This window comes from Euleptes europaea, chromosome 2, assembly GCF_029931775.1.
Source record: "Euleptes europaea isolate rEulEur1 chromosome 2, rEulEur1.hap1, whole genome shotgun sequence".
NCBI classification, from domain to species: domain Eukaryota; kingdom Metazoa; phylum Chordata; class Lepidosauria; order Squamata; family Sphaerodactylidae; genus Euleptes; species Euleptes europaea.
The window spans coordinates 138,044,963-138,171,442 of record NC_079313.1 but is presented as its reverse complement, the minus strand read 5'-3'; the positions used below and the strand labels follow the sequence as shown (position 1 = coordinate 138,171,442).

Below are 126,480 nucleotides of genomic sequence, written 5' to 3'. Positions count from 1 at the left end.
AGTCACAGTTCTCTCTCAACTCTCTCAGCCCCACCTACCTCACAAGGTGTCTGTTGTGGGGAGAGGAAGGTTATTGTAAGCTGGTTTGATTCTTCCTTAAGTGGTAGAGAAAGTCGGCATATAAAAACCAGCTCTTCTTCTTTTTCTATGAATGGGGTCCTAATGGCAGATAGCACCAGACACCTAAAAAAACACGACCCTGGATAAATGAAGCTGTTCTTTTTTGTTGTTCTTGTTTGGGTGCCAAGATCATGTAGGGGTGCCAACCTCCAGGTGGTGGCTGGAAAAGACAACGAAGAAGAAGAGTTGGTTTTTATATGCCGACTTTCTCTACCACTGAAGGAAGAATCAAACTGGCTTACAATCACCTTCCCTTCCCCTCCCCACAAGAGACACCTTGTGAGGTAGGTGGGGCTGTCAGAGTTCGGAGAGAACTGTGACTGGCCCAAGGTCACACAGCAGGCTTCATGTGTAGGAGTGGGGAATTGAACCCGGTTCTCCAGATTAGAGTCCGCCACTCCTAACCACTACATCATGCTGGCTCTTCACCCAGAATTACAGAGATCAGTTCCCCTGGAGGAAATGGCAGCTTTGGAGAGTGCAGTCTGTGGCACTATACCCTGGGGAGGCCCCACCCCTCACCAACCCCCCACCCTTCGAGGCCCCACCCCCCAAATCTCCCGGAATTTCCCAACCCAGAACTTGCAACCCTAAAGATCAGGGATCTTGGGATCTCGGCTGTACCAACTGGTGAAGAACCAAACGGTCTACCAGGAAGGTCTCTCTTGAGAAGGGTCACACAAAAGGATGGCTGGCCACTGTGTGACCAGACTGCTGGACTTGATGGACCTTGGTCTGATCCAGCAGGGCCTTTCTTAAGTTCTTTAGGATCTTTTGTCCTGGTTGGTGGTGGAGGAGGAAGCGTTCCTAGTGGATCGTGCCCCAAGTCTTCAGACCTTTCCTCTCATTATCAGCTTGGACATCAGCCGGGAACTTCCTGGTGTCTGTGTAGGTCTCTCTTGTGGGCGACCCACTTCGGGGGCGGGAGGGAGAGTTTCGAAGGGCCGTGCACCTGCGATGGGGGCAAGTGGCCTGGCTTCATGGCGATGTCCAGCCGGGGACTCGGCGCAAGGGTCACCCCTCTGCACGTCTTTTGGCCTCCCAAGGGGGACGACAACAATGGCAGGATACCAAGAGCCATGCTCCATTCGACCCGGAGCAGGCAGGTCACTTGTGAGTGACCAGTCACTCTCCAAGCCATTCAGGGTAGCTTTCCATCCCTCATCCAGGGCTGAAGTCTTCATTTTATTATCCTTCCCCCCTACCGCAGCAGCTTCTCTTTTGCACGGAAGAGAAGGAGGCACCTGCGAACCTTTGCTCTGGATGGGAAGACAATAGCACCACCACCCTTTCCCGAGATCCACCTCTCCTCCTCTTCCTCTGCCTTCACCTGTGCACATGCGCACACACACACACACACACACACACACACACACACACACACAGAGCACCTGTGGACGTGAAAGGAGCATGGTATTGACTCTGGTCATTTATGCATGGGTACTTGGACTCACTCCCCCCCCCCCGTCTGACTTGGTTGTTCCTTGGGAGTTCTGCATGAGTTTTCCCTCCATTTGAAATGACCTCCATTTGAAAGTTCCTCTGTTAACCCAACTCTTCCCTCTCCCCTGAGCTCAGCCTGGCTGAAATCTCCATGCAGAAGGCAAAGCTCGGGACTCAGAAACTTATTTTCTCTCACAGGCAATCACAAAGCAGTGTGTCAAGAGGCGGGGATTCAAATGCTTCCTCAGAGCTCTTTCTGAGCAGAATAAAGGCTTTTAAAAACTGAGGCTTGGATTCCCCCCTCCTTTCAGATTGCTCCATTTTTTTGTGTCCTTAAATGCTTTTTTATGCGGCAATTTGTTTTTTGGGGGAGGAATCTTCTCTCACAGTGAGCACTGCAAAGTAAGCCAATTACAAAGCAGCATTTAAAGGGGAGTTGATTTGAGCGTGGAGACTGCTGGTGCAGAGATTCCCAACAGGAAAGTGTGGGTCCGGCGAGCAACAAACCTCAGATAAAACTCCCATCCATGCATAAACAACCAGAGCCCCCCTGCATCAAAGCCACTATTGGCCTCTACCAGGAAAGCATCAAGGGAACTGGATATTTTCCCACTGCAAGGCAAGTCGCCGCTGCGGCTGGTGGTTTGCTTGTAGAGCTGCCAGGCTCCAGGTGGGGACTGGAGATCTCCCAGAGTTGCAACTGATCTCCAGACTACAGAGATCCATTCCCTCGGAGAAAATGATGGGTGGACGTCACTGCATTACAGCCCTGCTGAGGCTCTTTCCCTCCCCAAACTCTGCCCTCCCACCCCCAAATCCCCAAGAATTTCCTACCACAGAGTTGGCAAACCCCATTCGCTTCTGAAAACCAGCGCTGTCATTTTTGTGCAAGCCACCATTTTGTGACTGGCTCCAAGCACTGAGCAGCCATTTTGTGACTGCTCCCTTTTATCCTCACAACAACCCTGTGAGGTAGGTTAGGCTGAAAGAGTGTGACTGGCCCAAAGTAACCCTTCCATGGCAGACTGGGGATCTGAACCTGGGGTCTCCCTGAACCTAGTCCGGCACTCTACCCACAACACAACAAAGCTCCATAATGAAGGCTGTCTCCCGATCCACCTAGTAGAAGGATGGGGTGGGGGGTAGAGATCAAGGTGGGTGACCAGTATGGTTGCCAACCCCCAGGTACGAGCTGGAGATCTCCAGCTATTACAATTGATCTCCAGCTGGGGTCAAGTTCAGCTGCAGAAAATGGCCACTTTGGCAATTGGACCCTATGGCATTGAAGTCCCTCCCCTCCCCAAACCATGCCCTCCTCAGGCTCCGCCCCCAAAAACCTCCCGCCAGTGGCGAAGAGGAACCTGGCAACCCAAGTGACCAGACAGAAACCAGGTCGACACCTTTCCTGGCACCTGCCAGGTGCTTTTAGAAAGTGGGTGGCGTTAGGTGGAGCTTTTGCTCAGCAGGGCTTCTGATTGGGTGCGCAGATTAGAAATCCTGTTAAACAGATCTTCTTCCTGAAATGTTGAAGAATGACTATTACACTTATATATCACCTGGCTCCCTGACATTTTGTGGCTGGCTCTGCCACTTGCCGCAACCATTCTTTCTACTGCGTCCCCTGCCCTGTGTCAGAATCCCAAAGGCGCCTGCAGGCTCAAAAAGGTCGGGGACCCGTGATCTAAGCCTTTCCTTAGCCCTGGAGCATTATTTTTCCTGTGAGGACTAAGAATGAGCAAAGTAATTCCAAATACACACATTCCTTAAGCATGCACAGAGTTCCTTCTCCTCATCACTAAATAACTACAATTAGCTCTCCCGTGCAGGTTGCCGGGGCAGAGGACATCTTCTGCATCCTGTTTCATATCTATATACCTCTTCCAGTGCCCTACACACAGTCTCTTCTGGCATTTCTTATTTTACTGGCGGCCTGCTCTCGGTAAACCTGGATTTTGGTCATCCTTGATTGGGAAAGTTGGCGCCAGAAGAAACCTTCTTCTCCCCGTCAAATAGTGCAGAAGAGATTTGTGACCAGTACACTGGAAAAACCCAGGATATCCTCTCCTGCTCTCCCAGAGTGTGGCCTGAAATGGAATACAAAGCAGACAAATCCACTGGCATCAAGGCATGCCAACTTCCCCTTGGGATATCCCTGGAGATTTGGTATCAGAAACTGGGGAGGGTGGAGTTTGGGGAGAGGAGGGAGCTCATTGAGGTATATAATGCCACAGAGTTCACGCTGCAAAACAGCTATTTCCTCCAGGGAAACTGTTGTGTGGTGGTATGTTATAATTCCAGGAGAGCTCCAGGCCCTACCTGGGGGTTGGCAACCCTACTGAGGCATCTATGTAGGCAACTCAGGAGCCTGATCTTGTGCCGTAATATCTGCTCTGCTCAGAGCTGCCAACCTCCAGGTGTGGCATGGAAATCTCCCGGAATTACAACTCATCTCCGGATGACAAAGACCAGTTCCCCGGAGAAAATGGCTGCTTTAGAGGATGGACTCTATGGCATTGTGTCCCACTTCAGTCCCTCCCCTCCCCAAATCTCCAGGAATTTCCCTATCCAGAGTTGGCAACCCTAGTTCTGACTCTGCAGAGTCCTAAGCAGGGGTCTGACCTGGTTCTGCCACCTATGGACCTTTTAACCGGAAATATCAACAGTGGAATGCGGACTTTCTGCATGCCAAGTGTGCGCTCTACCATGGACTTGTGGGCCCTCTACTAATGCACCGGTGGGGTTCAAAAATAGCTGAGCAAAAGAACTGGTCTTTTCCTTTCCAAATGATAAATACGCTTGCCCTAAAAGCTAAAAGTCTTTCTGCAGGACGGATGGGGATGGGGGAGGCCCTCCAGGTACGCGACACCTAGCGGAGACCTTGAGAACGGCAGCCGTCGCAGCCACCAAAATGATTACATCATCCCACCCTGCCGGTCCCGCCACAGAAGCATCACACGGGTGCCACCCTGCAGGCAAATTGTGTCAGAGCAACCTGTCCACGCTACATTTCCAGAAAAGATCCTACAGGTAGGACAGGTTGCTTCCTCTTCAAAGGGACTCGTCTTTGGAACAAGGTCTGGAGCCAAAAGTCCTGTCCCTTTAACAGAGTTCTACTATGCAGCAGTTTGCTCCTGCAGGGGATCGCAATGCTTGGCCCCCATCTGCCCAGCACCCTGGCAACGGCCGGCTGGCCTGACAGAGAGGTGTCGGTCGCAATCGGCAGAGCGGGCCCTGCTGATCGGAAACCGTCATCTGTTCTGGAAAGGCAGTAAGAAAAGCCAGAAGAACGGGGCTGAGAAGGGGCTGCCCTCGTTGCTGGCAGAAGAAAATGAGCTGCACTCGGCCTCCGCTTTCCTGCCAGCAGCGGAACAAAGAAGCCCGGGGACGAGACAGATTTGCAGCCCAGCTGCCTGCCTGCGCTTCGTTTTGTCTCAAAAGGGAGACGGCGAGGCAGACTCCCCAACAGAGCATCAAATCCTGGAGCCACGCAGATGACACCGTTCTCTTCCAAAATCTCCCTTTCCTTCCCAAGCCCTGGCAGCCGCCGGGGACACAGCTGCAGCCTGCCTTTGCCGTCAGGTGGGGATCAAACGGCACGGGTTCCAGTCTGGTGCAGAAAATGGGAACGCTTCGCTAATTGCCTGTTTGAGCTACACGCTGCTGTACGGCAGGCAAGACACTGGGCCAACACGGACCCTGCTTGTCATGTTGTATAAGCCACAAAGCCACGCTTCCATGCGCTGAAGGCAACTAACGTCCACACTTCACCCGTGGTCCTCTCCAAGCCTCCTCCCGGCCTCATAAGCCCCCTGCCCCGCACATCTGGCTCCATCCAGACATGCCAGTCCTGCCCCACTCACAAAAAGCTTCCCTCGACCCCTCCTGCCCCCTCCCGTCTGATCTTTTTGACTTCTTGCCTTCAGACGCCTGGAGTTTTCTGTTGACATCTATAGACTTCTTTTCCTCCAGTTCCACCCTTGGCCCTCTGCAATCCAAGTTCCTCCTTCCACGTGCCATTGAAATGGCCCTTGTCAAAATCACCGCCGATCTCTTCACCGCCAAGTCCGAGGGCCCAACTTATCCCACAGGATATCGGGGGCATTCCTGCCCCCAAGGCATCTGTCCCTAACCGATTCTCTTCCTAATTGCTTATTCCATATGGCAGAGATCCCTGCTCTTTTTGAGCCTGCAGTCATCTTTGGAGGTGGGTGGTGAGCACCATCCCATAATGGCTGCCATGGGAATATACCCTGAAAATCTCACTGGACTCGAAGGTGCTACTGCACTGAACTCAACCCAGAGGGTGAGTCTGACCCTCTAGAGAACATTTTGCAAATAATTATTGGAACTCAGGTTCGGCCTAAGGAGACAACCAATGTGTCTAGTGACCCATTCCAGAACATCCATACCTTGAAATGGGTCCCTTTGATGCAAAGATGGTTCCCATTGGGATGGTTGAATGAATGCCTCTTTCTCTATTATTCCTGTTCCCCTCACACACTTCAAGGCATCATCATGAGCCTCCGCCTCTGTGCCACCTCAATACAGAATTCAGGACTGGCCCTACAACACCAGCTTTCCAAGGCAAGATTCCAGTCCTTAGGGTGGTGAAGAAGAAGAAGAGTTGGTTTTTATATGCCAACTTTCTCTACTACTTAAGGGAGAATCAAGCTGGCTTACAATCATCTTCCCTTCCTCTCCCCACAACAGACACCTTGTGAGGTAGGTGGGACTGAGAGAGTTCTGAGAGAACTGTGACTAGCCCAAGGTCACCCAGCTGGCTTCATGTGGAGGAGTGAGGAAACCAACCCGGTTCACCCAATTAGCATCCACCACTCATGTAAAAGAGTGGGGGAATCAAACCTGGTTCTCCAGATTAGAGTCCACCGCTCCAAACCACTGCTCTTAACCACTACACCAAGCTTGAAATCTCAGAGGGGCCGAGCCAGTGAAGAGGTGGGTTTCAGTACTCAGAATTGCACAAAATACAAAGAATCCAATATGTGTGATTTCTCCAGGTCATGGAATCCATGCATCTGCATGGGTGTGGTTCCAGGTGGATCCTTCCATCCCTAGATAGCAAAATGGATAATTGCTCAGGACCATAATTTTGCCCCCAGCCTGCATGTTAGCAGCAAGTGTCTGAAAAAACTCCGGGCTGGCCAACTCCTTGTCCGCCCCTCGCCTGTCAAAATCCTCTCCCAATCCCTTTCGTGCTCTTTCCTGCACCAAGACAGTTCGCCCTTTTCTGGCAGAAAACGCACCCCTGACATCTGCTGCTCCTTTCCCATTAATGAAGCAGCACCACCCAGGTCTAGTTCAAGCTATTTTGTTATCCTAAACAAGAGATAACACCCACCCACCCCCGGTCCAGTGGTGTGGGCAGCTAGGGCAATGCCTCTGAGGCTTGGCTGTCAGCAGTACTGGCCCAGGAGGGGATGGGCATGACCACCACCCCCAGCATCACCGAAAGCTGGGAGCAAGGTGAGCCCCTGTGATGTATCACTGCCCTCGTCGGGTCACCCAACACACCTGGCACTACCCAGCCATGGCACACCCTTTCTCCTTGGCTGCAAATGCTGGCACAAGGCAGAACATGACCTCTTGGCATCTTCTGCCAATAGCACCGTTGACTGCCATAAAGAGAGGCATGTGCCCAGGGGTCCCCAACCTTTTTGAGCCTACGGGCACCACAGGGTGGTGGGCACAGCAACAAAATGGCTGCCACAGCTTACCTTCAATCACACAGTGAAGATCCTTGGGCTGTGTTGGCAGCTGCTGCCAAAGCAAAGTTTTTAAAAATCTGCAGAGTTGATCAAATCTCCGGTGGCCAATCCAAAGACTTGCTGGGCAAAAGCCCCACCTGCCCCCACCCACTTTCTAAGAACACTTGGCTGGTGCCAGAAAAGGTGCCAATGAGCATCATGGCACCCCATGGGCACCACGCTGAGGACATCCGCTCTAGCCTGTCCCGGCAGCCATTGCTTAGCCAGGACTTTGCCCTGCCAGGGCATCATTTTCTAGCCCCAGTTCCTCATTGGAGCACGATGTCACCAGGGTTCCCCCTTCCCTGTTTCGGTTGTCATTCATCCATGGTTGGCAGCCGGGCTCTCATACTTAACTAGCCCTGTGCATAGGGTTGCCAGGTCTCCCCTCTCCTCCAGCTGGAGGCTTTTGGGGCAGAGCTGAGGGGATCACGTGCCCGCAACAATGGCGATGTGCGCACGTCACTTCCAGTTTACACCCGGAAGTACCGCATCGCGAGGGGCCTTTTACCACTCAAACTGGGAGTTTAAGTGGTAAAAGGCCCCTTTGCAATGTGTTTACACCCCGAAGTGTCACAAGGCAAAGGGGCCCTTGATCACTCAAACTCACTTTGAGTGGTAAAAGGCCCCTCATGATGCGGCGCTTCCAGGTGTAAACTGGAAGTGACGTGCCGCAGTATGTAGGCGTGCGTGCATGTTTGCCCGCTGACCCTCAGCTGGTCGACGGGCAGGGGGTGGATTGGCAGGGGCTTGCCCGTCACCACTGGGCACTTGGCAACCCTACCCGTGTACCTTGTTGGTGGCTCTCCTTTCCTGGGGAAGGTTTGAATTTTGCTGATGTAGACAAGAGCTAGTTTTGGGTTTGTAACAGTGGGCTGAAACATCAGGGTCTCCAAAAAGATATTTCCCTTTCCCTCCACTGGGAAGAAGCCTTGGTCATTTATGCATGGGTACATTCACTCACGTTTGCCCCCCGTCTGTCTCAATTGTTCCTTGGAGTTATGCATGAGTTTTCCCTTCATTAAAGATGACCTCGCTGCCAGCCCTCACAAATCTTGGGGCTTCTAGTTCCTCTATAAACCTGATTCTTCCATCTCCCCTGAACAAAGCCCGGCTGAAATCCCCATGCATAATGCAAAGCGTGGGACACAGAAGCTTGGGGGAGTGACCTTTCTCTCACAGAAAGAACTACAGCCAATTACAAAGCAGTGTGTCAAGAGGCAGGGATTCAAATGCTTCCTGCCTCCTAGTTCTTTCTGAGCAGAAGGCATTTAGAAACGAGGCTTGGGTTTCTCCCCGCCCCTGCCATTCCTTTCATATATGTCCATTTTTTATTTTTGTTCTTAAAATGCTTCTTTATGCGGCAGTTGGGTTTCGGGGGGGGGGACTTTTCTCTCACTACACCCACTTACAAAGCAGTGTTTGAAGGGGTGGGACTCAAATGCTTCCTGATTTGAACTTGCTGGTGCATAGATTCCCCACAGGAAAGGGTGGGTCCAGCGAGCAACGAACCTCAGGTAAAACTCCCATATGCACAAACGACCCTTATCTCAGTGGTAAGAGGTTGCATCTTCAGTATTCCCCACTGGAAAGGCACAGGAAAGGTCTCTTCCTGAACGCACGCGTTTTGTCGAACGTGCGTTTGATCCTGGCTGAATCCTGGCTGAAACAGGGAATAAAGGAGGCTAAAGCGACCGTGCGTTTTCGCCCTTGGTATCTGAACAACACCCCTTCTGCCTTTGGGCCTTATGATACGCTCAGCTCTTTCCGGAAGCCCTCAGGGTCAATTTTATATCTACAGACACTTAAATGAAAGGACCTATGCCAACGACTGACAGCCAGGTGTTCGCTTCTCCCTGCCCCTCTGAGAGACATGGGTGCAATCTGTTAGCCCAGACTGGTTATCGATATGCCCTTCTTGTCCCATGTGGTCCCTCATAGCCTTGATGCTAGGGTTGCCAACACCGGGTTGGGAAATTCCTGGAGATTTGGAGCGGGAGTCTGGGAAGGGCAGAGTTTGAAGAAGTGTTGGTTTTCATATGCCGACTTTCTCTACGACTTAAGGAAGAATCAAACCGGCTCACAATCACCTTCCCTTCCCCTCCCCACAACAGACACCTTGTGAGGGAGGTGAGGCTGAGAGAATGTGACCAGCCCAAGGTCACCCAGCAGGCTTCATGTGTAGGGGTGGGGAAATCAACCCGGTTCACCAGATTAGCCTCCGCCGCTCATGTGGAGGAGTGGGGAATCGAACCCGGTTCTCCAGATCAGAGTCCACTGACCCAAACCACTGCTCTTAACCACTACACCATGCTGGGGAGGAGTGGGGAGTTCAGCAGGAATGTGATGCCATAGAGCCCCACCCTCCGAATGCTACCACTTGTTCCAGGTGAACTGATCTCTGTAGTCTCTGGAGATCAGTTGTAATTCCAGGAGGACTCCAGGTCCCACCCGGTGGTTGGCAACCCTACTCAAAGCCCCTCTCCAAAGCCATTTGAATCCAGAAAATGATGGCCAGTGTTGGGTGGAAGGATGGCATGGCCAGGACCGTCTGAGAATGCTAAAGGTGGACTTGCGTTCTATTATTCAGCCAAGTCTGAAGCCTTCCTCTGATTTAAGAAGGTTTCCTCCAACGAAGGAGGCCCCAAAGTGGTTGTTTAGGCTAGAGGAAGTCTTCAGACTTGGATGAGCAGAGCCCTAAGACGCAAGCCCCTTTCTTCAGTTTGGAAAACATGCCCCACTCTCCCGGCCGGTCTCGTAGCCCCTAGCCTGTGCCCAAGACCTCTGACCCCAGACCCCACAGAGACCGGCACGTGTTACACAGCCAAGGAAAATCAATTTCTGGTCCTATAGCCACTCCTCCGGGGATAGGGTTGCCACCCTCCAGGTACTAGCTGGCGATCTCGTGCTATTACAACTGATCTCCAGCCGATAGAGATCAGTTCCCCTGGAGAAAGTGGCTGCTTTGGCAATTGGACTCTATGGCATCGAACTCCCTCCCCAAACCCTGCCCTCCTCAGGCTCCGCCCCCAAAACCTCCAGCCAGGGGCGAAGAAGGACCTGGCAACCCTACCCGGGGACCACACAGCACTGCTATGAACCCCGCAGCCTGCCCCACAGAGTTTCTGTAACCTCCCCACTCGGAGTCCTACCAGCCCTTTTCCCGGTGACCAGAGGTAACAGAATCCGCGGTCTTCAGTGGCCTTGGCTATCTCGGCTCAGGTAACAGGTGAGGTATTTCGGGGAGGACTCGGCCTCCTTTTTGCCCGCAGGTGGATGAGGTGGGGGTGTCCCCTCTTTTAGGGCCTGTAATCAATGTGGATTCTGGGGGAAGCAGATACGGAGTGGCCAGCCCGGGGGGAGGCGGTGGTGAAATTTTGCTCAGCATAGCCTGTGCGGAGAGCTCGTCGAAGGCAAATAGCACCGGCCGGCCTGGCTCGTTGTCCTCCCCCTTCGCACACACAAACACATACACACAAGAGGGGCCAGCGCAACTGGGGGCGGGAGTTGTCAGTGCCGTGGGGAGGAGGACGGGGGGACCAAACTTGTTGACGCGAGACGGGAGGGCCCCGCTGCTTTCCAGACCTTTAGCACCTCACCCCGGAGACAAGGGGCAGGGAATGCAAGGCCGGCTTGCCCTGGCGGCTCAGGGGGCCAGGCACAGCCCCCGGCTCGGGGAGGGCCCCTGCAGCCCCACGCTCGGAGGCTCCACAGCTCCCAGCCACGTCACACCGTGGTCTCGTACTCCAGCAGCTCCTGAGAGGCCCCTATGCTGCGGTACTGCAGGCGTGGCGTCGCGGGAGAGGTGTACTCCAGCGCCAGGATGGTCTTACGGAGGCGCCTGTCAATGAAATGGGCGTCCCAGGCAGGATACTTCTTCCGAGGCAAGTCGATGCGGATGACGGGGCCCTCTGTCCGCGGGGCGCGGGTAACAGGGGTCGGGGGCATGCTGGGCCTGACCTGAAAGACGGGCACGCAGCTGTCTCGGTCGCCAGGCACCCCCTCCCTCTCGGCCCCTGTAGTCCTCGGTAAGGAGCGTGGGGGGCTGGTGACCACGTCCACGGGGCCTCCTGCAGGGCAGGGGACAGCCGTGCGCTCCTCGCTGCAAACGCAGCTTGGGTTCTGGGGGCTGAAAACGTTCCCGTTGGGGTGCAAGAGGCAGTAGTAGATGAACATGAAGAAGACCCCTAAGGCGAAGCTGGAGGTGACCACACAGACAATGATTAAGGCGTTGGATTCGGGGAACCCGCGCGTGTCCCGCTGCCAGTACCAGAGCCCTGTGAGGGCGGCGTTCTCCGACAGGGTGATCACGTAATAGATGGACATGCGGCACCGGCTGCGGCCTTCCTTGACGTTGAACCAGCAGAAGATGTAGATGATGCCTACCACCATGTTGTAGATGATCTCCTCCCACTTGGACATGCAGAAGTCCGTCTCGCCTTGGATGATCCAGAAGGTCATGATGCACCAGTGGGTGACGATGAAGATGCCGAAGTAGAGCTGAAAGACGGAGGCAAAGAGGGCAAAGGCGATGGCTCGGGCGGCGATCGTGAAGAGGTGCCAGAGGATCTGCACCACTGCCCCCTTGTAGGACATGGGCAGCTTGTCTTCCCGGGAATCCCGGAGCACCTTCTGGTAAGAGGCAAGAGTCCACGCCAGGGAGACCAGCGAGGCTGAAGCGGAGAGGCCTGTTCGGGCAGACAGAGAAGAAAAACAAAAGGGAGGCAGGGAATTAAGGGGAGAGAAGCAGCATTACTGAAGGAGGGATCCAGCATGAGTGTAGTGTAGAGAGCCAGCATGGTGTAGTGGTTAAGAGCGGTGGTTTGCAGCAGTGGACTCTGATCTGGAGAACCGGGTTTGATTCCCCTCTCCTCCACATGACTGGTGGAGGTTAATCTGGTGAACCCGGTTGGTTTCCCCACTCCTACACATAAAGCCTGCTGGGTGACCTTGGGCTAGTCACTCTCTCTCAGCCCCACCTACCTCACAGGGTGTCTGTTGTGGGGAGGGGAAGGGAAGGTGATTGTAAGCCGGTTTGATTCTCCCTTAAGTGGTAGAGAAAGTCGGCCTATAAAAACCAACTCTTCTTCATCATCATCATCATCATCAAGAGGAGGAGAAACAGACCTGGAGCTGGCGGGAGAAGTATGGCAAAACGATGGCGGCAGCAGGGTCAAGGCAAAGGCAGTTGAGGAGGAGAAGAAGAAGAGTTGCCGTGCATTTCTGAGCCGTGCCGGCGGCCAGGACGAAAGGCCTTTGGAGGCCGGCAAAGGCCTGCACCGGCGCAAGGGCCCACAGCACCGGCGTCCGGGCAGTGGCAGGCAGGGATGCCGACGGAGCCTTCTGCCAGCGTCCAGACGCCAGCAAAGGCTGCGTCATCATCTCGGGAGGCATTCTCGGGGAGTCACAGCACCGGCATGGGGGTGGGGCCACAGTTAGGTGGCCTCCTAAGCCATTACGGCTCGGGAACGCCCCCTTTTTTTGTTGAGATACGCCACCTTTTAGTGGCGGGTTGCATGGATTTTTGGCACCGGGCAGAGGTTTCGGCAGGGCCAAAACCTCCTTAGGAGGCAGCACCTCTGCATTGCCTCTTACGCCCAATGCAGGCATTTCCCTTAGGAATGATTTTTATATGCCAACTTTCTCTACCTTTTAAGGAGAATCAAACCGGCTTACAATCTCCTTCCCTTCCTATCCCCACAACAGACACCCTGTGAGGTAGGTGGGGCTGAGAGAGCTCTAACAGAGCAGTAACTTGCCCAAGGGCCCCCAGCTGGCTTCATGTGTAGGAGTGGGGAAAGCAACCTGGTTCACCAGATTAGAGTCCACCACTCCTAATCACTACACCAGGCTGACTCTCAAAGGAAGACCATGGAGGCAGAGATGGAGGAAGAAACGATGGGGTGGAGACAAAGTGGGGCAACGGATCTGGAGATGGGAAAGAAGATGGAAGCATGAGGACTAGTCAGGTGGCAGGTTGCACGTGGACGTCTGTGGAGGACACAGGATGGATAAGGACAGGAAGGAAAGTTTAGCAGCAGACACGAAGATAACCAGAATCCTAGTGAGAAGGGGAAGGGAAGGAAGAGGATCACATATGCCATTACAGAAGACTTTTGGTGCATCTTTTTTTCTAGACATTCCTAGTCAAGGAAAAGGTAGTGAGGCTGGAGTAGGATGGTGGAAGTGCAGAAAGGGGGGAAAACAACAGTATCAAGAGAAGGATCTTTCCCTTGTAAAACATTTTATCATTGGGGTGTGTGCGAGAGGGGAAAGACATAACAGAGGCTCATAAAGTGAGGATGGGAAACGGAGACAGCGGAGGGAAATCGTGTTGGTCGCTAAGGTTCTGCTGGACTCGAGCTTTGCTCTTCGACGGCAGGCCAACATGGCTAACCCCTGAAACAGAGGACAGGAGCTCACAACCGGTCCGCTAATGAAAAGTTGTACGCAAACAAGTCCACAAATCGGTTCTTGTAGATTATCCGAGCTGTGTGACCGTGGTCTTGGTATTTTTCTTTCCTGACGTTTCGCCAGCAGCTGTGGCGGGCATCTTCAGAGGAGTAACACTGACACTGTCCTTCAGTGTGACTCCTCTGAAGATGCCCGCCACAGCTGCTGGCGAAACGTCAGCAAAGAAAATACCAAGACCACGGTCACACAGCCCGGATAACCTACAAGAACCGATGAACTCTGACCGTGAAAGCCTTCGACAATAAGTTCACGCATATTCGCACAATGCATAATGAACCTTTGGAACTTATTACACAGGAGCCTGTGATTACCACAAGCATAAATAGCTTTCAAAAAATGACCAGAGTGACATGAGGATGGGAATCTGCTTTCTACTAGGGACGAAGCCTTGATGTGTCCAACCTTAAAGACTGGGCGGTTTTTGCTGTCTTGTGGACCAAGGTCCGCTTTGTCCGACACATGAGGCGGGCCCTCGGTTGGCAGACATACCTACAGAATGAATGGAGATAATATATATATATATATGGAATGGGCATGGAAAGCATATAGGAACACACAAAGCTGCCTTCTACTGAGTCTAAGGTTGCCAACCTCCAGGTGGTGGCTGGAGATCTGTTAATACAACTGATCTCCAGCCAATAGAGATCAGTTCACCTGGAGAAAATGGCTGCTTTGGCAATTGGACTCTATGGCATTGAAGTCCCTCCCCTCCCCAAACCCTGCCCTCCTCAGGCTCTGCCCCCAAAATATCCAGGTATTTCCCAACCCAGAGCTGGCAACTCTAGCTGAATCAGACCCTTGGTCCATTGAAGTCAGTATTGTCTATTCAGACTGGCAGCGGCCCTCCAGGGTCTCAGGCAGAGGTCTTCCACATCACCTACTTGCCTGGTCCCTTTAACTGGAGATGCTGAGGATTGAACCTGGGACCTTCTGCATGCAAAGAAGAGGCTCCGCTGCTGAGCCACGGCACCTTCCTATGGCTCTCCAGGGTCTCAGGTGGAGGCCTTTCACATCACCTACTGCCTGATCCCTTTTTAACAGGAGATGCCAAGGACTGAACCTGGGACCTATGTTCAAAGCAGATGCTCTGCCCCATGAGCCATGGCCCCAGCTCAAAAAAATGGCTGGTTGCATCATACCCGTCTACGAATGTCAGCCTTCTTCATCTGTGCAGCTCCTGGCCCCCTGTTGTCAGGCCCGGCCCGGTACTCAGCAGTTAGGCCAGGTGATGCTCCAAGGTAGGTATGTTGTTCAGCTCCATTATGTTATGTCTTGCTCTTCTCTGGGAACAAGTTTTATCAATGGGTTGCCGTAGCAACCAGGAGTCGCCCAGAAAGTTCATTCTAACTTTATATCTTCTGTCTTCTGATTCCTACCCCATTAGTATCCTTGCTGCTTCCACGTCAATTTCTGCAACTTGCTGTATATTTTCCATTAAACTAACTTTCTACGGAGAACCTGCCTAGAAGTCGTTTGTGGGATTTGTCTGGCGAGCCCAGAGCTGATATTGGGATACCCTCCAAATTTCCCTCCAGATTTTCCTCCAAATTTCCCTCCAAATTTCCCTCTCCCCTTCAAACTCCGCTCCTGGCACATTTCCCTGGAGCCCTTTCCAACCCACCCATCCGAGTCCACCTCTCCAGTCCTTCCCAAGTCTTGCTGTCCTTCTCCTTGCCCTTAGTGATGTGAGCAGCTAAGCTGGAGAAATGTTTTGCTTGCCGTGATCCTCTGTGACCTCAGAGCAGCTCAGCCAATCACGGTTCATCTTAAGAACCTAAGAACAAGTCCAGCAGCCTGTTCACACCGGGGCCAACCAGGGGCCTCTAGGAAGCCACTAACAAGATGAGTGCAGCAGCACCATCCTGCCTGTCTTCCACCGCACCCAAACCTGGGTCATGTCCCTCATTAGTTGTCACTTTTCTAAATTGAGAAGACCCAGGCTCTTCACCCTTTCCTCATAGGGAAGGTGCTCCAACCCCTTCATCACTATATTCAAAATTGTTTCAGGAGGGTAGCTGGGTTGATCTGCAGTAGAACAGCGAGATTCAAGTCCAGCAGCAGCTTAGAGACCAACAAGATTTTCGGGGTATGAGCTTCTGAGAGTCAAAACTCCCTTCGTCAGATGTGTTCAAGACTGTATCTAAACTATTCTGATCAGACCACAAGATGCCATTTTTTAAACTTTAGCGATGGCTAGGAAACTAATTGCAGCGTCCGCCGGGGTCAAACAGGGAGGATGCAAATTATGGGAAGGCAAGCACAACATCGTGGTTATTGGTTGTTCTTTAAACCTTAACCTTTCCCCAGAGTTCTAGATAAGGAGCAGAAGAAGGAGAAGAGCTGGTTTTTATATGCTGATTTTCACTACCTTTTAAGGAAAATCAAACTGGGCTTACAATCTCCTTCCTTTCCTCTCCCCACAACAGACACCTTGTGAGGTAGGTGGGGATGAGAGAGTTCGGAGAGAACTGTGACTAGCCCAAGGTTACCCAGCAGGCTTCCTGTGTAGCAGTGGGGAAACCAACCCGATTCACCAGGTTAGAGACTACCGCTCTCAACTCCTACACCACGCTGGGCAGGAATGCCGCAGGGTGGGCTAGGAGAGTAGAATTTGCCACCCAATTGCTGGAGATGAACCTGGGGGCCAGGTTCATCTCCAGGGACTGGGGTCTTCCTGGCGGCATCTGGCTGGCTGCCGGACCTGGATCTGAACCAGCCAATCAGCTCTCGCGTTCCCGCGGGTGGGGGGGGATCCACTCACCTTGCAATGGCTGGATGGTCTTCTGCTGCACCATGATGCTCAGCTGCAGCACCAGCTGGGGGGCACTCTTGAGGAAGGTCTCCAGGAGCCGCAGCATGCTGATGTCAGCACTTTCGAACATCATCCTCCAGTAGAAATGGCGCCGGCGGTGCTCCAACTGCCAGCGGCTCTGGAGCCCCAGGTACAGGGCTCTCAGGTACCTGCAGGAGAGAGGGAGAGAAGAAGACAGCAGTGAAGAGCTCGGAGGGGCCAGTCCTGCCCTGGTGTTGGCTTCCAGGCAGAGACTCTTGCAGCATGGCCCAATGTTGCTTGTAGCGTCTGGGTGGCTTGCCATTAGGGTTGCCAACCTCCAGGTACTGGCTGGAGATCTCCAGCCGATAGCAATCAGTTCACCCAGAGAAAAGGGCCACTTTGGCAATGGGACTCTAAGGCACTGAAGACCATCTCCTCCCCAAACCCCGCTCTCCTCAGTCTCCACTCCCAAAATCTCCAGGTATTTCTCAAACTGGAGCTGGCAACCTTATGCATGGTGCCCTTTGCATCCTGACTCTTTCGTGGGAACTGGTGAGACTACTGATTTATGATTATGTACTCCAAAGCATTGGCACCTAGGTAAAGCCAAGCTGTATCCTGTGGCAATTTCTTTGCATTGCATTTTTCACCTGGAGAAAAATGGCCGCTTTGGCCATTGGACTCTATAGGCATTGATGTCCCTCCCCTCCCCAAACCTCGCCCTCCTCAGGCCCCGCCCCCAAAAACTCCTGCCAGTAGCGAAGAGGGACCTGGCAACCCTACTTGCCATGAGGAAGACTGCTGGGCTGGCCCAGCTTTAAAAGGGGGTTAGACAGATTCATGGAGGACGTTCCTATGACGCGGCATTCCCCCCCGCCCCCGCTTACGTATTAATGCTACTTTGGGTGGTGCGATCAGACAGTGCAACATTTCAGAACCGAGGGATTACAGCAATTTTAGAATAGTCATGTTCAAGATGCATAAACGTCAGAATAATGACTTAAAAGGAGAAAAAAAGGGCACCAAATATGTAGTTCACACTAATGACCTATTCTCTCTGTTATCAATTTTATTGTAGACTCCACCCAAGGCTCAAGGTTGACTCAGCCTTCCATCCTTCCGAGGTACCCAGTTTGCTGGGGGTAAAGGGAAGATAACTGGGGAAGGCACTGGCAAACCACCCCGTAAACCAGGGGTGGGGAACCTTTTTTCCGCCAAGGGCCATTTGGATATTTATAACATCATTCGCGGGCCATGCAAAATTATCAACTTAAAAATTAGCCGACCAAGCCCCAAGCAGGCAGCTGCCCCAGGTGACACCCCCGGGTGCTGGCAAGCAGGCAGGCATCCAACCGGTGGTACACTCGCCCACCTCGTGGCACAGGATGGTCTGTTGCACCAGCCGGGCGTAGCCGTCCAGCCACACGCCGGAGTTGCTCCTGCTCCGCATGGTCGGGGCCGGATTCTACAGCCGGCTCCTGCTACCTCCACCTGCAGGGATGAAATGAGGACACACTGGCTAAGAACTCCCCCCCCCCCACGTTGCATTCTGGCCCTGCCCCCTTTCACCCCTCCATTGTTGCCACTCCTGCCCCCAGCTCTCTTGTCGTACAGAGGGAATACGTTTCCTGGGTGGGAAAGGGTTAACACAGTTTCTTGGGCGGTCCTAGCAACTCCATAGCTAATGACTCTTCTGCAAGGGAGAAAAAAGGTTCCTTTTCACAGCAAAACAAACTCACATCGGCCTTGAATACAGGCTATGGGCCTGACGTTCCCCACCCCTGCCGTAAACAACGTCTGCCTAGAAAACATTGGGATGTGATGTCACCCCATGGGTCACGAATGACCCGGTGCTTGCACAGGGAACCTTTACCTTTACCTGTCCTAGCCTGACACTTTTAAATTGGTTTCCATGGTGTCTCAGTCACAGCTCACAACTTACTTCTGCTGGATTGGGGCCTTAATATTCAGCCAACACCTGGGAGTACATTTATAAGTTAAAAAGGACGGGAAATGAATCCACCAAAGCCTTGTCCGGGTTTCCCCAGACGTACTTCTCGGCAGCTACAAAGTTAACAACATTTCTAATTTCTTCAGCATTGGCACGACACTGTAAAAATTCAAATTTCTGAGCTGTCGGAGGGGGGAGAAAAGGATCCTTTGATTAAGAAAAGAGGAAAGTCACTTTGATGTGTCAGATCAATGCAGAAGGCAGCGGAGAAGATAAAGAAGGACTTTGGCTCGGCTTCGGCTCTAGTGGGACATAATTGTTCATCCTAAAATCTACATTACCGGCTCTGCCTTGATGCAAATATTAATACAGCTCCCTGGATGGTTTTCTTGTCTTAACTTTCATTATGGCTGAAGGAAGGGTGATGTGGGGTCCTTACTTCAAGGAAGGGGGCTAGAGGTAGGATTGCCAGCTCTGGGTTGGGAATTAACTGGAGATTTTAGGGGTGGAGACTGAGTAGGGCAGGGTTTAGGGAGGGGAGGGGAGGGACTTCAGTGGGGTATAATGCCATAGAGTCCACCTTCCAAAGTGGCCATTTTTTCCCAGGTGAATGGATCCCTGTGGCCTGCAGATCAGTTGTAATAGCAGGAGGTCTCCAGTCCCCACCTGGAGGTTGGCAGCCCCAGCCAGAGGCAAAAGGCCCAATCCTGTGGATGGGTGAAAAGTGAAAGTTGACTTGATTATCCAACGGCCGTTGGTTCAGCTCATGCCCTATTCACCCATTCATGGCTTTTTTTGGCAGTTTGGTTCACTGTATTACTTCCTAACAGTACAATTGGGCTTTTGTGCTGCCACGGCTTCCGTTTCCCTCCAGAGCAGGACAGTAGAGGGATTTTTGAGGAATTTTTTTAAAAAATGGTAATTGATACTGTGCTATTGCACATTAATATCCCGACAGTCTAACAAGCCCCTGGAAGGCTTGTATTTTTTTTAATTTGCAAATTGCTATTGGGCAGTGGTGCTCTAACGATCAAATGCCATATCTGAGTTCCCAGCTCTCATTTTATATAAAAAAGTAGTTTCTAGCCCTTTTCATTGTGGAGGTAGAAGAAGAAGAGTTGGGTTTTCTCTCTCTACCTTTTAAGGCGTCTCAAACCAGTTTACAATCTCCTTCCCTTCCTCTCCCCACAACACACACCTTGTGACCTAGTTTACAATCTCCTTCCCTTCCTCTCCCCACAACACACACCTTGTGACGTAGGCGGGGCTGAGAGAGTTCGGAGAGAACTGTGACTGGCCCAAGGTCACGCAGCTGGCTTCATGTGGAGGAGTGGGGAATTGAACCCGGTCCTCCAGATTAGAGTCCGCCACTCTTAACCATTACCACATGCAGGTATAAAGTGAAAACTTGGCAATGAAAAAGGCCAGTTTGGTGTAGTGGTTAAGAGTGTCAGACTAGTATCTGGAAGACCCAGGTTCGAATCCCCACTTGTGCCATGGAAGCTCGCTGGGTGACCTTGGGCCAGTCACACAGCCTAGCCTACCTGTAAGGCTAAAATGGAGGAGAGGAGAATGATGTAAGCCACTTTGTATCCCTACTGGGGAGAAAGGTAGGGTACAAATGAATAAAATAAATAAAAAATATATTTTTAAAATGAAAACTGGGAATGCAGAGATTGTTGCAATCATTCGTTAGAGCGCAACTGAGCAATAACACGTACCTTTAAAAAATGCTAAAAAAAACCGTGCAGTGGTTCTGTGGGGGTAGGGATGCCAAGTAAATGATGGCTCACCATGTGGATGCAGCCACAGACCGTCAAATCAGTCAAAAATCATATAAATCAGTCAGAATTAAATGAGGTGGTTTAAAAAACAAAACAAAAAAACACCCCTATTCTTCAGTGTTTTTCCAAGTAGACCTTATTGACATAAATCGTTGCCAGTCTGATTGGATCAGCAATGCTTCACGCAGGCCATTTTTGCATGGTAATTAGCAGTGTGTTCCAGGCTGAATTGCCCCGCATATTTTTTTTAATTTTGCATGCTGAACTGTCATTCCAGAAGTGACTGCGAAGCCGGAGCATACCTGCTTCGCATTACAAAAGAGCCCATTTAATGCGACCTTTGGTGTTTGCCGTGAAGATTCCCCCTCAAGGAACAATGCAAAACCACAGAAGCGCGTTAGGTATGCATATGCTAATGGATATGCAAACAGGAACAAAGGAGCAGGCGGGTGGGGGGAGTGGAACTTCTCCTTTTTTGTTGGAACTGTGAAAAGGCATTTTTAAAGTCGCATTTTAAAAAAAAGCAAAAATGGCCACAGTCTTTGGGGGAAGAACCCAGAGGTAAACCTGTTCAGCAGGCTCTGGTGTCCCTTGGTGGGAACCGAACTGACCAGGTGATCGGCTCACGTCTGACCGTTAAGTTTGAGGGCCAAACACTTCATTGCGAATTTTGCAGCAATTCTGATTCAAATCAGGCGTACTTAGGTCAGCCGCTCTCCAGGGTCTCGGACAGACACCTCTCCTGTTACCTGACCCTTTTCACTGGAGTTGTTGGGGACTGAACCTGGGACATTCTGCAGGCAAAGCGGAGGCTCGAGAACACACACATGAAACTGCCTTAGACTGAATCAGACCACTGATCTATCGAAGTCAATCTAGTCTACTCAGACTGGCAGCAGCTCTCCAGGGTCTCAGGCAGAAGTCTTTAAAGGCATCTACTGGCTGGGCCTGCGAGGTGTAGTGGTTAAGAGTGGTGGTTTGGAACAGTGGACTCCGATCTGGAGAACTGGGTTTGATTCCCCACTCCTCCACATGAGCGGCGGAGGCTAATCTGGTGAACCGGATTTGTTTCCCCACTCCTCCACATGAAGCCAGCTGGGTGACCTTGGGCTAGTCACAGTTCTCTTAGAGCTCTCTCAGCCCCACATACCTCCCAGGGTGTCTGTTGTGGGGAGGGGAAGGGAAGGTGATTGTAAGCTGGTTTGATTCTTCCTTAAGTGGTAGAGAAAGTCGGCATATACAAACCAACTCTTCTTCTGTCAGCCATGCTGATTCTATGGCTTTAGGCAGATGATGAGAGGGAGGGCATCTTGGCCATCTTCTGGGCATGGAATAGGGGTCACTGGGGGTGAAGGAGGGAGGTAGTTGTGAATTTCCTGCATTGTGCAGGGGGTTGGACTAGATGACCCTGGTGGTCCCTTCCAACTCTATGATTCTATTATTCATCTTCTTTCACCTGGAGATGCTGGCGATTGAACCTGGGACCTTCTGCATGCCAAGCAGATGCTCTGTCGCTGAGCCAGGGCCCCTCCCACTACACTCTTCACATTAGACCATCCTGGCAGATGAGAAGCAGCTTGAAGTAGGGGAAAGGAATGCCAAGAGGTCTCTGGTCATGCCCTGGCTGGCTCCAGAACCAGTCTTCACCTACCATCTAGCAAAACACCCGTCAAGAGGCTGGCTGGGTGTGACCGGGCATTTTGCTAGACAGCTAGTGAGGTTCATCGCACTGATCAAATGCGCCACAGAGAAAGGCAGGGACAGCTGCTCTGACGGAGCCGCATGGAGCTGGAGCACTGAACTAACAGGGCTGGATGACGGAAGGCGCTTGGCTCCGGCTGCTGAGGACCGCGAGGACCATCTGCCGGCCGATCTGCGCTCAGTGTAGGTGTTCAGGGAGAAACAGTTCTGATTTGCAGAAAACAAAAATAAAAATCCAAACAACCCTCTCCTCTAGAAGCTTTTTACGAACACCCATCCCCACTTCCAACGGATCAGCACAGGTCAGACATCTATACCAATTATTCGGTGGTTTGGAGCAGTGGACTCTAATCTGGAGAACCAGGTTTGATTCCCCTCTCCTCCACACGAGCGGTGGAAGCTAATCTGATGAACTGGATTTCTTTCCCTACTCCTACACATGAAGCCAGCTGGGTGACCTTGGGCAAGTTACAGTTCTATTAAGAGCTCTCTCAGCCTCACCTACCTCATAGGGTGTCTGTTGTGGGGAGGGGAAGGGAAGGTGATTGTAAGCCAGGTTGAGTCATACTAGTCATGCTGCATACCTATTCTCTCTAGTATCAGAGGAGCAGGCCTATTATTTTGAGTGCGGTGGAATACGGGCAGGATGGTGCTGCTGCAGTTGTCTTGTTTGTGGGCTTCCTAGAGGCACCTGGTTGGCCACTGTGTGAACTGACTGCTGGACTTGATGGACCTTGGTCTGATCCAGAAGGGCCTTTCTTATGTTCTTATCCCTTAAGCGGTAGAGAAAGTCGACATATAAAAACCGACTCTCCCTTCCTTCCTTCCTTGCTTCCTTCCTTTTCCTTCCTTCCTTTCTTCCTTCCTTCCTTCCTTCCTTCCTTCCTTCCTTCCTTCCTTCCTTCCTTCCTTCCGTCCACAACTCCATCATAATTCAGTAATTTAACTGTTCTGGGTTTCCGAAGAGCCTTTATGCTTGCTCGTCTGAACGCAGTGCCTTTAGCAGTGCTAAATGGAAGATTTGGAAATTTACCCTACCCTGAAAGACGTTGCTCATGTAATATGAAGAAAACTGATACGCTTTCACACATGATGCTGGAGTGTCCCCATTTCAAACTCCAACGTGACCAATGGATCACTCCTCTTGTAATGAAATTACCTGCCACCGTCACAGATGATAAAATAGTCCCCTTTTTGCTGGTGGATACAGATCCATGTATAACATTGGCAGTGGCCAAGTATCTCTCTACCATATTTTCCTTAAAGAAATAGAAAAAAAACCCCTCCCCATTAACTGCTCAAGACCTGTGGGTCATGGGAGCTTGGATGATGAAGGAGAAGAGTTGGTTTTTATATGCTGACTTTCTCTACCACTTAAGGGAGAATCAAACTGGCTTACAATCACCTTCCCTTCCCCTCCCCACATCAGACACCCTGTGAGGTAGGTGGGGCTGAGAGAGTGTGACTAGCCCAAGGAGTGGGGAAACAAATCCGGTTCACCAGATTAGCCTCCGCTGCTCATGTGGAGGAGTGGGGAATCAAACCCGGTTCTCCAGATCAGAGTCCACCGCTCCAAACCACCCCTCTTAACCACTACACCACGCTGGCTTTCTGGAATGGATGAAGGAAAGGAAAGATCAGCACTGGGGCAAGGAGAGCACCTCCCCCCATCTCTCTGCAAGATCTTCCGGTCTAGAAAAGCTGTGTAAGGACCATTTCAACCCAGAGGGAAGGGGGTAGCGATTTCCTGGCTGACTCATCTGGAGAGGGTCCGTGGCTCAGTGGTAGAGCATCTGCTTGGCAGGCAGAAGGTCCCAGGTTCAATCCCTGGCATCTCCAGTCAAAGAGAATAGGCAACTAGGTGATGTGAAAGACCTCAGCCTGAGACCCTGGAGAGCCGCTGCCAGTCAGAGTAGACAACACTGACTTTGATGGACCAAGGGTCTGATTCGGTATAAGGCAGCTTCATGTATTCATCTGTGGCAGATACCTGTTTGGGATACAGCCTGAGGATTGTGAAGAAGCCCCTTTCCTGACTCTGGTGAACGGGGGCTGTTACCTAGAGAACCTCATAATAGCCTGTGAAGCTGTCACAAGCCCCTTACACACATTACACAGCCACAAAGCTGGGTTTATGTGCCTGTTATGTTCTGCCAAGTTGCTTCTTACTTATGCCGGCCTTATGAATGACCGACCTCCAAAATGTCCTGTCATTAACATTAACATTAACAGCCTTGCTTGGATCTTGCAAACTGACGGACGTAGCTTCCTTTATTGAGTTCTGTGGAGTGTATGATTTGTAAAAACCTTCTCCAAGGTTTTTATTTTCATGGTTCTTTCTGCAGAGTTGGGGATGGTTACTTGAATACAGGATGAGTTAAGTATGCGATGCATGAATTTGTAAACATAAGTTTGACGCCTTCACACTTTGCACATACAACATTGAAACCCGCTCCCCATGTTAGAACATAAGAAGAACATAAGAAAGGCCCTGCTGGATCAGACCAAGAGTCCATCAAGTCCAGCAGTCTGTTCACACAATGGCCAACCAGATGCTTCTAGGAAGCCCACAAACAAGACAACTGCAGCAGCATTATCCTTAGGGTTGCCAACCTCCAGGTACTAGCTGGAGATCTCCTGCTATTACAACAGAATTCCTGCCAATAGAGACCAGTTCACCTGGAGAAAATGGCCACTTTGGCAATTGGACTCTATGGCATTGAAGTCCCTCCCCTCCCCAAACCCCGCCTTCCTCAAGCTCCACCCCAAAAAACCTCCCACCAATGGTGAAGAGGGACCACTATATTCTGCATTGGTCAGACCTCACTTGGAATACTGTGTCCAATTTTGGGCTCCACAATTTAAGAAGGATGTTGTCAAGATGGAGCGTGTCCAGAGGAGGGCGACCAGAATGGTCAAAGGTCTGGAATCCATGCCCTATGAGGAGAGACTTTGTTACAGGCTTTGACATATTAGAGCACATGAACTATGGAATTAGTGTTGTACATAGGAAGAAATATTCAATGTGAAACCAAAATACACATATGTATTTCCCTAAATTTCCTTTTAAAAGGAAAGAATGCCTGGATATTCTTTGCCAGAGGCTTATGTTTCTGAATTACTCTGTCAAAGATTTCAGTGTTAATGCAGATTTGCTTGCCACACTTTCTGCCTTTTTCTATGACCTTTCCCAGCCTTCTCAAAGGCTAGAGAGCAAAGTCCTTATTTGACTTCCCCTTCCTCCAGGCTATTTTGTGAAACCTTAAACAGTCAGTTTTGAGTCTTGTTATCTCTCTATATATTCAATTTTACCATCATTCTCATCTCCAGAAAAATATGTTGAGATTGAACCTATTCATTAATTTCTAGCATCATGTTTTCATGTTTAAATCTTAAAATACAATATATTGTTTACATTACAACATTACATCATTATATACCCTTGGAGTATAGTGGGTGGAGAGCATTTCTGCACTTGAAGTAATTGAGAAGGCAGGAAGTGCAGCTAGCACTCTGTTCTGTAGGAAGTGCTGCAAAGGCTTTGCTCTCTAGCCATTGAGAAGGCTGGGAAAGGTCATAGAAAAAGGCTAGGGAGTTGGGTTTGTTTAGTTTGGAGAAGAGAAGGTTGAGGGGAGACATGATAGCCATGTTTAAATATTTGAAGGGATGTCATGTTGATGAGGGAACTAGCTTGTTCTCTGTTGTTCCAGAGACTAGGACACGGAGTAATGGATTTAAACTAGGAGAAAAGCGATTCCACCTAAACATTAGGAAGAACTTTCTGACGGTGAGGGCTGTTCGACGGTGGAATGCACTGCCTCAGAGGGTGGTGGAGTTCCCATCTTTGGAGGTCTTTAAGCAGAGGCTGGATGGCCATCTGTCAGGAGTGCTTTGATTGTGGGATCCTGCATGGCGGGGGGAGGGTTGGGGTCACTGGGGATGTGGGGGGAGGTAGTTGTTAATTTCCTGCATTGTGCAGGGGGTTGGACTAGATGACCCTGGTGGTCCCTTCCAACTCTATGATTCTATGATTTTATGTTATTAATAACAGTACCTGGTCATAGGAAAGATTAGTTGTTGTTGTTATTATTATTTTATTTTATTTTTTCCTGCCCTTTCCCTGCCAAAACGGGGATCAAATGTTTGACACTCCCATGTGTGTAAGTGTAATTTTACAAACAAGTCTTTTTTTTAACACCAGGGTAAGGTACCTGTATAAGAGCCCTGTGGCAGAGAGTGTTAAGCTGCAGTACTGCAGTCAACAGCTCTGCTCACAACCTGAGTTTGATCCCGACGGAAGTCGGTTTCAGGTAGCCGGCTCAAGGTCGACTCAGTCTTCCATCCTTCCGAGGCTGGTGAAATGAGTACCCAGCTTGCTGGGGGTGAAAGGAAGATGACTGGGGAAGGCACTGGCAAACCACCCCACAAACAAAGTCTGCCTTGGAAACGTCGGGATGTGACGCCACCCCATGGGTCAGGAATGACCGGGTGCCCTTTTAAAGGAATGAAGAGACAAACTTTTCTATTTTGTACAAATGGTCAAACTAACCAATAGTCTACATGGAAAGGATGTAGAAGACTTTTAAAAAGATTGGCAAAAGGCCTTTGTACACTGGACTAACTCAGCAAAGATTGACTTTACAAGGATTGTGAAAGAATTGTAAATGAACTGTTATGAAGATGGGAAATAAAACATATAATGGATAATATAAAGCTAAGGGATACTTCTCCGGAAGTCACAATGGGGGAGGGGGGTGGGCACACAATCACGGGGGGGGGGGGAGAAAGGGTTCTATTAATCTTTAAGATGTATTATTATTATTATTGTTATTATTATTATCATTATCATTATTATTATTATTTTCTGTGTGTATATTTTCTTTTTGTTGTTTCAATGTATGTTTTAATAATGTAATCAAACTAATGTATCAAAAAGAAACAACAATTGTTTTTTCTTTCTATTTCTCTTTTTTTTCTTTTCTGTATTTTGGTTGTAATTTCTTTTTTATTGTTTATTGTTTAAATATCACTTTTTTGTTTTTTGTTTTTCACTAATTAATAAAAAAAAATTTAAAAAAGGAATGACCCGGTGCTTGCACAGGGGACCTTTACCTTTTTAAGGTACCTATATACATAACTAAAGTTGGTGGGGTTTTATGCACAGTTTTTAATGTTTACAATTTGATCAAAGCCTCTGCAATTCTATATCATTTTTGCTTTTTTGGAATTGATTTTGGTACTTCTACATAGAATCAAGCCTGAACTGACCCTAGAAGCTAAAATGACTAAACTGAGGCTATCGTATTTTGGTCACAGAGTCACTGGAAAAGACAGTCATGCTATGAAAAGTTGAGGGCAGCAGGAAAAGAGTAGGACCCAACAAGAGATGGACTGACTCAATAAAGGAAGCCACAGCCCTCAATTTGCAAGATCTGAGCAAGGCTGTCAAAGATAGGACATTTTGGAGGACTTTCATTCATAGAGTCGCCATGAGTCGGAAGCGACTTGACGGCACTTAACACACGCACACACATAGAATCATAGAGTTGGAAGGGATCTCCAGGGTCATCTAGTCCAACCCCCTGCACAATGCAGGAAATTCACAACTCCTCCCCCACACACACCCAGTGACCCCCTACTCCATGCCCAGACATTCAAGGTCTCTCTTCTTTTTTTCCAACCCCTTTAGTTACCCAATTTGAAACCATGCCTATCATGTGGCTAGGGTTGCCAACCTCCAGGTGGTGGCTGGAGATCTCCACCTATTACAACTGATCTCCAGGTGACAGAGATCAGTTCCCTGGGAGAAAATGGCTGCTTTGGTCATTGGACTCTATGGCATTAAAATCCCACCCCTCTCCAAACCCAGCCCTCCTCAGGCTCCACCCCCAAAATCTGCACGTATTTCCCAACCCGAAACATGTCACTGTTCCCTCCCCTAAAAATGGCAAGGAGATCTGATCACAGGATGTTCAAGAGGTCTGCCCCCTTCACGTTTACAAGCTGTGTGTTAGGGATGCCAACTCTGGGTTGAGAAATTCCTGGAGATTTGGAGCCTGGAGAGGGTGGCATTTGGGGAAGGGACGGACCTCAGTGGAGTATAATTGTCATTACAGTCCACCCTCTAAAGGAATCATCCGCCCCCCGCCCCCCGGGGATTGATCTCTGTAGTCTGGAGATCAGTGTAATTCTAGGAGACCTCTAGGCCCTGCCTGGATATTGGCAACACTATTTACAACAGATCCCAGAAAGATTGCTAATTCATAAGCACACACAGAGAGAGGGAGAGGGGGAGAATAATAAAGTTTACGAGAGCTGAATATGAAGCAACAATTTATAGGGCTAGTGAAAGCGTCATTCCATTAGGGGCACAGTATATATCTGTAGGACATAGCAAATATACTGGATGCATATGAAAATAATTATGTTTTGCCAGATAATTAACACTATCAATATTCCAAAAATCCAAATGTGCAGTTACCAGAGTCCAACGGATAATTGCTTGTGCATTTGTATACCCCACCTCTTCTCCTGAGATGCCACATGGTGTTCTCTGAGTGGTCATTAGGGTTGCCAGGTCCCTCTTCGCCACCGGTGGGAGGTTTTTGAGGTGGAGCCTGAGGAGGGCTGGGTTTGGGGAGGGACTTCAATGCCATAGAGTCCAATTGCCAAAGTGGCCATTTTCCTCAGATGAACTGATCTCTGTTGCCTGGAGATCAGTTGTAGTAGCAGGAGATCTCCAGCTACTACCTAGAGGTTGGAATTCATACAAAACAGCACAAGAACAAAAAGCCAACCTATGGCACATAAATACCAAACTGGAAATTGCTAATAGAAGTGTATTATCAAAGCAACCAACAGGTATACAACCACAGTTGACAAAAAATCAGGTGCAAGACCAATAGGTCAAGTATCACAATGTACATGAAACGCGAAGCGTTTGAAAGTTCAAAAGCAACAGAGTGATAAAGATGCAATGGGCTTCCGGTAAATTCCCATTTCATAACGATTTTTTCAAGCTTCCAAGTCTTCCGTATGCTTGAGAGTCCTATAGAATATAATATAGTGCTAAGAAATTTATACAACGTTGTGAAAAATCTTTCAGTGATAACATGAAGCCCTACAAACAAAAGAAATTTGAGAGAGATACCATGGATTACCTCTGGTTTAACTCGACCGAGACTAACACAGGCAACACGCAGTGTGATACTTGACCTGTTGGTCTTGCACCTGATTTTTTGTCAACTGTAGTTGTATACCTGTTGGTTGCTTTGATAATACACTTCTATTAGCAATTTCCAGTTTTGGTATTTATGTGCCATAGGTTGGCTTTTTGGTCTTGTGCTGTTTTGTATGAATTCTACTCTCCTGTTTAAGCACTTGTAGCCTTTCTTGATTAACTACCTGGAGGTTGGCAACTCTAGTGGTTGTGGACCCAAATGCCCAAGTCTACCTTTGGAGCATTGGTGTAGAAACATGATTTTTAAAAAAAAGTGAAAAAAGGTTTCCAGATAGAGTTGCCACCCTCCAGGTACTAGCTGGAGACCTGCTGCTATTACAACTGATATCCTGCTGATAGAGATCAGTTCACCGGGAGAAAGTGGCCGCTTTGGCCATTGGACTCTATGGCATTGAAGTCCCTCCCCTCCCCAAACCCCGCCCTCCTCAGGCTCTGCCCCAAAAATCTCCTGCTGGTGGCGAAGAGGGCCCCGGAAGCCCTATTTCCAGAGTCTGGATTTGGTAGTGCCCGGTATCCAATTCCAGGCTTGTCCAGCCAGACCTGGCATCATGGAATGCATGCCCACGAACCCAGCCCTGGTTGCCATGCCAGCAGGGGTTCATTCCCCCTGCCTCTGTGTCCATCCTTGTGCAAAGGGGAGAGAGATGATCGCGGCAGGAAGAGAAGGATTAAGCAAGAGGTAGAGAGCCTATAAAGCTCCCTCCTGACCTAGTAAAGCTGTCACCTAAACGGATGGCTTTTATATCAGATCCATAAAATGCTGCCGGTCGACTCCATTAGCCACCAAGGGGGCCAGGAGAAAAACCTTATTCCAGCACTTTCAGCCCATACATCAGCTCTAAAGAGGGGAGAAGCCGCTCATCCCACCCCCCACCCCCCCTTTTACATTAGGGATCTACCACATTTCCTCCTGACCTTCTACACATAAGGTACCGGATGCCTCAGGCGGCTGTCTGCAAAGTTCATTTTCTTCCTGCGTGTCGCCATAAGTCAAGGCTCCTTAGCACGTGCGACCTGGGAGAGGGTCTCCTTGGCGGATGTGATTGAAAGCCTCGATGGAGACGGAGCGGCCCTTAGCCAGGGAGGTCCTCGGGGACACACAAATAAAAGCCAAGGCCCGGATCCTTGGAGGCAGTGAGGTGCCTCTGCCATCTGTTCCTGACAAGGGTCTTCACCCCCCTCCTTTTGAACACAGATCAATTAAACTCTGATTGCTTTTAGAGGGAAAGTCACAATCCCAGGGCTTCTCTGCAGCACGTTTTAATGTAATCTGTACATACACACACACAGTTCCCTGATGCCTTTCTGTGCAACAAGAAATTCAGATATATGCAAGGTGGTATTTCCTTTATGGATGGAGTATTGAAGAAGAAGAGTTGGTTTTTATACCCTGCTTTTCTCTACCTTAAGGAGTCTCAAAGTGACTTGCAATCACCACCCCTTCTTAGGGTTGCCGGGTCCCTCTTTGCCACCAGCGGGAGGTTTTGAAGACAAAGCCTGAGGAGGGTGGGGTTTGTGGAGGGGAGGGACTTTAATTCCATTGAGTCCAATAGCTAAACTTGCCATTTTCTCCAGGTGAACTGATTTCTATCAGCTGGAGATCAGTTGTAATAGCAGGAGATCGCCAGCTAGTACCTGGAGGTTGGCAACCCTATCTTTTCCCCTCCCCACAACAGACACCCTGTGAGGTAGGTGGGGCTGAGAGAGTTCAGAGAGAACTGTGACTGGCCCAAGGTCACCCAGCTTGCTTCATGTGTAGGTGCAGGGAAACAAATCCAGTTCACCAGATTAGCTTCCGCCACTCATGTGGAGAAGTAAGGAATCAAACCTGGTTCTCCAGATCAGAGTCCACTGCTCCAAATCACCGCTGTAGCTCAGTGGTTGAGCATCTGCTTGGCATGCAGAAGGTCCCAGGTTCAATCCCCGACATCTCCAGTTCAAGGAACTAGGCAAGTAGATGATGTGAAAGACCTCTGCCTGAGACCCTGGAGAGTCGCTGCCAGTCTGAGTAGAAAATACTGACTTTAATGGACCAATTCAGTGTAAGGCAGCTTCTTGTATTCATGTGTATACCATGCTGGCTCTCGTTCTCTCCCCTGCCTTTCTCCTATTCATCCTTGGAGCAGACCAGGTCCTGTCATCCACGGCCACCTTTCTAGTTACAGAGGGGCACAGTGGCAGATCTACTATGAATCTAATGAAGCTTAAGCTTCAGGGCCCCTAATCCTGGAGGGACCCTGAAGCAACTTTTTTTTTTTAATGAGTGAATTTTTCAACAAAATAGATGGAGTTTTTTAAAGTGTTTATTATTAAAATAAGGCTATTTTAGTGATAGACTCGTAAGCCAATGGGTTGAAGTACTTATTATTGACCTTAGAATATGTTCCAGTACCCATTTCATGCGGCCTCAAAATGTCCCTCTCATTGGTCCAATTTCAAAATTTTCTTGTGGGCTTGCAGCGCCCGAACCCCCAGCTGTATGGGCTTGCTGAGCTCACCAGAATCTATTCATAGCCTACGTTTTGGCAGCTGGATCCTTGAATCCTTTGTTGGTGCATGGCTTAATAGCTCTATAGCTCAGCCCTTAGGGTAGAGCCAATCGGAACCATAAAAAGACATCTGAATCCTCAATTCAGGCTGCACTCGTCTTGCATGTGCATTTTAACACCGAAAATGAGACTTTCACCTCTTTCTCCTAACCAGCCCCCTCTGATGACCTTCTGCCTCTCTATTAGAGAATGAACATCTGCCATAGAACAACCCCACTGAAGACGATAACAGTGGTTACCTAGACCTCGTTGCTGGTGGGAAGGCTTGTTAAGTCCGCGTGGGGAGGACACACGAGGTCGAGACGGAGTTCCAACAACAACGCGTTTATTGAAGAACTAAAGAACTGTGTAAACCAACCCCGCTTATATGCCCCCCTGGCCGCCTGCGGCCACTCCCCCCTGATCCGTGATGGGGGGGAACAACCCCTGGTCGCCAATGGCACGTCCCAGTTTAGGGCCAATGGGATGTGCTGGCTAGGGCCAATGGGGCGTGCAGGTTTTAGGAGCCTTCGTCGGGGACTCAAGCTCCTAGGTTTTCCCCCTGCTTATCGGCCTATTTACATACATAACAGGGCTCACTGCATGGCCCCTTTTCAAGGACTCCACCCCACCACCCTGTTCTCCGCCATCTGGGCCTCGAGGTCCTTGCAAGGGCAGCAAGTCCCTTTGGACCCTGTTGGATGTTGCCCTATCGGTGCTGGTTGTGAAGGGGGCCCCATAACAGTTCAAGCTTCAGGGTCCCAAAGATGTAGGTCCACTACTGGAAGGGCACTTAAAGTGGGGCATCCTAGAGACCCCCCCTTCCCACTGGCAGGCCCTCCTTAATCATGAGGACTAGGGAGCGAGTTGGGGACATGGGAAAGGGCATGCCAAGCAGGGGACGACATAGACATAGATGCTAAATGAGCATCAAAGGCCATGTACTTTGGCAGATATTACAAACGTTGTGAGATTACATATTGTCCACTTTTGATCCTCCCCCTCCCATGAAAACGTGCTTAAATCAGCTCGATTTGAGTCCAGTAGCAGCAGCAGCAGCAGAAGCGAAGAAGAAGAAGAAGTAGAAGAAGAAGAAGAAGAAGAAGAAGAAGAAGAAGAAGAAGAAGAAGAAGAAGAAGAAGAAGAAGAAGAAGAAGAAGAAGAGCTGGTTTTTATATGCCGACTTTCTTTACCACTTAAGGAAGAAACAAACCGGCTTACAATCTCCTTCCCTTCCCCTCCCCACAACAGGCACCCTGTGAGGTAGGTGAGGCTGAGAGAGCTCTAAGAGAGCTGTGACTAGCCCAAGGTCACCCAGCTGGCTTCATGTGGAGGAGTGGGGAAACCACTGGCTAGAGATCAGTTGTAATAGCAGGAGATCTCCAACCACCACCTGGAGGTTGGCAACCCTACCTCCAGGGCTGAAGATGGACATAGGATTTTTATCTCACTACAACTTGAGCCCTGTGGGGCAGAATGGTAAGCTGCATTACTGCAGTCCAAGCTCTGCTCACAACCAGAAGTTGATTTCAGGCAGCCGGCTGAAGGTTGACTCAGCCTTCCATCCTTCCGAGATCGGTAAAATGAGTATCCAGCTTTCTGGGGGTAAAGGGAAGACGACTGGGAAAGGCAATGACAAACTAACCCATAAACACAGTCTGCCTAGTAAACGGTGGGATGTGACATCACCCCTTGGGTCAGAAATAACCCAGTGCTGGCACAGGGGACGACCTTTACCTTTACCTACAGCTTGAGTCCAATAGCACCTTAGAAAGCCACGAGGTTTTTTTGTGGGGGTATAAGCTTTTGAGAGTCAACGTTCATCAGATCTGACGTATCTGACGAAGGAAGCTTCGACTCTCGAAAGTGCATAACCCCAAAATCTCTAAGGTGCTACCGGACTTGAATCTAGCTGTCCTATTGCATAGCAACATAGCTTCCCTCTGAAACTATGCTTACATCACTCACCCTAAAATGCCCGATATTGGCTGGCTTAGAGGCTTGGTGGGCACAGCAAGCCGGGCAGAGCAGCAGCGTTGCAGATCCACATTGGCCTGTGCTCGCCACTGAACCCAATCCGGCAATATCACACACGCAGCCACATGTTGGGGATCCCTGCAACTACAACAACAACAACCCTATTGTGAGGACAGGCAGACCCCAACACAGATGCGCACGGGGTTGAATCCTGCAGAGGTGTGTCACGAACTACAGCGCTTTCCTTTGGCACAAAGAGCTTTCCCTGACACAAGCGGATCCAACCCACACACATCTCGACACACCCTATAACGGGGGTCCCCAAACTTGCTGAGCCTGCAGACGCCGTTGGAATCTGACACCGGGTGGTGGGCGCAAATGCAAAATGGCTGTTGCAGGAGGCGGAGCCAGCTAAAAAGGTCAGGAAGAGAGGTGGTGCATACCTCTGTAAATCTTCAACATTTCAGGCACCAGCTCTGTTTAACAGGATGCCTTTCGAAATGAACGCAGTGTTTAAAAACATTTTCTTGCAAACGCATACAGTAACGCGGTAAAGATCCTCATGCTGTGGTAGCAGCTGTTGCTGAAACCACCTTTTAAAAAATCTGCCCAGAGAATAGGGCTGCCAACCTCCAGGTACTAGCTGGAGATCTCCTGCTATTGCGACTGACCTTCAGCAGATAGAGGTCAGTTCCCCTGGAGAAAACGGCCGCTTTGGCCATTGGACTCTATGGCATTGAAGTCCCTCCCCTCCCCAAACCCACCCTCCTCAGGCTCCGCCCCAAAAATCTCCAGGTATTTCCCAACCCGGAGCTGGCAGCCCTAACAGAGAATCAGAGCTCCAACGGCCAGTCAGAAACCCTGCTGTGCAAAAGCCTCACCTGGCCCTACCTGCTTTCTAAAAAAACAGTTGGCGGACACCAGGAGAGGTGTTGGTGGGCGCCATGTTTGGGATCCCTGCTTTACAACATCCCTGGTTTACAACATTGGCTTGCCCAAGACCAGCCCTGAGTTGTGACCAACGGGAGATTTGAACTGGGGGTTTCCCAGCTGGCACTCATATGGCCCAATCCTGTGCATTAGGGTTGCCAGGTCCCTCTTTGCCACCGGCGGGAGGTTTTTCAGGTAGAGAGTGAGGAGGGCAGGGTTTAGGGAGGGGAGGGACTTCAATGCCATAATGTCCAATTGCCAAAGTGGCCATTTTCTCCAGGGGATCTGATCTCTATCGGCTGGAGGTCAGTTGTAATAGCAGGAGATCTTCAGCTGCCACCTGGAGAAGAAAAAGAGAAGAAGTGTTGGTTTTTTACATGCCGACTTTCTCTACCACTTAAGGAAGAATCAAACTGGCTTACAATCACCTTCCCTTCCCCTCCCCACAACAGACACCCTGTGAGGTAGGTGAGGCTGAGAGAGCTTTAAGAGAGCTGTGATTAGCCCAAGGTCACCCAGCTGGCTTCAGGTGTAGGAGTGGGGGAAACAAGTCCAGTTCACCAGATTAGCCTCCGCCACTCACGTGGAGGAATGGGGAATAAAACCTGTTTCCCAGATCAGAGTCCGCCGCTTCAAACCACCACTCTTAACCACTACACTACACTGGCTCTCACCATGCTGGAGGTTGGCAACCCTACTGTGCATGTTTGTTGAGGGGTTCCATTCCTGGGGTCTCCGCTCGAGAGATTCACACAGAAGGAGCCGGGAACAACCTTTTCTCTGCCTGTGGCCCTGAAGAGCCAGGGCCATGTCCAGGCAGGCAATATGCCGCTAGCAGCTTTGATGTCTGACTTGGGTCCCTATTCTTATAAATGCTTAAAATTCTTGCACAGCGAAGTCACCCGGCTGGCTCTTTTCCTGCCAATTATCTCCCGTTCCATTCTGACCGCTGAGAAGTTTTGCAGAACCCGGCGTGAACCGGAGCGCCAGCTCCAAAACCACCATCTCATCCCATCCCTTTGATATATTTCAGGAACACAAAACCTTGTCGACAGCTGGTAAATGTAGCCTTAGGTGGAAAGGAGGGGGGGACTGAAGAAGGGCCGCACCCCCAGATGGACAGAGCTTGGGCAGGTAAAGGGCCAACAAAACAGGTTAACACCCCCCCCCCAGGGTTGAGAACATGTGGGGCGGGCGAGAGCCACTCTTCGGCTGCTCCGGACGGCTGCGTTACCAAGGACACCGGCATGTGACAGACACCGCTAATCCCAGACTTCAAATATTCAGCAGAGAAAGGTGGGGAGGGGGAGATGGAGGATTTGAAGGGCTTTGGGCAGGTTCCCAGCCACTGGAAGAGAACCGGGAAGTTGCTGCCATGCGTTGCTTTAAGAAGCAGCTGGATGGATGGATGGATGGATGGATGGATGGATGGATGGATGGATGGATGGAATGAATGAATGAATGAATGAATGAATGAATGAATGAATGGAAGGAAGGAAGGAAGGAAGGAAGGAAGGAAGGAAGGAAGGAAGGAAGGAAGGAAGGAAGGAAGGAAAGATTTCTCAAGGGAGTCAGGGGCATGCCAATCACTCCCCCACCCCAAGATGCTCAACAATTATTTTTCCATTTGGCAGTTTTTTGGGGGGATTGACAGAGATAAGGAAGGATTTTCCTCTCAGCAGGCAATTCTCTTTGCATTCAGGGTTGACTACTGGGACCTTAACCTGAACAAGTGTCATAATAACAAAAATGAGAGTGTTTCTGATCGTATGCAGAGTGCTATTATAACTATCTATATCTATTTGGTGGAAAGTGTTGTTTGGCAGCTTAATAGTGCTGGTATAAACTACAGTAGGCAAATGTAGTAAACACATTCTTAAATATGAAAGAGCAGAAAACAGCAACTTCTGACACACTGACTTAAAGGCAGGAACAGTCACTGCGTTTGAAAGCCGTCTTAAGCAGTAAGACTCCACAGTGCCTCCAGGACTGTAGCAAAGTAGGAGTCCTCCTGATCTTGAAAAAAGTGGTTAAGAGCGGTGGTTTGGAGTGGTGGACTCTGATCTGGAGAACCGGGTTTGATTCCCCACTCCTCCACAGGAGCGGCGGAGGCTAATCTGCTGAGCCGGGTTTCCCCACTCCTCCACACAAAGCCAGCTGGGTGACCTTGGGCTAGTCACAGCTCTCTCAGCCCCACCTACCTCACAGGGTTTCTGTTGTGGGGAGGGGAAGGGAAGGTGATTGTAAGCCAGTTTGATTCTTCCTTAAGTGGTAGAGAAAGTTGGCACATAAAAACCAACTCTTCTTCTTCGTCGTCTTCCTCTTCCTCCTCCACCACCACCAGCATTTGGAACAACTCATGACAATGATTCTCCATTTCTGTCCGTGGAGAGCAAGTCTGTTTCTGAACTGATGTGAAGACCAGAATGGTGTTTGCCAACTGCAGGACACCCACCCCCACCCCTGTGCAGGTGGCCAAATCATTCTCTCTCTCCTCCCCCCACTTCTGCCATATGTAACTCCAGCCTTCTCATCTGCTTTACAATGTGTTTTTGCAGCTAGAGAACAATTAGTTTCCTAAACACAAAGGGATGCCTTTCTCACACTGCACCCTTGGGATTTCTCCTTACCCAGCCTGCTTCTTGCGTTGTGTGTGTGGAGATGTTGGAAGTGGTGACAAGTGAATCAGGGCTTTGCTGCAGCAAATAATATGATTTTAATAGTTGCATCCCGATGTCATTATGTTCCAATTACCGCCATGTGCTGGTCTGGGAACCAGCGGCCAGCTTGCCTGGCTTCAGCAGGTCTGTTCACATTTGTGGGTGTGTTGAGTGCCATCAAGTCACTTCCGACTTACGGCAACCCACTGAAGTAATCACTTCCAAAACGTCCTATCGTTAAACACCCTGGCTCAGGTCTTGCCAACTGCGGGCCGTGGCTTCCTTGATGGAGTTAAGAGGGGAAACATACAGATGTATATTTAATGGACTGGATCCTACAGATCCACTTTCTAACAGTGGCATGTTCCTCTTGTGCAAAGAACCTTCCCAGGAGGAGGAGGAGGAGGAGGAAGAAGATCTGACCCTGGTGGTCCCTTCCAACTCTATGATTCTATGATTTTAAGAAGAATGAGTGGGTTTTTATACCCCGCTTTTCTCTACCTTTAAGGAGTCTCAACCCGGCTTACAATCACCTGCCCTTCCCCGCCCCACAACAGACACTTTGTGAGGTAGGTGGGGCTGAGAGAGTTCACAGCAGGGTTGCCAACTACCAGGTGGTGGCTGGATAGGATTGCCAACCTCCAGGTACTACCTGGAGATCTCCCACTATTACAATTGATCCCCAGCCGATAGAGATCTGTTCCACTGGAGAAAATGGCCACTTTGGCAACTGGACCCTATGGCATTGAAGTCCCTCCCCTCTCCAAACCCTGCCCTCCTCAGGCTCCGCCCCCAAAATCTCCAGGTATTTCTCAACCCAGAGCTGGCAACCCTAGTTCAGAGAGAACTGTGACTGGCCCAAGGTCACCCAGCAGTAGGGTTGCCAACCTCCAGATAATAGCTGGAGATCTCCTGCTATTACAACTGATCTCCAGCTGATAGTGATCAGTTCCACTGGAGAAAATAGCCGCTTCGGCAATTGGACCCTATGGCATTGAAGTCCGCTGCTCCTAACCGCTGTACCACACTGGCAACTTTTTGATCCTGTGTGCACCTTTGACAGGGGGCACTGGGCATAGCCACAGAATGGCTGCCTCAACATGGATGCCACAGCTGATCTTCAGTCACACCGTGAAGATCCTTGTGCTGTGGCGGTGGCTGTTGCCAAAGCAACTTTTCAATCAGAAGCCGTGCCCATGGGCACCCCGTTGCTAGACCCCTGATCTAGCAATTAACTTCCTATGCCATATGTATTGGGGGGGGGTCAGGCCTCCCAGAAAGTTCCTTCCTCTCAGTTGGTGGGAGTGTTTCCTTCCATGGATGAGCAACACTGGATTGAAACATTTTTTTTAATTATATAGTTGAAGGAAAGAAATAAAAAATAGATAACTGTGATGGCAAGGTGAGAGATAAGCATCTATAAAAGTTTAACAAATGCCTAATAACATTTCCATGCACAGTTGTCATCTATATGCCATACATTCAGATAGAATCATAGGCCATTTATGCGGGGTCAGTTTTGAAGCTCAAAGCTCTTTTTTTAAATGCAACCTTTAAAATGACTATTCACGGTCCCGATGCACAAGGAGAAATTCCACCCCCCACACACTCACCTGCTCCTTGTTTACATAGCCATTAGCAATCGCAGGTTGCGTAGCTAATGCACAGCTGTGATTTTGCATGTTTCCTTGAGGGGATTCTTTGCAGCAGCGTTTCACCATGAAAAACTAAAAAAAATATGCAGGGCAATTCAGCCTGGAACGCACTGCTAATTACCAAGCATAAATGGCCATTGAATCATAGAATCACAGAGTTGGAAGGGGTCATAGAGGCCATCTAGTCCAACCCCCTGCTCAATGCAGGATCAGCCTAGAGGATCCCTGACAAGCGTTTGTCCAGCCTCTGCTTAAAGACTGCCACTAAGGGGGAGCTCACCACCTCCCTAGGTAGCTGATTCCACCGTCGAACAACTCTTACTGTAAACACACACACCCAATATCCGGCTGGTACCTTTCCCACAATTTAAACCCATTGTTATGAGTCCTATCCTCTGCTGCCAACAGGAACAACTCCCTGCCCTCCTCTAAGCGACAGCCCTTCAAAGACTTAAAGAGAGCAATCATGTCCCCCCCTCAACCTCCTCTTATCCAGACTGAACATTCCCATCTCCCTCAGCCTTTCCTTGTAGGGCTTGGTCTCCAGGCCCCTGATCATCCTCGTCGCTCTCCTCTGCACCCGCTCCATTCTGCCCACATCTTTTTCGAAGCGAGGCCTCCAGAATTGCACACAATACTCCTGGTGCGGCCTGACCAATGCAGTGTACAGAGGAACGATGACATCTTGCGATTTGGATGTTATGCCTCTGTTGATGTTGATAAATTTGGAATCCATTGGAATACTGGAGGTTTTCTTAGAAGCTGATCTTCAGAAACAGCTTTCAAGCGGCAGGCCTTACTTTAAAAAACAAATTCCAGCAGCATTACACACATGGACCACTAACCTATTAGAGTTTTTTTGAAAGCGTCAATAAGCATCTGGACAGGAATGAGCCTGTGGATATTGTGTATTTGGATTTCCAAAAAGCTTTTGACAAAGTCCCCCACCAAAGACTGCTAAGCAAACTTCATAGTCACGGGATAAGAGGACAAGTCCTCTTATGGATTGAGAGCTGGCTGAAAAATAGGAAGCAGAGAGTAGGAATCAATCGTCAGTTCTCACAATGGCTAGATGTGAGCAGTGGGGTGCCTCAGGGATCTGTGTTGGGACCGAAGCTTTTCAACCTGTTCATCAATGACCTGGAGTTGGGGTTAAACAGTGAAGTAGCCAAGTTTGCAGATGACACCAAATTATTTAGGGTGGTTAAAACAAAATAGGACTGTGAAGAGCTCCAGAAGGATCTCTGCATACTGGAAGAATGGGCATTAAAATGGCAAATGAGATTCAATGTGAGTAAGTGTAAAGTGATGCATATTGGGACAAAAAATCCCAACTTCATATATACACTGATGGGATCTGTGCTGGCAGCAACAGACCAAGAAAGGGATCTTGGGGTGGTAGTGGATAGCTCAATGAAGATGTCAACCCAGTGTGCGGCTGCTGTAAAAAAGGCAAATTCCATGCTGGCCATAATTAGATGAGGAATAGAGAATAAAACTGCTGATATCATACTGCCCTTGTACAAATCTATGGTGAGACCACACTTGGAATACTGTGTACAGTTCTGGTCACCACACCTAAAAAAGGATATTACAGAGCTTGAGAAGGTGCAGAAAAGAGCAACCAAAATGATTAGGGGACTAGAGCAACTGTCCTATGGGGAGCGGTTAAGACACTTAGGGCTGTTTAGCTTGGAAAGAAGGCGGCTGAGGGGAGACATGATAGAGGTCTATAAATTATGCATGGTTTGGAGAGAGTGGACAGGGAGAGGTTTTTCTCCCTCTCCCATAATACTAGAACGCGGGGTCATCTGCTGAAGCTGGAGGGTGAGAGATTCAAAACAGATAAAAGGAAGTGTTTTTTCACACAACGCATAGTTAAATTGTGGAACTCCCTGCCCCAGGATGTGGTGATGGCTGCCAGCTTGGAGGGCTTTAAGAGGGGAGTGGACATATTCATGGAGAAGAGGGGTATTCATGGCTATTAGTTAGAATGGATACTAGTCATGCTGCATACCTATTCTCTCTAGTATCAGAGGAGCATGCCTATTATTTTAGGTGTGGTGGAACACAGGCAGGGTAATGCTGCTGTAGTCGTCTTGTTTATGGGCTTCTTAGAGGCACGTGGTTGGCCCCTGTGTGAACAGACTGCTGGACTTGATGGGCCTTGGTCTGATCCAGCAGGGCCTTTCTTATGTTCTTATGACCCACAATTATTGTGGTCCACACACACTCAGACCACAACCCAAACTTTGAAAGTTACACCTAAGCACATAACAATCCAAGACAATCACCGATCACCTTGAAAGCAACCGATCCACATTCCTCCAGCAGTCATTCACTTGAACACATGGAGCTGCCTTATACATAGGGTTGCCAGGTCCCTCTTTGCCACCGGCGGGAGGTTTTGGGGGCAGAGCCTGAGGAAGGCGGGGTTTGGGGTGGGGAGGGACTTCAATGCCATAGAGTCCAATGGCTAAAGCAGCCATTTTCTCCAGGTGAACTGATCTCTATCGACTGGAGATCAGTTGTAACAGCGGGAGATCTCCAGCTACTACCTGGAGGCTGGCAACCCTACTTATACAGAATCAGATCCTTGGTCCATCAAAGTCAGTATTGTCTACTCAGACCAGCGGTGGCTCTCCAGGGTCTCAGGCAGAGGTCTTTCACATCACCTACTTGCCTAGTCCCTTTAACTGGAGATGCCAGGGATTGAACCTGGGACCTTCTGCATGCCAAGCAGAGGCTCTACCACTGAGCCACAGCTCCTCTCCATGGCTATCCAGGGTCTCAGGCAGAGGTCTTTCACATCACTTACTCACCTAGTCCCTTTAACTGGAGATGCCAGGGATTGAAACTGGGACCTTCTGTGTGCCATGCAGAGGCTCCACTGAGTCACAACCCCTCCCCAAACCCTGAGCATTGCCCTCTCCCAAGCCCTGTCTGCATCTCCCTCTTTCAGCTGTTCCTTGACCAGTTCGACCAGAGTTATTCCCCCTCTCCAACAACTGCACTCAAGATCAGGAGCTGAAAGGCAAAGTCAGAAGCACCCCCCCCCCTTCACCGCCCGGCCTGCTGACAAGGGCAGAGAGATGGATGAGATCTGTCGAGAGCCCGCTCCGTCACACTTGGCCGCTTCCTGTGGCAATGAGCTCAGGACACGTGTTAGCAAGTCCTGTGTGTCCTGCCCTGGCTGTTTCCATCCCAGTCGCCTGCCAGGGCCTAACTACGCAAAGAGGACACCCTGCTAGTTGGCACGGATGCCAATCAGTGGAACTAAGGAGAAGGGAAGAACAAAAAAAAATGCAACCTTAACTAGACAAAGAACCTAAAAGTTGAGCTGAAAATTATAACAAAATGCTGATTTTATTTATTAGGCTGTGTACACTAAATTAAAAAGACTGGGGAGTGTACACTAAATTACAAACACTGGACCAGAACCAACGGGTTGAAATTAAATCCAAAGAGTTTCCGTCTAGACATTAGGAAGAATTTTTCTAACAGCTAGAGCGGTTCCTCAGTGAAACAGCTTCCTCGGGAGGTGGTGAGCTCTCCTTCCCTGGAGGTTTTTAAAGAAGAGGCTAGATGGCCATCTGTCAGCAATGCTGATTCTATGACCTTGGGCAGTTCATGAGAGGGAGGGCATCTTGGCCATCTTCTGGGTGTGTAGGGGTCACTGGGGGTGTGGGAGGGAGAGGTCGTTGTGAGTTTCCTGCATTGTGCCGGGGGTTGGACTAGATGACCCTGGTGGTCCCTTCCAGCTCTATGATTCTATGAAATGTACAGGCTGATCAATTAAAAGAATATGTAAAATAGTTGCTAATTTTCCAACATAGCTGATGATAAAAAATAAATCATAGAATAGAATCATAGAATCATAGAATTAGAAGGGACCACCAGGGTCATCAAGTCCAACCCCCTGCACAATGCAGGAAATTCACACCTACCTCCCCCCTCCACACCCCTAGTGACCAGAAGATGGCCAAGATGCCCTCCCTATGTAAATGTAAATGTAATGTAAATGTAAATGACCAATAAATAACCCAAACGCGTTTCGGCCTATGTGGCCTTCTTCGGCGGTAATATATAGAAGAAGAAAAGTTGGTTTTTATAGGCCGACTTTCTCTACCACTTAAGGGAGACTCAAACCGGCTTACAATCACCTTCCCTTCCCCTCCCTACAACAGACACCCTGTGAGGTAGGTGGTGCTGAGAGAACTGTGACTGGCCCAAGGTCACCCAGCTGGCTTCATGTGGAGGAATGGGGAATCAGACCCGGTTCTCCAGATCAGACTCCACCACTCCAAACCACCGCTCTTAACCACTACACCACATATTTTAGAAACAGGTATGCTGTAAAGTGATACCCTTCTATACTGTGTTGCCCGTTGTCACTTGTTGTTGTAAAATGAGGAACTTTCGCCATTAAAATTGACTCACACAGAGGTCTTACAATGTATTTCCAATGTCATATGGACGTGTATACCATCAATCAATGATAAAACGTACCGTCTGTTGCTGCAGGTAACCGATCTCACATGATCACACATGGAGCTACCTTCTACTGAATCAGACCCTAGGTCCACAATAATGTCTTCTCAAACTGGCTCTTCAGGGTATTAGCTAAAGGTCTTTCTCATCACCTCCCACCTGATCCTTTACTGGAGATGCCGGGGATTGAACCTGGGACCTTCCACATGCCAAGCAGATGCTCTCTGAGCCACTGGCCCCTCCCAAAGTACACACATGAAGCTGCCTTATCAGCTTCATCAGACCCTTTGGTCCATCAAGGTCAGTACTGTCTACCCAGACTGGCAGTGGCTCTCCAGGATCTCAGGCAGGGAAAGGTTTTTCACATCACATAAACCCAGATTATTTAACTGGGAATGCCGGGGATTGGACCTGGGATCTTCTGCCCGCTAAACAGATGCTCTACCAACTGAGCCACTGGCCACTTCCCAGAATCTACACATGAAGCTGCCTTCTACTGAATCAGACCCTCGGTCCACAATATTGTCTTCTCAAACTGGAAGGGGCTTTCCAGGGTATTAGCTAAAGGTTAAGGGGAGACATGATAGAGGTCTATAAAATTATGCATGGTATAGAGAGAGTGGACAGGGAGAAGCTTTTCCAGAATGCCGGATCATCTGCCGGATCATCTGCTGAAGCTGGAGGGTGAGAGATTCAAAACGGATAAAAGGAAGTATTTCTTCACACAACACATAATTGAATTGTGGAACTCCCTGCTCCAGGGTGTGGTGATGGCTGCCAACTTGGAAGGCTTTAAGAGGGGAGTGGACATTTTCATGAAGGAGAGGGCTATTCATGGCTACTAGTAAAAATGGATACTAGTCATGATGCATACCTATTCTCTCCAAGATCAGAGGAGCATGCCTATTATATTAGGTGCTGTGGAACACACGCAGGACAATGCTGCTGCAGTCGTCTTGTTTGGGGGGCTTCCTAGAGGCACCTGGTTGGCCACTGTGTGAACAGCCTGCTGGACTTGATGGGCCTCGGCCTGATCCAGCAGGGCCTTTCTTATGTTCTACCTGCAGGATTTCATTAAACTGAGATTTCATCTTCCATTGGCTCCCCAGAAAGGAACGCTGATTCTGATTTTTCATGCATTTGATCACAGAGTTTGCATTTCAATCCAAAATAATATTTTGCTCACATTCGCAACCTGACGGGACATCACTAGCGTATGCGGGATGGACGTGGCGAGAAATGCATGGAAAATAAGCAATCGGGTGCTTTCCCTGGTTTTCATTTCCCCCCCAAAAAAGGCATTTAATTCTCCTAAGCTGATTATCAAGCAGAATCCCACAGAGAAGACTCTTGCAGCTAATTACTACCACCATATTAAGTAAGGAACCCAGGAAGGGGGGAACCTAATGAGCTTAATTATGACAATTAACATAAAGGTGGAAGATCCGAAATAGATTAAACCTTGAGGTGGCAAGAGGCACTGATTCTGCCCTAGGGCGGAGGTAAGGCTCTGCTCCTCTTGCTCTGGCTGGGCTACTACATTGCCTTAACTGAGGGCCACCCCTGGAAGGATGCTGAAAAGGCTTGTGAATTGTAACGGAACTGCAGCGTCTGTCCTCTGGGACTGCATGCAAAGGAAACACATGAGCAGGCGGCTGCATGTGTAAAATGTCTCTGCTCTTTTGCAAAAATCTCTTGGCTGTCTCTTTATCATTTTCTTCTACTATTGAAGACTCAGGAGCCACCAGAAAATGCCATGTTACAGGTTTACAGTTACAGGTTTAAAAAGATGCATGTTTTGGAGTTACTCACATGGAAGAGTTCTGTGTCACTCAAAACTATTTTTTAATAAACCAAACTATCTTGGCAAAAGATTCCATTTTGCATTTTCAGAATTTCCTAAGGCATTTACTGTACCTTCTTTATGTACCATCTCTCCCCTGGACATCACAGACTCTTCTGCATACCACACCTAATCCCATCATGCCTGCTATTCACATTTACATACTGTTAACATTTACATACTAATGCTTGTCTGAATTCACTTTCCTCTACTTAAAGACAGATGGATTCACATTCTAAGCTGTATCTGAAGAAGTGAGCTGTGGCTCATGAAAGCTCATACCCTACCAAAAAATATTTTTGTTTGTCTTTAAGGTGCTACTGGACTCTTGCCCTTTTCTACTACTGCAGACAGGCTAACATGGCTACCCACTGTGAATTTTATGTATTTCCATTTTTATCCCACCTTGGGAAAGTATATAGTGTTCCCCTGGCCTCTATTTTATCTTCACAACAGCCCCGCTGTGTTGGCTGATACTGGCCCAGGTTCACCCAGTAAGCTTTGCTGGGTGGGTTTGAACCCAGGCTTCCCCATCCTAGTCTGACACTCCACCCACAATATCACACCAACTCTTACTTAGTTAAAAGCCTCTTTCTAAGGTTGCCAACCTCCAGGTAGTGCATAATATCATAAGTGAAACATGGAAGTGATAGGTACAATATTTACAAAAATACAAAGATACTGTGAGTTGTATCTAAGAAAAAGGATGGTACAGCATCAATACACAGGTAAGTACAAACAAAACAAAGTCTGCCTTGGAAACGTTGGGATGTGATGTCACCCCATGGGTCAGGAATGACCTGGTGTATGCACAGGGGACCTTTACCTTTTTAAGTACAAACAAAGACTAGTTTATAAAATTCTCTAATCTCCAAAGACTTCAATATTTTCTTTGCCAAGTAATTCTTTCTTTCAAATTATAGGCGTTTCTTGAAGCTTGTTTTTAGCGGAGAAAACACTTGCATGTTTCATATTCATAAGCAAGTAGAAATGTCAGTTCAGAAATATCAGTTGGAAACGATCTCCGGATTAGTTATCTCGTTTTCACTACAACTGTAGCCAATACTTACAATAATGATTTTCTATTTCCATGCACCACGAAGGCTGCTCGGTTTCAGTTTTCCTATCAGTTCAGGAAATACCAGAATCATATTTCCTAATCCGGAGATCATTTCCAACTGATATTTCTCAACTGACATTTCTACTTGCTTATTCACAGTGGGTAGCCGTGTTAGTCTGTCTGCAGTAGTAGAAAAGAGCAAGAGTCCAGTAGCACCTTAAAGACTAACAAAAATATTTTCTGGCAGGGTATGAGTTTTCGTGAGCCACAGCTTTTTGTCAGTCTTTAAGGTGCTACTGGACTCTTGCTCTTTTCTACTACTTGCTTATGAATATGAACATGCAAGTGTTTTCTCCGCTAAAACCAAGCTTCAAGAAACGCCTATAATTTGAAAGAAAGAATTACTTGGCAAAGAAAATATTTAAGTCTTTGGACTAATCAGAGAATTTTATAAACTAGTCTTTGTTTGTACTTAGCCGGGTATTAATGCTGTACCATTCTTTTTCCTAGATACAACTCGCAGTATCTTTGTATGTTTGTAAATATTGTACAGATCACTTGCATGTTTCACGTTTGATATTATGCACTACAATTTTGTTTATTATTAGGAATAGTAAAGAATAATCGTTTCAATATAGAATTGTGAATGTGATACAGATGTTTGAGCATCATACTGTTTTTTTGCTGAGCTACTGTACAGTATAGGTGATATTTTTGCTCAACCTCCAGGTAGTAGCTGGAGATCTCCTGCTGTTACAACTGATCTCCAGCCGATAGAGATCAGTTCACCTGGAGAAAATGGCCGCTTTGGCAATTGGACTCTATGGCATTGAAGTCCCCTCCCCAGGCTCCACCCCAAAAACCTCCTGCCAGTGGTGAAGAGGGACCTGGCAACTCTATATTTTATCCTCACAACAACCCTGCTGTATTGGCTGATACTGGCCCAGGTTTACCCAGTAAGCTTCGTTGGGTGGATTCGAACCCAGGCTTCAGCTGTCCTAGTCTGAACACTCCACCCACAACATCACACCGACTCTTACTTAGTTAAAAGCCTCTGGGACCCTTTCCCTCCACCCCTTTGTTTACTACAGTGCTTTTGCACAGCCTCTGTTCCTGTCAATGGGGTTTCTGGTTGAGAATATCTTCCTGGACTTGTAAATTTTGCAAAAATATTGAAGGTATTGGGAGAGATAACTGGGGGCACTGAAATATTTGCAATTCTTGTTCATCAAACCTAAGCTTTCTTCCTCCGCTGCTCATGTGGACGAGTGGGGAATCAAACTCGATTTAGAATCCACCGCTCCAAACCACCGTTCTTAGCCACAACACCACGCTGGCTGAAATTATAACCACACTTAGGTGCTATTCACACAGCCCAAATAATTCACTTTCAATCCACTTTCAATGCACTTTGAAGGTGGATTTTACTGTGTGCACTGGCAAAATCCACTTGCAAACAATCGTTAAGGTGCAGTGAAAGTGGATTGAAAGTGCATTATTTGGGCTGTGTAAATAGCACCTAATAGCTTCGTTGCCATCTGAGAAGCAAGAAAAATAAAAACTAAGAACAGAAATCAAAAGAAGACTTTCTTATTTGGACTCAGAAACAGTCTTTGTACAGTGGTAATATTAAGGACTGTCAACAGACTTGACTATGCCTGTCAGAGATAACAACACTCAAAATACGGATCTCTCTCAATAGGGTGTCGTCATCACACATAGAGTGAATCAATAATTCTGGACAGCCTTTAGTCACGCTTCAACAATAAAACAGCTAGATTTAAGTCCAGGAGAACCTTAGAGCTCAACAAGATTTTGAGGGTATGAGCTTTTGAGAGTCACAGCTCCCTTTGTCAGATACAAATCTGACGAAAGATATGACGCTCTCGAAAGCTCATACCCCGAAAATCTTGCTGGTCTCTCCGGTGCTACTGAACTTGAATCTCACTGTTCTACGCAGACCAGAACTTGAATCTCACTGTTCTACCCTCTGAAACGATCTACAACAATAAACATAGGCTTGAAAATACATCATCCAAGACCACACGAATGATCTTTCTCTAATGTGGTAGATTGTCTGACGTAACACTCTTCATACTGCTCCGTTTTTAGAAAGGATTTTGAGTAAGTGAAGCCTTGCCTTAAAAAGCATTCCAGTCCTTCCACAAGAGAAAATAGTTAACAAGAGTTTTTCCAACTGATGTAAAAGACCTTTCTTGGCTGGAGCCTCTGGTGCTATTAGTAAAAATGGATACTAGTCATGATGCAGACTTATTCCCTCCAGTATCAGAGGAGCAGGCCTATTATATTAGGTGCTGTGGAGTGCAGGTAGGATGGTGCTGCTGCAGTCGCCTTGCTTGGGGGCTTCCTGGAGGCACCTGGTTGGCCACTGTGTGAACAGACTGCTGGAATTGATGGGCCTGGGTCTGATCCAGCGTGGCTTTTCTTACGTTCTTATGGAGAGCTACTGCCAATCTGAGTAGACAATAGTGACCCTGATGGACCAAGGGTCTGAATCGGTAGAAGTCAGCTTCATGGGTTCACTGAAATAACTGAAAGACCACTTTGAGCAACAAAGGCAGAAAACCCACCCCTTAAGTTCACATCTCCAATTGTCTCCATTACGGGGCATGGAGATCTGTCTTTCGCTCGGCACAAACTAGTGGGGACCAGTGTGGTATCAGTGCTGTCCCGTGAGTCACTGTGTGGAGTGTGGGCCAACATGCATAAAGTTATCAAGTGGCAATTTGTTCCCAGGCCAGCGGTCAACGCACAGGGGAGGAGGCATGAGAAGAGGCGTCTTCTTATGCAGAACAAGGAAATGATACAGCAGAGAAAAACCCGGAGCACTGTGGGAAACAGAAAAGGGACTCATTCCAGACAGGAAATGTCATTCCAAAGCAGAGCCTCAAATATATACTGGGAGAAGCCACCAATTCACAACAACATAGCAATTTCATCATGGGATTTGCTGCTGTTAGGAACCATTGCGACTTGGGGAGCCAGCGTTGGTTAAGAGCGGTGGTTTGGAGCGGTGGACTCTGATCTGGAGAACCGGGTCTGATTCCCCACTCCTCCACATGAGCGGCGGACGCTAATCTGGTGAACTGGATTTGTTTCCCCCCTCCTACACACAAAGCCAGCTGGGTGACCTTGGGCCAGTCACAGATCTCTCAGCCCCACCTACCTCACAGGGTGTCCTGTTGTGGGGAGGGGAAGGGAAGGTGATTGTAAGCCGGTTTGAGTCTCCCTTAAATGGTAGAGAAAGTGAGCATATAAAAACCAACTCTTCTTCTTCTTCTGTTTTGGCAAATGCCTTCGCCTTCCTTAAGATGCACAAATTAAGAAATTCCAGAGCCATGCTAGCAACAAAAGAAGAAGAGTTGGTTTTTATATGCCGACTTTCTCAACCACTTAACGGAGACTCAACACAGCTTACAATCACCTTCCCTTCCCCTCCCCACAACAGACACCCTGTGAGGTAGGTGGGGCTGATAGATCTCTAAGAGAGCTGTGACTAGCCCAAGGCCACCCAGCTGGCTTCGTGTGGAGGAGCAGGGAAACAAATCCAGTTCACCAGATTAGCCTCCGTCACTCATGTGGAGGAGTGGGGAATCAAACCTTTATGGCATTGAAGTCCCTCCCCTTCCCAAACCCCACGCTCCTCAGGATCCGCCCCCAAACCTCCCGCTGGTGGCGAAGAGGGACCTGGCAACCCTAATAATAACTTTATCAATTTTCACCAGCTCACAAACCTTCTAGTGTTCCTGAAAGATACCTATATTTTGCTTCCGATGCTATGTACGTCCTTTTAAACCTGGTAATTAGTCAGTCTAAATGCATATTGTTAGGGACCGGCGAGCAATCCTAATAAGCACGGCTCCATTCCCGGCGCTCAACTGCCCCGGCATCTCCTGTTTCCCCCGCAGGCTTCCTCTGTCGCCACCAAGTGCCACTCGCTGCACCCAAGTGCCCCTTTCAACGTTGAGTTTCGGAACAGGCCTGTTGAAAAACACGTTTCATATTCCACTCGCCACCTGGAGATGAGCCGCACAGCAAGCGGCCAGCTAAAGACCCTCATTATAAACCTTCTTTAGAGCGATATAAATAATCCACACCAATCCAGGCGTTTCTCACCAGCTCTTTCCCATGCCAGGCAGAAGAGTCCTTAAGCGGTTCCAATTTACTGCCTCCCATTTCTGAGAGTGTGTGTGTGTGGGGGGATATCAAAAGGCAACCCCCCCCCTGCCGTAACCAAATTCATTAAACGCCATCTCAAGATATATATTTTTTTTCAGAAGGAAGGAGACAAAGTTAAGAAAGAGAAAGGGCGGGGGGGGGGGAGACCCTCTAATCTAAACCTAATTGATACAGAGTAGAATTTTCCTAAAAGGTAATTTGGGGATATTAGAACGTAATCCTTTGCTTAAACAAAGAGGGGAAAATGGCTTTTTCCCCTCCCTCCGGTTGCATTCCGTTTTAATCCATCACGCATCTTGTGAAGTCAGATAATTAGACAGACCTCCGCATGGTAAGTCGGTCTGTGTGATGTCACAGCAATGCTTTGATTAAAGGCCGCCTCCCCCAACCCCCAATCCCCCCCCCCCAAGGAATCAAGCTGGCTGTCTTAGCTCTCGCTCGCTTGCAAGATGCCGAGAAAACCGTGGTGGATGCAGCTGGAAGGGCAGGTGAAAATGGCCAAATCCTGCACAACTGGGTTTGCCAGATTCCGGGGGGTGGGGTCTGGAGATCTCTTGGCATTACAACTGCTCTCCACCCAACAGAGATCAGTTTCCCTGGAGAAACAGACTGCTTTGCAGGGTGGACCCTGTGGCGTTATGCCCTACTGATGCCCCTCCCTGGACTCCAGCCCCAAATCGTCAGGGATTTCCAAAACCAGACCTGACAACCCAAGATACAAAGGCAGCATTGAAGGTCTGAGAACCTCCAGCCTGTTAAGGACCGAGAACCTCCTCAAGGCAGGAGAAGAACATTCCCAGGACAAGGACAGTCAAAGCATAAGAACATAAGAAGGGCCCTGCTGGATCAGACCAAGGCCCATCAAGTCCAGCAGGCCGTTCACACAGTGGCCAACCAGGGGCCTCTAGGAAGCCCACAAGCAAGACGACTGCAGCAGCATTATCCTGCCAGTGCTCCACAGCACCTGATATAATAAGCATGCTCCTCTGATCCTGGAGAGAATAGGTATGCATCATGACTAGCATCCATTTTGACTAGTAGCCATGGATAGCCCTCTCCTCCATGAACATGTCCACTCCCCTCTTAAAACCTTCCAAGTTGGCAGCCATCACCACATCCTGGGGCAGGGAGTTCTACAATTTAACTATGCGTTGAGTGAAGAAATACTTCCTTTTATCTGTTTTGATCAAGGGGTTGAATCAATTGCTCTACACATACATAAGCACAGATGAAACTGCCTTCCACTGAATCAGACCCTTGGTCCATCAATAGGGTTTAGGGTTGCCATGTCCCCCCTCTCCTCTTGCGGGAGGTTTGTGGGGTGGAGCTGGGCCGGAGGTCCCGTGTGACACAATAACGTCGCTTCTGGTTTACACCTGGAAACGCCATATCACAACAGGCCACTTTACCAGCGTTTGGGGGGTTTGAGTGGTAAAGCGGTAGGGTTGCCAACCTCCAGATATTAGCTGGAGATCACCTGCTATTACAACTGATCTCCAGCCGATAGAGATCAGTTCGCCTGGAGAAAATGGGCGCTTTGGCAATTGGACTCTATGGCATCGAAGTCCCTCCCCTCCCCAAACCCCGCCCTTTTCAGGCTCTGCCCCCCAAAACCTCCCGCAGGTTGCAAAGAGGGACCTGGCAACCCTATAAAGCAGCCCGTCACGATGTGGCGCTTCCAGGTGTAAACAGGAAGTGACATAATTGCATTGTGTGCAGCTGCATGTGCAATCTCAGCTTCTGGGCCGGCCAATAGATTGGCGGGCAATTGTCCTAATAGGGTTGCTAGCTCTGGGTTGGGAAATACCTGGAGATTTTGGGGGTGGAGCCTGAGAAGGGCGGGTTTGAGGAGGGGAGGGTCTTCAATGGGATATAATGCCATACCACCTTCCAAAGCGGCCGTTTTCTTCAAGGGAACTGATCTCTGAAGCTTGGAGATCAGTTGTAATAGTGGGAGATCTCCAGCCGCTACCTGGAGGTTGCCAACCCTATCCATCAAGGTTGGTATTGTATACTCAGATTGGCACTGGTTCTCCAGGGACTGAGGCAGAGGTCTTTCACCTCATTGTCTACCTGATCCTTTGAACTGGAGATGCTGGAGTTCAAATCTGGGAAGCTCTGCCACTGAGGTCCCTGCCCTACAGAGAAATGCAAGCATGCCTGGTGGTTTTTCATTTTAGGGGGCGGGGGGAAGATGACTATGCAGGAAGATAATTAGAGGTTTGTAAAGTTATGAAGGAACATTACTGAGTTCAAGTGAATGTAAACCTGAAGAACTATGGGTGGAAACTAGAGATATTGTCAAGGAAGAATGTGCAAAGACTATTCCTGTAGCCAAAAGAAAAGAAAAACCTTGATGGATGTCTGAGGAAACTCTTAAAATTGCCAGAGATAGACGAAAAGCTAAAGTAGAAGATGACAGAAATAGAATCAAATGTCTAAGTGCAACATTCCACGTAGAGACAAAGAGACCTATTATAATAACCAGTGTAAAGAAATAGAAGAGAACAACAAAAAAGGAAGAAGAAGAGATCTATTCCACAAGATCCAAGAAATCAAAGGAAATTTAAAGCACGGTTAGGCATGCTGAAAGATCAGCATGGAAATACATTAACTGGACAAAATAAAGAAAAGGTGGGAACAATACACTGAAGAACTATACAGAAGAGATGAAAGGATAAAAGATTCTTTCCAAGAAGAATCTTTTGAAGAAGAACCTATTGTTTTAGAAAGTGAAGTAAAAGCTGCATTGAGAGCAATCGGGAGAAATAAATCACCAGGAGCAGATGGGATATCAATAGAGCTATTCCAAGCCACAGAAACGGAGTCCATCAAAATCTTGACAAGAATATGCCAACAGATATGGAAAACAAAACAATGGCCCACAGACTGGAAACAATCCATTTACATTCCAATTCCCAAGAAAGGAGACATCAAAGATTGCAGCAACTATCGGACCATCACATTAATTTCTCATGCAAGTAAAGTGATGCTCAAAATCTTACAGCAAAGGCTGTTACCATATATGGAACGAGAAATGCCTGATGTTCAAGCTGGTTTCAGAAAAGGAAGAGGCACTAGAGATCATATTGCAAACATATGCTGGTTACTGGAGCATACGAGAGAATTTCAGAAGAAAATCAGCTTGTGTTTCATAGATTACAGCAAAGCTTTTGACTGTGTGGATCATGAAAAGCTATGGCTGGTTTTAAAGGAAATGGGTGTGCCACTACATCTGATCGTTTTGATGCGCAACCTGTACTCTGGACAAGAGGCCACAGTTAGAACAGAATATGGAGAAACGGAATGGTTTCCAATTGGCAAAGGTGTCAGACAAGGATGTATTTTATATCCCTATCTCTTCAATCTATATGCAGAACATATAATTGGGAAAGCTGGATTAGCTTTAGATGAAGGTGGAGTGAAAATTGGAGGGAGGAACATTAATAATTTGAGATATGCTGATGACACTACATTATTGGCAGAAAATAGTGAAGATTTGAAACGACTACTGCTGAGAGTTAAAAGAGAAAGTGCCAAAGCAGGACTACAGCTGAACATCAAGAAAACAATAGTAATGACTACAGGAGAATTACACAACTTTAAGGTTGACAATGAAGAAATTGAAATTGTTCAAGATGTGAGGGTCTCTGTCTATGTGTCTCTGCTTTCCATCACCTGCTTTTGCTTTGTTATCAGTGAACTCGTAAAAGCAGTTCACACCTTCTGGTCTCAGGCGCCAGGCCTGATTGCCCCTAGTATCTTCCCCCCCGCTGTTCTTCCTGTCAGTACTCCCTCAGGCCGATGCGGCCTTGGAAGTGTGATAGCTTCACCAGACTTCCTGGGACTCGTCTGATGTTTTGTATTATGCCAAGCTTGTAACTTCCCATAACAATAAGTGTGAACCCCAGTGCCCCAGTGCCCTGGAGTCAATATATTCTGTAAACCCGAATAGCCCCTCACTTGCAGCTTTCTACCTGTGCCTGTCTCATCTCCTGATGTCTTCAATAAATCCTTTGTTTCTTTATCAACGTCTGAACATTTGATTTGGAGAAGTAAACTCAGAGAGAGGGGATCTCTCACATTAAGCTGCAAGTCTTTGCCTCTCGGACTGCTGCTGTACCTTTTGGGACAGAATGCAAGGCGACGAGGAAAACACCCCTACTACCCCTGACGCACCGAATGAACCGGTGGTGCCGGAGAAACCGGACCCCAAGGAGGAGGGTGCCAAGCCAAAGAAGCCTAGGGATCCCATCCCCGACCAAGGCCGGGACGGACGTCCCCGAGGACTTTTTAACAATTGGCTGGACTCCCCCAAGGGTTGGTCTCTCTCCCGAACCGCGGCGAAGGATCGCCGGCTGGCCTTCCCCAGCACGGGACTCGAAGGGGACCCGGCACGCAAGGAGGCCCTGATGGAGGAAGAACGCAAGCAGTGGCAGGAGGATCGCCAAGCTATGCAGGAGCAGATGGAAACCATGCAGCGTGTGATGGGTGAGATGGCAGCGGCCCTGGACGCGCTGAAAGTGCAACCGCCCGCCGGCAATCTCCCGGACGGAGCACCGGCAGCCCCTCCCGCGCCTCCTAGCCTCCCGTCCCGTCGGGACCTGAAAGTCACGTATGACGGTTCAGGGGACCAGTTGACCTTTTTCATGGTCCAAGTGGACATTTTTATGCGAGAACAAGGCCGAACCTTCACCTCTGAGGAGTCCCGGGTGCAGTACGTGGCTTCCTTACTACAAGGGGAGGCGGCCGCCTGGATGGTGTTGCAGTATGAACTCCGCTCGCCGGTGCTGCGAACCCTGGACGAGTTTATGGTAGCACTCCGAAACCGCTTTGAGGACCCGACTCTGGGAGAGCGGGCTAAAGCCTCCCTGATGCAACTGCGCCAAGGGACCAAGTCGGTGGCGCAGTATGCAAGTGAGTTCCAGTCACTGGCCAGCCGAATCCTGGACTGGAGTGAGGCCACTTTGGTACAGTGTTTCAGGGAGGGCCTCAACCCGGACCTCCAACATTGGGCCTTCATGCAAGGGAACCCCCCGGATGTGGAAGGTTGGGTTCGCCACGCTGCCGACATCGAGAATCGCAAACAACTTTTGACCTTGTCCAAACAACGCATTGGACGAGACCCGAGACCCCGGAGCGACCGGGGCCGAGACTTCCGACTGGGGGGCAGCAGGGGTCCCTCGGCTGCTGAACGCCGCAAACGTTTTGAGACCGGTGTCTGCCTGACCTGCGGAGGTAAGGGACACTTTGCGTCACAGTGCCCCTCTCGTTCGGGCCGTCCCAACCCCCCACGCCAAGCCCCGACTGAACCACAGAAGGCGACTGCCGAGGACCAGCCCCGCCGCAGGAGCGGACCGCCGGGCCGACGTTCCGGCGCACCCTCCGCTCTCCATGCGCGCCCCCAGGACGGAGCCTCCACTTCTACTGGCCCGACGGGGTCCCGGATTACAAGTACCACTTTTGATTCGGACGGGTCCCCGACCGCCACCACTCCTTCCCCCTCTTCCAGCGAGGAGGAAGAGTGGGAACAGCCGGCAAAAAACGCCGTCGGTCTGCTGTAGAGGGGGCTCCGCAGCAGACCGCCCCTGTTGTTGTGCAAGGAGCTCCACCGATGGTAAGCGCCCAAGAGGACAATGTATATGTGCGTGTTCACCTTTCCCTACCAAAAGGGGGTCCCAGTTTAGAATTCCCCGCTTTGGTTGACTCGGGGTGTGCCCGCACCATGATTAGTGAGGACACAGCCAAGAAACTGGGAGTCCGGCGCAAGCGGCTTCCGGGACCCCTCCGCTTTTCCCAAATGGACGGGAGTGATTTTAAACGGGGCCCGGTGACCCACAGAACTGCAGCCGTGATTATGTCCGTGGGGGAACATTGGGAACGCTTGTATTTTACCATCGCCCCTATAGTAACCCCGGTGGTATTAGGGATGAACTGGCTACGGGGACACAACCCGTCCATCGACTGGGTTGAACGGGTGCTCTCGTTTCCCGAAAACCCCTGTAGATTACATGACAAGGAACGGGTTGTCCGGTCTCCGGCCGCCGCTGTGGTAGGGTCTCCCCCCCCAGCCACCGCTCCTCCTCAACTGCCCACTGAATACTCGCAGTTTGCGGACGTCTTTGATGTTAGGGAATGTGACGAACTACCCCCCCACAGAGAGACGGACTGCGCCATCGAAATTGTGGGGGAAGGCAAACTGTCTAAAGGGAAAGTTTACCCCATGAGCCCTAGTGAAAAGGCGGTGTTACGGGACTATCTGGATGCCAACTTGGCGAGGGGTTTCATACGCCCTTCCAAGGCTCCTTATTCGGCCCCAGCCTTCTTTGTGAAGAAAAAGACGGGAGATTTAAGACTGTGCATTGACTTTCGTAGGCTAAACGCCGTCACCCAGTCTAACGCTTACCCTCTCCCTCTTATTCCCGACCTTCTAGCACAATTAAAGGAGGGCCGAATCTTCACCAAACTGGACTTAGTGGAAGCATACCACCGCATTCGCATTAAAGAAGGAGACGAACCCAAAACAGCCTTTTCCTGCTGTTTTGGAATGTTTGAATACCTAGTCATGCCTTTCGGACTTTCGGGGGCTCCCAGTGTGTTTATGCAATTAATTAATGAGGTTTTGCATGATTTGCTGTTTCGGGGGGTGGTGGTATTTCTCGATGACATCCTTATTTACTCTGAAACCATGGAAGAACATGTGCGCCTAGTGCGAGAAGTGCTCCAGCGGCTGCGGGAGCACAAACTATATGCTAAGGTGTCCAAATGTGAGTTCCACCAACCTTCCATTACATTTCTTGGGTACGTGATTTCCCACCAAGGGTTAGAAATGGACCCCGCAAAGGTCCAGGCGGTGTGGGATTGGGAACCCCCCACTACCCGCCGCCAGCTTCAGCAGTTTTTGGGATTCGCTAACTTTTACCGCAACTTCATTCCCAACTTTGCCCAAGTTGCGCTTCCCCTCACTGCCCTGTTGCGTACCAAGGACAAGGGGGCTAGCGCCGCGCTTCCCTCAGCCCGTTTGCAATGGTCCCCCCAGTGCCAGCAAGCTTTTGAACGTTTAAAGCTGCTTTTTTCATCCGAACCCGTTTTGGCCCACCCGGATTGCACCAAGCCTTTTGTGGTGCAAGTGGATGCCTCGGATGTGGCCATGGGCGGGGCCCTATTGCAGAGGGATGAAGGGGGGCGGTTGAGACCTTGCGCCTACTTCTCCAAGAAGTTTTCCCAGTCCGAAATCAACTGGGCTATTTGGGAGAAGGAGGCGGCGGCGGTCAAACATGCCCTCACCATATGGAGGCACTTTTTAGAAGGTGCCGAGCTGCCGTTTGAAGTGTGTACCGATCACAAGAATCTCGAGGCTCTCAAGGGAGCTAGAAAGCTCAACGCCAAACAAATTCGGTGGGCCCAATTCTTCGCAAAATTCCGGTTCACCCTCAAGCATGTCTCTGGCAAAGAGAATGCCCTAGCTGACGCTTTGTCACGACTTCCCCAGTATCGCAACGATTTCGATCGCCCAGTCGACTCCTTGTTCACTCCTGAGCAGCGAGGGGAGGTTCCTAGCTTAGCCGTCACTACCCGGTCCCAAGCCCAACAACCTGACACCCCCCCTACGCTCAAAGGTATCCCGGAAGCCTTCCAACAACGACTCCGGGACGCCTCCTTACAGGAGGAGGAGCACCATCTCCTCCCCACGGGCTTGGAACGAACCAACACCTGGTGGGTGCAAGGGGGAAAACTATATGTCCCATCCTCCCTTCGTAAAGAGGTATTGGGACTTGTACATGGTGCCAGGTTGGCGGGTCATTTTGGTTTCATAAAAACTCTTCACCTGGTACGGAGGCAGTTTTGGTGGCCCGGTATGAGATCCGATGTAGAGCTGTACGTGCGCAGCTGCCCCACTTGCGCCACAGCCAAAAGACGGATGGGAAAACCCCCAGGGCTCCTCAAACCGCTTGAGAACCCCTCCCGACCCTGGGAAGTCATCGCCATGGATTTTATCACCGACCTACCTCCAAGTCGGGGAAAGACGGTTCTCTGGGTAATCACGGACCTCTTTTCCAAACAGGTCCATTTCGTTCCATGTGCAGGTCTTCCTTCCGCCCAGGGCTTGGCTAAACTGTTCGTCACACACGTCCTCAGGCTACACTCGATCCCGAGGAAGGTCCTCTCCGACCGGGGGGTCCAATTTGTTGCCAAATTTTGGCGAGCCTTCCTGAAGCTAATGGGGGTGGAGGAACAGGGCCTTTCTTCCGCCTATCACCCCCAGACGGATGGTCAAACGGAACGAGTAAACGCGGTGGTAGAATGTTATTTGCGCTGCTATGTAAATTTCCACCAGGACGACTGGGTCGACCTGCTGCCATTTGCCGAATATGCGTACAACAATGCGCCTCATTCCTCTACCGGCTTTAGTCCCTTCCAAGTAATATACGGGACGGAATTCGGTCCTTTCGGTTCCGCTCCCGTCACGCCAGAGCTCCAGTCCACCCCTGATCTTCAGGAGTGGATTCAGATAGTCAAATCTACCTGGCCATGGCTGCTCAAGAATCTTGAGAGGGCAAAAAGCAAGTACAAGGAACAGGCAGACAAACACCGGTCTCTGGGATGGGAACTTAAGGTGGGAGAGCAAGTCTATCTGTCCACCAAAAACCTCCGCTCTCTGCGTCCCTGCAAAAAATTGAGCGACCGTTATGTGGGACCTTTCCCCATTACCAGAGTAATCAATGAGGTTACCGTGGAACTGGAACTCCCAAAGACCCTCAAGGGGGTCCATCCAGTCTTTCATATAAGCCTCCTCAAACCTTATGTGCCAGCTCCCCAGTTCCACCCCCCTCCCGCACACGAGATTCCTACCGTGGTAGGGGGAGATACCCATTTGGAAATATCCAAGGTTTTAGATTCCAAATGGAAAAAAGGGAAACTGTTTTACTTTGTTCGGTGGAAAAACCTTGGGTCCGCTCACGACGAGTGGGTGGCCGCACCCCACATGGCGGCCCCTCGCTTGATCCGAGAATTCCACCTCGCTTATCCCGATAAGCCTCGCCCTCTCGAGAACCCTGGAGGGGGGCCTTAAGGGGGGCAGAATGTGAGGGTCTCTGTCTATGTGTCTCTGCTTTCCATCACCTGCTTTTGCTTTGTTATCAGTGAACTCGTAAAAGCAGTTCACATCTTCTGGTCTCAGGCGCCAGGCCTGATTGCCCCTAGTATCTTCCCCCCCGCTGTTCTTCCTGTCAGTACTCCCTCAGGCCGATGCGGCCTTGGAAGTGTGATAGCTTCACCAGACTTCCTGGGACTCGTCTGATGTTTTGTATTATGCCAAGCTTGTAACTTCCCATAACAATAAGTGTGAACCCCAGTGCCCCAGTGCCCTGGAGTCAATATATTCTGTAAACCCGAATAGCCCCTCACTTGCAGCTTTCTACCTGTGCCTGTCTCATCTCCTGATGTCTTCAATAAATCCTTTGTTTCTTTATCAACGTCTGAACATTTGATTTGGAGAAGTAAACTCAGAGAGAGGGGATCTCTCACACAAGACTTTCTATTCCTTGGCTCCACCATCAACCAAAAGGGAGACTGCAGCCAAGAAGTCAGAAGGAGGTTGAGACTGGGAAGGGCAGCCATGAAGGAGCTAGAAAAGATTTTGAAGTGTAAGGATGTGTCACTGACCACCAAGACTAGATTAATTCATGCCATCGTATTCCCTATTACTATATATGGGTGTGAAAGCTGGACAGTGAAGAAAGCTGATAGGAAGAAAATAGATTCCTTTGAAATGTGGTGTTGGAGGAGAGTGTTACAAATACTGTGGACTGCCAAAAAAACAAATCAATGGGTTATAGATCAAATCAAGCCTGAACTGACCCTAGAAGCTAAAATGACTAAACTGAGGCTATCATATTTTGGTCACGTCATGAGACGACAAGAGTCACTGGAAAAGACCGTCATGCTAGGAAAAGTTGAGGGCAGCAGGAAAAGAGGAAGACCCAACAAGAGATGGATGGACTCAATAAAGGAAGCCACAGCCTTCAATTTGCAAGATCTGAACAAGGCTGTCAAAGTTAGGACATTTTGGAGGACTTTCATTCATAGGGTCGCCATGAGTCGGAAGCGACTTGACGGCACTTAACACACACACACACTCACACACAAAGTTATGAATGAAATGAAGAAAATGGATAGAGATTTTTCTTTCCTCCTTGTCCTCTATGCCCTGTTTTGGGACCTCCGGAGGAACTGGTTGGCCACTGTGTGAGACAGGATGCTGGACTAGACCACCGGTCTGATCCAGTAGGGCTCTTAAGTTATGTTCTCATCATGGTGTCTTTAGCAATTTTAATGCAGAGTGTGGCTTATCAATATACTGACAAATAAATGCCCTGACGAATCATTCTAAAATAGTTACAGTTTCTATACTTCCATGAGTTGTGCCAAGTTCCAGGAGCAGCACTTCCAGTCTTCATTTCCTTTGGATGAGAAAGCAGCAGGTGCTTTATGGGGCCTTTGTTAAAATGGGTTTATTTACAGATATAAAAGCAGAGCCTAATGGGATCAAATAGGGACACCTCCAGGAGGTAGCATAGCAAAACCACTGAGCCTGCATTTCATAGAGCTCTCTCAGCCCCACCTACTTCACAGGGTGTCTGTTGTGGGGACAGGAAGGGAAGGTGATTGTAAACTGGTGTGATTCTTTCTTGAGTGATAGAGAAAGTCAGCATATAAAAACCAACTCTTCTTCTTCTATGATTTCCTCGGTCATTCTTGGGAACTGGAATTCAAATCCAGTTCACCAGATTAGCCTCTGCCACTCATGTGGAGGAGTGGGGAATTGAACCTGGTTCTCCAGGTCAGACTCCACCGCTCCAAACCACCACTCTTAACCACAACGCCATGCTGGCTACTAGAATCCAGGTGAACTTGGTTCAAACCCTCACTCTACCATTAAGTATCGGGCCCCAAACCGAGCCCTGTGGCACCCCACCTGACACCTCTCTCCATTCAGATGGCATGCCATTGACAGCTACTCTTTGAGTGCGGTTCTCCAACCAGTTGCCTCTCCACTTAACTACCCTAGAGTCCAGTCCACAGTCCTCTAGTTTACCCACCAGAACATCATGGGGAACCCTGTCAAAAGCCTTGACATGAATTAAAACAGAAATGCTACTTAGGTCTCTCTTTCCAAAACCTGAACTGCTGCAGCAAAGTTTGGTAGGATTTCCCATTTCCCTCCCAAAAGTTTGATTTTTTTAGAGTACAGAAGAGAGAAGCCCACCTCTGTGTTTCTGGATGAGTCACTGTTCTGTTCATGCCTGCTGACTGGAAATTCCACGCAGAGACACCATATGCAGCCTCCTGGAAAAGCAGATGACTCTGCTGCCTCTTGCCCTGCATTGGGAGTGAGGGAGCGATCCGTAACACCCAATGTATAGAAGAGGCAGAATTCTCCCCTCATCTACATACATGGAAGCTCGTTGCCCTCTCCTGAATGTGTATAATTACATGCATATGTGCCGATCAAGTCGCAACCAACTTATGGCGACCCCAGCAAGAGGCTTCCAAGGCAAGGGAGAAGCAGAGGTGATTGATGGACCAAGGGTCTGATTCGGCATAAGCGAGCTTCATGTGTGTTCCTCTAGAGCAGTGGTTCCCAAACCTTTTGAGTCATGGAGTGCTTTTCAGGAGAAAAAATTGTCACGGAGCACTAATTTTCATCTAGCATCCATATACTAATCCGAATGACAGTAGTATTTTTCTTTCCAATCTCTTCACTGAGCACTAGGAGATGTTTCGCAGAGCACCCAGTGCTCCGTGGAGCACAGTTTGGGAACCACTACTCTAGTCTAGAGAGTCTTCTTTGGCAGACTCTCATCCAAGTAATGACTAGGGTTGCCAACCTTCAGGTAACCTCAAGGGTTGTAACCTTATTCTATTTGTAATATAGTGATAGCCTTTGCTGTTTTTGCTGCTTGCATTCCATTGCCTATTGCTTTATTATTTTCTAGCCTACTACTGTCCAATTTGTGCCAATACTCCTCATAGTAGAGTGAGTTGTTTGCATAACCTTCAGGTACCAGCTGGAGATCTGCTATTACAATGAATCTCCAGTTAATAGTGATCAGTTCACCAGGAGAAAATAGTCACTTACTTTGGCAATTGGACTCTATGGCATTGAAGTCCCTCCCCTCCCCTCCCCAAACCCCGCCCTTCTCAGACTCCACCACAAAAACCTCCCACCGGTGGCGAAGAGGGACCTGGAAACCCTACTAGAGAACAATGCCCTGTTGCTTTAACAGAGGATTAATGTATGGAAAGGGGTAGCTGAAGCTTTTCAGTGCATGGAGATACTTCCACACCTCCTACTGTCTGGTCCTTTTAACTGGAGATGCCGGGGAATGAACCCAGGACCTTCTGCATGCAAAAAAGAGCTCTCTACAGACTTTGCAATTCAGGCTATGGCCAGAAGCTAGGGTTGCCAACTCCAGGTTGGGAAAATCCTGGACATTTGGGGGGTTGAGCCTGGGGAGGGCAGGATTTGCGGTGGGGAGGCACCTCAGCAGGGTATATTGCCATGGAGTCCATCCTCCAAAGCAGCCATTTTCTCCAGGGGGACTGATCTCTGTCATCTGGAGATCAGTTGTGATTCCAGGAGATCTCCAGGCCCCACCTAAAGGTTTGCAACCCTACCAGAAGCCAAGAGCAGGTGGGCTTCTTGGAGAACAACTACTCGTGGCTTGTGTAAGTGAGTCAAGCCACACTCACTCCACACCTTCCCAAATATTACAAGTTTTGAGTGTTTTACCACGTATTCCCGAGCTGTGCTGGCAGCCAGGACGAAAGGCCTCTGGAGGCCGGTGAAGGGCTGCGCCGGTGCAAGGGCCCACAGCACTGGCATCTGGGCGCATACACCAACGTTTGTGGCCCCAACGCCAGTGTGAAGGCCTGGATGCCAGATGCCGGCCTCTGCTGCGGTAGCACCAGACCAGGACACCGACAGAGCCTTCTGCCAGCATCTGGACACCGGCAAAGGCTGCGGTGGCATCCCGGGAGGCGGGTTGCACAGATTTTTGTCAGGGCCTATACCTCCTTAGGAGGCAGCTCTGCTGCGTTGCCTCCAAAGCCTGGCGCAGGCATTCCCCTCAAGAATGCACGGTTGATAACTCAAGACACAATAATGTGCATTTGAGTTCCAGTTCCCAAGAATGACCAAGGAAATCATAGAAGAAGAGTTGGTTTTTATATGCTATCACTTAAGGAAGAATCAAACCAGCTTACAATCACCTTCCCTTCCCCTCCCCACAACAGACACCCTGTGAGGTAGGTGGGGCTGAGAGAGCTCTAAGAGAGCTGTGACTAGCCCAAGGTTACTCAGCTGGCTTCGTGTGTCGGAGTGGGGAAACCAACCTGGTTCACCAGATTAGTCTCCACCGCTCATGTGGAGGAGTGGGGAATCAAACCAGCTTCTCCAGATTAGACTCCACTGCTCCAAACCACTGCTTTTAACCACCATACCATGCTGGCTCCCAATCAAATAGCAACAATTGGCAAGTCAGTCTCAATGTTAGGTTCACATTCTGTTCGCTCCAGTACCCACCTTGTATGCATGGTAAGGAAACAAGTTGCATAGGCTAGCACAGTAAGCTTGTCCTTACTACCCAAACAAAACACACATTTAAAACCCCTTAGTTATCACAAATCTCTGTCTTTTTGGAACGTGCCACACAGCTCTGCCTTCCAAATACTATAATTTTCAGACTCTCCAAACTATATGACTAGCAAAGTTGTAGAGGCTGGAAGCAACATGAAAGCAGCTGATAATTCCATCACCGTCAAAACGGGTTTGATCCAATGAGCAACTCTGGCACTCCCAGCTTGATGTGGGTCAGGACCCAGGTCTTCAAGATTCTGGCGCGACGCTAACCAACTACACCATTTGCTGATATCAGAACCTATGCAAAGACATTTGGGAGGCTGATACAGTAAATCCAAATCATGTCCCACCCTACAATAACAAGGTAATGCTATATTATATAACCACTGATGTGCTGTTCATGAAACCCAGAATTCGTTGCCTGACAGGAGAAAATGCAGGTATGCTTGGACTGTAAGGATATCTGGGGATGCCAGAACCTCTCCCAGAGGTTCCTTCAAAGGCCCCCGCCAGAAGTCTGCAATGGTGCCCACAGGGTAGGGTTGCCAACTCCAGGTTGGGAAATACCTGGATATTTTGGGGGCGGAGTCTGAGGAGGGTGGGGTTTGGGGGAGGGGTTTAAAGGGAGTATAATGTCAAACAGACCACCTTCCAAAGTGGACGTTTTCTCCAAGTGTACTGGTCTCTGTCACCTGGAGATCAGTTTTAATAGCAGAAGATCTCTAGCCAGCGTGGTGTAGTGGTTAAGAGTGGTGGTTTGGAGCGGTGGAGCCTCATCTGGAGAACCGGGTCTGATTCCCTGCTCCTCCACATGAGCGGCGGAGGCTAATCTGGTGCATTTGTTTCCCCACTCCTACACACGAAGCCAGCTGGGTGACCTTGGGCTAGTCACACCCTCTCAGCCTCACCTACCTCACAGGGTGTCTGTTGTGGGGAAGGGAAGGTGATTGTAAGCCGGTTTGAGATAATAGGCCTGCTCCTCTGATCCTGGAGAGATTAGGTATGCATCATGACTAATATTCATTTTTACTAGAAGCCACGAATAGCCCTCTCCTCCATGAACATGTCCACTCCCCTCTTAAAGTCCTCCAAGTTGGCAACCATCACCACATCCTGAGGCAGGGAGTGCCACAATTTAACTTGGCGTTGTGTGAAGAAATACTTCTTTTTATCTGTTTTGAATCTCTCACCCTCCAGCTTCAGCAGATGACCCCACGTTCTGGTATGAGGAATCTCTCCCCTTATCCACCTTCTTTCCAAGCTAAACAGCCCTAAGCGGTTTAACCGCTCCTCATAGGGCAGTTCCTCCAGTCCCCTGATCATTTTGGTTGTTCTTTTCTGCACCTTCTCAAGCTCTGCAATATCCCTTTTTAGGTGCAGTGACCAGAACTGTTCTGTGCCACCCCACCAGCTCAGCCAATCAGAGTCAAAGGATTCATCACCACGAATAAATCACAGAAGGTGGGGGGGATTTGCATGGCTGATGAAAAGTACCCCCCAAACACATGCCAGAAATGCCCCGGCAACGCACTAAAAGCTGACCAAGGGACAGCAGACTCTGGAGGACTTTTCCCTCTTGATATTTTTACGTAATAAGAACAAAGCTTTGACCTTTGGTGACAAGGAACAGGGGAATTTACCAACTTGAAAACTTCATCAACTTGAGACAGATGCTTAAGAGCACCTCATTTTAAGGTGGCTAATTAAGTCCTTGCAGGCTCTACCCAAATGGGGCATATCACACCAGGGTGGAGGAAAACCTGGGCTTGCAGCTACATGGGAAGATTGGCTACATTTCTCCTTCCACCCTGCTTCTTGCAATGTCTTTTCAGCTCATGTAGGGTTGCCAACCTCCTGGTGGCACCTGGATATTTCTCGTTATTATAATTAATGTCCAGACTGCAGAGATCAGTTCTCCTGGATAAAATGGCTGCTTTGGAGAGTGGGTTCTATGGCATCATACTATGCTGACACCCCTCACTTCCCCAAGCCCTGCCCTTCCCATAGGGATGCCAGCCTCCAGGTGGGACCTGGGGATCCCCTGGAATTTACAGATCATCTCCAGACTACAGAGTTCAGTTCCTCTGGAGAAAATGGATGCTTTGGAGGGTCGACTGTATGGCACTGTAACCCACTGAGGTCCCCATCCTCCCCAGGCTCCATCCCCAAATCTCCAGGAGTTTCCATGCCTGGATATTGCAACCCTACCCCCCCATCCCCTGCCGGTAGCCAAGGGGGCCTGGCAACCCTACCTCTAGGGTTGTCAGGTCCCTCTTCACCACCGGCGGGAGATGTAATAGCAGGAGATGTTTAGCCACCACCTGGAGGTTGGCCACCCTGCCACCAGTGGGATGTTTTGGGGGCAGAGTGTGAGGATGGCGGGGCTTGGGGAGGAAAGGGATTTCAATGCCATAGAGTCCAATGGCCAAAGCAGCCATTTTCTCCAGGGGAACTGATCTCTGTCACCTGGAGATCAGTTGTAATAGCAGAAGATCTCCAGCTATACCTGGAGGTTGGCAACTCTAACTTGGGGTGCTTTATGCCAAACAAACCCATTATAAGGTAGAGTTGCCAGGTTACCCATGGCCAACGGTGGAGGATGGGGGGGTAGGGTTACCAGATTCTGGTTGGAAAACTCCTGGAGATTTGAGAGTGGAGCCTAGGGAGGAGAGGGACCTCAGTGGGGTACAATGCCAGAGAGCCCCACCCTTCAAAACATCCATTTTCTCCAGGGGAACTGATCTCTGTAGTCTGGAGAAGGGCTGTAATTCCGGGGGAACCCCAGGTCCCACCTGGAGGCTGCTGGCATCCTTACTATAGACGCATTCATAGAATCATAGAGTTGGAAGGGACCACCAGGGTCATGTAGTCCAACCCCCTGCACAATGCAGGAAATTTACAACTACCCTCCCCCCACACCCCCAGTGACCCCTACTCCATGCCCAGAAGATGGCCAAGATGCCTTCTCTCTCATGATCTGCCCAAGGCCACAGAATCAGCATTGCTGACAGATGGTCATCTAGCCTCTGCTTAAAAACCTCCAGGGAAAGAGAGTTTACCACCTCCCGAGGAAGCCTGTTCCACTGAGAAACCGCTCTGTTAGAAAATTCTTCCTAATGTCTAGACGGAAACTCTTTTGATTTAATTTCAAGCCGTAGGTTCTGGTCCGATTTTCTGGAGCAACAGAAAACCACTCGGCACCCTCCTCTATATGACAGCCCTTCAAGTACTTGAAGATGGTTCTCATATCCCCTCTCAGTCTTCTCCTCTTCAGGCTAAACATACATAGTTCCTTCAACCTTTCCTCACAGGACTTGGTCTCCTCCAGACCCCTCACCATCTTTGTTGCCCTCATCTGGACATGTTCGATCTTGTCTACATCCTTGCCCAAAACTGAACACAGTACTCTAGGTGAGGTCGAACCAGAGCAGAGTAAAGCGATACCATCACTTCACGTGATCTGGACACTATACTTCTGTTGATACAGCCCAAAGCAGGGTCAGGTGAGTGTCATAACCTCTAGGCCTGACCTGTTGCCCAAACACTTGATACATGAGGCACCACCTTTTTCTAGGGAGGTGGCCAGGGCCAGATTCTGGGATTGGTGGGAAACACAACCACAGCTCTGGTTTTGGGTCCATCACTGAGACGTCCACCTGTGCCTGCAACACACATGTTTCTTACAAAGCCGTCCTCTCAGCCGCAGGACAAGTAGGGTTGCCAACCATAGAATCACCAGGGTCATCTAGTGCAACCCCTGCACAATGCAGTAAATTCTGAACTACCTCCCACCCACACCCCTAGTGACCCATACTTCATGCCCAGAAGATGGCCAAGGTGCCCTCCCTCTCCAGGTAGTAGCTGGAGATCTCCTGCTATTACAAGTGATCTCCAGCCAATAATGATCAGTTCACCTGGAGAAAATGTCTGCTTTTGCCATTGGGCTCTATAACTTTGATGTCCTGCCCCTCCCCAAACCCCACCCTCCTCAGACTCCGCCCCCTGAGACCTCCGCTGGTGGCGAAGAAGGACCTGGCAACCCTAAGGACAGGTCTCAAGCACTCTGGTCTGTTGTGAGCAGAGATGCATTCTGTGGTTTTGAAAATAGACCTCTCACATGCTCACAGACCAGAGGCTGCACTTTGCAGCCCGAATGGCAGAGACGAAACATAGGCGCATCTGCAGCGTACGACGGGCAGTGACCCTAAGACTGTGCGAAAATGGATCTTAATGGGGGGAGGGATTCTTCTCTTCCTGGGCACAGTTCAGCTAGCAATAATTCATCACTTCTTAGAAACAACCACGGGCTTCCTGCACTGAAGCCAGCCTCGCTAATGGGTTTAGCAAACCGCATTTAACTGGTCAGTGGAGCAAGTGCCACAAATCCCAGGATTAGGAGGAGACTGATAGGGAGCTTGAGAGCCGTCGTGGCCAGAAGGGTCGGCTTTAATTGGCTTAAAGACCTGCCTGCTCCGGAGCTGATCCGGCAGTGAGAAGAGGAAGGGAAACTTCATATTGATAGCCACAGCTTTTTAATTCAGCGATCCTCAAGCTTTATTGCCTGGGCTGATAAAGGCAAATCCAAACCACCCTTAGGTGCACATATGACTGCTTGTTTTCAGAATTGTCTTGAGTAGAAAATTTTTTAAAAAAATTCTGCTCCAGGATCAGCTGACTTCTGCAACCTGTCTATGCTACAAACTGAGCAGCTTGGCTTAATATTTCTTCTTTTGTGTCAATTACACTTCATTTTCCTATTTCTCATGATTTATTCTGATTTTGCTGTCCTGGAAGGAGCAAGGCTTACCGCCTTGCAGGGTGTTGCAGGGTGTTGAAGCTCTACCCCTGACCATTGGAAGGGGCCGTGGCTCAGTGGTAGAGCAACGGCTTGGCATGCAGAAGGTCCCAGGTTCAACCCCCGGCATCTCCAGTTAAAGGGACTAGGCAGGTAGGTGATGTGAAAGACCTTTCTCGGCCTGAGACCCTGGAGAGCCGCTGCCAGTCTGAGTAGACAATACTGACTTTGATGGACCAAGGGACTAATTCAGTATAAGGCAGCTTCATGTGTTCATGTGTTCTCCAAATGCCTCTCTGCCTTCTGAGATTTTGGCAGGAATAGCTTATGTACATTCAAGCAATCATGTAGGAGATGAAACTGGTTGCTTAGGAAAAGAAAAGAAGAAAGCGGAGCTATTCAGGAAACTGTCTTCTGTGCCCAGCGCCACATTTTGGCCTCTGCAGAATTACACAAACACATAAGATTGGCAGTGGCTCTCCAGGGTCTCAGGTGGACATTTTTCACATTACCTATTATTATTATTTTTTTAATTTCAGTTTCAACTTATACCCTGCCCTTTCCCCAGCGAGGCAGGGCTCATGGCGGTTAACTACATATGAATACAATATATTTAAAATTTACAATATAATATGCAATTTCAAACATAAGGTCTAATCTAGCTGAAACGCCTATCCTATACTATTACCTGATTCTTAACTGGAGATGCCAGGGATTGAACTTGGGACTTTCTGCATGCCAGGCAGAGGCTCTGCCACTCAGCCACAGCCCCTGATACATACAGGTGTGCTTTTTTTCTGTCTAAATGGGCTGGGGAAAACCTGGCCAGGTGGATTTCTTAGCCCATTACGGGTCAAGGTAGACAGCCACCTGGCCTGCTGTGGCCACCCTTCTTGTCTCTACCTGTGATGGTCAAGGCATGCCCAAGCCATTTCAGTGCTTGAGGTGAAAAACCCAAATGCCACCTGCCATCCTGCCACCTGCCTTCCTGCCTTCCTGCCCACTAACCTGAGGCACAACTCATCCGCCCAGGCTCTGTTGGCATCACAATAGCCACATCAAGATCTTACAACCCATCCCTTACAGGGAGTCCCTGGTTTAATTCCCCGTTCCTCCACATGAGCGGCGGACTCCAATCTGGAGAACCAGGTTGGTTTCCCCACTCCTCCACATGCAGCCTGCTGGGTGACCTTGGGCTAGTCACAGTTCTCTCTGAACTCTCTCAGCCCAACCTACCTCACAAGGTGTCTGTTGGGTGGAGGGGAAGGAAAGGTAATTGTGAGCCTCTTTGAGACTCCTTAAAGGTAGAGAAAAGCAGGCTATAAAAACCAACTCTTTTTCTTCTTCACACTGTGCTATTTTATTTATTTATTTAAAGCATTTATTAGCTGCCTTTTCACCATGCAGAACTCAAGACATTTTACAATATACATAAAACAATGTATATAAAAACACCTAAACAGCACAACTTAAAATCTCCAATTAGGACTGCCAATAAATAAAAACACATTAGTCAAATGCAGCCCTCAATAGAATTGTCTTCAACTGCCTCCTAAGGATTGAAAGTGAGGGGCCCAGGCAAACCTCCCTGGGGAGGTTGTTCCATAATTGTGGGGCTGCCACTAAAAAGGCCCTAACTTGTGTACCCACCAAACAAGCTCCTTTGGTTGATGGGACAGTCAGGAGGACCTCTCCCAATGATCTTAAATCCTGGGCAGGAATGTATGGGAGAAGACGGTCCTTCAGATACCCCAGTCCCAAGTAGGGTTACCACCTCCCGCTTGGGAAATACGGGAAATGTTGTGGGTGGATAGGGTTTCCAGGTCCTTCTTCACCACCAGCGGGAGGTATTTGGGGCGGAGCCTGATGAGGGTGGGGTTTGGGGAGGGACTTCAATGCCATAGAGTCCAATTGCCAAAGCAGCCATTTTCGCCAGGTGAACTGATCTCTATCTACTGGAGATCAGTTGTAATAGCAGGAGATCTCCAGCTAGTACCTACAGTTTGGCAACCCTATGAGTGGAGCCTAGGAAGGGTGGGATTTGGGGAGAGGAGAGACCTCAGTGGAGTACAATGCCATACAGCCCACCCTCCAAAGCAGCTGTTTTCTCCAGGGGGGCTGATCTCTGTCGTCTATAGAACAGCTGTAATTCCAGGAGATCCCCAGCTGCCACCTGGTGGTTGGCAACCCCAGTCCCAAGCCACGTAGGGCTTTAAAGGATGAACCCAACACCTTGAATTGGTCTTGGGTCCAGACCTTCCTGGGAAACTGAGAGGTCCAAGTTCTTGCCTACCTCATTTCAGAAGCAAGTCCCAGTGTCTTCAGTGGGACTTATTCCCAAGTAGCCTGCACAGGATTGTAGCATTGGGGACATAAGAAGAGCTCTGCTGGATCTTACCAAAGGCCCATCAAATCCACATGAACACATGAAGCTGCTTTATGCTGAATCAGACCCTCGGTCCATCGAAGTCAGTATTGTCTACTCAGACCGGCAGCGGCTCTCCAGAGTCTCAGGCAGAGGTCTTTCACATCACCTACTTGCCTAGTCCCTTTAACTGGAGATGCCGGGAATTGAACCTGACACCTTCTGCATGCCAAAAAAAGGCTCTAACCACTGAGCCACAGCCCCTCCACAACAAAGCTGCCTTATACTGACTCAGACCACTACTCCATCAAAGTCAGTATTGTCTAAGACAGGGGTGGGGAAAGTCAGGCCCGGGGGCCGTATAAGGCCCATGAAATCATTTGATCTGGCCCTTTGTGGGTCCTGGCAGATCTCTAGCTCAGAAGGATCTAAGACTGGCGATCTGCCTCCTCCCGCGGACAGGAATAGCCTCTATTCAAGGTGGATGTGAGTTTGTTTTGCCGAGAAAAGGAACCTTTCCCCCCCTTGCAGAAGAGTCATTATCTATGGAGCTGCTAGGACCTCCCAAGAAACTGTGTTAACCCTTTCCCACCCGGGCCGTGGAGAAACTACGTGGCAGACACTCAGAGCTGTCTCTGGTCGTGCCTCTTGGCTAACTGTTTGACCAAATATAGCAGGCTAATTTTTAAGTTGATAATTTTGTATGGCCCGCGAATGATGGTATAAATAGCCAAATGGCCCTTGGCAGAAAAAAGGTTCCCCACCCCTGGTCTAAGACCAGTAGCAGCTCTCCAGGGTCTCAGGCAGAGAGGTCTTTCGCATCACCTACTTGCCGAGTCCCTTTAACTGGAGATACCAGGGACTGAACCTGGGGCCTTCTGCATGCCAAGCAGAGGCTCTACCACTGAGCCACAGCCCCTCCCTCCAACATCCTGTTTCACACAGAGGTCAACCAGCTGCCTCTAGGAAGCCCATAAGCAGTGTGGCTGCATCTTCCCACTCATGCTCCCCAGCAACTGATACAAAAAGGCATCCTGCCTCTGGTGCCCGAGGGAGTAGATCTACATCACGGCTAGTAGCCATTGATAGCCCCATTCTCCATGGTCTTGTCCACTCCCCCTTTAAAGCCTTCCAAGTTGGCAGCCGTCACCACATCCTGTAGCAGTGAGTTCCACAAGTTATCTATGGGCAGTGATTGTTTCTTGATTGGGACTGGACACCAAAAATACCATTTCAGGACTCCGCTCTGTCGGAATCAAGCCCTTTGGCTATGATTCCTTCCTTCCTAAGTTCGAATCTGCATGCTTTCAGAACTTCGACAATCTCATGCAAGTCAGTATTCAAATAATTTCCTCAGACTGGCAATTAGCAATTTCCTCCATTCACAACCGGCAAGCTGTGCTCCGCGAATCTGCAACTGTTGAGCTGTGCTGTTCTCACAGCCGCTCAATGGCTGGGGTTTCATCAATGTCCAAACAGCAAAAGAACAAAAACCACAAAAATCTTCCATGGCGAACGGCACAAAAGGCAATCAAGCGGCCTCCTTTGGAAGGCTTTGCACGTGGCGTTCCCAAATGGAAGGGAAATTCAGATTTACGCGAGGTTGCGAGCGGATGAAATCCACTGAGGCTGCATTTTTGCTACGAAGGGGCACATTACGCCGCTTTCTCTTGTCAATTCTCCTTGTCAGCAGCTGTGATAAGAATGGGCTGGAATCATGAATGGGAGGGGAGGTGGCCGGCCTGTGTTTTTCAATGGGAACAGTGCAGGAGCGGCCAAGGGGACAGACGCGCGGTGTATTTCGATGCGCTCAGTGCAGTTGAGGAGTTTGCCTCGTTTGATCAGGGCTGTGACAATAGACACAAACACGACCGCATGGAATCCCAGAGAGCAGCCAAAGGCCTCACCTTACAGGGAGCATGAGGGTGAGAACTCTCTTCCACAGCCCCGGCTTGTGGGATCGATAGCTGAATCTCTAAGCATCGCCTTTCAGGAATTCACAATTGTCTCCTTCCCCAGCTCCCGGCTTCCCCAGTAGGAAGAGCCATTACGGACTGGTTGCACTGCATGGAGTGTGTGTGGGGGGGGTGAGCTCTGAGACTTCAGGAAGGGGGGAGCTGTCTGGCTTGGAGAAAGCAAGAGAGCAGCTCAATAGTCTGGCCCGAGTAAATAGACCTGCCAGGAAATGATCATCAGAGAACTGTTGGGATGGGAGGAAAGGGTCTGGCGTGTCATCCCCATCCGTGATCTCTCTGAAGCTGGCTTCCCTGGGCCTGCTCTTTGGGGGGAGGGCTGGGGGGGCTGAGGAGTTGGAATTAATTTTATTTTATGAAGCTGCCTTATACTGAATCAGACCCTTGGTTCATCAAAGTCAGTATTGTCTACCCAGACTGGCAGCGGCTCTCCGGGGTCTCAGGCAGAGGTCTTTCACTTGCCTAGTCCCTTTAACTGGAGATGCCGGGGATTGAACCTGCGACCTTCTGCATGCCAAGCAGATGCTCTACCACTGAGCCACAGCCCCTCCCCTAATGGAAGGGGCCAAGCAGCTTGAAAAGAGGGTGTTTGGACAGAGGAATAAATGACCTCCCCTTCTCCAAAACAGGAGCCCTTTAACTTCAGTGGCATCACCAGCAAGACCGGCCCAGGCTGCGACTGGGAGCTGACCAGAATGGAGGCGCTGAGCGCCATGCAGCATTGGTCTCCTATAAAGGCTCCTGTGGGACATGTCCTCCGTCCCCCCGTCCCCCGCTGAAGGAAGTGGGCAGGCTAGTCAAAGGTTGGAGGCTGGCTCAGTGCTCTTCATTTCTTAGAAAGTCAGAAGCATTTAATGGAGGGGCCTAAATGGGCACCCCATGTTGGCATGCAAAGCCATGTGTTGCAGGGGACGCCATGTTGGTCCTGGGGACAGGAGACACCAATCCCAATGCCAGACTTGGCTATTAAGCCTGCTGTGTAAAAATCACAAGAGAATGGCTAACTCCTAGCCTAGCCTACCTAACAGGATTGTTGGGATGGAAAAGTAAGCTTAGGGTGCACTAGGGACGGGCCATGGCTCAGCGTTAGAGCATCTGCTTTGCATGCAGAACATAAGAACATAAGAAAGGCCCTGCTGGATCAGACCAAGGCCCATCAAGTCCAGCAGTCTGTTCACACAGTGGCCAACCAGGTGCCTCTAGGAAGCCCACAAACAAGACGACTGCAGCAGCACCATCCTGCCTGTGCTCCACAGCACCTCATATAACAGACATGCTCCTCTGAACCTGGAAAGAATAGGTATGCATCATGACTAGTATCTATTTTGGCTAGTAGCTGTGGACAGTCCTCTTAAACATGCCCACTCCATGAACATGTCCACTCCCCTCTTAAAGCCTTTACATAGGAACATAAGGCCCTGCTGGATCAGACCCAGGCCCATCAAGTCCAGCAGTCTGTTCACACAGTGGCCAACCAGGAGCCTCTAGGAAGCCCACAAACAAGACAGCTGCAGCAGCATTATCCTGCCTGTGTTCCACAGCACAGAAAGTCCCAGGTTTGATCCCCAGCATCTCCAGTTGAAAGGATCAAGTAGCAGGTGATGTGAGAGACTTCTGCCTGAGACCCTGGAGAGCCGCTGCCAGTCTGGGTAGACAATGCTGACCTGGATGGACCAAAGATCTGATTCGATATAAAACAAACTTCACGTGTGTATTTTTCTTCTAGCTAGAGGTGGAGGCACCGGGGCAAATCTAATTCGTTTTCTGACACGCCTTCTCCTGTCTCACACACAGTTCATTATTTCCCTGCGCTCCGGCCTTGCATTTTGTGGACTTTGCTGCCTCTGGTCAATGACCAGCAAACGCCCATCTCAAAAGGCACCAGACGGTACCAGCTCACATCTCCCCTCTCCACACACACCCCACCCCCGTACATCCCAGCGCCTTTCAGGCAAACCACATTTAGCACAGCTCCTAAAACATCCCCACACGGAGAACAGCTCCACGTGTGGCCTTCGTTTGGCAGTCACTCCCAAGTGAGAATTAATTTGACAAACGATCCTTTCCCGTTGGAATCCGAGGCTCATCCCTCAGAGAAAGCCTGCAACTCCCTACTGAACATCGCCAAAGCTCAAACGCATGCCAGGGACCAACCAGGAATTACGACACACACCCCCATCTCAACTCTGGGCCAGATGGGGAGAAGGGGAGAAAGGCCAGGGCGCGCCCCCTGCACCCGCCCCTTGGACACCCCTTGCCCCGAGCCTGGGCAGTCCTGCCTACCTCCAGACCTGTCCCAGCTGCAGGAGACGGTTGAAGGACCGGAGGATCCAGATGCAGAGGGAAGAAAGGCCAGGGTGCCCCACCCCCCAGAACCCCTCGGGTCCCACCCCGGCCCCTGGCCCGGCCGGTCCTTCCTACCTCCAGACCTGTCGGAGCTGAAGGAGGTGGATGAAAGACCGGTGGAGGGTCCAGATGCAGAGGGAAGACCGGCCAGGGCGCCCCCGTCCCCTGCACCCCAGAGCCCCTCGGGTCCCCCACCCCGGCCCCTGGCCCGGGCGGTCCTCCCTACCTCCAGACCTGTCCCAGCTGCAGGAGACGGTTGAAGGACCGGAGGATCCAGATGCAGAGGGAAGAAAGGCCAGGGTGCCCCACCCCCCAGAACCCCTCGGGTCTGTCCCCCCGCCCCTCCCGGCCGGTCCTCCCTACCTCCAGACCTGTCGGAGCTGAAGGAGGCGGATGAAAGACTGGAGGATCCAGACGCAGAGGGAAGACTGGCCAGGGCGCCCCCGTCCCCTGCACCCCAGAGCCCTCAGGTCCCCCCCACCCCGGCCCCTGGCCCGGGCGGTCCTCCCTACCTCCAGACCTGTCCCAGCTGCAGGAGACGGTTGAAGGACCGGAGGATCCAGATGCAGAGGGAAGAAAGGCCAGGGTGCCCCACCCCCCAGAACCCCTCGGGTCCGTCCCCCCGCCCCTGGCCCGGCCGGTCCTCCCTACCTCCAGACCTGTCGGAGCTGAAGGAGGCGGATGAAAGACCGGCGGAGGGTCCAGATGCAGAGGGAAGACCGGCCAGGGCGCCCCGGTCCCCTGCACCCCCAGAGCCCCTCGGGTCCCCCCCCCGCCCCTGGCCCGGCCGGTCCTCCCTACCTCCAGACCTGTCCCAGCTGCAGGAGACGGTTGAAGGACCGGAGGATCCAGATGCAGAGGGAAGAAAGGCCAGGGTGCCCCACCCCCCAGAACCCCTCGGGTCCGTCCCCCCGCCCCTGGCCCGGCCGGTCCTCCCTACCTCCAGACCTGTCGGAGCTGAAGGAGGCGGATGAAAGACCGGCGGAGGGTCCAGATGCAGAGGGAAGACCGGCCAGGGCGCCCCGGTCCCCTGCACCCCCAGAGCCCCTCGGGTCCCCCCCCCGCCCCTGGCCCGGCCGGTCCTCCCTACCTCCAGACCTGTCCCAGCTGCAGGAGACGGTTGAAGGACCGGAGGATCCAGATGCAGAGGGAAGACCGGCCAGGGCGCCCCGGTCCCCTGCACCCCAGAGCCCCTCGGGTCCCCCCCCCGTCCCCTGGCCCGGGCGGTGCTGCCTACCTCCAGACCTGCCCGAGCTGCAGGAGGTGGATGAAGGACTGGAGGATCCAGACGCAGAGGCGGCAGCAGCCGCGGGGTCCGGCGGCGGGGGCGGCGGGGGGCGGCGGCGGGGCGGCGGGGCTGGCGCGGCGGGCGCCGTCCTTGGCGCCGAGGCCGCTGTCCTTGGTGCTGAAGGCGGCGTCGGGGGGCGGCCGGGCGGGTCCGGAGAAGTCGTAGACGAACCACCTGAAGCTGAGCAGCTGGACGACGAGCGAGGGCAGCAGCACGAAGAGGAGGGTGAGGCCGAACCACCAGTACTGGCGCCGCGCGTAGTAGTCGGCCGCCAGCCACAGGTCGGACGCGCCGTCCGAGAAGAAGACCAGCAGCGCGCCCAGCGCCCAGCACCCGTCGCCCAGGCTGTAGCGCCCACCGGGCAGCGCCGACGAGGGCGCCGGGGCCGGGGGGCTGCACGAGCCCGGCGGAGGGGGCGGCAGGGGCGGCGGCAGGGGCGGCGGCAGGGGCGCGCCCCGACGGCCCGCCCGGGCCAGGCTGCCGCCGCCGCCCCCGCCGCCCTCGCCGCCCTCCCGGCGCGCCAGCGCGGCGGGCGAGGGGCAGCAGGAGGCGGCGGCCGCGCCTCCATCCGACTTCGCGGCCATGTTGGACGAGAGGCGGAGGGAGAAAGGAGGCGAGGGCCCGCAGACTTCCGGAGGGAGGGAGGGAGCTGGAGGGGGGGCGGGGGGGGGAGAGTGGCCAGATGGGGGGAGGGTGGGAAGGGCGAGGTGGGAGAGGAGGAGGAGGAGGAGGGAAGAAGGGGAGGAGGAGGGAAGAAGGGGAGGAGGTGGGCAGCGCCTTCCCTCCCCTCCCCTTTCCTCCCCCCCCTCCCCTCCCCTTTCCTCCCCCCTCCCCTACCCCCCTCCCCTCTAGATCAGGCCGGGGGCCGGCCGAGGAGCGCCGCCCGCCCCTTCGCTACCCATCCCTCCCTCCCTCCCGGCTCATGCCCCGGCTGCCTCCAGCGCTGCGCCAAGGACGGGGCGGGGGCCCTGCTGGCCAGCCTCCGCCGCCCCCCCCCCCCAACACGGCCTGCCTGCCTGCCTGCCACCGGCCACGCCCCCCCCCCACTCACACCCCTTCCTTCACCACCCCGGCTCCTTCAGAAGCCCTCTGCCCTTCCCACCCGACGGGCAGGGCGGGACTTTGGGGTCTTGGCCCCCGCCCCCCCCCCAACGCGGCGGGGGCGAGGGAGCCCTCCCCCGCGCCCGGTTTCGAGAGGGCCCGGAGCGCCTCTGCGCCGCCTCGCCCCGCGCTCCTTGCTTTTGGTCCTGGGGGGTCAGCCCAGGCCGGCAGGTGGGGTAGGAGAGCGGTCGCCGCTGCCCTCGGCTTCAACAACGATGCCCCTGTCGCCAAAGGTGTGTCCGGCGCTGCGCACATGGCCAGTGGTACAATGCTGATTCTCCAGAAGAACAGAAGAAAGGCCCTGCTGGGTCAGACCCAGGCCCATCCAGTCCAGCCCTTGGCCAACCAGGTGCTTCCAGGAAGCCCACAGACAAGAGGACGGCAGCAGCACCTTCCTGCCTGTGTTCCACATCACCTCATATAATAGGCACGCTCCTCTGATCATGGAGAGAATAGGTAGGCATCATGACTCGTATCCATTTTGACTAGTAGCCATCGATAGCCCCATCCTCCATAAGAACGGCCCTGCTGGATCAGACCAAGGCCCGCCAAGTCGAGCAGTCTGTTCACACAGTGGCCAACCAGGTGCCTCAAGGAAGCCCCCAAACATGACAACTGCAGCAGCATTTATCCTGCCTGTGTTTCGCAGCACCTAAGATAATAGGCCTGCTCCTCTGATCCTGGAGAGAATAAGCATGCATCGTGATTCGTATCCATTTTGACTAGTAGCCATGAATACCCCTCTCCTCCGTGAACATTGGGGAGGGGCTGTGGCTCAGTGATAGAACATCTGCTTGGTATGCAGAAGGTCCCAGGTTCAATCCCCAGCATCTCCAGTTAAAGGGACTAGGCAAGTAGGCGATGTGAACAACCTCTTTGCCTGAGATCCTGGAGAGCCACTACTGGTCTTAGTAGACAATACTGACTTTGATGGACCCAGAGTCTGATTCAGTATAAGGCAACTTCATGTGTTCAACATGTCCACTCCCCTCTTAAAGCCTTCCAAGTTGGCAGCCATCACCACATCCTGGGGCAGGGAGTTCCACAGAGTGCTTATTAAGTAGGCTAGAAGGAAGAGAAGGGGTGTGGATCTTGGTGGGTTTCTTCATGTGTACCCAAGGGATGGCAGAGCCATTTGGAGTCATTTTTTGGCCACCCCAAAGAGCTGCGCTGCATGATGGGAGAGGAGCGACCTAGGAGGGGGATATAGCAGAGCATGCATGATGCCACCAGGATAGTGTGGTCAGTGACACATACCCCTCCAGCCCAACCAGCTGGCCTGGGAGGGTCTTGGCCACGCTCTGGGCCAATGCAGGAATGCCCGGTGCCTCATGTCGCCCACCCCCCTCCAGTTGCATGCAGGGTGTGAAGGTGCATTTTGGTTGGCTGTGTGACCCTAAGCCTCAGATGCTGCTTGAATGATTCAGTCCCAAGAGACTGGTATACCACGAAGCAGCTTCAGCTATCCAAGGGCTATTATAAAGTTTTAAAGTTTTTACTGATCTAATGGGATATTTATTTTTGTAAGCTGCTCTGAGCCCGGTTTTTGCCAGGGAGAGCGGGATAATAAGTGAAAATAGTAAATAAATAAAATAAATAAATAAGTGGAGGTGGTGGTGGGGAGATGCTTAAGCCATTGGGGGTGGCGGACATCTTCCCAGGGACAAATATACAAATATCTCATTCAGGGGGGGGAAATCTAGTAATTGGAATACTTTGTATTACATGGAACTAAGTGTGGTGTAGTGGTTAAGAGCGGTGGTTTGGAGTGGAGGACTTTAATCTGGAGAACCGGGTTTGATTCCCCACTCCTCCACATGAGCGGCGAACACTAAGCTGGTGAACCAGGTTAGTTTCCCCACTCCTACACATGAAGCCAGCTGGGTGACCTTGGGCTAGTCACAGGTCTCTTAGAGCTCTCTCAGCCCAACCTACCCCACAAGGTGTCTGTTGTGGGGAGAAGAAGGGAAGGAGATTGTAAACTGGTTTGATTCTTCCTTAAATGATAGAGAAAGTTGGCTATAAAAACCAGCTCCTCCTCCTCCTCCTCCTCCTCCTCCTCTTCTTCTTCTTCTAAATTTCAGGTCTGTTTATGGGAAATATCACACCAGTCATGGTACACCAATGACCCATCTAATCACTCCTAATAGCACCATTATTAATTGGTCACAGGAATTTTGCAGCCCAATTCTCTGTGGCCATTTTTGCATGATCAATTTTGATGGTCGCTCAAAGCTTTTTAAAAATGTGACTTTAAAAATGCCTATTCATGGTCCCTATGCAAAAGGAGAAATTCTACCCCCCACTCGCCTGCTCCTTGTTCCTGTTTGCATAACCATTAGCATGTGCATAGCTAATCCTCTGCTGTTATTTTGCATGGTTCCTTCAGGGGGATTCTTCGTGGCAAACACCAAAGGTTGCATTAAATGGACTCTTTAGTAATACAAAGCAGGTATGCTCCAGCTTCGCAGTCACTTCCGGAATGAAAGTTCAGTGTGAAAAAAATTTTTTTAAAAAATGTGGGCCAGTTCAGCCTAATTACTATGCAGAAATGGCCTGTGTGTTTGCACAGAAGTTTACAGCAACGTCCAAAGGAGAGTTACACATGTAAAAATACTGTAAGGCCAAGGCACAATGTCCTGGGATTAAGCCCCTCCCCATCAAACCCCACAGTGGAACTAACAGCGATATCCTGTGGGGCTCAGAAGGTTGTAACTCTGCATAGGATATCACTGTCAATTCCACTGTTGGGGTGGGGGGCTTCACCCCAGGAAATTGTGCCCAAGCCTTACGGCCTTTTTTACAGGCATTTTCAGTGCTTTTTTCCCTTACAGTTTTGTAACAGAGCCTTAGCAAAGGGCCAATTAAATAAAATATATACGATCAGTTCTCCACCACCCCCTCCAATTAATTTTCAGGTGCTGTTGATTATGCACGTCGTTTCCAACCGTCAGAGGTCACCTCGCTCTCCCCCTGCATTTCCCCCGCGTTTTGCCCGTGTTTTCAAATTCGAGTTAAAACAGGTCCCTGAAAATGCAGGTAAAAGGAGCCAGCACGGTATAGTGGTTAAGAGCGGTGGTTTGGAGCAGTGGACTCTAATCTGGAGAACCGGGTTTGATTCCCCACTCCTCCACATGAAACCTGCTAGGTGACCTTGGGCCAGTCACAGTTCTTTCAGAACTCTCTCAGCCCCACCTACCGTACAAGGTGGCTGGTGATGGGGGGGGGGAGATAATTGTAAGCCACTTTGAGACTCCTTAAAGGTAGAGAAAAGCGGGGTATAAAATCCAACTCTTCTTCTTCATCTGTCTGAAGAAGTGAGCTCTGACTCTGGACAGCTCATATTGAAATAAATGTTGTTAGCCTTTTATTTATTCGTTTTATTTTGCTACAACCGACTAACACAGCTCCCCCTCTAGATAAGCTTTCCAGCCAGCTAGCATGCTTGTACTGGAAGAACATGCCGATGTAGAAGCAAGATCATCTTTCTTAGTCTCAGAGGTAGGAAAACATTCAGGACCACAGTTCTGTAGCTTCCGGAACTTGATGTTATTTATGAAGGAAAACACGTTGGCCACAATCTAATGTGGAGTTAAATGCATTGAATTTCATCGAACTCTGTGGGCTTCAGACATCTTTGCTCCACTGTAGACTGTGGCTATAATCAGGACCATGGAGGAGGGGAAGCACATCAGGGCACCATTCTGGGTTTCAAGAGGGTGTGCCAACTTCTCAATGGACCTCCACAGCTGTGCCTCTAATGGCAGCTTGACTTGGCAGTCATTGGGAGAGAATCAAGATTATCTCCAAGCTGAGATCAGCATCACTTTCTGATCTCTGCTCAACCTGCCACTGTGTGTCCAGACACAAAACTGGGCATGGCTGCTTCTACACACACACACACACACACACACACACATCTGGAGATCCAGGTTTGATTCCCCACTCCTCCACATGAAGCCTGCTGGGTGACCTTGGGCTCGTCACAGGAAGGGGAAAGGAAGGTGATTGTAAGCCAGTTTGAAACTACTTAAAGGTAGAGAAAATTGGGGTATAAAAACCAACTCTTCTTCTATTCCAGACTCCTTAATGGAGATCTTTGCCAGTGATTTTCCGCTTCCATGCTAACCTTCCTATGGAGCAGCTATGCAGCCACTTCCTACTTAAGAACATATTTGTTTATTTTATTTATTTACGTAATTTATCATCCACCTTTCTCACTTGGACTCAAGGTGGATGACAGCATAGTGAGTCCATAGGAATGACAGAATAGGACATTCAGTGAACAAGACAATCGGAATTAAGGCTGTAGAACCAACCAGAAGTCTAAAAACAGAACTGAAGCCAAGCATAAGGATTAACGTGACACATTAAATGATGCAAAGATTACTCAGTAGGGTCCTACTTACAGTAAGCCACACACAGCAGTAGTGATCACAACCCCTAATCATTTATCCCAGTAAGTTTATGAACCATTTTGTACCTTGCCAAGTCTTTTACCTGGGCAGAAAAGCACTCTTGAATAATTCAGTTTTGCATGGGTTACAAAAAGCCAGGAGAGGGGGAGTCTTCCTGACCTACTGGGGCAGACCGTTCCATAAGGAGAAGAGCCCTGCTGGATCAGACAGGTGGTCCATCAAGTCCAGCATCCTGTTTCACACTGAGGCCAAGCAGTTCCTCTGGACGGCCAACAACAGGGCATAGAGGTTGAGATCTTCATAAGAACATCGGAAAAGCCCTATTCGATCAGACCAGTTAGGGTCCATCTAGACCAGCATCCTCACACAGTGGCCAATCAGTTCCTCTAGAGGTCCAGCAACAGGGCACAGAGGCCAAGACCTTCATAAGAACATCAGAAGAGTCCTGCTGGATCAGAACAGGGGTCCATCCATCTCTCACAGTGGCCAAGCAGTTCCTCTGGATGGCCAACAACAGGGCATAGAGGCCAAGGCCCTCATAAGAACATCGGAAGAGCCCTGCTGGATCACACCAGTGGTCCATCCAGTCCAGCATCCTGTCTCACACAGAGGCCATGCAGTTCCTCTGGATGGCATAGAGGCTGAGGCCTTCCCCTGACGTTGCCTCCTGGCTCTGGCATTCAGAGGCTGACTGCCTCTGAATGAGGAGGTTCCCTTTAACAACCATGGCTAGCAGCCACTGATTGATCTCTCCTCCATGAGTCTGTCTAATCCCCTTTTAAAGCCATCTATTACTGCAGCCGTCGCCACATCCTCTGTCAACGGATTCCGTATTTTAATCACTTGTCGTGTAAAGAAGAATTTCCCTTTGTCTGTCCTGAATCTACTGCCCATCAGCTTCGCTGGATGCCCTTGAGTTCAAGGCTTCTCTACGGGATTTGCCCCACTGCTTCACCCTGACTCCAGCCAATCCTGCCACGACTTGTACTTCCGGTATTCCTTGTGCTTGAATTTGCTTTGGCTGCAGCTGCCACCTCCAGCACAAGGATCTACATTGTGTTACTGAAGTTAAGCTGGAGCAATCATTTTGTGGCTGGTTCTGCCTCCTGCAGCAGACATTTTGTGGCAGCCATTTTGTTGCTGTGCCCACCATGCCATGTCAGAATTCAAAATGTGCCCACAGGTTTTTGGGGCCTGAGGAGGGCGGGGTTTGGGGAGGGCAGGAACTTCAATGCCATAGAGTCCACTTGCCAAAACAGCCATTTTCTCCAGGTGAACTGATCTCTGTCGGTGGGAGATCAGTGGTAATAGTGGGGAATCTCTAGCTAGTACCTGGAGGTTGGTCACTGGCAGGAGGTTTTTGGGGCAGAGCCTGAGGAGGGCAGGGTTTGGGGAGAGGAGGGACTTCAATGCCATAGAGTCCAATTGCCAAAGCAGCCATTTTCTCCAGGTGAACTGATCTCTGTCAGCGGGAGATCAGTTGTAATAGCAGGAGATCTCCAGCTGCCTGGAGGTTGGCAATCCTACCACAGGCTGAGAAAGTTTGGGGACACCTGATCTAGACTGACCCTCTGAGAAGGTATCCTCCTAGCACAGTACTAAAGAAATAATGAAGTGACAGGGTAGAAACCCTAGAAAATATCTTATAATCAACTATGTTGCACCCATGCAGTCTAGCACACAGGGAAGAGATTCAGAGAAATAGATTGTATTAAGTGAAGGCAAAAAAAACCTCTATATAAAAATGGTTTATTATAAAAAAGAGATAAAAAGGGAAAGGGTGGTTGGATTCTAAACAGGGTGGGAAAGGGGCAGAACAAAAATACGGGGACCATATGTCTTGTTTCTGAACATACTATTACTAGTCCTTTTGTCCTAAATAAGACTGTTAGTGAGCATTCTGTGACATCCAAGCCCATGGCGCCAGTGCCTGGGGAGGTGCGTAGGTGAGAAGCCGTTTTCACATCTCTATATATAGTCCTTTAGATTTTACCGGGGGGTTGTTTTCCTTTCATGAAAATGCTTCATTGATGCCGGTGGTGCACTTTGTCAGAACGGGTCAGATCAGATGTTTGCAGGCCAGAGCCCTGACTCACAATGAGCTATTTTCTTGGCCAAAGTTCAGCTGGGGCAGAAGTGCCAACTGCAGGAGCTGGTGCCAGTGGCTGGGGGAGGGGGGGAGGAGATTGGCAGATCTTTGGGTAAAGAGAAGAAGAAGAAGAAGAGTTGGTTTTTATACCCCGATTTTCTCTACCTTTAAGAAGTCTCAAACCGGCCTTCCCTTCCAGTGCAGTGTAGTGGTTTGGAGCGGTGGACTCTGATGTGGAGAACCAGGTTCAATTCCCCACTCCTCCACATGCGCGGCGGAGGCTAATCTGGTGAACTGGGTTGGTTTCCCCGCTCCTCCACATGAAGCCAGCTGGGTGACCTTGGGCCAGTCACACTCTCTCAGCCCCACCTACCTCACAGGGTGTCTGTTGTGGGGAAGGGAAGGTGATTGTAAGCCGGTTTGATTCTTCCTTAAGTGGTAGAGAAAGTTGGTATCTAAAAACCAACTCTTTTTCTCCTTCTTTTCCCACAACAGACACTTTTTGAGGTAGGTGAGGCTGAGAGAGCTCGAAGAGAACTGTGACTAGCCCAAGGCTTCATGTGGAGGAGTGGGGAATCAAACCTGGTTCTCCAGATTGGAGTCCACCGCTCTTTAACCACGACACCACGCTGGCAGTGCTGGGAGAAGAGGTGAGCATACAATTGGTGCAAATGGCTTCCCTTCCTCTGCTCTGTTCACCAGAGGAGGGCTGGTCTGATCCTGCCTTGCTCACAGGAAGCCCTTAAGCTCCAATGCCCAGCACCTCTGGGTTAAGGCTCACAAACAGCTGGCCAAGGATGGCCTTGAAGCTATGCCAGGTCCCTCTTCGTCACTTGTGGAAGGTTTTAGGGATTTAGCCTGGGGGTGGGGGGTGGGGAGGGACTTCAATGCCATAGAGTCCAATTGCCAAAGAGGCCATTTTCTCCAGGGGATCTGATCGCTATCGGCTGGAGATCATTCACAGTGGGTAGCCGTGTTAGTCTGTTTGCAGTAGTCAAAAAGGGCAAGAGTCCAGTAGCACCTTAAAGACTAACAAAAATATTTTCTGGTAGGGTTTGAGCTTTTGTGAGCCACATGAAAGTGAGCTGTGGCTCACGAAAGCTCATACCCTACCAGAAAATATTTTTGTTAGTCTTTAAGGTGCTACTGCACTCTTGCCCTTTTTGACGGCTGGAGATCAGTTATAATAGTGGGAGATCCCCAGCTAGTACCTGGAGGTTGGCAACCCTACCCCACCCGCTTTCTAAAAGCTCTTGGTGGGCACCAGAAAAGGTGTTGATGGGTACCATGTTGCCCATGGGCACCACATAGGGTTCTCTTGCTTTAGAGCTGCTTTAGATGCTGAGATTTTGTTTGGGGAATGAATTAGAAGCAGCCTGAATCACACTGCTGCAGGTGTTATTCAAGAGAACATCTGCATCTCTTCCCCAGCCTCTCAATACACACATCGGTAACTACAGCAGGAGCGATCAGGATTCCAGGCTTTCCATATTATTAGGAAATGAATAATAATAAGAAATGACAGTTTGCTAACCGCCTGCCATCATGTCAGATGAGTGTGTCAAGGGCTTCTGGCCATCATGATTAACTAGCCAAATGCCTGCCATTGGGACAAGCAGGGTGCATGCTGGGGGAGGGGGCGTGTATTGGCGGGACTTCAGCGTTTGGGGTAGGAGACGGCTTCCGAGCTCATTACGAAGAAGAGGAAGAAGAAGAAGAAGAGTTGGTTTTTATATGCTGACTTTTTCTACCACTTAAGGAAGAATCAAACCAGCTTACAATCCTTCCCTTCCCCACAACAGACACCCTGTGAGGTAGGTGGGGCTGAAAGAGTGTGACTAGCCCAAGGTCACCCAGCTGGCTTCATGTGGAGGAATGGGGAATCAAACCCGGTTCTCCAGATCAGACTCCACCGCTCCAAGCCACCGCTCTTAACCATTACAACAGTGTCTCACATGCAGATCTTTCCTTAGCCCGTGAATGCGCTAAAGTGTTATACCCTGCTCTTCTCTAAGGAGTCTCAAAGCAGCTTGCAATTGCCTTCCCTTCCTCTCCCCACAACAGACACCTTGTGAGGCAGGTGGGGCTGAGAGAGTTCTGCTCCAGCAGGCTTCATGTGTAGGCAGTGCCGGATTACGTATAAGCTAAACAAGCTATAGCTTAGGGCCCCACTCTCTTGGGCCCCCCCCAAAAAAAATTAAAGGGGAAAAAAACCTGGATGTACATTTCCAAAATATAAGATAAAAAACAAATAAAATAAAACCTACATACAGCAACAGTGTTTTGTGTTGTGTAGGCTCCTATGATGTAAGTAATGGGCCCCGCCTGCTAGCCTGCTCCCTAAAATATCACAGGTTTGCTCATTTCTATATATAAATTACCATATAGCATATATTCAACACAAAAAAACAGCGATAATTTGTTGTTGACAAAAGACAGCTGGACATATAAAGGGCCCCATTACCTTCAATAGCTTAGGGCCTCATCAAACCTAAATCCGGCCCTGCGTGTAGGAGTGGGGAAACAAACCCGGTTCACCAGATTAGAGTCCACCGCTCTTAACCACTGCTACACCATGCTGGCTGTCCCTGTTGCATTGTTTATTGGCTGTCTTATGCTATTTGATTACGTTGTTTTGCACTGCATAATCCACCTTGATTCTTTTAGTGACAAAGGCAGGCTATAAATCAAGTAAATAAAATTTAAAAGGGGGGATTTGGGGAAGCCATTGTTGGTTGCAGGCAGCTACATCTGCCCTTGGTAGGGTTGCCAACTCTGAGCTGGGAAATTCTAGGAGATTTGGGGGCAGAGCCTGGGAAGGCAGGGTTTGGGGTATAATGGCATAGGCCATTTATTCATGGCTGTTTCCTTGTGGTCACCCCGCCAACTACTTTGGGGCTGTGCTTTGATTATGCTTGCATTTCCCCACCATCAGAGGTCACCTCTCTCATTTCCGCACATTTCCCCCGCTTTTTATGGATCCAGAAAACACAGGCAACACGTGTGTAAACGCGTGGGGAAAGCAAGGCAACTCCTGACGCTCAGAAAATGCCTGGATAATCAAACCAAAGCCTTGAAGTAGTTGGCACAGCTGCTGGCGAAACATCAGGAAAGAAAATACCAAGACCACGGTCACACAGCCCGGATAACCTACAAGAACCGATGAACTCTGACCATGAAAGCCTTCGACAATATTTTGTTCAGATGTAATTCCAAGAGAGCTTCAGGCCCCACCTGGAGGTTGGCAACCTTCACTCTCGGGGATGATATTGCTTGTAACCCTGGACAAATTTAGCTGTGGACTGATTAAGGTTAAAGATGCAAGTTTGGTCATTTTGATCACTGTGGACAGGCAGCTGACCATTCAGCTACTAACTAACAGTAAGGTTCCTCAGTAGCCAGGAGTCTCTCTCTGGCCTTTGAAATGCAGTGCCCATCAGAGTTTGGGAAATAGCACTCCAGCTAGGAGTAGGGTTGCCAACCTCCAGGTGGTGGCTGGCGATCTCCCGCTATTGCAACTGATCTCCAGCCGATTGAGATCAGTTCCCCTAGAGAAAATGGCTGCCTTGGCAATTGGACTCTATGGCATTGAAGTCCCTTCCCTTCCCCAAACCCCACATCCCTCAGGCTCTGCCACAAAAACCTCCTGCCAGTGGCGAAGAGAGACCTGGCAACCCCTCAAACCAGGCAGTCCAAGAGTGGGCCTTACCATATCCTAGATCAGGGGTCCCCGACCTTTTTGAGCCTGCGGGCATCTTTAGGATTCTGATACAGCTTGGTGGGCGCAGCCACAAGACGGCTGCCTTAGGAGGTGGAGGCAGCTATGGTGGAAGCTGCTGTCAAAGCAACATTTTAAAAAAATCTGCCCAGCCAATCAAATCTCCAATGGCCAATAATTGGACCTGCCCACTTTCTAAAAATACTTGGCAGGCACCAGGAAAGGTGTTGATGGGCCCCATGGTGCCTACAGACACCATGTTGGGGACTCTCATCCTAGATGATTGGGGGAGCTCCGTTCACAGATCGGTGTGATCTGCAAGCTGCACCTTCTGGGGCGCCTGTCGTCTGACGAATGTTCATCCCTGCTGAAAACTGCAGTGGCACCGGGCTGATTGAGAATAATTACCCTCATTTCCTATTCATGGCTTCCCAACGCATCTTCTGAAATATTTACTTAAGCGATAACATACCAACACGTCCTGGACGGCTGACTCAGCCTCATCGCTATAAAACGCCCTGGTGAAGAAGTCACGAGTTGTCTGATAAGGCCAAACACTTTAGCAGACTGCCCAGATTACTCTGCACATGCCCTGTCAGTTGCCCCATGTCAATGCGGGCCCTTTGTCACGTTGGTCTGGGTTGCCAACCTCCAGGTGGGGCCTGGAGTTCTTCTGGAATTACAGCTGATCTCCAGGTGGTAGAGATCAGGTCCCCTGGCTGATTTGGAGGGTGGACTCTACGGCATTGTACCCTGCTGAGGCTCCTCCCCTCCCCAAACCCTGCCCTCCCCAGGCTCCGCCTCCCACATCTGCAGGAATTTCCCAGTCCAGAGCTGGCAACCCTACTGAGCACTGACCCACTAGCTGATTTATAGTGCAGGCCAGTGGATGACAGTTTTGGACCTGGAACCAGAAGAGGTGCCTCTCAACACCCCCCCACCCCATGACCAAGGGATGGCAGCTCCAGATTGGGAAAATCCTGGAGATTTGGGGCCAAAGCATGGGGAAGGCAGATTTGGGGTGGGGGGGAGGAACATGAGATGCCATAGGGGTCCACCATCGGAAACTGCCCTTTTCTCCAGGGGAACTGATCTCTATAGACTGGAGATGTTGTAATTCCGGGAGAACTCCAGGTAGGGTTGCCAGGTCCCTCTTCGCCACCTGCGAGAGGTTTTTGGGACGGAGCCTGAGGAGGGCAGGGTTTGGGGAGGGGAGGGACTTGGACTCTAATTGCCAAAGTGGCCATTTTCTCCAGGGGAACTGATCTCTGTCGGCTGGAGATCAGTCATAATAGCAGGAGATCTCCAGCTAGTACCTGGAGATTGGCAACCATATTTAGGGAGACAAGAGACACTCTCACTTGGACGATTATCAGCCAGAGCCCTGAGTCATCCCTACCGGCTTTTCCTGGCCTTCTCTAGTTCGCTGCTTTCTCCTGCACCCTAAGAAAGGCAAGAGAGGTGGTCTGCCCTGGGCCGTGTTCCCAAAGTGTTGCTGAACTAAGAGGAAGCCATTTCCGCACTCTCCAAGCTGCTGACAGGCCAAATTGAGGCTGCCCGGAGAACCTCGTAAAAAACTCCTCTCCGGCCCTTTTATCCCAGGCAGGCAGTCAAATTAGTAGCCTAATAGGACCGGAAAAGATTCGGCCAGTGGATGCTGTGAGAGACTTGGCCCTCGATTCCTCACTGCAAAAGGCTTTGGTGCACCTGGAGAGTTATTTGATTATATCTATCCTGCACCCTCTAGCAGAGTCTTCCCAAAACAAAAGAACAATGGAAATATCACAATATACTAAAAAGGAAAATGCAATTTTGGGTTGTATCAACAGAAGTATAGGGTCCAGATCATGCGAAGTGATGGTATCACAACCCTCTGTTCTGGTTAGACCTCACCTAGAGCATTATTTCCAGTTTTGGGCACCGCAGTTTAAGAAGGATGCAGACAAGCTGGAACGTGTCCAGAGGAGACTCAAACCAGCTTACAGTCTCCTTTCCTCCCCTTCCCCACAACAGACACCCTGTGAGGTTGGTGAGGCTGAGAGAGCTGTGACTAGCCCAAGGCCACCCAGCTAGCTTTGTGTGGAGTGGGGAAACCAACCTGGTTCACCAGATTAGCCTCTGCCGCTCTGAGGAGTGAGGAATCAAACCCGGTTCTCCAGTTCAGAGTCACGCCTGCAAACCACTGCTCATAACCACTACACCACCCTGGCACCACTTTGGGCTAATCACAGTTCTCTCCGAACTCTCTCAGCCCCACTTGCCCCCCAAGGAGTCTGTTGTGGGGAGAGGAAAGGAAGGCGATTGTAAGCTGGTTTCAGACACTTTAAAAAGGTAAAGCACTGGGTCATTATTGGCCCGTGGTGTGACGTCACATCATGATGTTTCTTAGGCAGACTATGTTTACAGGGTGGTTTGCCAGTGCCTTCCCCAGTCATCTACACTTTACCCCCAGCAAGCTGGGCACTCATTTTACCGACCTCGGAAGGATGGAAGGCTGAGCGGGGTGCCTGAAACTGACTCCCGTCGGGATCGAACTCAGTTTGTGAGCAGAGCTTGGACTGCAGTGCTGCAGTTTACCACTCTGCTCCACGGGGCTCTTCTTTGAGCCTCCTTAAAGGTAGAGAAAAGCAGGGAATAAAAACCAACTCCTCCTCCTCCTCCTCCTCCTTCCTCTGTGCCAGGGTAGCATCTCTAGTTAACTAGAACAAATAGCCTTATGTGATTACAATCTGTAATCTTCCAGTCTTTCATGAACGATTATCTACAGACAGAAGTTTGCTGATACACTGGGGGAACCTGCTGTCTTGGCCTTCTGCCTTTTGACGGGTGGGGTGTGTGTGTGTAAAGCTTTTTGCCCCAAGTCTGGAACTGTTCTAGGAATAACCCCTTGAAGGATTGGGGGCAGAGGGGAGTCAGGAGTGAATTCGGAGCCTAGCACTGATTTGGTCATGGCGGGTGGAGGGATTAGAGAGAAATCATATGGAGATCCATCCTGCAAAGACAGGGCATGGTTAGAGTTACAGTAGCAGACAGGAAGGCTGAGTCTTGGCAGGATTGGGGTCCTCCAAGCTGCCTGGCGATTGCGGCTCAGGCCTTTCAGCTGCCAGGAGTAGGGTTGCCAACCTCCATGCAGGGCCTGGAGGCCTCCTGCGATTACAACTGATATCTGGACAACAGAGATCAGTTCCCCTGGAGAAAATAGTAGGAGTCCAGTAGCACCTTAAAGACTAACAAAATTTCTGGCAGGGGATGAGCTGTCGTGAGCCACGGCTCACTTCTTCAGATACAGCTAGAATGTGATTCCATCTATCCTTAAGTAGAGATGTGTGAATTAGACACACAACGGCAATGTAAATGTCAAAAGCAAGTGAATGACATTAGCAGGCGTGATTGGATTAGGTGTGATATACACAGGGGTAGTAGGCGTGGAGAAATCAGCATTGGTAATGAGACAGGAATCCCAGATCTCTATTCAGTCCAGGAGAATGCATATTCTTGAGCTTCATTATTAGTTGTAATTCAACAGTTTCTCCTTCTAATCTCCCTTTGTAAGAGAACTGCTACTCTGAAACCTATCTCCTGGAGAAAATGGCTGCTTTGGACTATGGTCCCGCCCCTTCCCATATCCTGCCCTCCCCAGGCTCCACCCCCCCCAAATCTCCAGGAATTCCCCCTACCCAGAACTGGCAACCCTAAGGGGGAGCCAATCTGGGAAGGGAGTGGTGAACAGTGTTCTAGCAGCATAAACAAAAAGAGCCAGGAAGTTACATAGCAGCAACGTGGTCAGCTCTAAATTGCAGGCTGCTTGTATCTCTGCTGGAGTCCAAAAAAACCCCTGCAGAAGATGGACACAAAATCCATCTTCGTTAGAATATCAACTGTCATTTTTAAAGAAGAAAATCAAGTTTCCGGCCTTAATCTATTACATTTTTATCCTGCTCATCCTCTGAGGAATTCAGAGTGATGTATGGGGCTTCTCTTCTCATTTTATCCTCGCAGCAGCCCGTGAGGAAGGTTAGGTCCTTTGGGCTCAGACAGATGAGGTTCTGCCCATAAAATGCAAACAGAGACAGGGAGCCTTTAAGTAGCAAGGCCAAGTGGCGGATGAAGTGTTAACACCCCCCTTCCCTGCACAGCCCCGAGGCAAATTGAAGCTGCCTGAGTCAACAATTTGCATTTATTCAACAGGAAAAGATATTTGATTTCTGCTTCATTTGTTTGAGCCCCTAGAATGACTGCCCTGACTAGATTCATGGCAACTTAAACCTGGATGTCCCCAATTCTAGTCCGGTACTCTAATAGGGTTGCCAGGTCCCTTTTTGCCACTGGCAGGAGATTTTTGGGACAGAGCCTGAGGAGGGTGGCGTTTGGGGAGGGGACTTCAATGCCATAGAGTCCAGTTGGCAAAGCGGCCATTTTCTCCAGGTGAACTGATCTCTATCAGCTGGAGATCAGTTGTAATAGCAGGAGATCTCCAGCTAGCACCTGGAGGTTGGCAACCCTATACGCTAACCACTACACCCCACTGGATCACATCTGCAAAGATACAGCTGAAATTGGGTGGACAACACCCTGGGCTGGATGGCTCAGGCTAACTTGATCGCCTCAGACCTGGGAAGCTAAGTAGGGTCAGCCCTGGATGGGAGACCTCCAAGGAAGTCCAGGGTTGCTACGCAGAGGCAGGCAGTGGCAAACCACCTCCGCTCATCTGCTCTGACCTGGATGGCCCAGGCTAGCCTGATATCAGATCTCCAAAGCTAAACAGGGTGGGCCCTGGTTAGTATTTGGATGGGAGACCACCTAGGAAGTCCAGGGTTGCTACGCAGAGGCAGGCAGTGGCAAACCACCTCCGCTCATCTGCTCTGACCTGGATGGCCCAGGCTAGCCTGATATCAGATCTCCAAAGCTAAACAGGGTGGGCCCTGGTTAGTATTTGGATGGGAGACCACCTAGGAAGTCCAGGGTTGCTACACAGAGGCAGGCAATGACAAACCACCTCTTGCTATTTTCTTGCCTTGAAACCTGTATAAGTGGTCTCAATTTATACCACTTTACAGACATCTGTGACATCTCAGCAGTCAGAGCAATGGGTGAAAGAGCAATGGGTGAAAGAGAACTCCAGTGGCAGAGAAAGAAGGGTTTGAAGACCATGCCTTTGCCAGGACAAACTACTCCGGAATGAGTTGTGCCAATCAGCACCAAGCACACAGGTTGTAGACTGCAGCTTTCTCCATGTTTATTTTACTCTTTGTATCTGGTACATATAAGCCACCTCAAGCATATGGTTATTCCAGAGTGAGTGGGATATAAATATTTTTAATTTCTCCTTGTGTCTATGGGCATTTATGCATGGGAGGTTTCGCCTTGGATTTGCCGCTCTCTAGATGCACATTTTCCCCATCCAAATCCTCAAAACTCAACAGTAAGCCCCCATACAGAGTTTTAAGAATTTGGATGAGGGGAAATGTGCACCTAGAGAGTGGCAAATCCAAGGCAAAACCTCCCATGCATAAGCGGCCTATGTTTCTTACACGTACAGAATATTGTGGCAAGGAATGTTAACATCCAGGAGCGTCGGCACACACGAGTCCCGGGGGCCGGGATTGCAAATGAAATGCAGTGTTGGCAGCGGCATGTCAGAGCATCGTTTATGTCATCCAAACAGCCGTGCCACTCAGAATGGAAGCGCACGAACGGATGAACGCTGGCAAAAGCTTCGACTGCCCACCCAAAACTCCTGAAAATAGCCGCTTGCTTTAGGGTACTGGTGCATGAAGCTACGGGCCCCTCCTTTAGGTGCAGGCCGGCTCAGAAGGTGCAGTTGGTGAATAAACCTCACCTAGTGAAAGGGATTCTGGGAAGCCCAGAGTTGCCAACCTCCAGGCACTAGCTGGAGATTTCCTGCTATTACGACTGATCTCCAGCCGACAGCGATCAGTTCACCTGGAGAAAATGGCCACTTTGGCTATTGGACTCTATGGCATTGAAGTCCCTCCCCTCCCCCAAACCCCACCCTCCCCAAGCTCCACCCCAAAAACCTCCCACAGGTGGCGAAGAGGGACCTGCCAATCCTAGATTCTGGGCATAGGGTTGCCAACCTCCAGGCACTAGCTGGAGATCTCCTGCTATTACGACTGATCTCCAGCCGATAGAGATCAGTTCCCCTGGAGAAAATGGCTGCTTTGGCAATTGGACTCTATGGCATTGAAGTCCCTCCCCAAACCCCACTCTCCTCAAGCTCCGCCCCAAAAATCTCCCGCTGGTGGTGAAGAGGGACCTGGCAACCCTATCAGGGCACCTTTCAACATCTGTTTGTCCAAGGACAATGCTGAGTCCAAATGTACCTCAAGGTATTCACATGTGGCAAATGTAGTCTGGCTTCTGGTCTACATTAACAAAGAACTGTCTGCACTGAATACACAGATTGGATCCGTTCCCTTCATCCTACTTCACTCCCTAAAGCTCACCTTGACCCTTGGCCCACCGGTAGAATTAACAACTCTGAGTTTGGAAATTCCTGGAGATTTGGTGGTGGAGCTTTGGGAAGGAGGGAACTCAGCGAGGTAGAAGGCCATAGAAACCACCCTCCAAAGCAGCCATTTCCTCCAGGGAAACTGATCTCTGTAGACTGGAGATGAGCTGCTAATTCCAGGGATCTAGGCTTGCCAGCCTCCAGGTACTAGATGGAGATCTCCTGCTATTACAACTGATCTCCAGCCGACAGAGATCAGTTCACCTGGAGAAAATGGCCGCTTTAGCAATTGGACTCTATGGCATTGAAGTCCCTCCCCTCCCCCAAACCCCGCCCTCCTCAGGCTCCACCCCAAAAACCTCCCGCCGGTTGCGAAGAGGGACCTGACAACCTTAAAGGGATCCCCAGGTCCCACCTGGAGGTTGACAACCCTTTGAGGCCCCTTTTGAATGTGGCATGCACCCCTTTCTTATGCAATGCTAAGACTGGTCTGGATGAGTTCCCATTTCTGAGGGATTCGGATTTCAAGCGCTGCCTGCCAAACAGCAGCTGGGGAGCACCTGATGGAGGCGGACGTTTCGCTCTCTGTCTGGCCTCCCTCCCCGTTTCCTGGGCTCATCCTCTCGGGGTTGATTAAGGAGTGGACGGGGTCTCCTCCAAAGACACCTGCTCCTCCATCCTGCCCGCCCGCCCTACCCGGCCCTCAGAAATCGGTGGCGGGTGGACCGCCCTGGCTTTCATCAGGAGAAGTGGCGCTGGAATGGCAGGCGAAGGGGGCTCGAAATGGCTGTTCTGCAGCAGCTTTATGCGCCAGGGCTCCCCAGGCACTTCGGGAATGCTAAATTGCTTCTGACAAATTGCAGGGCAGCCAACAGCTGCTGGAAAGGCAGGCGAGGGGGACCACCAGCCCAGGGGATGTGGTTAACAGGAGACATCCTGGGCCACTTTGGCTGTCTAATGGCTACCCAAAGGCAACATGATTGTCAGGTCATGCCGGGAGCAGAAGGGTCAGCCCCAGCAGGACTGAGTTGTGGGGAGCCCAGGAGGAGATCCACACAGGGTTTGGGGAGGGGAGGGACTTCGATGCCATAGAGTCCAGTTGCCAAGGTGACCATTTTCTCCAGGTGAACTGATCTCTATCGACTGGAGATCAGTAGTAATAGCAGGAGATCTCCAGCTAGTACCTGGAGGCTGGCAACCCTAGATCCACAGCTGAATCAGTCAGTGGCAGGCCAAGGAGGGCACTGAGTGGTGTTGCCAACCTCCAGGTGAGACAATGCAATTAAAGAGGCAGCAAGCGGCTCAAATAATACAATCCAAAATCATATATGTGCAATCAGGTAAGGCCTGGAGATATTCTGGAATTGCAACTGATCTCCAGATGATGGAAATCAGTTCCCCTGGAGGAGGTGGAATCTTCAAAGGTTAGACTATGGCACCAGTTCCCCACTGACCTCCCTCCCCAAATTCCACCCTTCCCAGGCTTCACCTCCAAATCTCCAGGAAGGAGAAAATGGCCGCTTTGGCCATTGGCATCTATGGCATTGAAGTCCTTCCCCTCCCCAAGCCCCGCCCTCCTCAGGCTCTGCCCCAAAAACCTCCCGCCAGTGGTGAAGAGGGACCTGGCAACCCTATGCATTTTCCAATTGTCCGAGGTCCCCTCGCTCTCCCCACGCGTTTCCACATGTTTTGCCCGCATTTTCTGCATTTAGCCAGCATCCAGAAAATGTGGGGGAAACGCATGGAAATGCGCAGGGAGGCCGCAGCGACCTCGGACAGTCAGAGGACCTCTGATGGGATGGCCGCAAGGAAACAGGCCTGTGCTGCTTCTGGCAAACAGGGCGCCATGGGGCCATGGCGAGCACAGAGGCTTCTGGGGGTGATAAAGGGCCCCCCTTCGAGGCAGTTCTCAAAGCAGCTGCAAATAGCTGGATTTAGCACCGGGAGGACATCAGCACTGGATGAATGGAAGACAGGGGCCGCTTGTCACCCTCAGCCCTCTGCGAACAGCAGAAAGGCAGGAAGAGCAAGGGAGCAGCCCTAATGCATCCCAGGCTAACTAGCTTAGTATATTACGCTCCAGGACAGTTGGCAGGGGCCGGAAGCTGCAAAGGAAGTGTGTAATAGCCTCCCAGGCCATTAATACAGCACTCCTGCCCCTGTCGATCACAATCTAATTGGGTTCTCCGTTAAAAATGCATGAGGGTTTTTGGCTGGGGTCCTCGCCCTGGAGCTGTAGGTTCCGGAGGAAGCGGCGGCCTGCCTGGGGCCGCTTAAACAGCTTCTCGTAAGCACTGTCGCTGCTGCAAGGGAATGTTAAAATTAGTGCCCCCAACCAGGTAGGGTTGCCAGGTTCCCTCTTCGCCACCGGCGGGAGGTTTTTGGGGTGGAGCCTGAGGAGGGCAGGGTTTGGGGAGAGGAGGGACTTCAATGCCATAGAGTCCAATGGCCAAAGCAGCCATTTCCTCCAGGGGAACTGATCTCTACCGGCTGGAGATCAGTTGTAATAGCAGTTGTATTAGCAGGAGCCAGTACCTGGAGGTTTAGCTGAAGAAAACAGCAATATGACCCCAAGTCATATAAATAACCACACAAGGTACTGAATGCTAACCCAATATATTGTGAAGCCAAAATGCCACACTATAAAACACACGACACTACTGCTAAACTATGGCTATTACCGCACTAGGTATTCCCAGCGATGTATTAAGAGTTTGAAACTGTTATAAAAAATACTGTTCGCAGTTTGTTTGGCCCCTTTAGCTGTGAAGATGTCTTCCAACCATTTTTTAGCCGGGCCATCCAAAAACCCTTTTAAAGCGATGTTTTTTATAACATTTTCCAAACTCTTAATACATCGCTGGGAATACCTAGTGAGGTAACAGCCTATCTATAACCTATCACAACTATATTGGGTTAGCATTCAGTACCTTGTGTGGTTATTTATATGACTTGGGGTCACAATGCTGTTCTCTTCAGCTATACTTGCTTACACAGCACGATCGCATTTTGTGTGGATTTTGGCTTACCTCCAGGACCTGGAGGTTGGCAACCCTAGCGCAAGATGCTCTGCAGAGGCTCATTGGGTACATGAGATTGGGTTGCCATCCCCCATGTGCAGCCTGGATATCTCCTAGAATTACAACCGATTTCCAGATAGGGTTGCCAGGTCCCCCCTGGCCACCAGTGGGAGATGGAGGGGCAGGGTTGCCAGATCCAGATTAGGAAACTCCTGAAGATTTGGGGATGGAGCCTGGGAGGACGGGGACCACCATGGGGTACAATGCCATGGAGCCCCACTCTCCAAAGCAGACATTTTCTCCAGGGGAATCGATCTCTATCTTCTGGAGATGAGCTGTAATTCTGGGGGATCCCCAGGTCCCACCTGGAGGCCGGCATCCCTTTCTCTAGATGACAGGGATCACTTCCCCTGGAGAAAATGGCTACTTTGGAAGTTGGGCTTTATGGCATTATGCCCTGCTGAGGCCCCTCCCCAAACCCTTGTCCTCCTCAGGCTCCACCCCCAAAATCTCCAGGAATTTGCCTATCTTGTGTTGGCAACCCTCGGGGGAGCCTGGAGACCTCCCAAATGTACAACAACTGCAGACTACAGAGACCAGTTCCTTGCCCCAAATCTCCAGGAATTTTCCAACCTAGAGTTGACAACCATAAGAACTCCAAAGACTGGGGGTGGGGGTGGGGGTGATGGTGGTGGTGGTAAGAGGAGAAACAAGGGAACTAGGGTATCTTCGCTTTCTTCCTTTGCATGATGATGATGCATTTTTCATTATGTGAAAGCAACCAAACCACACATACCCCTGGTCCCTTCAGCTCTTTATGATTTGATGGTGGAGTCAAGACTGCAGTTGGGGCGGAGAGAGGAAATCCCAGCTATTCCCTGGCTCCTTTGTGAGAACACATGAAGCTGCCTTATACTAAATCAGACCCTTGGTCCATCAAAGTCAGTATTGTCTACTCAGACAGGCAGCGGCTCTCCAGGGTCTCAGGTAGAGGTTTTTCACATCACCTACTTGCCTAGTCCCTTTAACTGGAGATGCCGGGGGTTGAACCTGGGACCTTCTGCATGCCAAGCAGAGGCTCTACAAACTGAGCCAAGGCCCCTCCCCCAAAATCAGCAATTTGTAGATGGAACACATACAGCTGCCTTGTACGGAATCAGACCCTCGGTCCATCCAAGTCAGTATTCTCTACTCAGACCTGCAGCGGCTCTCCATGTTCTCAGGCAGGGGTCTTTCACATCACCTACTTGTCTAGTCCCTTGAACTGGAGATGCATGCAGAAGGTCCAGTCACACACTCTCAGCCTAGCCTACCTCATAGGGTTGTTGTGAGGATAAAATGGAGGAGAGAAGAATGATGCATGCCAGTTCGGGTCCCCATCAGGGAAAAAAGAGGGGTGTAAATGAAATAATAAAATAAAATCCATAAAGCTCTGCCATGACTCTCTGTAGCCCTAAGCTCTTAAGCCTTTACTTTTAAGGAAGGTGCTTCATATCCCAGATTGTATCTTTTCTGGTTCTACATTATCTTTTCGGAGATGGGCTGATCCAAAAACTCAAACCACATGGAAACAAGCTGATGGTTCCTTCCTTCCTTCCTTCCTTCCTTCCTTCCTTCCTTCCTTCCTTCCTTCCTTCCTTTCTTTCTTTCTTTCTTTCTTTCTTTCTTTCTTTCTTTCTTTCTTTCTTTCTTTCTTTCTTTCTTTCTCTGCCTCATAACTGCAACGTTCTCGGGCACGGAGCCAAATAGCATCACATTAACTGCAAACAATTACAACCTATAACAAACTCTCATTCAACCAGCAGCAAAACTCTTAAAATTAAAACGGGGGCAGTTAAAAAGCAGTTTAAAAACCCAGCTCAGCAGCTGAAAGGAACTGCTTCGCAGCAATAAAATCAGCAATTAACACAGGGCAATCCTATGCAGAGTTATTCCAGCCTAAATCCATTGATTTCAGTGGGCTTAGAGGGGACCAACACTGCATAGAATTGCACTGTAATGTTAGCATGACAACAGAATCATTTCGTAGCAGAAAAACGATAAACCTCCATTTGGCAGCAGTAAAACAAGCAATTCAACGTCATTCAAACAATGGGGGGGAAATCATATACGCATAAAAACTAACAATTAAAAGCTTGGGATAATTTTTTTTTTAAGTCCTCCCCTGGCTCCAAAAACTTAGCAAAGAAAACACCAGGTTTCTAGTAACTGGGAGGGTGTTCCAGAAATGAGATGCTACCACCAAGAAGGCCTTGACTCTTCCCCGAAAATGGTGGCCATATAAATGGCTCTCAACAGGGCTTCAGAAGCCGATCCTAACACTGGGCCAGTTGAGATGTGGAAAGGTGGTCTTTAAGGAACGGCAGTCTACTATGAACAAGAGCCAGGCTTCTTGGTTAAACCCAAATTTCACAGAAGATGCCCTTTTGAAAGGAGGGTGAGGTTGCCAGCTCCAGGTTGGAAAATACCTGGAGATTTTGGGGGTAGAGCTTGAGGAGGGCGGGGTTTAGAGAGGGGAGGGACTTCAATGTCATAGAGTCCAATTGCCAAAGCGGCCATTTTCTCCAGGTGAACTGCTCTCTGTCGGCTGGAAATCGGTTGTAATTGGAATCATTCCTTCTTTCATACGGTTTTCGCATATTCTTGGGATCTTGAAACTGCCAGTAATACACTTTCTTCTGTGCATAATCATTGGAATCTATTAAACTTTTTAATCTTGTAAGATTTAATGTTAGAAATATAATTTTCTAACTCACTCTCTAGTTATTAAAATATTGTCGAAGGCTTTCACGGTCAGAGTTCATTGGTTCTTGTAGGTTATCCGGGCTGTGTGGGTCGTGGTCTTGGAATTTTCTTTCCTGACGTTTCGCCAGCAGCTGTGGCAGGCATCTTCAGAGTAGTAACACTGAAGGACAGTGTCTCTCAGTGTCAAGGGTGTAGGAAGAGTAATATATAGTCAGAAAGGGGGTTGGGTTTGAGCTGAGTATTGTCCTGCAAAAGTATTGTCCTGTAAGTATCAAGATAATGTGCTAATGAGAAATCAGCAGTGGCTGAACATGGACTGACACAAACAGGACACAGGGTCTTATTCCAAGACACTGAAAGACTGGACAATTCTACCAACTATTTTGTCAGATTGCACAGAGAAGCCATTGAAATTCATAAACATCAGCACAACTTTAACAGAAAAGAGGAGAGTTTAAGAATGAATAAGGCTTGGCTTCCTGCCCTGAAAAACCTCCAGACAAAGACAACATTCAACAATAGCCATACAGATTAGCTTTGGATTACACACATTAACAGATCACTTCAGGATACAATGGTTCCATATTAACATACCATACCCTCATTAGCACATTATCTTGATACTTACAGGACAAGACTTTTGCAGGACAATACTCAGCTCAAACCCAACCCCCTTTCTGACTATATATTACTCTTCCTACACCCTTGACACTGAGAGACACTGTCCTTCAGTGTTACTACTCTGAAGATGCCTGCCACAGTTGCTGGCGAAACGTCAGGAAAGAAAATTCCAAGACCACGGTTACACAGCCCGGATAACCTACAAGAACCAATCACTCTCTAGTGCTTCCAGTCGTTTCTTAAAGGAGTCGTAGGTAATTCATTACTTAGTTCAGCACGGGTTGTTTCTATTTCCTTGTCAACAATATCTGCTTCATTTGAAGCTTGTTGAATAACGAGCAACATCAGGTCCATAGAGCAGCGATTCAGGATCGCTGCCCATTTGTTCTTAAATTCCGGACATGTAAGGAATAATGCAGGTGGTTTTTGTATACGTAACCCCCTCGGGATAATCTCTGCTTTACAATAGTCACCTGGAGCTTGGCAATGCTATTAGCGACTCTGGCCATACCGTCCTGCATGATTAGGTTGCTCTTGCTGGGGAGAAAGCGGCTGCAGAGGAAGGAAAGAGGCGGCTTCTGGCAGGCCATCAATGCTGGAAGATTTCAAGCAGGCAGCTGCTCATCACTCCACAAAACACCTACAGGAAAAGAATAGAGGAGCCGGCATTCAGGAAACAAGGGCTGTTTCAGATGCTAAACTGAGAGGTGACATGATGACCATCTTCAAGTACTTGAAGGGCTGTCACATAGAGGAGGGTGCCGAGTTGTTTTCTGTTGCCCCAGAAGGTCGGACCAGAACCAACGGGTTGAAATTAAATCAAAAGAGTTTCCATTTAGACATTAGGAAGAACTTTCTAACAGAGCGGTTCATCAGTGGAACAGGCTTCCTCGGAAGGTGGTGAGCTCTCCTTCCCTGGAGGTTTTTAAGCAGAGGCTAGATGGCCATCTGTCAGCAATGTTGATTCTATGACCTTAGGCAGATCATGAGAGGGAGGGCATCTTGGCCATCTTCTGGGCATGGAGCAGGGGTCACTGGGTGTATGTTGGGGGGAAGGCAGTTGTGAATTTCCTGCATAGTGCAGAGGGTTGGACTAGATGACCCTGGTGGTCCCTTCCAACTCTATGATTCTATGACTTTCCTCTGTGCGATTGGCAGGTACAGCCTGTCTGTCAGCAAGGCTTCCAGCTTGCTCATCTTACTCCTGATTTTCTTGGTAGTCGATCCACAAGCATTGGAATCTGTTTGGGAACATTAGGCAAGGCTTTCTGGAAGGTCACGCTTCCTAGACTTGTTCTTTACTAATAGTGACACCTGGAAATAGAAATTGCCTTCATTTCTGCAGAGGGGTCTCGCTTTCCACTTAGGGTTGCCATCCTCCAGGTGGCCTCCAGGTAGGGTTGCCACCCTCCAGGTACTTAGCTACATGAATTTTGCTGGTTCCATTGTGACTGCCAAAGAGATTTAATGCTGTTAATGTATAATCTATATCCTGTGGACTGTATTACTACTGTCAACTTGTTAATTTGATTTTAATGGGTTACAATCACTGTTGTAACTGACAATGTGTGAATTTACCTTTACACACTTTTCCAGTGGCTATGAGACCATGTTGAGTTTAAAAACTTAATCTTATGAATTGACAAGCTGTAAATTAATTTTTGATACCATGAGACTATCGCACACTTTATAATTTTGCATTTTAGGTTGAAGAAACCAATGTATATTGGTGAAAACGCTATACATCCAGAAGGCGTTCCCTGGCTCTGCTCTGAGTTTCGCTGGGCACTTTGTGCCACAATCTTGCATATTTCAAACGTTTGATATGTGGATTTGCAATTTGTGGTCCAATTGAAACTGTTCATTGTTTGAGGCTTACAAGCCCCTTGCTAGTGGACTTCTCCGTCCTCCCTTTTGGACTGCTGTTGTTTTGTGTTGTTGTTTTATGTGGTCTTTGCTTATGTTGTTGTTAAAAATTTTGTTTGCACATTCACATTACTGTTACAATGTTTGTATTGTCGTATAATTGTTTAAATATACAAATTGTTGTTCATTGAATTCTATTGAGTATATATTGGCTTAGTATTGGTTCTTCTTAGCAACCCTCCAGGTACTAGCCGGAGATCCCCTGCTATTACAACTGATCTCCAGCCGATAGAGATCAGTTCAGCTGGAGAAAATGGCTGCTTTGGCCATTGGACTCTATGGCATTGAAGTCCCCCCCTCCCCAAACCCCGCCCTCCTCAGGCCCCACCCCAAAAATCTCGAGGTATTTCCACACCTGGAGCGGGCAACCCTACCTCCAGGTGACAGAGATCAGTTCACCTGGAGAAAATGGCTGCTTTGGAAGGTGGACTCTATGGCATTATACCCAACTGAAGTCCCTCCCCTCACCAAACCCCACCCTCCTCAGGATCTGCCTCCAAAATCTCCAGCTAGTTCCCAACCCAGAGCTGGCAACCCTATTTCCACTGGAATTTGGGAAGGGCCAAAGCAGGCCCAGCACTCAAAGTGGCGGCTTGGTCCAGAAGAAATTGGATTTCTTCAGTTGGGCTACTCTCTGCCTAGAATGCTCTTTCGATTGTTCACTGCTAGATCCAAAAACAAGGAAGGAACCTCGGTCCTGCAACTACCCCAACTGTCTGACACAGTTGGACTGTTAGAAAGTGCAAAGGTCAGCAGGCATGGCTGAGGCGTGGGTCGCAAAGTGGAGTGGGGCTGGGGAGCTGCACATGACATGAGCCGAAACGATGGATGGATGGTCATCTGCTGATGCTGGAGGGTCAGAGATTCACAACATATAAAAGGAAGTATTTCTCCACACAACACATAGTTAAATGGTGGAACTCCCTGCCCCAGGATGTGGTGATGGCTGCCAACTTGGAAGGCTTTAAGAGGGGAGTGGACATGTTCATGGAGGAGAGGGCTATCCATGGCTACTAGTCAAAATGGATACTAGTCATGATGCAGACCTATTCTTTCCAGGATCAAAGGAGCATGCCTATTATATGAGGTGCTGTGGAACACAGGCAGGATAATGCTGCTGCAGTGGTCTTGTTTGGGGGCTTCCTTAGAGGCGCCCAGTTGGCCACTGTGTGTGAACAGACTGCTGGACTTGATGGGCCTGGGTCTGATCCAGCAGGGCCTTTCTTATGTTCTTTTGGATGGATGGGTGGGTGGATGGATGGAGAGATACATGGATCAGCAAGTAGCTCTCCTTCGCAGGGGCACACCTGCTGTTGACCTGGAAGAAATAGTCCTCCTGAGTACATGAAAGTCACACGAAAACATGCAGTATAACCATAGTGTGGGGAAAGCGCTGCCAAGTTGCAGCTGACTTATGGCCACCCTGAAGGGTTTCATGACAAGAGAAGAAGTAGTTTGCCTGCCTTTGCACAGCAACCCTGGACTTCCTTGGTGGTCTTCTATCCAAGTCCTAACCAGGGCCAACCCTGCTTAGCTTCTGAGATCTGATGAGATCGGGCTAGCCTGGGCCATCCAGGTCAGGGCAGTGTAACTGTTACCCATCATTTATTTATTCCCTACAAATGGATCGGCTGCTTGTCAACCCTCTCGAAACAGCTGACGGGATCATCAAGCTGGGGAAAATAACAATAAAAATATAATCAAATGTTATAAAAGGCAGTAAAAGCTAACAGCAGCAGCTCCTGACGGAGATGGGGAGGGCCTCCGCCTTTTAGATGGCTTGAAAGAGGAGATGAGCCCACCGCAGCCAAAACACAGATTTGTGGGGCCTTAAAGACCAAAAAATTTATTGCGGCTGAAACTTCCGTGAGCCAGAGGCCATTCCGCGCATGCTTGATTCATGTACCTGATGGAATGTGTTCGGGCTCATGAAAGTTTATGCCACAGTAAATTTGTTAGGCTTTAAAATGCCACAAGACTCTTTGTCGTCACGTTCAAAGGCAGCGTATCTCTGGGTACCTGGGGGTGGGGGCAGAGCAGAGGGCGGGCTCTTGCTTCCATGCCCAGCTTCGGGGCTTCCTAGAGGCATCTACTGAACAAGAGGGCCCTGGGTCGGACCCCGTCAGGCTCTTCTTATGCTCTAACTCAGGGGTCCCCAACATGGTTGACAATGAGGAAATTGAAATTGTTCAAGGCTTTCTATTCCTTGGCTCCATCCTCAACCAAAAAGGAGACTGCAGCCAAGAAATCAGAAGGAGGTTGAGACTGGGAAGGGCAGCCATGAAGGAGCTAGAAAAGATTCTTAAGTGTAATGATGTGTCACTGGCAACCAAGATCAGGTTAATTCATGCCATCGTATTCCCTATTACTATGTATGGGTGTGAAAGCTGGACATTGAAGAAAACAGATAAGAAGAAAGTAGATTCCTTCAAAATGTGGTGTTGGAGGAGAGTGTTACAAATACCCTGGACCGCCAAAAAAAAACCCAAAAAACCAGTGGGTTCTAGCCTGAACTGACCCTCGAAGCTAAAATGACTAAACGGAGTCTATCGTATTTTGGTCACATCATGAGAAGACAAGAGTCACTGGAAAAGACAATAATGCTAGGAAAAGTTGAGGGCAGCAGGAAAAGAGGGAGACCCAACAAGAGATGGATTGACTCTATAAAGGAAGCCACAGCTCTCAGTTTGCAAGACCTGAGCAAGGCTGTTAAGGACAGGATGTTCTTAGGAAACTACAGGTGTATTATGCAGGGCAAACACATGTTCAGATCACATCCCATGCACATAACATTCATATCCATTCACCCCCTCAGTCTCCCAGGACATTCCATTTCTGGCCTTAAAGGCCACTCTATTTTGGTCACATTATGAGAAGACAAGAGTCACTGGAAAAGACAGTCATGCTAGGAAAAGTTGAGGGCAGCAGGAAAAGAGGAAGACCCAACAAGAAATGGATGAACTCAATAAAGGAAGCCACAGCCCTCAATTTGCAAGACCTGAGCAAGGCTGTCAAAGACAGGACATTTTGGAGGACATTGATTTATAGGGTCGCCATGAGTCGGAAGCGATTTGACGGCACTTAGCACACACACATGACTAGGTGAGGCTCCTGCCCAGCAGGGTTTCGCATTGGCCATTGGAGATCTCATTGGCTGTGCAGATCAAAATAGCGTTGTTTCAGCAGCATCTGTCACCCCAGTGTCGGTTTCATTTTCTCTCTCCTCTTTCCCAGAGTATTTTTGTTTAACTGCTCCTCTTGTCCCCTGCATTTGGGCTTCCTCTGTGTGTATCTGTTTCCTGTGGTGACAGGTCTGTGGCTGCACCAACCACCCAGTGTCAGAACTCCAAAGGTGCCCACAGGCTCAAAAGGTTTGGGGACCCCTGTCTTAACTGGACCACAGCTGCTCCTGCATAGCTTGACAGCCGGGAGTAACTGTACAGTGATGGAAAGCACAGTTTCAGTTACCTCTGGCTGGCCAGATCCTCCTGACTGTCCTCCTACCCTGAGTTTGATTTTATCTTAAGTACGGTATTAAGCCAGCATGGTGTAGTGGTTAAGAGCGGTGGTTTGGGGCTGTGGAGTCTGACCTGGAGAACTGGGTTCTGACCTGGAGAACTGTCCACTCCTCCACATGAGCGGTGGAGGCTAATCTGGTGAACTGGATTGGTTTCCCCACTCCTACACATGAAGCCAGCTGGGTGACCTTGGGCAAGTCACAGCTCTCTCAGCCTCACCGACCTCACAGTGGTATCTGTTGTGGGGAAGGGAAGGTGACTGTAAGCCGGTTTGAGTCTCCCTTAAGTGGTAGAGAAAGTCTGCATATAAAAACCAACTTCTTCTTCTTCATATATAGATTGAAACTTGGACCTTCTGCATGCAATACATATGCTCAGTCTCTGAGCCACACCCCACCATGTGATGATACCAAGAGATTGCAGAGATCCCTAACTTGGGTTTGGGATCACCAATTCAGCAGGGGGGTAGCAGCCTGTTAATTCATTATGTGGCAAGACTTTCAGAACCATCTGGTGGATTGCCAACTTCCAGGTAGGGCCTGGAGATCTCCCAGAATTACAGCTGATCTCCAAACAACAGAGATCAGTTCTTCTGGAGAAAATGGCTGCCTCGGAGGGTGGACTGGATGGCATTGTTCCCTGCTGAGGTCCCTCCCCTCCCCAAACCCAACCCTCCCCAAGCCCCACCCCCAAATCTCCAGGAATTCCCCATCCTGGAGGTGACAACCCTATCCTGTGAAACCAGGATTCAGAAAGGGCCACTGTTCCCCACACCCCCACCAAGACTGCAAAGACTACAGAGGGCCGGGTAGGGTTGCCAGGTCCCCTTTGCCACTGGCGGGACATTTTCGGGGCGGAGCCTGAGGAGGGTGGGGTTTTGGGAGGAGTGGGACTTCAATGCCAGACTATGGCATAGAGTCCAATTGCCAAAGCGGCTATTTTCTCCAGGGAAACTGATCTCCATTAGCTGGAGATCAGTTATAATAGCAGGAGATCTCCAGCTAGTACCTGGAGGTTGGCAAGCCTAGGGACAATCCGTTCTCCTGATGGCTGCTTTGAAGGGCTATGGGTGGTGAGCTGAAAATTACATGTCAGGCTGATCCTCTTGATTGGTCGGTCATTTGTGTTTTCATCTGGACTTTGCAGTGAAGCAGATGGGCCTTTTAAAATGCACACAAAAATTAAAATGTGGCTTTTTCAGTAGCCGAAATGCAAGGACATCATTTCAGGTTTCAGAACAGGGGAGAATACAAAGACTGCAGGGTCAGGCGGGTAAGGTTCTCAGGCCTGCCCTTGGGCATCTTCACAATTAATTTTTTTTTTAAAGCAATATATTTTAAAAGCATATGTTGTGTTTAAAATGAACAAACTGAGGCTATCATACTTCGGTTACATAATGAGAAGACAAGAGTCTTCAAGAGTCAAGAAAAAGCTGAAGGCAGGGGGAAGAGAGGAAGACTCAATCTAGGAAACCACAGCCCTCAGTTTGCAAAACCTGAGCAAGGTTGTGAATGATAGGACGTTTTGGAAGTCATTCATTCATAGGGTCACCATAAGTTGGAAGCAACTTGACGGCACATAACACACATTTTAAAAGCATATACTTACAGTATAGGCCCATTTCACTGCTTGTACCAATCGTTAGTATGTTTTAAAAATTGGCATGGTAGATCCTGGATCCTGTTAGCACCAAGGAGATCTGGCTTCAAATCCTTGAGTGATCTGTACCAGTCTCTAGCTTAGCCTACTTCACAGGACTGTTGTGAGGAGATACGTCTAGGGAAAGGGTGGGATGCAAATATGGAATGATTACCTTAATCACCAGTCAGAAGTCTATAAAATTATGCATGGAATGGAGAGAGTGAACTGGGAGAAGCTTTTCTCCCTCTCTCATAATACTAGAACGTGGGGTCATCTGCTGAAGCTGGAGGGTGAGAGATTCAAAACAGATAAAAGGAAGTATTTCTTCACACAACACATAGTTAAATTGTGGAACTCCCTGCTCCAGGATGGGGTGATGGCTGCCAACTTGGAAGGCTTTAAGAAGGGAGTGGACATGTTCATGGTGGAGAGGGGTATTCATGGCTACTAGTAAAAATGGATACTAGTCATGCTGCATACCTATTCTTTCTAGTATCAGAGGAGCATGCCTATTATATTGGGTGCTGTGGTACACAGGCAGGATGGTGCTGCTGCAGTCATCTTGTTTGTGGGCTTCCTAGAGGCACCTGGTTGGCCACTGTGTGAACAGACTGCTGGACTTGATGGACCTTGGTCTGATCCAGCACAGCCTTTCTTATGTTCTTATGATGGCAGCAGCCAGAGTAAATCCTCTACTCGGCGAATCAGGAATGTTGTCCTAATATGCCTTTCTTCTCCCCTTCTCATCTGTTGCTCCTCATCGGAACCATTTCAGGGTTCCAGCTCCAAGTGCGCATACCGCTGTTCCAGCCAGAGAACCTGGGCAGCCGCTGAAGTGTCTCCTTCAAGCCAAGAAGAGTCTGCAATCTCCTAATGACAACTGGCCAGCTCCTTGGCAGGGACCCGTCTTGGAGAAGCCACGATTTCTCACTTTTATTGCTTTTGTGCATTTAGCAGATGCCTCTCATGAACTGAGTGCCACTGTTTAATTACATTAACGTAATTTAGGACTTCATGCAGCAGAGTTGCCGGTTCATCAAAAGTTCTGCTGACTCGTTTCCACAGAAATAGCCACCCTCTTCTCCCACCCCCACCCCCCCACCCGGGGCTGCCAAATATTCCGATGCCGCCTCTGCGGCAAATAATCCATCACTGGGTATTCTGGCAAGGGAAGGTTGTCAGAGCCGGGCGAAGAAGAATGGGGGGAAATTGAAGAGGGGCGAGATGAAGTATGTGGAAAAAGGCCTTATTCTGCAGAAACGCAATTTTCTCTGTTTTTATATACTAGTAGAAATATATATTAGTAAAAATGGATACTAGTCATGATGCATACCTATTCTCTCCAGGATCAGAGGAGCATGCCTATTACATGAGGTGCTTTGGAACACAGGCAGGATAAATGCTGCTGCAGTCGCCTTGCTTGTGGGCTTCCTGGAGGTACATGGTAGGCCACTGTGTGAACAGACTGCTGGACTTGATGGGCCTGGGTCTGATCCAGTGTGGTCTTTCTTACATTCTTATATATTGGAACATCATATATATGGGGCAGGTGAAGATGGTCCTCCTGCACCCCCCTTCCCACAAATGCATAAATTAATTTTCTCGGGTTTTCATTAGCAACCAACATGGCAGTGGATAGGGTTGCCAACATCCAGGAACTAGCTGGAGATCTCCTGCTATTACAACTGATCTCCAGCCGATAGAGATCAGATCACCTGGAGAAAGTGGCCGCTTTGGCAAGTGGACTCTATGGCATTGAAGTCCCGCCCCTCCCCAAACCCTGCCCCCTCAATCTCCGCTCCAAAAATTTTCAGGTGTTTCCCAACCTGGAGCTGACAACCCTCATTGGCAACCTCCAGCTGGTAGCTGGAGATCTCCCGCTATTACAGCTGATCTCCAGCTGATAGAGATCAGTTCCCCTGGAGAAAGTGGCCGCTTTGGCAATTGGACTCTATGACATTGAAGTCTCTCCCCTCCCCAAACCCCGCCCTCCTCAGGCTCCACCCCAAAAACCTCCCACCGGTGGTGAAGAGGGACCTGGCAATCCTAGCGGTGGATCAAGAGTCAGATCTGGACGTAAGAGCCCAAATGCCCGCTCGCCCACGAGGTGGGTAAACAAGACAGGGCTTCACAAAACAGCTGAAAATTGGCTGAAATTAAACAGTTAGAAAAGAACAACCCACTCGACAGTCTGTTGCACCTGTGCGCTCTACATGCAACCGTGAGCTAAATTATCAGAGACTAAGGCAGCCGCTCCAACAGGTCTCAGGGATGGCAGTGAGAGGCTAATCCCAAGAAAGGAAGGGGGAGAGGATACAAGACCACTGGTTAAAAGAAGTTGGGGGAGATTTCCTGGGGAGCTGTAGGATTACAGAGCAGCTCTAGACATCGCTTTTTATGAGGGAATAGGATTGTTTGGAGCCAGCGTGGTGTAGTGGTTAAGAGCGGCGGTTAGGAGCGGTGGACAGTGGCAGACCTACATTTTTGGGACCCTGAAGCTTGAACTGTCAATAGGGCAACATCCAACAAGGTCCAAAGGGGCTTGCTGCCCTTGCAAGGACCTCGAGGCCCAAATGGCGGAGAACAGGGTGGTGGGGTGGAGTCCTTGAAAAGGGGCCATGCAGTGAGCCCCTTCCCACCAGCAACGAGGTCTGGGTAACCGCTGTTATCTTCTTCAGTGGGGTTTCTCTATGGCAGATATATTGGTTCATTCTCTAATAGAGTGGCAGAAGGTCATCAGAGGCGGCTCGTTAGGATAAAGAGGTGAAGATCTGATTTTGGGTGTTAAAATGCACAAGCAAGATGAGTGCAGCCTGAATTGAGAATTCAGATGTCTTTTTATGCTTCTGATTGGCTCTAGCTTAAGGGCTGAGGTATAGAGCTATTAAGCCAGGCACCAATGAAGGATTCGAGGATCCTGCTGCCAAAATGTAGGCTATGCATAGATTCTGGCGAGCTCAGTGAGCCCATACAGCTGGGGGTTCGGGCGCTGCAAGCCCACAAGAAAATTTTGAAATTGGACCAATGAGAGGGACATTTTGAGGCCGCATGAAATGAGTACTGGAACATATTCTAAGGTCAATATTAAGTACTTCAACCCACTGGCTTATGATTCTGTCACTAAAATAGCCTTAAAAAACACTTTAAAAAACTCCATCTATTCTGTTGAAAAATTCACTCATGTAAAAAAAAGTTTCTTCAGGACCCCTCTGGGATTAGGGGCCCTGAAGTTTAAGCTTCATTAGATTCATAGTAGATCTGCCTCTTATCGTGGACTCTAATCTGGAGAACCGGGCTGGTTTCCCCTCTACCAGACAGATTCCATCCACTGACTGATTCCTGCCACATGAACACACATGAAGCTGCCTTCTACTGAATCAGACCCTTGGTCTATCAAAGTCAGTATTGTCTTCTCTGACCAGCAGCGGCTCTCCAGGGTCTCAGGCAGAGGTCTTCACATCACCTACTTGCCTAGTCCCTTTAACTGGAGATGCCGGGGGTTGAATCTGGGACTTCCTGAATGCCAAGCAGATGCTCTACCACTGAGTCACAGCCCCTGCCAGGAGTCCTGACTACCACCACTACCCCTCAGCATGCGCAACAGCACCAAGACTTTGGGGACACACCTTGTCTGCTCCCTCGGAGACACAAAGCCCCCTCAGACTCTCAGTGTGAACCCCGAGAGAAGTTATTTCCGAGTTACACAACTCCACTGCTCTGCCAATCTCAGATCTTGCATTGGAGCAAATATTTGAAGAGCAGAAGGGGAGAACTTTTGCCAAAACCTTTTTGTTCCAGAACGTCACACCTCCTGCAGCCCAATCCTATGCGCTCCCCCTACTTGGGAGTAAGCCCCATTGTACAATGCAGGAATTGCTTCTGAGTAAGCACGCGGCGAGCTGTGCTGTAAAGAACTCATTATCCGAACCAAAGATGCGGAGGAACAATTTTAACAGTACTTGGCCAATAAAAATGTTTTCGGTACAAGTTGTCTACAAATATTTGTCTAGAGACGAGGAGGTGAGAAACTGAGCTTTCCACAAAATGCTCTCGTGTATCTGAGCAATCTGTCCTCCTTTCGGAGTTCTGCCACAATCCTGGGTGGTTTGCATAATAGCCATGTGGCCCATGACGTTTGGTGTAGGGACCAGAATGTCACACTAGCATCTAGGTTCAGAGGATAGCCGTGTTGGTCTGCAGTAGAACAGTTAGATTAGAGTCCAGGAGCACCTCAGAGACCAACAAGATTTTCAGGGTATGAGCTTTGGAGACTCATAGGTCCCAAAGCTTTGACTCTTGAAAACTCATACCCCAAAAATCTTGTTGGTCTCTAAAGTGAAACTAGACTTGAATCAAGAAGAAGAAGGAGAAGGAGGAGAAGGAGAAGAAGAAGAAGAAGAGTTGTTTTTTATATGCCGACTTTCTCTGCCACTTAAGGGAGACTCAAACTGGCTTACAATCACCCTCCCTTCCCCTGCCCTCCCCACAACAGACACCCTGTGAGAGAGCTCTAAGGGAGCTGTGACTTGCCCAAGGTCACCCAGCTGGCTTTGTGTGGAGGAGTGGGGAAACCAACCTGGTTCACCAGATTAGCCTCCGCCGCTCATATGAAGGAGTGGGGAATCGAACCTGGTTCTCCAGATCAGACTCCGCCGTTCCAAACCACTGCTCTTAACCACTACACCACGCTGGCTACTAGCATCCAGGTGAACTGGGTTCAAACCCCCACTCTACCATGAAGTACCGGGCCCAGAACCCAGCCCTGTGGCACCCCACCGGTCACCTCTCTCCATTCAGATGGCATGCCATTGACAACTACTCTTTGTGTGCGGTTCTCCAACCAGTTCTCTATCCACCAACCCCAGAGTCCAGTCCACAGTCCTCTAGTTTACCCACCAGAACATCATGGGGAGCCCTGTCAAAAGCCTCACTGAAATCCAGGAAAACAACATCAACAGCATTCCCTCGATCCAGTAAGCTCGTCACTCGATCAAAGAAGGAAACAGGGTTGTTCTGTTCGACAGTGGAATCAGCTACCTGGGGAGGTGGTGAGCCTCCCCCTCACTGGCAGTCTTTAAGCAGAGGCTGGACAAGCACTTGTCAGGGATGCTCTAGGCCAGGGCTTTTTAAACTTTTCCCACCCGCGACCCCTTTTCGCCCCAAGAAACTTTTACGCAACCCCGGGTATATAAAATAGATATACAAATCAAGCATTTACTGATAATAAATCACAAAGAAATTTATTTTAAAACAATTCTTTGGTATACATATAATGTTAGCATTTATTAAAGACTAAAGCAAATTTGCATACTGCTGCCAAATTTTTCGCAACCCCCACATTCAGTTATGAGACCCCACAGTTTAAGAAGCTTTGCTCTAGGCTGATCCTGCAATAAGGAGGGGGTTGGACTAGATGGCCTTTATGGCCCCTTCCAACTCTATGATTCTATAAGGCTTCAGGAGATCTTGAGCCATTCGTTCACTTTCAGCCCAGTCTACCTCACAGGTACAAGACAGAAGATTCAGAGAACAACCCTAAGCAAAGCTCCTCAGAATCCTACTACGATCTATTAAATGGGGCTTATTCCCAGGAAAGTGTTCTTTGGATTCACTCAGCTTTTACGGAAAATCCAGAATATTGCCGTCTGCTCGTCGTATTTCAGTACACACTGTGCTTTCCCATACTTGTTTTCCAGACCTGGTTTATGGAGACTTTTAAAAGCTTCAAATGCAATTGCAACAGCAGGCAGCTCACTGTGAGCTGTAAACGCGCTATTGGGTTGTAGCATAAATATACTGTAAATGATTTATTTATTTATTTACAAAATTTATATCCTGCCTTTCTATCCTAACGAGGGTCGGGGAGGCAGTCATCAATTTAAATTATTAACTCTTGTGGTGTGTGTATGACACGCATGCACACACACACACACACACACAGAGTGCAGTTTTTCACCTTGTAGCCATCCAAAGCCACTGCTTATTTTTTAAAACATTATTTTTATGATAGTTACATAGTAATCTCACTATTAGAGCTAGCACGGTGTAGTGGTTAAGAGCGGCAGACTCTAATCTGGAGAACCAGGTTTGATTCCCAACTCCTCCCCATGAGCAGCGGACTCTAATCTGGAGAACTGGGTTGGTTTCCCCACTCCTCCACATGAAGCCTGCTGGGTGACCTTGGGCCAGTCACAGTTCTCTCCAAACTCTCTCAGCCCCACCTGCTTGCAAGGTGCCTGTTGTGTGGGGAGGGAAAGGGAAGGCGATTGTAAGCCACCTTGAGACTCCTTAAAGGTAGAGAAAAGTGGGATATAAAAACCAACTCTTCTTTTTCTTAGTGTTAGGATGGGAGACCACGGTGGAATACCAGGGTTGCTCTCTGCAGGACTGCAATGGCAAACCACCTCTGAATGTCTCTTGCCTTGAAAACCCTACGCGGTCACCATAAATCTAATAGCCACCCCCGAAACATATTTCATATTGATAAAGGGTCTTCCTTTCTGACTGAAGTAGGGCTGCTCGCCCTCTTCAGGCTCCACCTCTAAATCTCCAGGAATTTCCCAACCCAGAGTTGGCAACCTCAGGCTGAAGGCTGCGTGGATTGTCTGGCAAACGGCCTGCCTTGCATTGGCCTGTATGTAAGGTTGCCAACTCCGGGTTGGGAAATTCCTGGCGATTTGGGAGTGGAGCCTGAGGAGGGTGGGGTTTGCAGAGGTGAGGGACATCAAGCAGGTTATTATGCCCTAGAGTCCACCCTCCAAAGCAGCCATGTTCTCCAGAGGAACTTATCTCTGTCGTCTGGACTTCCAGGCTTCACCTGGAGGTGTTGTGTCTGCCTTATTGTATCAATATTCAATCACAATAAAACAGTTGGAAGTTGAAGGTTCAAAGCAGTTTGTTTTATTGGCCAATATGCAAAAAGCTGGTGAAAATTGCCTAAAGCGCAGAGCAATTTCCACACACATCAAAGGATTGCAAGCATGGATATAGACTTTGATGCTGGGTGGTTACAGAAGCGTAATACACACGCAAGACTCGATGACCCAATAAACCTTTTGGACGTATAAGCAATTATTTGCATATCCAATAGAAAATGCTCTTCAAGGTGTTCCCTAATGGTTAATGAGGAGACACAAGTTTACATTCCAGGATGACACTTCTTGTCTTAAATCAAAGCTCCAGGCTTAATTAAGAAACCTGACTGTACCATCCAAACACCCATCAGAAATAATGATCTCACTTAGTCAGCTGCCTGCAAACAGTGTGCAGGTCACTCTGACCCAGTAGTAAATGTCTCTTGACCAAAGAATTGTATTTTACCCATCATGCATAAGGATTCTAGATCTGTACCTAAGAATATATATATGTGTGTGTGTGTGTGTGTGTTATGCTATGTAAATATACATATATGTGACAGCATATATGTTTCCCCTATAAACTAAGTTACTAAGGCACTACAGAAGCAGAGGCGGATCTACTGTGAAACTAATGAAGCTTAAGCTTCAGGGGCTCCGATCCTGGAGGGGCCCCCGAAGCAACTTTTTTTCTCCAATGAGTGAATTTCTCTACAAAATCGATGGGAGTTTTTTAGTGATAGAATCATAAGCCAATGGGCTGAAGTACTTAATGTTGACTTTAGAATATGCTCTTTTCACATGGCCTCAAAATGTCCCTGCAATTGGTCCAATGTCAAACTTTCCTTGGGGGCTTGCCGTGCCCGAACCCCCAGCTGTATGGACTCGCTGAGCTCACCAGGATCTATTCATAGCCTACATTTTGGCAGCTGGATCCTCAAATCCTTGGTTGGTGCGGGGCTTAATAATTCTGTATCTCAGCCCTTAGGCCAGAGCCAATCGGAACCATAAAAAGACATCTGAATTCTCAATTCAGGCTGCATTTGTGCATTTTAACACCAAAATATCAGATTTTCACCTCTTTCTCCTAACGTGCCCCCTCTGATGACCCCCTCCCTATTATTATTATTTATTCGTTAAATTTGTAGCCCACCCTCATTCCCGGTCAAAGCCGGGCTCAGGGTGGGTGTCATGTTCCTAGGCCTCAAGCGCAGCCTACAGGCCCCGTATGTGTGTTCAGTGCCGTCCAGGCGCCGTTTTGTGCACAGCCGGCCCTATTATTACTTGTGCAGAACAGGCCCTGTTGAACAGCACCCATTTAGCCAGATCTGCTTTCTGGGGGGCAATTAATGGGGGGGGCGGCAGGGAATGCGATTCACACGTGCACTTCCAACAAAGGTGGGTCGTGGGGGGGGGGCGGGCCAGGAGGGCAGCCCCCCCCCCCGGCACAGTTCAGCGGGCGGGGCTGAGGCAGGCCGGGCCTAGCCGGTTGCCATGGCGACGCGGCCCTCTACTCGAGGCGAGGCGCCTGCGCGGGCCGCGCTCGGACTAGGCCTCTCCGCCCTGCGTCGGCCTGAAGCCGCGGCCGCCTCGCTCTCCGGCGGCGGCGATGGACGGGCCGAGTCCGGGCTTCGTGCTGCGCTACCTTTCAGAGGTGGAGGCGCTGGCCGAGGAGGCGCTGGCCGGGAGGCAGCAGGTAGGCCCGGCGCGTGGGTGGGTAAGAGGGAGGGAAGGAGGGGGGAAGCCCCCGGCCGCCCCCCCCCGGTAGGCCCGGGAGGTTGGCAAGCCCTACCACGGAAGGGGGATTTGGGGAGGGGGTTTTGCCTAGAACCTATGATGCCCCATTTTCTCCAGGGGAACTGATCTCTGTATTCTGGAGATCCGGAAGAATTCCTTTTTAAAAACAAAAAACTATTTTTTTTTATTTTCCTCCTTTAACACATCAACATAGAAACAATATCCAATACTAAAAATAATAGTAATAATAAAAAAGACAAGTAATATCACTAATTTAACAATATAATGACGTCCCCCTCCCCCTCTCCCGTCTAAAAAACAAACTGTATAAACTTTTGCTAACGGAGCTGATCCCAATATTTTTTTAATTAACCTGTTCTGGTCGTATCTAACATTATTACATCAGCACCTAATATAAGATTAACGCAAAGTATATTTTAACTAATATATCCTAGTCCTATCCAACATTGTTAGGTCAATACCTAATATAAAATTAATAACAAGTGTAGATATGGAATTAGATCAAAAAGTATTCTTAAATGGGCCCAGTAAGAATTAATTTTTTTCAAAAATTAAACACGTAGTTTAGCAGTTGACATAAACAGTAAATAATAAAAACAGATAGGAACCATTATTAAATATATTTATATGTAATCAATGATATATTAACTTCCCCTACACCTCCCTCCATTTTCATTAAAAATTTATTTTATAAGTCTTACCTTTTAGATCCAGCAGAATTCCTGAACCCACCTGGAGGTTGGCAAACCTAAGTGAAGACCCTTGGATGAAATTGTACTAAATAGGGGTGTGTGTGTGTGTGGGGGTGTGTGTGTGTGGGGGGGTGTAACTTGCAGCAAATCATTTAACTTTGCAACTCAACATTGAAAAGTTAAATGATTTGCTCAAAGTTGGGGGGCAGGTAAGCTTTGGGAAGGGGAGTGAGCGTGTTCGTAAAGGAGGGGCTGTCTAAAGAGGTGGTGGAAACTGAAAATGGCTTTCGAGGAAACAAAGAAAGGGGAATAATGACAAAGTAAAGGGATGTGTGGTGCACGGAAGGTTAAACACTTTACCTTAATGAGAAAAGGTAAAATGCTTAACCTTCCTTTAGTAGTAGAAAAGAGCAAGAGTCCAGTAGCACCTTAAAGACTAACAAAAATATTTTCTGGCAGGGTATGAGCTTTCGTGAGCCACAGCGTGAGCGTGAGCTGTGGCTCACGAAAGCTCATACCCTACCAGAAAATATTTTTGTTAGTCTTTAAGGTGCTACTGGACTCTTGCTCTTTTCTACTATTGCAGACAGACTAACACGGCTACCCACTGTGAATAACCTTCCTTTGACCTTCTGTGTACTATACAGTTTCAAGTAGGTAGCTGTGAGACCAGTGGAATAAAATTCTAGTCCCGCAGCACCTGAAATCTGCAGAATTTTTTCAGGGGAGACGTTTTAGCAAGTCAAGAGTTCATTTCGTCAGATGCCGCAGGTTTGTGAACCTGCGGCTCTTAAAAAAAACAAAAAAACCCTGATATTTAAGATAAAATAAATGTGAAGGTGAAACAACCAATATGTGATGGGAATGATCAGCAAAGGTTATTTTATGGGGCTAAAGTGAAGTGCCCATGGAAAACCCCCAGCATTCACATGGACACGTGTATGTATAAGCAGAACCCCCTCCCTTCATTCACTTCCTTGCCTGAAAGCAGAAACACACAGCCACGCGCACACATATCATCCGAACTTTCCTTCCCTCCTTTCCCAGCTCCGGAAGGTAGGGAATTCTAATAGAACGCTTTGTTCCCCCGTATAGCAGAAAGGCTAAGTTATGTATCACAATGCTGAACAATGATGACTGTAAACTCGTATGTTTGAAATACGTAATAGCCTAAAAGTTATAAAGCTAACTGCTTGCCTGGGGTGGGGGTGGGGGGGTCAGTCTCCCGCCTGTGCTTGGGTCGGAGCCTGTGCATCGAGCTTCTATTCTTTGGCCAAATAAAAGAGCTGTTAGTTTATCCAAACCTCCTCTCAGTTGTCTTTCGTTGGACCCTACGTATAATTGGATCACAACAAAAGGGCTTTGGTTGGTTAACACAGAGAGATGTGTTAACGCGACATGACGCTGTCTTTTCAGATTGTGGCTTTGGATCAGAAACGGAATCAGAACCGAGAGGCACTCCGGGCTCTCAGCAAGGAACTGGCCAGTTCAGGTGAGTATATGAAGCTGGTATGTGCCTCAGCTCCATCATCAGCAGAGCATCCCTTTAGGTATCAGAAGGTAGCCATCATATCACCTCGCAAACATATCTTTCTCCAGTGTAGAGATTCCAAGCTCATTCAACCTCTCTTCATAAGACAGGGTCTCCAAACCCCTCACCATCTTCGTTGCCCTACACTGCACTCCCTCCAGCTTATTGACATCCAACAGTGACTGGCAGTAGCTCTCCAGCAGGTCTCCTGTTCCAGATCTTTTTTAACTGGAGAAGCCAGGTTTGCTTGGGAGCTTCAGCAAGTATATGATTAAAAAATAATAATGTTAAACACATTGCTGAGCTTATTGTCTCTTGTCATTCTGGGTGGAGTCTGAAGTACCCCATTGGTTCCCAATGATGGGCAGTAGAACTGGTTGGCCACTGTGTGGGACAGGATGCTGGACTAGAAGGATCACTGGTCTGATCCAGCAGGGCTCTTCTGGTATTCTTGTGAAGCTCTCGGCCTCTATGCCCTGTTGTTGGACCTCCAGAGGAACTGGTTGGCCACTGTGAGAAGAGGATGCTGGACAAGATGGACCACTGCTCTGATCCAGCAGGGCTCTTCTTACGTAGGCCTCGGCCTTTATACCCTGTTGTTGGCCCTCCAGAGGTTGGCCACTGTGTGAGACAGGATGCTGGGCTAGATGGACCACTGGTCTGATCCAGCAGGGCTCTTCTGATGTTCTTACAGATTCCCTTGTCACATTCCTCAAGGAGCCCAAAATGGCATTTCAGGGCTGCAGCTGTCCTATAAGGTACATTAGACCAAGAGCTGTAGATTTTCCAAAACTGCCCTTTCCCCACTACTGAGAATGGATTTGATACTTGAGAGACAGCGTGGTGTAGTGGTTAAGAACAGTGGTTTGAAGTGGTGGACTCTGATCTGGAGAACCGGGTTTCATTCTCCGCTCCTCCACATGAGCGGCAGAGGCTAATCTGGTGAACCAGTTTGGTTTCCCTACACTCCTACTCATGAAGCCTGCTGTGTGACCTTGGGCTAGTCACAGCTCCCTCTGAACTCTCGGCCCACCTATCTCCCAGGGTGTCTGTTGTAAGGAGGGGAAGGGAAGGTGATTGTAAGCCGGTTTGAGTCTTCCTTAAGTGGTGGAGAAAGTCAGCATATAAAAAATGACTCTCCTTCTTCTTCTTGCATGCTGTGCAGGTCCGGGTCCCCTGCGTGTGCCTGGCTTACTGTTAACTTTTTGCATTTTCCTTGCGCTGGGCAGAGTCTAGTTTCCATTGTGACTGCTGTCCTTCCTGTGCAGAGCTCTGTTGTGTAGGGGCTGTGGCTCAGTGGCAGAGACTCTGCTTGGCGTGCAAAAGGTCCCAAGTTCAATCCCCGGAATCTCCAGTTAAAGGGACTAGGCAAGTAGGTGATGTGAAAGACCCCTGCCTGAGACTCTGGAGAGCCGCTGCTGGTCTGAGTAGACAAGACTGACTTGGATGGGCCGAGGGTCTGATTCAGTAGAAGGCAGCTTCATGTGTTGCTTACTTATAAGAACTACAGCAGGACAGGCCCACCCTGCTGTAGATGCTTCCCCAAGATAATCTGCCGCAGGGTGTGTGTAGGATGGCCCTTCCCAACAGGACACAAGAAACAAGGCCACTACGGAACATAGGAGCTCTGCTGGACCAGGCCAACAGGGCCACCTAGTCCAGTATCCTGCCTCCTATAGAGAGCCAGCGTGGTGTGGTTAAGAGCGGTGGTTTGGAGCGTGTGACTCTGATCTGGAGAAAGTGGTTTGATTCCCCACTCCTCCACATGAGTGGTGGAGGCTAAACTGGTGAACCTTGTTGGTTTCCCCACTCCTACACATGAAGCCAGTTGGGTGACCTTGAGCTAGTCACACTCTCTCAGCCCCACCTACTTCACAGGGTGTCTGTTGTGTGGAGGGGAAGGGAAGGTGATTGTAAGCCGGTTTGAGTTTCCCTTAAGTGGTAGGGAAAGTCAAGTAGCCAAGCAGGTTGCTCCAGGAAGCTCACAGGCAGGGGACCTTCAGAGGGCAGGGGCTTTCCTAAGGTCATCTAGTGAATCAGTGGCAGAGACAAGCTTTGAACCAGTAACGTCTTGATTCTTAGAAGAAGAAGAAGAAGAGTTGGTTTTTGTATGATGACTTTCTCTAACACTTAAGGAAGACTCAAACCGGCTTACAATCACCTTCCCTTCCCCTCTCCACAACAGACGCCCTGTGAGGTAGGTGGGGCTGAGAGAGCTGTGACTAGCTCAAGGTCACCCAGCTGGCTTCATGTGTAGGAGTGGGGGAAACCAACCCAGTTCACCAGATTAGAGTCCACCGCTCATGTGGAGGAATGGGGAATCGAACCAGGTTCTCCAGATCAGACTCCACTGCTCCAAACCACTGCTCTTAACCACTACACCTCCTGAAACATGAACACAATGAGAGCTTGGGTTCTGTTCCAACTCCAGTTTCACATGCCTAGAATCACTTAGGCTGGGGTGCTCTGGCACATAGGCTGGGTACCTATTGCCTTCTCTACTCATAAGTTTCAGTACATCAGCTAGCGTTCTTCCACGGGTCTTGTAGCTTCCCTCCAGACTGGCTGTGAGTGCCATCTTTGATTCTGCCTCTCCCCCTGTTGCCCAGAGGGGTCTGGGGGTCTTGATGGCTGCCCCTCCCCACAGCTCTGGAATCCCCTTCTTGTGGAAATTTGCCAGAGCTGCTTTTTGGAGATGATCACTGAGAATTCAGAAAATCTGATACTTAGATTGCCAACATGATCTTCAATTGGCTATTAAAAAAAAAATTGAACAAATGATCAAGTGGGCAGGCTTGTCTTCCTTTGCCAGGTTTTGTTTGCAATTTTCTTTCTTTAAATGAGATGTCTGTGTTCTTGACTTACTGCTACCTGCCCTGAGACTTTGGGCTGGAATGAACTGGGGGAAATCCCATCACCTAAATGCATCGTTAAATTGTGGCACTCCCTGCCCCAGGATGTGGTGATGGCTGCCAACTTGGAAGGCTTTAAGAAAGGAGTGGACATGTTCATGGAAGAGAGGGCTATTCATGGCTACTAGTCAAAATGAATACTAGTCATGGTGCATACCTATTCTCTGCAGTATCACAGGAGCAGGCCTATTATCTTAGGTGCTGTGGAACAAAGGCAGGATGGTGCTGCAGCAGTCGTTTTGTTTGGGGGCTTCCTAGAGGCACCTCGTTGGACACTGTGTGAACAGACTGCTGGACTTGATGGGCCTGGGTCTGATCCAGCAGGGCCTTTCTTACGTTCTTATGTCTCGAAATGCAGCACCCGGTACCTAGGAGCTGGAAATATTTTCTCAGCCCTGCCTAAATCAGTACGTTGCTTCCAAGGCCTAAGATACCAGCACTCCTGATGCAAACAGGAATGTATTTTGCTCTCAGACGACTCAGAGGTTTTTGCAGAATTTGCAGCAGGGGAACCTGCCCCTCATGAGCAGTTTGGCCCTGCTGCTGCTGGTATCTACTAAGCACTTCCTAAAAGCTGTAAACAGAGAGGGCCGGTACAGGAAAGAGGCCTGCGGCGGTGACTTCCATTGGTGCTTTTAATAGTTACAGGAACTTCTCAGAATTGTGCCAGTTACTCCCGCCCTCATTCGCTCGCACGGTCCCATCACGGCTGAATGTTTTTCAATAGCACATTAAATAGGGTGACTAATGTCTCCTGCAAGTGGCAGCCGTCTCATCTTCTCCCTTGGGAGGGACTGTGAGCTGCAAATTGTCTTGCTTCCCTTGCACACGGTGAGGTTTTTTGCATTAATGAAGGCAAGGCAGAATAAATGCGCTCGACCTGTGACCTCGAGTGGTTCTTTGGTTCCTGCGAGCCTTTCAGAAGGGCCCGTGTCCTTTGCAGGGCAGACTGTCTGCCCCTGCTCTCTTGTACTCCTGACATACCGTTCTCTGTCTGTCTCCTCTCAGAGCAGTTTTTCTTTTAGAGAGAGAGAGAGAGCAATGATTTCTCCAGCATGGTGTAGTGGTTAAGAGCAGTGGTTTGGAGCGGTGGACTCTGATCTGGAGAACTGGGTTTGATTCCCCACTCCTCCACATGAGCAGCGGAGGCTAATCTGGTGAACCGGGTTGGTTTCCCCATTCCTACACATAAAGCCAGCTGGGTGACCTTGGGCTAGTCACAACTCTCTCAGCCCCACCTACCTCACAGGGTGCCTGTTGTGGGGAGAGGAAGGGAAGGCGATTGTAAGCTGGTTTGATTCTGCCTTAAGTGGTAGAGAAAGTCGGCATATAAAAACCAATTCTTCCTCTTCCTCCTGCCCTCAGTCCACACCTTGGACTAAAATCTTGTTCGTCTGTAGGGTGGCCACTAGGCTCCTGTTCATTTGTACTGGAGCAGCCTCAGTAGAATTTTCCAGCCAAGATTGGGTAGGCCAAGTTCAGGACGGTGGAGGAAAGTGCTGCCAAGCTGCGGCCAACCTATGGTGACCCTGTAGGCCATAGGGTTTTCAAGGCCAGCAACCCACAGAGGTGGTTTGCCATTGCCTGCCACTGCATAGCGACCCTGGACTTCCTTGGTGGTCTCCCATCCAAGTACTAACCAGGGCCAACCCTGATAGCTTCTGAGATCTGACAAGATCAGGCTAGTCTGGGCCTTCCAGGTCAAGGCCAAGTTCAGGCACAGGCCCTTTCTAAAGTGCCCTTATGCTGAAGGACTTCTGTGTCCTTCTCGGTGTGTGAATGGGGTCTCCTAAACACAGCCCTGTTTCTTTGCTTTCAGATGAAGTTATGGTTTGCTTTGGGAGCATGTTTGTTCAGCTTCCGAAAACCAAGACCAAGGACATGCTGCAGAAAGGTGAGGTCCTGATGGGGCTTTTGTCATGTGCCTGCAAAGTTTACACAAGCCATGTAGGAGTTTGTTTGTTTTATAGTCTGCCTTTCTCACAGGTGCTGAAGGCGGATTACACAGAGCGAGCCAGTACAATCCACAAAATGGGACATTCAGTAGCCAAATGCATTAGGATTTTACAAGTCTGGAACCACCAGAAAGAACTGAAGCATAGCATGAGTATTAACATGACACATTAAGCAGTACAGAAATTGCATAATAGGATCCCACTCACAATAAGCTATACACAGCAGTATACACCACAGCTCATACTTTGGCCACATGATGAGGAGAAGACAAGAGTCACTGCAAAAGTCAATCATGCTAGGAAAAGTTGAAGGCAGCAGGAAAAGAGGAAGACCCAACAAGAGATGGATGGACTCTGTAAAGGAATTCGCAGCCCTCAGTTTGCAAGACCTGAGCTAGGGTGTCAAAGATAGGACATTTTAGAAGACGTTGATTCATAGGGCTGCCATGAGTCGGAAGCGACTTGATGGCACTTCACACACACACATAGACCACAGTCTTAGTCATTTATCTAAGGAAGTTTGTGAACCATTTTGTGCAGCAGTGCAACCCCATTACCTGTGCAGAAAAGCCCTCTTGAATAGTTCAGCTTTGCATAATTTGCGGAAAGCCAGAGGGGGAGAGCTTTCCTGTCATCCTCAGGCAGGCCATTCCACAAGGTGGGAGCCACAAAGGAGAAAGGGCGTATATGGTATACAGTTGCTGATTTTGCCCGTTTCCACACTGGCACCTGCCGAAGCCCTTTCTGGCATGACTGAAGTTGTCATGGCGGAGCATAAGGAGAGAGGCGGTCCTGCAAATAAGAGGGGCCGAGGCCATGAAGGGCTTTGTATGCGATAGCTAATACCTGAAACATCCCGGTAGCAGGTGGGCAGCCAACGTACTGTCTGCAGAATGGGAGCGATATGCAGTCAAGCAGTCAGGTCGGCTTGCTGAGAATCACGGTCCGAGATGCATAGTTAAATTGGGGAACTCCCTGCCCCGGGATGTGGTGATGGCTGCCAACTTGGAAGGCTTTAAGAGGGGAGTGGACACATTCATGGAGAAGAGGGCTATCCATGGCTACTAGTCAAAATGGATACTAGTCATGATGCATACCTATTCTCTCCAGGATCAGAGGAGCATGCCTATTATCTTAGGTGCTGTGGAACACAGGCAGGACGGTTCTGCTGCAGTCGTCTTGTTTGGGGGCTTCCTAGAGGCACCTGTATGGCCACTGTGTGAACAGACTGCCGGACTTGATGGGCCTTGGTCTGATCCAGCAGGGCCTTTCATCGAGTTCTTATGTTTTTATGTTACCCCTGGGCATTCAAGCAGCTGAACGAAGGCATCGGTATGCTCCAGGTTCATCGCTCATCCCAGCATTAACCTTGCCAACATTCAAGCTGCTTTTGACATCCTTGTGACCAGATAAATGTAGGTGGAGTTGCACATTTGGGACACGGTAAAGCCTGGCGGTTTAGCTAGTTGCTGCCCCCTGTGTGTCCAATTTCTTTCAGGGAATCATGAGGCACCGGAAGCCTGCTTTTTCATTTCTGTAGAATGGAAGCTGAGGTTCTTTGAATGGCTGATTATTTGTCCCTAGGGGAAAGGAGGGACAGTTAGGAAAGGGAGAGACCGGATAATTTTCCGGTAGCTCCTGCTCTCCTGGGAGTCAGTCTTCCACCCCCTCTTGCCTTTATTCAAGGGAGCTTCAGCAGTCTCCGCCTGGCGTTCACAGGATTCTTCTTGGCACAAAGGCTAGAACCTACAGCCAGGCTCTTAGGAAGCTGCTTCTGCCCCTGGAGAGCTGGGAGTAGCTTTACAGGCCTTTTATCCACCTGCAGTTTTGCAGGGATTAGAATCATAGAGTTGGAAGGGACCACCAGGGTCATCTAATCCAACCCCCTGCACAATGCAGGACATTCACAACCCCACCCCACACCCCCAGTGACCCCTACTCCATGCCCAGAAGATGGCCAAAAACAAAACAAAAAGCCAACCTCCAGGATCCCTGGCCAATCTGGCCTGGAAGAAAATTGCTTCCTGACCCCAAAGTGGCAATCAGCATTACCCTGGGCATCTAAGAAAGGGCCATGAGAGCCGAGCACTGACTCATCCCTTCCTGCCCTCCCTCTCATGATCTGCCTACGTTCACAGAATCAGCATTGCTGACAAATGGGCATCTAGCCTCTGCATAAAAACCTCCAGGGAAGGAGAGCTCACCACCTCCCGAGGAAGCCTGTTCAGCTGAGGAACCTCTCTAACTGTCAGAAAATTCTTGATGATGTTTAGCCGAAAACTCTTTTAATTTCAACACATTGGTTCTGGTCCGACCTTCTGGGGCAAAGAAATGACCTCCATACCAACCCATATATGGTAGCCCTTCAATTACCTGAAGGTGGTAATCATATCACCTCTCAGTCTTCTCATTATCTGGTAAAGCATCTCTACTTCTAGCACTGTTTCTCTTCCAACCATTTGAAGAAGTCTGCTTGCCAGAGCAGGGGACAGGTGTCAGCAG

At 49.5% G+C, this 126,480-nt stretch overlaps 2 protein-coding genes across 2 annotated transcripts in view; one reads left to right on the top strand and one right to left on the bottom strand.

The window, feature by feature from the left end:
* Positions 1-11,054: 11,054 nt before the first annotated feature.
* Positions 11,055-77,591, bottom strand: XKR7 (XK related 7). The gene is made up of 3 exons (XM_056844931.1): positions 76,957-77,591; positions 16,564-16,763; positions 11,055-12,016 (listed from the first exon to the last, which is right to left on the bottom strand). The coding sequence occupies exons 1-3, from the start codon at positions 77,589-77,591 to the stop codon at positions 11,055-11,057; spliced, it is 1,797 nt and encodes a 598-aa protein (XP_056700909.1).
* Positions 77,592-116,739: 39,148 nt separating this feature from the next.
* Positions 116,740-126,480, top strand: part of PDRG1 (p53 and DNA damage regulated 1) — a 13,028-nt gene continuing 3,287 nt past the window's right edge. The window contains exons 1-3 of the mRNA XM_056844930.1: positions 116,740-116,826; positions 118,997-119,072; positions 123,843-123,917. Of these exons, the coding sequence (XP_056700908.1) occupies positions 116,740-116,826; positions 118,997-119,072; positions 123,843-123,917 (238 nt within the window). The remainder of the gene's footprint in view (positions 116,827-118,996; positions 119,073-123,842; positions 123,918-126,480) is intronic.

Bases quoted from the DNA above. Each gene is read 5' to 3' on its own strand.
- XKR7 (XM_056844931.1), bottom strand. From the start codon at position 77,591: ATGGCCGCGAAGTCGGATGGAGGCGCGGCCGCCGCCTCCTGCTGCCCC. The intron at 16,764-76,956 runs GTAGGCAGCACC...TCTCTCCTGCAG, and splicing joins CAGCTCGGGCAGGTCTGGAG to GTACCTGAGAGCCCTGTACC. The intron at 12,017-16,563 runs GTGAGTGGATCC...CTGCCCGAACAG, and splicing joins GACCATCCAGCCATTGCAAG to GCCTCTCCGCTTCAGCCTCG.